At 38.3% G+C, this 129,968-nt stretch overlaps 3 protein-coding genes across 9 annotated transcripts; 1 reads left to right on the top strand and 2 right to left on the bottom strand.

The window, feature by feature from the left end:
• Nucleotides 1–9,749: 9,749 nt before the first annotated feature.
• rabl6a (RAB, member RAS oncogene family-like 6a) lies at nt 9,750–45,070 on the bottom strand. Of its 2 annotated transcripts, none has more exons than XM_079870918.1 (16): nt 44,925–45,070; nt 41,224–41,667; nt 39,517–39,651; nt 38,355–38,402; nt 34,189–34,241; nt 33,440–33,531; nt 32,037–32,177; nt 30,226–30,331; nt 27,074–27,177; nt 21,325–21,692; nt 17,805–17,967; nt 16,889–17,092; nt 15,714–15,924; nt 14,985–15,162; nt 13,872–13,930; nt 9,750–12,940 (listed from the first exon to the last, which is right to left on the bottom strand). In XM_079870918.1, the coding sequence occupies exons 2-16, from the start codon at nt 41,351–41,353 to the stop codon at nt 12,728–12,730; spliced, it is 2,205 nt and encodes a 734-aa protein (XP_079727044.1). In that variant the 5' UTR covers nt 41,354–41,667; nt 44,925–45,070; the 3' UTR covers nt 9,750–12,727. The 2 variants fall into 2 exon arrangements, with proteins under 2 accessions (XP_079727044.1, XP_079727043.1); XM_079870917.1 differs by having other exon boundaries at nt 34,189–34,245; nt 38,356–38,402.
• Nucleotides 45,071–46,234: 1,164 nt separating this feature from the next.
• LOC307158578 (TNF receptor-associated factor 2) lies at nt 46,235–56,492 on the top strand. Its single transcript, XM_079871287.1, has 11 exons — nt 46,235–46,370; nt 47,699–47,909; nt 48,688–48,766; nt 48,871–48,969; nt 49,092–49,253; nt 49,336–49,410; nt 49,551–49,625; nt 51,064–51,585; nt 52,637–52,814; nt 52,926–53,074; nt 54,248–56,492. The coding sequence occupies exons 2-11, from the start codon at nt 47,722–47,724 to the stop codon at nt 54,464–54,466; spliced, it is 1,746 nt and encodes a 581-aa protein (XP_079727413.1). The 5' UTR covers nt 46,235–46,370; nt 47,699–47,721; the 3' UTR covers nt 54,467–56,492.
• Nucleotides 56,493–58,630: 2,138 nt separating this feature from the next.
• Nucleotides 58,631–127,143, bottom strand: tnca (tenascin Ca). 6 transcript variants are annotated; one of them, XM_079870911.1, is made up of 29 exons: nt 126,850–127,143; nt 106,913–107,465; nt 104,513–106,198; nt 103,185–103,448; nt 101,950–102,065; nt 100,198–100,351; nt 97,885–98,154; nt 97,602–97,787; nt 96,573–96,662; nt 95,385–95,648; nt 92,799–93,191; nt 90,635–91,063; nt 88,979–89,257; nt 85,652–85,924; nt 82,622–82,894; nt 74,152–74,424; nt 72,731–73,009; nt 70,867–71,139; nt 69,529–69,651; nt 69,228–69,371; nt 68,302–68,421; nt 67,884–68,027; nt 66,897–67,027; nt 66,235–66,367; nt 64,578–64,729; nt 63,460–63,556; nt 63,209–63,370; nt 62,593–62,756; nt 58,631–59,391 (listed from the first exon to the last, which is right to left on the bottom strand). In XM_079870911.1, exons 2-29 carry the CDS (start codon nt 107,391–107,393, stop codon nt 59,281–59,283), a joined length of 7,464 nt encoding a protein of 2,487 aa, XP_079727037.1. In that variant the 5' UTR covers nt 107,394–107,465; nt 126,850–127,143; the 3' UTR covers nt 58,631–59,280. The 6 variants fall into 6 exon arrangements, with proteins under 6 accessions (XP_079727037.1, XP_079727038.1, XP_079727039.1 ...); XM_079870912.1 differs by having other exon boundaries at nt 126,909–127,143; XM_079870913.1 differs by lacking the exon at nt 90,635–91,063 and having other exon boundaries at nt 126,850–127,142.
• Nucleotides 127,144–129,968: the final 2,825 nt, after the last annotated feature.

Raw genomic sequence — 129,968 nt, 5'->3', positions numbered from 1 at the left:
GGGGGGGGGGGGGGGTCAGGTAGGTGTGTGTGTTACATATGGTAGCTCCGGCTTCTCCCGCCAGTCATGACAGAGCGAAGAGAAAGAAGTGACACAGCCATCTGCACACACACACACTTACACCCGAGCCCTGTCTGGAGCCTCACACACATTTACATATTTAAAGGGGCCACGTTCCACACTCTTACACCTACTTAAAGACCCTGTGTGGTGAAAATTACGTTTTTAGTGTTGGTGTTTTTAATATGCTTTGTGCACAATCACCAGTCAACACCACTGCGGAGTATCTCTCTTTAAAATTTCAGTGTACATAAGATGCGGTTTGAAACCACCTGTTTCCTACCATCACTAACGAGTAACCAATACAGTCAACGTGTGGGGCGGGGCTTTTCCTATCATTAGGAAATTAGGCATTTTAACACTGAGCACAAGAATACCTTTAAGAAGGAACAGCAAAAAAATCGGGTACATTTAAGCAATCTAGCGGGTGAATTATGTATATGATGATGTTATGATGAACTACAGGTGAAACTCAAAAAATTAGAATATCGTGCAAAAGTTATAATTTTGATGATTATGGCTTACAGCTTATGAAAACCCCAAATTCAAAATCTCAGAAAATTAGAATATTACATGAAATCAATTTAAAAAAAGATTTTAAATACAGAAATGTCGGCCCTCTGAAAAGTATAATCATGCATATGTATATAGTTATATGTATTAAATATATTAGTTTCATCTTTTAATTACTGAAATACACAAACTTTTGCACGATATTCTAATTTTTCGGGTTTCACCTGTATATGCCTTTCTCCACTGACGTTTAAAGTTGTTCAAAGCGTTTCTAAGGATGCTGGTTTTAAAGGCAGCTGTCTGACTCTGAGATGCGAACGGGAACATGGTTTGTGTAACATCAGCAACACATTATTAGCTGTTTGATAATGTAGTCAAGCAAAAGGCTAATCATATCAGTTACCGTTATGTGTAATTCACTCTTCCTCTTCTGCTTTTTAATCAGTTTCTGCTTTAAACACATATGGCTGAATTAAACCAGTATTTCAACTTGCCATTGTGTAGCGTTTACTACAGTAAAGTTGAGTGAGTGGATCAGCTGGTGTGATTGAGGGGAGGCGGAGACTAATTTGCATATTCATGGTTCCGCATACTAAATGAAGCAAGGGTGTAGAGTTATATTCATATTTTAAGGCATGAAGAAATTATTTTTACAGGGATTATCAAAGATGACTAAGGGATGCAATTAAAAGTTTTAGTTAATCAGCCATAATCTAGTTGTGCACCCTCCATCTGACTCTTAAATTAAGCTGAATAATTACAATATTGTCTTCAGCTCTAATTGGGTTTATTTCAAAATTGAAGAACTTTGCAACATTAATACTGTCATTTTCCTGTTTGTTATGGTGAAGCTGATTTGAAGCAATCTGTATTGCTATAGAAATAAATGTGACTTGACTGTACTTCTATATGTTAAAGAACTTCGTTACGTCCAGACAGACTCTGTTTTAAGCTAGTGTTGCATATAATGCAGCCTTTTTAAATTATTGGCAATAATTAACATTAGTAATTTAATGACAATTAGCGTCATAAAAATTACAGAAGAAATACACACATTTAGAATTGTAAAAAGAAGTGTTACATTTCAGATGAAAAACCTAAATTTACAAAAACTTAAAAGAAAATTAGAAATGGAAATACTTTGTAAATAAGTTCAATTTGAAATACTAAAATAAAAAAATGGAAATAGTTGTAAATAAGTTCAATTTGAGGTACTAAAATTACAAAAAAAAAAGGAAATACTTGTAAATAAGTTCAATTTGAGGTACTAAAATGACTAAAAAATGGAAATACTTGTAAATAAGTTCAATTTGAAGAACTAAAATGACTAAAAAAATGGAAATACTTGTAAATAAGTTCAATTTGAAGTACTAAAAAATGGAAAAAATTGTAAATAAGTTCAATTTGAAGTACTAAAATGACAAAAAAATGGAAATACTTGTAAATAAGTTCAATTTGAAGAACTAAAATGACTAAAAAAATGGAAATACTTGTAAATAAGTTCAATTTGAAGTACTAAAATTACCAAAAAATTGGAAATATTTGTAAATAAGTTCAATTTGAAGTACTAAAATTACTAAAAATAAAAAGGAAATAAAAAGCTAAACAGAAGAAAAAAAATTTCAATAATAACAAAATGACTAAGACTTAAAATACACTGTAAAAAAAGTTGCTGCCTTAATTTAAGTACAATGAACTTGGATGTTTAAGTCATTTCAACTTAAATTACACAAAATGACTTATTAAACATTTATTATTATTTTGATGAGTTAAGGCAATACAAAAACATGTTGGCATAACTTATTGATCATAATTTTTTTTAAAGTGTACAATTAAAATGAATATTGAAAATATCAATCCAAAATACGTCACATTCCAGAAGTAAATTCAGTTGTAAATGCCTTTTCATGTTGACTATAAAGTTTAAATACAGATGTTGTGTTCATACACACTACTGAGTTCAATATCTCCAGGCAACACACATGCACACTTCTTACAAGTGCAAGTCCTACTAGATGAAGTGAATGACTTGTTTAAGACTCGGAGCACTGCATGTGTCATCATCGTGCCCAGTGAGCTGAAGAATCGGTGCTCTACGGCTCTCTAAAAGCCTTCAATCTAAAAGTCTCCAGAGGCAGAAGCAGTCAGCCTTGAGAGCATCTCACCACGGCTTCTCAAACCGTGCAGAAACAGCTGATGTTAGACATTTTCAACATCTCATGACCACGTTTGCATGCACAAAATGCATTATTTTAAGCCTTTATTCTGGAAAAAGCCATCCAAAAACAATTCGGGATATTCCTTCATTAGCATATACTCAAGTTTAGGCAGGATAACGCATTCAAATGATGCTCGTAATCAAAATCAAAAGCGGCCGAAAATCACGTCGTCTTTCTTGAATGATTTCCCATATACTCACATGAACACCGAGAGCTGGGGAAGATCAGTGACGTCTCTGATTGGTAGCACTGGCTCGTCTCCTCAGAGTTCCTTCAGTTCACATCCTGAGGAAACAGATTTGTGGTTCAAACCATCTGCTGTTTCTCACGAACACCTGTGTCACATCCATTACACAAATCTGTGCCGACGGCTGGCACACAAAATCTAATGCCATACTTTCCAGTTACAGATTGGGTTTGTTGGACATCCTCCAACGTCAAAACACACAGTTACACTGACAACATTTGACAACTGACACCAATCAACATTTGCTTATATTATTTTTAATTGATATATTTTAGATTTTTGTAGATTTACTCATACTCACCAGCCACTTTAGTAGGTACAAGTTGCTAGTAGCAGGTTGGACTCTTTTGCCTTCAGAACTGCCTTAAATCTTCATGGCTCAGGTTCAACAAGGTTCTGGAAACATTCCTCAGAGATTTTGGTCCATATTGTCATGACAGCATCACACAGTTACTGCAGATTTGTCGGATCTGAACATCCATGATGTGAATCTCCCGTTCCTCCACATCCCAAATCTGCTCTACTGGACTGAGATCTGGAGACTGTGGAGACCGTTTGAGTTTAGTGAACTCTGTCATGATCAAGAAACCAGTTTGAGAGGATTTGATCTTTGGAAGTATCCATCAGAAGAGGAGAACACTGTGGTCATGAAGGGATGGACAGGGTCAGCAACAATACTCAGGCAGACTGTGGTGTTTAAATGATGATCAGTTAAGGGGCTCAAAGTGTGCCATGAAAACATTGTGCGTTCAGAGATTGTTGAGTGTTCAGAGATTGTTGAGCGTTCAGAGATTCTTGTGCGTTCAGAGATTGTTGAGCGTTCAGAGATTCTTGTGCGTTCAGAGATTGTTGTGCGTACAGATTGTTGTGCGTTCAGAGATTGTTGTGTGTTCAGAGATTGTTGCGAGTTCAGAGATTGTTGAGAGTTCAGAGATTGTTGTGTGCAGTGGTGTAGTCTAGTTTTTTGTAGTGAGTATACTCTAATATAACACCACTCCCCCCCCCCCCCCCCCGGCCGCCGCATACTCACCCATCCCAGAGCGTCACCCCATAAGCACCACCACACTCACTAATGCATACAGTATGCATCGACATGCAATTGAGAGCATTATGAAATACTAAGTGTTATCAACATGTCAATTTATTATAAGCAACACAAGACTTTAACAGCCAATGACATTTACAGCTGGGGAGACTGGACTGATTTTCTACTGTTTAGTGTTAATCACCATCTAACTCAGTCAGTTAAGAGCTACCTTTAGCCTTAGATGTTATATGAATATGGTCCCTGAAGCACAGGTTTTATCAGTTGACAATTTTCAACAATTTAAAAAAAAAAAAAACATTATAGGCACAAATACAAATTTACTTTTACAAATGGTGTTTTTAAAAAAAATGTTATTTTAAAATACATTTTACTGTGCAATTTCTATCTAATTAATTTGAGTTAGACCGAACTTTTATTTTGGTGGGTTGTAGTCATTTGAGTTTCTGTGTGTTTTAATAAACTATTATTATTATTATTATTATTATTATTATTATTAAGCCTGAAGTATACTCTGTGCAATAGTAATATATTTCTGTTATAATTTCTTCAAGTTATACAGAACTTTTATTTTGACAGGTTGTCGTAAAGACATAACAGTTTCTGTGTGTATATGAAACGAATAAATGACGATAGTTTTATCAAATGAAATGGTGAAATTCCGATCAAGTGACTCTCATAGCAGCTCTGCGATGAAATGCACATGTGTAGCTTACATCATGTCTCAATACAGTAAAACGCTGAAAACACCACGAGCGTGAGTCACGCGTGCTTCTGTGTGTGTGTGTGTGTGTGTGTGTGTGTAGTGGAGCACACACTGAGCGCTCATTCCCAGAGACGCGTAGAACAATTGCAGTCTCTTTTAGCTTTAATATTCATAGACACTAGTCCATATCGAGATTTGATTCATTCTACAGCAGCTACTTTTGATTTATTCATTCAAAAATAGCCAAATTCCGTGACGTTCTGCTTTATAGCAGTTCCATTTGTGACTGGATTCCTCGATTCGATCCGTCGCTTCGCAAACACAGACGGGGTGAATTTATGAATGAAAGTGTGAAAGTTCTGACACAAAACGAAGTTGATACGTATCCTCACGCTTTTTTTAAGTGGGTATACGCAAATCCTTGGCCTTTTCTAGTGGGTATACGGCGTATACCTGCGTATCACGTAGACTACACCACTGGTTGTGTGTTCAGAGATTGTTGAGCGTTCAGAGATTCTTGTGCGTTCAGAGATTGTTGCGCGTTCAGAGATTGTTGTGAGTTCAGAGATTGTTGTGTGTTCAGAGATTGTTGCGCGTTCAGAGATTGTTGTGTGTTCAGAGATTGTTGAGCGTTCAGAGATTCTTGTGCGTTCAGAGATTGTTGTGCGTACAGATTGTTGTGCGTTCAGAGATTGTTGTGTGTACAGATTGTTGTGCGTTCAGAGATTGTTGTGTGTGTTCAGAGATTGTTGCGCGTTCAGAGATTGTTGTATGTTCAGAGATTGTTGTGTGTTCAGAGATTGTTGTGTGTTCAGAGACTGTTGTGTGTTCAGAGATTGTTGTGTGTTCAGAGATTGTTGCGCGTTCAGAGATTGTTGTGTGTTCAGAGATTGTTGTGTGTTCAGAGATTGTTGTGTGTTCAGAGATTGTTGTGTGTTCAGAGATTGTTGCGTGTTCAGAGATTGTTGTGTGTTCAGAGATTGTTGTGTGTTCAGAGACTGTTGTGTGTTCAGAGATTGTTGTGTGTTCAGAGATTGTTGCGCGTTCAGAGATTGTTGCGCGTTCAGAGATTGTTGTGTGTTCAGAGATTGTTGCGCGTTCAGAGATTGTTGTGTGTTCAGAGATTGTTGTGCTTTCAGAGATTGTTGTGTGTTCAGAGACTGTTGTGTGTTCAGAGATTGTTGCGCGTTCAGAGATTGTTGATGGTTGTGTGTTCAGAGATTGTTGCGCGTTCAGAGATTGTTGTGCGTTCAGAGATTGTTGATGGTTGTGTGTTCAGAGAAGCTCTTCTAGATCTCGGTTGTATTGAGTGTTTATTTGAGTTACTGTTGTCTCTCTATCAGCTGAACCGGTCTAGTCGCTCTCTGACATCAACAAGACATTTTCTCCCACAGAACTGACGCTCACTGGATATTTCTCTTTCTCAGATCATTCTCTGTAAACTCTAGAGATGATTGTGTGTGTGAAAAAATCCCAGTAGATCAGCAGTTTCTGAAATACCCACCAACAACCATGACACATTCAAAGTCACTTAAATCACCTTTATTCCTCATTCTGATGCTCAGTTTGAATTTCAGCAGATGTCTACATGCCTAAACGCATTGAGTTGCTGTCATGTGACATATTTAATATAAAATTAAATAAAGTTCTGTCCTAAATTTTTGTGTCACTGTGAAATAAGCCACATTACAAAATGTAAAATGGTCTGAAACCGCCGTCAACATATGAACTATAATAATAAACAGAATTAATTTTGCCATTGCTATTATTGTAGCATAACAGCCTCTGTTGACTTATAGTTTTAATCTGTGGCGTTTGTGAAATGTTTCAGCCTGTGTTGCCTGCAGTCGTGATGCATCATTAACTCTGGAGTGAACACAAGGCACGCTGCTCAGCGGTTATGTGATCAGCACCACTCCAGAGACTCCTCTACGGCCTGAGATAATTAAAAAATTGTTGCACAGAAAACTCCCAGCTACAATAGAGAAACCCGAGACTGAACCATGACATTTCTGCAGTGTAAATCCTCATTAGTGGTTCTCTGGGAGAGTGTGAGACTTCTGGTGACTCACATTTTTAGACAGTCAATAAAGGCGCTCATTAAACTGGGCTCTGAGACGGTAAGGCTCTGTTCTCAAACCTAGTGAGCTGCCTTGCTGTCTGCTGCCTACTTAGGCACCCTGATGCAACCTCATACGTGAACACTCTACACGACAGCAACTCAAATACACGCTTTTAAGGTCACGCACACAAGAAAATACAATATAATTTGAAGTTAGCAACTTAGCATGTTGATAAGCAGTACTTTGAAGGGATGGTTCGGAGTAAAATCAACCTAGGGTCCTTTGCACCATGACCTCGAGCCAAACACCCCCCAGAAGCCTTTTCCCCTTGGTTGAACATTATTAAAGTTAGAGCTTATTTAGAGATATCAGGTTTAGTGCAGGCGCTAATGGATCCAAGGCTGTATCTGGTAAATTACCGCACTAATAATGCCCAGAATGGTACCAATCTTCTACAGTAGTACAAATAGGTTCTGTACTCATAAAACGAGGCATTGGAAAGTTTGCAAGTACATCAGGAGTTTATTTAAATAACACTTGCCTGATGACTAATGCTACCGCTAACCCGGACGTCGCGTAACTTCAGTGATTTGGGAAAAGCCCGTAAAAGTCCTGGCAGAAAGCAATGCATAAGGATGGAGTGTAACGACGCCCAGTTCCAGGAATGCACTAATATTTTGTTGGTAGCACCAGTTTATAACAATTATTAGTTAACATTAAGTTGTCAACACTTCGGAAAAAATAATAATTCGTTGTTACATTACATCCTTATGCATCGGGTGTGTACGGTGTATAATTATTTTCTATATATAAATACACACACATGCATGTATGTATTTAAGAAATATTTGCATGTATATACTGTGTATATATATTTATATTATATATAAATATTTTATATATAAATAACACATTTTCTTAAATATATATATGCATGTGTGTGTATTTATATATAGAAAATAATTATACTCCGTACACAGACATAAATTATGTAAACACAAACTTTTATTTTGGATGCGATTAATCGTTTGACAGCCCTAGTTTTAAAACTACAGAGCTTTGATCATAAAACTAAGCATTTAAATATCATATTATAAGATATTATGGGCATAAAGTAGTGACAACTGATATTTATATGCATTTTATGCAAGTAGTCTGCTATACAGTAATAAAGATCTCACTGATTTACATTACAATCATCAGAATTTATTTTAGGCCATATCAGCAACTGTACCAAATTGCATATTTTAGCAATCTGAATAAAATTGGTGATTTCTCTCTCTTCGAGTGGACATGATTTATTCAAGTAAACGGATATTTTATATGTGACTTGCAGAATAATACTAGATGTTAGGATGTTCATTAAAACGGCCCTTTAAAATGTTGCACATTATGAAGACGGATATAATGCAACTTTCCCTGGTTCGGTAGACAATAGCATGGCATCATTATGCTACAGGTAAAAAGGAATACAAGTTAATAACGAAAACCTGTAATCCATAGCTGTATGTTACAGTTTCTAAGTCTCTATTGATCTCAACAGAGAGCAGCATTGAAGTGTTTACAAGGTTACTCAATCACTGAGTGACAGTTATACAGTAAGCTGTGATTGGCTGTCTCTGCTGTCAATCAAAATTAAACCACAGCAACATATACAGGTCCAAGTCAAAAGAGTCTTTGTGATATTATGGTCTCTGCATGCGACATTCAGTAGTGCAAGTTTGTGAATATGTTTGGGGAGAGATTGAAAAATGTCTCAAATAATTGCTTTTGTTTTTGCAAATAAAAATATTTATATATATATATATATAAAAAAGTCTGTGAATATTGAATATGAAGAGTTTAAGTATTTGTCCTGCCGTTGATGACCACAGATAATAATATATTGACTGCAATTTAATTTTACATTTGATAAAATTGAACAGGAAACCTGTTAAAAGTAACACACTTAAAATAGAACACATTGATTCAGTCTTTCAAGGTGTGACCACTTTTCTTGGATGGACATGTCAATTAATGTGAACACATTGCCATTCACCTTGATGCTGGCAACACCAAGGTCTTGGGATCGATTGCCAGGGAATGCATGTACAGATGAAAATACATAGGTTGAATGCAATGTCAGCACTTCGGATTTGATTTTTACGGATCTGCCAAATATAAAAATGACAGTCCATGGTAATTGACAGCGCGCCACAGATGTGGTGGATATTATCAAGATAAAATAACCTAGAATATTGCATTCTCCTGGACTGGGGCCACATAGTTAATGTGATCAGTAAGACAGAAGGGGAAGAGAAGGACAAGGAAGGTAGTATAAATAAGAGCTACTACTTACGGCAATGACTGAAGTTGGCACCAACGACTGCACTTATCAGCACTGTATACTGAAACACCATGCTATGAATGTATTAACAATAGAAAACAAATTAACTGGAAATCATAATTGCTGATAAATCAAAATAAATAAATCAGTCAATCAATCCAAACACACATACTCAACTTTACATGGTGACTTGAACCTTCCAACTGTATAAATTGATCAAAAACTGCTCCCTCTAGTGGCGATAAAGTGTCACAACCAAGATGTCCATGATGTGGATTGGACTGTAAACTAATCTAGAATCACATTTCCCGAACAAAAACAACAGTTCGGGCAAAGCAACAAACGGATAGTGCGCTAAAATGATCTAGAAAAGGAGAAACAAGCTAAATGTTTGAGGGCTGTAGAAAACAACCTGGGTAGTTCTTCATGAGATTCACTCAAAGTGGCTAGAAAAAACTACAAAGTTGCATGAACGCTGCATTGAAAGCACTGAAACTAAATGTAGCTGTATGATTAACACCACAACTTTGAAGTATATCATTACGATACAAATAACTCACTCACTTGCTCTCAAATTTCGCTTGCATTTATTACACAATTGAAACACATAAATCAAAATATGAGCACTGTGGGGAGTGAAACAGGGTAACAAAAAATAAATAGGCAATCACAACCATTTATGGTCCCAAATAAAGGTTTTGGAATGCATATATGCTGGATGAATAAACAAATGAATTTAAAACTAGTGTTCCCAAACATTTCCAGTCCATAAAAGCAGTCGTAGTGAAACGCAGGTAGTGAGTTGGTAACTGCATCAGTCCAGAGCTAGTGCAGCACCAATGCATTCATTTCCCATCTCCTTTTTCCCTAACAGTGGGAAAAATATGCATGCCAAACGGAGAGATAAACAAATAAATCAAGCGCCCTTCAGAGTCAATCATACTTGAGGCAGAGTAAAGAGGAAGTTGATATGTGTTCGAGTCGCTGGTTTGGGGTGAGAGTATTAACAGTGTACTCATATATCCAGGAGTGTGTGACTATTTATCACAGTGAGCGTGTAGACAGTTTTCCCAAGCGAGCAGTTCCATGGTGACAGCGTGATGCATCACATGGTCTCAGTGGCGCATGTGGAGCCGGCAGCCGTGCTCGATTTGCAACGACCTAAGAGACACAGGCGATGGTCGCAAGAGACGCACGGGAATCTGCAGGTCTTTAAACGTACCGTTATTTAATGGCTAGTCGCCCCAATGATCTCCATTTCTCTTTGAGAATTCCTTTGGGGATTCTGGAAAAACATCTTTACGAGCAGGAATCAACATTCAGTTGTCGGCACCGCTGTGCCTGAGGGAAAGCCGTAGCGGGACAGTGTGTAGAATACAACATCTTGGGCCGAAACAACCAGGTTCAAAGGTTGATACCAAGGTGAACGTCAAGCCGAAAAAAAGTCCTTCTCTTTGGAAGGCGGAAAGTACGTTGCTATTTTGTCCCAATAATAAGAATTGAAAAATAGAAAATCCACTGAAACCATTTGAAATGATGAGGTGCACTAGAAGGGATGATGCCATTTTGCCACTGGAGCTGGAGCCAATCAGATTCCACAACAGTCTAGTTCATTAGAATAAAATTCACGCCTGAAATTATTAGGTTATCATTTATCAATACATGATGAAAACAAAAGCGAAAAGAGGGCATTGCAAGTAAACATTGGGCTTCATTCATGAATCACGAGCAGAATCAATCGTTGGTAAAACCATTCTTACATAAATGGTCATTTTACATTCGATACCATGCAAAAATAACTGAAGTAAGAACTGGTGAAATTATTTGGTTAACATTTATCAACACATGATGAAAATAAAAGGAAAAAGGGGGGCATTGCAAGTAAACACTATAAGTATTCATGAAACACGAGCAGAATGAATCGCTGATAAAACCATTCTTACAAAAGTGGCCATTTTACGTACAATCTGATGCAACAATTGAAGTAAGAACAATTCTAATCTGTTTTCATGAATGATGCCCATTATGAGTAAACAATTGTTTGTCAATACAACTCTCATAACATTATTGGATCATTTGAAGCCAAAATATTTTAGGTGATTTTACAAAGTATAAATGTGTGCATTCAAAATATGATTTTACTTTCACTATTATACGCTCAAGAAGTTTACAAATTTACATATACAGCCCGTTTTTTCTAGATCTTTTACTAAAACGTAATTTTCTCAGCTTTTAGTCACCTAGTCATGCAAAAATATGAGGGAAAAATATTTTGATAATTTTTTTTTTTTTGATCAGTTCTGTTTCGTTGCACTCGAATCATTTAAACAGGGCCGTTGCTAAAATGTACACATTTCTATGCACGGGCAGCCAAACACTAGGTCTACACACAACTTCTAACAAGTACACAAGCCATAACAAAAATAAAGATATTCAGCAAGGAAATGGATACCGGAATCAGAATACTGGAAGTTTGACTGGAATCAGAAACTATGATTATGAAACTTAAAACGCATTATTAGAATTGTAATACTGGTTTAGTAAATGCATGAATATAAAGAAAAATCAATCTGACCGACTTGATGTGATTATCAGATATCTAAATGCAAACATGATTTTGCTTGCGGAAAGAGTGTGTCTCTCCAGCTGGCAGTAATTCTGTCTATGTTAGCAGTGTGTCAGAGCCTCAGACATTAATTAACTTTATACGATTGCTCTATAAAGGCTTTCATTATATTAAGTGTAAAACAATTTAAGGCAGTAATGAAAGAAACTGATGGCAAAAGCAGCTTTTGTTATTAATTAATAGTTATTAGTTGCCAACTGATTATTTGAGGATCTGATATATGATGTGCATGAGCAGAACAAACTTCTGTGCACATTCTTTGTGAAAATGTTGGACAGAATTGACAATTTATGCAACGTTTATGAAACGCGACCAAAACGATTCAATTAAATGCAACTCGAGACTTGAGAAAATAATAATTTTTCTAATGATTTACACAGAAATTAGTGTTGCTCGTGTATTGAGGGCCAATATGTGGCCTTCTACTTCTGTGCAAATTTGAACGGCAAGTCGGATTAATCCCTCTATACGTTTGCTTAATTAAAATGCAAGCACACACAGAGTTGCAAAACGTTTTCAGGGACACATATATACACACACACATTGACAGACACACACAAAACAAAACCAATACAGCTAAAAGTGAGCGAGTTTTTGAAGAACGTCATCATTTTGCTGGAATAACGGAATAAACTCTGGATCGATTGAAGAAGCAGGTGAAATCTGCCTCTGTCCTTCCCGAAAAATGCATCTAAAGTTATAGGTCTGAAAATACTGATACACTTTGGAAAACGGCATGAGGCGAACAACGGTGCCATGTACCCATTTGAGAAAGCACAACGTAAAGCTGCACTGCTGGAAGAACAAAAACGCTGTGAACATTCAAAAGGTTAGGCACTGAAAAACAGGTGGAATGGATTGGAAAATGACCTGGCGATGTCACACGGTGTTGATGTCAAACCCTGATTGGTTAGATGGAGCTCTAGAGTTCTTCATAATCTCCACCCTCACTGTGTCCTGGTCCGTCTCCACCGGCCAGGAAGGCCTCAAGATCGTCCACAGTTCCTGCTTTCTTGGGCCTTGATGATTTCTTCTTCTTCTTTTCTTTCTCGTCTACTGTTCCTGTTCCTATTCCCGCGTCATCTTTTTCCTTTTTCTTGTGTTTGTGTCGCTTTTTGCTGCTTTTCTCATCCTCCTAGAACAACAACAAGATTTTTTCTTCAATTTCACTATTAAGGCAAACAAGCAACAAAACCTGAAACACATGAGAAAGTGTTATGCCTCGTTCAGATTACACTATTTTTTTGTCTGTTACGATAGTCACTGTGTCAGATTATGCGATTAAGACTCCTAAAATCTTGTTGTGTCATGGACAAGAAACATGTCAGACTACACGTTGCTTTCCCAACAGTCATCGCGTGCCGTCTCACACGCACACATTCACTCGCACACATACACACACTGACACACACACACGCACGCACACACACACGCACACTCACATAGACGTGACGTCGGTTGTCGCCCACTATGACACACACTATATGAGATGAAACGATCGAATCCCCGTTGTCATTTCCGAATCCCCACGACACCCTACGTCAAACGGATCGTGCCAAAATCGTGCTAAAATTGTGTAATCTGAACCAGGCATTAATAAGAGCGAGTTATCGACCAGTGGAGGCTTTTTGATTGCTGATACCGACTGATGTCCAATATAATGTTGTTCAATTATAAACTATAAACATTAAATTAATATTTACATCAAGCACAATTAAACTCCATAAATGGATTTAGCAGTATTTACAGAATGAGAACACAGAACAAATGAATTTGCTGTATCGTCTGTATAGTCACATTAATTGTTTCCTAACTGCAAAATATTGCAACCCTGATGCAGTTTTTAGGCTGTTTATTACTGTTAAAGCTGCTTTGAAACAATCTGTATTGTTTAAAGCACTATATAAATACATGTGACAATCTTTACTCATTGTCATTATCCATTGTCAAGCTGTTGGTAGATTTTGGAAGTGACGCACAACCTCAAAATAGCAAAATATTGTCAGTTTAATTGCCCTAAATGATATTTGTCTATCGCTAATATAGTCAAGTTTTTCATATCTTACCTCTTTGCTTTTCTTTTTCTTCTTTTTCTTGTCCTTTATGGAGTGTCTGCTTTCATTATCTGCAAGATAAAACAGACTTGGAAATGTGCACAAAGTCATCCATTAACCCAGTTGTTTAAGACTGCAGACATTAAAAAATAAAAAATAAATAAAACAAAAGCCCTTACGAAGCATTTGAGGGATGCGAGATCCTTTTTAAGGGTGTGGGATTATATGGGTTAGTTTGAAAAGCAAGAATACAGACAGAAATATTTACACGATTGCCCATCCGCTTCAAAATCAATGGATTTCCAGCATTCTTTGACAGCATAAACTCTTAGTTTTACCAGCATTAATATAACTTTGAAATGGGCATCAATGTTTTTAAAGATCTGTTTTTATATAACGTGTCAATTAAATCGTCACTTACAGTACATTAAAGTGCCCCATTATGATTTTTTGGATATTACCTTTGTAGTGTGTAATATAGTGGTGTGTGAATGTAAAAGGTCTGCAAAGTTTCAAAGATCAAAGTGCATGACAAATAAAGTTATTATCTCCTAAAAGCATGAACCGATTCTCAACTGCCTGAAACGAGTCGTCAGCAACTTCCTGCTCGAAGGTTTGTAACAAGTTTGCATAATGCCAGCCTGTGTTCTTCTATCTACTTTGACCTGCCCTCAAACACTCTAGCTGTAACTGAAGAGATTGGTTGAGAAGACGCTTTTTCTCTGTGCTGTGAAAGCAAATCCACTTTGCATGTGCTTCCATGAGGACTCGAGCTCAAATTGATACGGAGGGGTTTAGAGAGATTGAATCCTTTACTGAACCGTCTCTGATACAGTGAGCAAAGAGCTGACGCTGCAATGTATATGATGAGAAAATTAAAGTGTTTTTTGACCTTGGATGAATGTAAACCTATTGTAGGAGACCTCAAAACTAAATTATGGACATTTAAAATAGCATAATGGAGCACTTTAAAATAAAAAAAAATAGGATAGATTTCAATGTCTGAGTAAATAATGTTAATCCTTACTTATCTTGTATACATAAAGCCCACGTTGGCTGAAAATAATGAGCATGGTGAGGATGTGAATTCCCTTTATTTGTGATCAGTCATTTACTGATTGTTACCTTCCTGATCTTCACTGCTGTCTTTACTCTTAGGTGTCGTCTCTTCAAATCCCAGGCCGAAGAGGTCAATGTCGCTATTGAGGGTCTTCAATGAGGGGGCGACAGGTTTGGGGGGCTCCTGGAGTCCAAAACCATCATCCGACCGGTCAGATAAGTCATCTAGTGCAGAAAGTGCCCTCTAAGAAAAACAGACAAAGCATAAAATATGAGTGGCTAAGTGGGAATTATGTGGTGGCAAAATAGATCAATTAAATTAATTAGACTTTAGATGCATTAGATGATTTACATTTCTTAGAGAACAACACTTGTGATGGATTTCGGTCAAGGTTATTATAGTTAAAACTAAAACAATAAAAATAGTTTTAATTTTAAAATAGAATTTAATTAAAACAAATTAATAAATAAATAAATCATCTAGATGGCAAGACAATATTTCTCTTTTTTTAAGTTTAAATTTAAGTACTAAAATAACTAAAACTCAATAAATTAAACGTAATAAAAAATGATAAAGACATTACAACAAAATAATAAAAATAACAAAAACACACAACAGAATTACTAAAACCAAATTTAGAATGAAAACAGAAAATATAAAAATAAAATCCAATTAAAAATATTAAAAACTAATAGGATATCAATAATATTCAAATAACATTGATTTCAGTGTGGATTAACAGGCCATGGGTTGAAATTTCATTAATAATCAAGAACCTAGAAATGGTTCTCTACCGTCTTGATCTTGTGTACGCCAAGTTCTTCACTCTCAAAATCAGGGTCATCCATGGCAAACGACAGCATCTGCTGAGCGTCTGAGTCTGAGTGCACCTCAACAGCGCCCCCTGTCTTTAGACCTGCAGGTCCTGCTGTTGTTTTCAGGGTTTGGGGTCTCTCGGCTGGTTTAGACATGGTTTGCAGATGTTTGATGGAGTTCACTGAAGATCTGAGAAAATAAATGTCAGTTTCTACAGGAAATGTCAGTCCGTCCATCCAAATCCATCCATGCATTTCATCCATCCATCCATCCATGTATTTCATCCATCCATCCATGCATTTCATCCATCCATCCATCCATCCATCCATGTATTTCATCCATCCATCCATGCATTTCATCCATCCATCCATGCATTTCATCCATCCATGCATTTCATCCATCCATCCATCCATCCATCCATGTATTTCATCCATCCATCCATCCAGGCATTTCATCCATCCATCCATCCATCCATGTATTTCATCCATCCATCCATGCATGCATTTCATCCATCCATGTATTTCATCCATCCATCCATGCATTTCATCCATCCATCCATCCATCCATCCATCCAAGTATTTCATCCATCCATCCATGCATTTCATCCATCCACCCATCCATGTATTTCATCCACCCATCCATCCATCCATGCATTTCATCCATCCATCCATGTATCTCATCCATCCATCCATGTATTTCATCCATCCATCCATTTCTTCCATCCATCCATCCATCCATGCATTTCATCCATCCATCTTTTTTGTCCATCCAGCCATATTTTTCTTCCGTCCATCCATCTATTTTTTTCATCCCTCCATCCATCTATCTTTTTTATCCATCCATCCATGTCTATTTGTCAGTCTAGCAATCTATCTATAGAAATCACTGCCAAGGTAACATTAATTGAAAAATAATATTATCAAGAAATGAAAATTGGTTTTGCCTTCATTACGGGTGTTTTAATTAAAGTAAATTAGAGAAGTCTCTCTGCTAATGGAATAATTTCTATTTTGGAAGCTCATCAACAGTGAGGGAAATTAATTAAAACCGTACAACAAATCTTCTGGAAATTCTGGTCAGGTTTCAACATGTCTGTATCCCACTGATGTCTTTCTATTAAAAGTAAGATGCATTTGTGCATGCGGTTTTTTACCCCTTTGAGTTTGTTCCTGAGCTGATGCCTTTGTGCAGGGCAACAGAGGGTAGAGATGAATCTTCCTCCTCTTCATCACTCGTGAGTGTGACGCCCACGCTTGGGACCACCGCTTTAAGGGCAGGCTGGCTCAGCGCTCGGTCATCCGGATCTAAATCATCCTGGAAGCCGGAGACCAGAGGATTTCCCCGGCCCTCTCCATCACTGAGGAAAAGACAGGAAAACTCATCATGAGTTTAACATGCGACTACAATTATACCCAAATGCCTCTGCTCTTATTGCGATCAATGCCTCAGTTCTTATTTAATATAAATATGGTTATGTAACTTTACAATAATATTTCATTTTCCAACATTAAATAAATTAGTTAACATGAACAAAGAATCAACACTTCTACACCGTTTATTAATCGTTGTTAATGTTAATTTTAACATTTACTTAGTTAATGCATTGTGAACAACATTATATTTTTATTAACTAACATTAACAAAGATATATAAATAATAAATATAATATAATATACATATATACATATATATATATATATATATATAATGTTGTAAATAAAATATATTGCTCACTGTTCATGTTAGTTAATACATTGACTAATGTATTGTTAAAGTGTTACCAATGTCTCTTTGCATAAATATTTTCAATGCTTAATTTTCATTGTTTCTCAAAATTCACAAACTTTCTTAATTTCTGAAACATCACTTGTTTGTTTTTTTGCCAGCATTACCACAACCAAATTATTTTGAGATGGAACAATCATGATGATCTGAGAAAATGAAACCCTGTCCAGTATGTTAATGAGCTGCTAAAATTACAAAAGTAATATTCAAACAAGCATATGGAATTATATATATATATATATATATATTTTAGAAAGAATAAAGGACGTGTTATGACAGCTCACCTATCACTGTCCAGAATGGGAGCTGATGTTGGAGGTTTTTTCTTCGATTTAACTGCTGTTCCACCGTCTTCCAGAAAGGTCCGGTCCAATCCAACCTCCGGTACAAACTCATCCACGCTCTGCACCTTTCCAGAGGGCTTCGGGCCTTCAGAACCTGCAGTTTCTGGTGAAAATAAAAGACCATATTGGGTTAAAATGAACGTATGCAATAATTCCAACATTTGAAATGGCTTTATTTCTATAGCGCTTTATACAATACAGATTGTTTCAAAGCAGCTTTACAGTGATAACAGGAAAATAATGATTCAATTATGCAAGAAGAATTCAATTATGGAATAAAGCAGCATTGTTTAGCTGTTTCAGTGCAGTTGTTGATTCAGTTCTGTTCAATAACGGTGTAAAGGAACATGAAAAAAAAGGAGCAGCTCTGTAGAAAACAGTGATGTCATGGTCCAGCTCAGTTCAGTTCTCATCCAATAGTGTCAGTGCAGTCAGATCAATAATGTTGCCGAATATTGCGTGTCCCCAACCAAGCAAGAGGCGACAGTGGCAAAGAACCCAAACTCCATCAGGTGACAGAAATGGAGGAAGAAACCTTGGGAGAAACCAGGATCAGTCAAGGGGACGGTTCTCCTCTGGCCAAACAAACCAACATAGTGTGTTTGTGAATCCAGGCTGCATCACAAGTCAGATATTTATACCATATTTACAACTGAAACATATTTGACCATTTTAGAATTTTGGTTTGATTCCATTTTCTTTTTTATTAATATTAATCTGCTTTGAAAAAAGAAGTCTTTGTAAAGCGCTACATAAACGTGACTTGACCTTTTTTAGGGATTAAGATATTTTGCATTGATGATAATCAGACCCCTTCCCCCCATATTCTCATTAAAAAAAATCTCATTCTCATTAATAACATGCAAGAATGCATTTGCATGAATTAAAACAGAAATATATTTGACTTTTATAGAATTACAGAATTGTCTTATTAAACTTGCATTATTATTTATTATATTATAATTATTCTGAACAAATTAAATTAGGTAAATCGGTCATTACACATCAAGCACTGCATAAAGGATATTTTTAAAACTATTAACATATTTCTCTATAGTTTTCTTCTTCAACAGCCGCTTGCACCCCCTGCTGGTGAGGTCGACTAACAGGTATGGAGATTATCAATCGGCAATCTCCTGATATTCCTGCCGTTCCCGGATGTCAAATGTTGAATTTTCTGTCGAATTTGAACCACTGAATTTGAGGAAGCGAATTTGTAAAGTGAAATAAAATGGACCGAAAATTGTCTGTCGAATATTATAGGTTGTATTTTTAAGCAGAATGAACATTTTGGAAGTGAAATCTGAAAGGTGAATATGGATTATTGAATGTTTAATAAAACGTGTGTGAAATGTTTTGAATTGAATTGTTTTGATTCACAGCTTAAATAATACAACCATGTTGAATTTCAGCCCATAAAAATGCAAGCCCTAAAAATACAATGCATTAAAATGCAAGCAGGGTCAATGCAGTGCATTTTTTTTAAGCTTTTTTGTTACAAAATCATTTGTCATTATTTTAACTTCCATAAATTTCCCCCAAAAATTCTCATAAAAAATCTCATTCCCATTAGTTTATTACAGTAATGAAAATACAGACACAATGATTTAATTTAAATCAGCAATACAATAGGCAGTACAACACATTTTTTTTTAAATATAAACTTAATGAGATTTTTTGGGGGAAAATGTGCTTAGTCATGATCATTTTAATAAACAGTAGAATAAATAAATAAATAAATAAAAAAGGCTTGAGATTCACTGAAATGCATGAAACGTATAAAGGAAATGAATATATGAATATCTAGATTTCATGGGCATTCAGCACACTTTCAGACATATTTGAAGGACAGATGATGGCAGCAATGAAGACACAACAAGTATTTGTACTGTCACAGATGAAGGAACTGTGCTTTATAACAATACTCAGCACAATCCTGTGATTAGAAGTTTCTGTAAGTATGTTGTTGAATAAAGGAGCTTTTAAAGGTCCTTAAAAAAGGAAAATGTTCAGAAGAAATTACTAAAAATTGAATTCTGGACCATCTTGAATGCTGAACTAATGATAAATTATTATTTACGATATCTTGGACCTTTCATTCCAGTTTAGACATTTGTCAAATTGGATCCAGCATTCCACAGAACAAAAGGGCACCTGTGTGAAAATGAGCAAAAACACAAACTTACGAGAGCAAAATATTTGCAAATGATATTTATATGGAGCCATTTGACACACTTTCTGTGTGTATATGTGTTGATGGGCCCCATCCCCCAGGATCTGCAATGCAGCAGCAGATGCACTGGTGCAGAGCCGGCGTGTGTTTGTCAGTCCAGCGCTCTCCGTAATGACTGTGCAGCGGCGGGTCCAGCGTTGCCTGATAATGTCTCATTGGTATTCAGTATATAAGGCAATGAATGTAGTCCCTGAACGACTGCCCCTCTTTAGTACAGTTCATATATTCACATTAGCAAACCTACACACACACACGCTCTCAGATCTGAAAACACACTAGGGAAACCGTGTAAGTTAAATGTTGTGAAGGTCTTTGAAGAACATAATGAATGTTTTATACAAAGAGACTTACTGGGGATGTGCATTTTGCTCATTTTCAATAGTTGCAACTTGCATTAAATTTTATAAGTCTGTGAGGGTAAATATTCTAAACTGTAGACTAAAGATCTATTCAAAAAACTTTAAAACCGACAGCATTTTGAGGCATTACAGACACACTGCTGATGTGAAGGATGTTGCAAATGGTGGGTCGCAACGTTATTCAACATTTTATTTAGTTGTGTTGACATTTATTTAGTCAAAAATGTTGATGATTAATATACTTGCATTTTATTCATTACTGTAAATACAAAGCTAGTGTACCCAATATTGGAGTATATCATATCAAGTGTTTTTATTTGTGTGATGCACAGAGTTGCCCATGTAGAGCGTTTCAGATCAGACACAAACAAGGCTCTTTTTCAGTTTGGATGTTGCCTACACTCAAACAAATATATAGGCCTACATTTAAGATTTACGTAATTACATAAAATCTTCATTGATTTGGGCATTTAAAACACACATTAGTTTAACAAACTAATAATTGGATCTTGCTTGAACTAGCCATAATTAAATTCAATGACTTTTAAACTGATTCAATTTAATTGTTTGCACAATTAACAGACTTTTTCTGATGCAAAGCAATTTTAATAAATACATTTTGAAAATATGATTATTTGAAAGAAAAAAAAGAATGAAGCAAATAATAATAATAATAAACTATGCCATGATTAATTTGTGTGTGTGTGTGTGTGTGTTTATGTAGGAAGTAGGCGACAAGACGGCTTACAGAACAGAGCTTATCTCAGCTACAGAAAAGCCTCATTTCTTAAAAGTGAGATCTTTCAGAGCCGAGACATAACTGGCAACAGACTACTAAAAACAGACTCCTCGGACGTTTTGTACTGACCTGGTGAAGTCTCTGCAGCAGACGAGCCAAACAGGCGTGACATGAAGCCTCGTTTCTGGGCATGAGGAGGTGCGGGTTGGGTAGATGCGGGTACGGTTGCTGCGGGCGAAGGCTCCAGGGTTTGAGATGGTGTTTGGGGAGCATGGGCGGCTGTGATCTGGACAGGAGGGTGTGGTATAGATGGAGGTGGTGGAGGGGCGGATTGGGTCTGGAGAGGGACAGGGGCCTGTGGTGTACTGGGGCTGGAGTTACTGGGAGAGGCGGCACCGGGCAGCACCACAGGGGACTGGGACCCCGAGGACGGGCTCTGGCCATTAGAGGGCGCTGGAGATCCATAAGCTTTGCGTGCCTCCATCATCTCAAGAAATCTGCAAAAACAGCAGTGAAATTTGTAAAAATGTTGGTCAGGTGGCATTCTCGTCTTAGTGGGTGGCTCTTGGCCATAGTGGGACTTTTGTTTTGCTAAACTTGTGTGATATCTCATGATGCTCTACAGCAGGGGTTTCCAAACTTTTTAATCAGCTGAACCACTTACATTTAAATAATTGAATAATATAATGCAAGTTAATATTTCAATAATTTATCAACAACGTAATAATAATTTCTATTATAACTTAAAGTTGTTATATATACTATATATTATCATATACTATAATATTGATAATAACGCAACAACAATAATAATATCAATTATTATTGGTATTATTTTTGTGTCACTGTGATTAATAATATTATTTATTATCATGTTTTAATAGAATTTATAATAATAAAAATAATAATAATAATTATTATTCATTCTATTATTTTATTATTTTAAATCTGAAATATATTACTGTTGTAAATTACAATTGTAGTGTAAAATAAAAATAATAATATTTGATAATTATGACAATTTTATTTAAGAATACATGTAACAATATTTATATTTATAAGTCTTAAGTACTTTATTCTCAAAAGTTCAATCCCTCCAAATTGTAACATGCCAAAACATTTATTTTGGAGGAATACTGGTGAAATACTGCACATTTCTTTGGAATTTGGGACATGGTGTAGAAAAATAAAAAAAACAATGAGATGGGAGGATTGCATTCTCTCACCAATGTTTTGCATTCACCTGAGAAACTTTGCGTTCACTCGCAAGGAAAACAAAGTTTTGCGAGTGAACGCAAAATTTCTCGGGGGAACTCAAACCATTTGCGAGAGAGAACAAATATATTCCCTCCCATCTCATATATTTTCCCCCCACCATGTCCACTTAGGGGCCCCGTACATACAGATGGTGGTCAACCAGAATGAGACTTTTACCGCCGCCGTTCCCGCGGCGGCAAAATTGGGATGTGTATTTGCTGCCTTTTACCGCTGAGTGGCGCTGTAATCACAGACTTTGAAAAGTGTCCGTTTATTCTCTTTATGACGTAATCTGCCGCGGCAGTAATTTGAGCTGAGGTCACAGATAAATTCAAGATAAATATTGTGGTTAAACGAATTCAAATTCATTAAATTTAAACAAAGTAGACACACGTTAACATTGTGTGCCCAGTTTTTCTATAATTTAGAAAGGCTATGTCAATAGGTTACTTGTCATTTTCTTCGTGTTATTTTAATGTGTTTGTAGATTTATTAACTGAAACATAACAGTGAAATAACTTAAAATAATTTACCGTGAAATTAAAACATTTTCAGGACTTGCAGCTCCTAACCGATGTAGTCGGTTTAAGCATTCTTTGTTATATTCAGAACTAAATAGCCTTACATGTTACAAACTTTTAAAACAGAGAAAATAGTAGACGTTGGCGATTCAGACGGTAGCTCTGTGGTCAAAGCATTAACAATAGCCTCTCGGAGCTTCAAACGATCTGAGATCGAATCTCAGTGTAGCCGACAGTGTTTGTGTTTTTCCGTTCTTGATGCTTAAATATGTATCTGTTTATTAAAGTCAATCATCTTGTTTAATTATCAATTGTACATTACAACATAAATTTGCTACATTCCCGCTGCAAAGACGACACATCTGATGAAGGAAGACTGTCAGCCGATTGCACCAGAAAATGAAGATGATTCGTCTTTAATCTGCTAAATTATTTTTTTGTGTGTGTGTGAATCATTCACGAGATTGAGATGACTGACAGTGACCCGGCCATATCAACGGAAGACATTTTTCAAAACAGATCGAACAAATCAGAAAAATACTTTCAATACAGTATTGCTTTCAATTAAAAAATAAACAATGAAAATGTAAAATAAAAATAAAATTAATTAAGTTTGAAAACCCATAGCACATTTTAAGATATGAATAAAGTGTCGGGACAGTTTATTTATTTAAACAGGGTTGCATCGATAGAGTTTATTCCCTTTGTGATGCAAAATAAGAAACACAGAATCTTAGGCCTATTCTTGCAACATTTTAAATTTCTATTGTCAAAGAAATTGCAGCTAAATTAAAAAATTAAAACGGTACAAAACGGAAAAAGTTCAAAGCAACATAAATTAAGAACAGGCGTTTTCCTTTGCCTCTCTCGCGATGGATATTTTTTTAGTAAGTTTGGTCTCCCTCACTGCGCGCGGCGGGTCTTTCTCGAAATTAAGCATTTCAGCGTAAAAAAACACCATACAGCTGATAATACTGTATATGTCGCTGTGTGTCATCCACACAAATCACGAAAGAAAAAACTGTAACAAATAGCTTTTGTTCCTTCAAAGATAGCCTACAACATGCCTTGCTGAATTCACCTCACAATAAAACGAGGTGGGTCGCCAATAAAAGAGCTCTGTATCTGCTAAATTTAAATTGTTTGTGGAAAACCTATACAATCAATAAAACTACAATATATAATTTAATAAGATATAGGGCCTACTGTACATAGGCTATGGACTGGAGATTTTGAGATTAATCCTTAAAAGAATTTTGCCTTTGCCTCATCAGGCTGGCTCCGACACTCTCCATATGAAAGACGGAACATTAACACCTCTGTCCTGCACCCCCACGATAAAGCAAAGTATTGCCTTCTCCAAACCCCCCACAGGCTAGCTGAGTTTGCAAAACAAAACAAAGAGTTTGCCACTCGTCGTGCCAAACAAATTATAAACTTCAATATTTAATTCAAAACAATCTCAAAACGCTTTGTGACATTTTGAAAAGCCGTGGATGCATTACTGCCACTGGAACCATGAACGCAACAGAATACTGGTTCTGATTTTATTGTTTGTCGTTTAAACGTCATATATATGAATTATTATAGGCTACAGAAGTAAAGTCATTGTATAATATTTGTTCCTTAGTGTAAAATGGAAATGCATGGCGATTTTATTTTGTAAATAGGCAAAAAAAAAATGTTTTAGAAGACAAATCTCTCTGCATCAACAATAGACTATAAAATGCATTAATAGGCTAATATAAAAACACCAGTAGTCCAAGTTAGTTCGGGATTCGAACCCGTGTCATCTAAATGATCGTAATGTACGTTCAACCACTCGGCCACTATTCACTCGTTGCGATACGGCCTAACGTTCCAGTGTGTGTTCGCTCGCACGAGCGAGAAACGCTCTTCATTCAAATGAACGCGCCGCCGCATTTATTGAACACTAATTCAACATGCCAGAATAAAACCTGGCTTTAGAACAATGCATAGCGCCACTCGTCGTGGTGTGCCAAAAAATTACAATAATTTAGTTTAATTTATTTCAGTGTTAATGTTTGAGTTAAAAAATCCTCTACAAATTAAATTAACCCAAAGTCGGCTATAAGAGTCCTTTAGGCTACGTAAAAAAGCAAAGGGCTTACAGTCTTAACATTTAGGCTACTTTGCTTAAATTCGATACATTTATTTTCAGTAGGGCCTAATACATTTGTAGGGATGTAATTTCAGTATGCTTTACCAACGCTATGTATTCAATTAAAGTTCCAAGAGGTCTGGTCTCTATATTTCCTTCCCAGCTGACACTTATATGCAAGTGCACAGCAAAAATCACAACTTGTGCTTGCTGGAACGCAAGTTATTTAAGGTGTCTCAACTGTACACAGTCTACCATACAGTGTGAATTCGTTACAAGGTTTCATTTAATTACATTAACGTGCAGCAATTTGTACAAATAGAGTCTATAGGCCTACTGTTGTAGACATTAAATAATCTCATTTAGTATCATATTTGTTAACATATTATAATGTTGTTTTTTCAATCTATGTTGAATATGAAAAGTGAACAGCATGAGTAAGATAAGATGCATTATATCGAGAGATGGATATGGAGTGGGTCAGACATGATTTTGACCACTTCATTAAGTTTTGTTTAGTAGAAACCTTTTTTTAAAGTGAATTTCGTTTTCTATAAATTGTATCTTAATTTTAATCATTTTTTCATCACCCAATTGTCTGGATTCAATAAGTAAGAGACGCAAACAGACACTAATCATAGAGGCGCCCGTGAGGTCACTTGCATTGCACGTCAGCTGGAGCGCATCTCATCCTCCTAACTTAACGAAACTCAGCGTATGCCTCACATAGACATGATAAATACATCAAATACACAAAGCTTGAAATGTCTTCAAACGAAATAATTCAAAACGAAAAAGAAAAAGGCTACTCTCTGATTATGTCTTTGTGCATTTCTCTCTAGGTGCGTTCACTACAAATATGGCGATCGTCAACTTCATCGTTGCAGTCGACACTGTCAGAAAACACTAGTTCATTGATAAAAATCATATGAAGACAAGGCATATATTAAGTTATTTTTAGCTGTTATGAGAAAAATAAATCTAACAAAACCTAAAATCTAAATCTAATAAATAAAAATAAAAAATATTAACGCCAATTCAACATGCCAGAATAAAACCTGATTTTTGAACAATGCGTAACGCCACTCGGCCTGGTGTGCCAAAACACTACATTTTAAACTTCAATGTTTAATTCAAAACAATCTCAAAACGCGTTGTGAATTTTTTTTAAAGCCTAGCCTATATACATTAAGGGCATTGAAACCAGGATCTTAACTAAAACGTGTTCCGCGTAATCTCTCAAAAATTATGCCACACTACTCCATGTAATTTTTTTTTTTTTTAAGGACTGCTTTTGAAATCACTATAAATTGTATCGCTCACGAGAGCTCTTCGTTTATCTAATTCCTCAATAGAATAGTAAAAATATTCAGCGTCATTGCTCCTAACATCGTCTCTATTTTTAACTTTTGATTCTATTTTTTCAGCTGTAAAATTGATTCTATCTTTGGTTCTATTCTGTTGTAGCCTAATAGGCCTATTTATATATATGAAAAATATGCCTATTATTTAACCCACTTACATTTTAAAATACGGCAATTGCTGCTGTTTTGCACAATGTCCCTTTGCGCCACCTGGCGGTCATTTCGGGAACGACTTTGAAATGCGGCTGGTTTATTTTCGCCGCGGTAATTTCGCCGCGGCGGCTGGCGCGGCGGTAATAGGCATTCTGGTTGACCACCATCTGTATCTGTTCACTAAATGATGTTACAAATAATGCGAATGTGTAAAGTTAACCAAGCACGCAGTGAGTTACCAAATGCACGTGAACTACAGTAGTCGAAATTTGAAGTGGATCAAAACCTTTCATCAAAGTTATACATGAATTTTGAACAATACCTGTTCTTGTCTTAGGACAACTTTGATGCACTTTTTTGATCCACTTCAAATGTTGACTACTGTATATATATATATATATATATATATATATATATATATATATGCACAGTGTCTGTGTGTGCCTGAGGTTCACACTCACATGTCATAGTTCTGGTCCTCCGTCTCCTGCTGAACACTGAGTTCTTCTAGCATGGCATCGATGTCAAGCTGATTTGTCTCCAGTTGTCGTAACAGAGTCTCCCTCTGCAAACACAAAAACACCACATCAAACACACTGTAATCTCTCAGGACATCAACAGCGACCTCATTTTGACTCAAGTAAGCACTGTCCTGCTTTATTATTTCTAAATTAGGAGGAGGACTGGAAATGAATGGGTAGAGAGAAGCACAAAGTGAAAAACATGCACTAACCAATAACCGGTTTCTGACCGAACTGATACTTGGGGTTAGAAGTTTGTTCAAAGTCACGGAAGTTAGAAGTGGCCTTTAAACTATGACTGAAAAAAGATAGCAAGGAGAGGAAAACAGATCTAGGCACAGTACTGAAAGTTTAATGAGTTTGACACGGACTAATTCTGAGCAGCGGGATTTGCATCACCTTTAAAGCAACCAGTTGTCAGCAATATTCGCAGATAATAAAGACTTGTGTATAACAGGGGAAGGTCAACCGTGTCCAACAGACAAAAGAATTACAAACAGACTGAAGTAACCAGAGCAGGAACCAGAAGCCCATGAAACCAATCAATATACAGAATCTGATACAACGTTTATGAATTATTGTGGTTGCATCTGTAATATGATGTTGCATATCTCTTGAGTTTTATTATCAATATGCTGAGCTGGATAATTGAACAGAAGTTAATTTCTCTATCAAGATCAATAAAATACATTAAACTGAAACCAGTCCGCCAACCTACTTACTGTGGAGTAACCTTAGGAAGAGAGGCTGACACATAAGACACAGTGGCCGCCATTGATCCCCAGGCTAATTTCTACATTCCTAATTAATTAATGCCATTCAGCCAGTCTCAAGAGACATATAACAACTTTAAAGGGGATCTATAATGCCTTTTTATAAAGTCTTTCTTTTGTTTTTGGGCTGTACTAGAACAGGTTTTCATGCTTTAATGATCAAAAAACACATTATTTTCCCCATATTCTCAACTGTTGCAGCTCCTCTCTTCCCAGTCTGTCAGTAACGCTCTGTTTAGCTCCTGTCTCTATTAAGCCCCTCCTTCTGAAAAGCACAATGTGCTCTGATTGGTCGGCTGGAGCAGTGTGTTGTGATTGGCCAACTGCTCAGAGCGTGTTTGAGAAATGTGCACTAGAGAAGGTCCTACTAAAGCAGGGGTGGGCAAACTTTTTGGCTTAAGGGCCACACTGGGTTTTAAAATTTGACAGAGGGCCGGCCCAGTAGCAGATTATGAAACACGATCTCATGAAAGTGCGTATCTATACCACAAATTTTATTTCTCGTGCCATTTATACGCCAAAAATGTTTTTTTGCGTGCATATGCTACGCACTGTAAACCCCTTGGTTAGGATTAGGGGTGAGGAGTGCGTGCCTATTACACGCCATAAAGTGCGTATCATATGCACGCGAAAACTGCGTTTCATAAGCACTACAAATACAATTCGACTATACAAATTTATTTTAAATATAATAAAATAAAACATAAAAAGCAAAGGCAGATCAGAACATTTAATGAACAAAACCGGGTTCTGTACATGGCAGACAGGGGAGCGTAGTCGAAAGCCGGGCGATAAAGGTCGGTAAACGGAATCAGTCAGGATTCATCCACAAATCCAGAAGAGGAAAGAAACTAAATAGCAGACAAACCAAAGGAAAAACTAAACAGGTGTGCAAGCGGTTACCAAATATTTTTTTTCTCTGTGAGTTTCCAAAAAAGGAAAAAACATTAACGTGCAACAAGTCTATGCGCATGGTGACGCGTCATTGCTTGTTACGTGACACCGCAGCAACAACAGCGCTGAATGAACGATTATCTGCTTTTATGTAATTTTTCCTTTTTTACATTTGTTAGCTATGGCATGAAGTATCTGATATTCCGATTGTCAAATATATGCAACGCAATATATATATAATGCAAAGTATTGCAATAAAAAGGCTAAATGAATGCGATCTTAAGACAATTTTTTAAATACTTGACGGGCCAGATTAAACAGCCTAACGGGCCGTATGTGGCCCGCGGGCCGTAGTTTGCCCACCCCTGTATTAAAGGGTTCCCACAACTTTTGACCAATTCATTTCCATGATTTTTTAAATATCAGTGTTGTTACTGTTAACTAAAACTATAATTATTAAAAATATTTTTTTTTCAGTAATTGAAAGCGAGCTGACATAAAATAAAATATTAATATTATTTATTAGATGAAATCCTTAAAAGACCCTTCCTTTGAACTGAAATTAAATAAGTTGCAGTTGAAGTACTAAAATTAAAGTACTGAAGTACTTAAACTAAAATAAAAGCAAAATAGAAAAAAACCTAAAACTAACAAAAATGACATAAAATAACTAAAACTTATAATAAAATGAAAACTGAACATATAAATGTCAAAACTATTTCAAATAAATAACATATCAATAAAACGAAAGTCATTAAAATCCCTTGAATTGATTAAATCATTAAATCATTTTTTTTGACTAATTTCTAGCTACTGAAATACCCATATCTAAAAAATAAATATTTAAATGGAAAATGTAACTATAGAATTGCCTGATTTTCCCAGGTTTCCTGTGAATCATAAGTGATTTTGTCAGAAGTGACTTGGCCATGTGCATCCAAGTGATTTTGCTCAGAATCAAATTCATGAATTGAGCAATTTCATATTTCTCTCATTTTCACTTCCACAAAGACAAATTACAAAGACAGACACATTTTAGCACTACTGCAAAAAACAAAGTGAATTTTCATATTTTATGCCTGGATACTGTACATCCTTGCATGTTTACACAATAGCACCTTTAGCATACTATTTTCAATGCACTATGATTTAGCACACACTTATTTTTTGCTTGCATACTTTTTAGAATAGATGCAAATGAGGACGCAGCCCTGAAAACTACAGAAGATCTGTTAGAGCGGGAAGGCAGATCTCCAGGATCAGCATCAAGAGCCCTTGCCGTAATCCACAAACTCTTATATCACCAAAACATACGGATGAACTCAAATCCCCATGTAAGATATGTGAAGATTCCACTTGAAATGACACTAAAACCATCTAAACGTTGACCTGAGAGCAAACATGACTTTGAGAGTTTCCTCTGACCTGCAGCTGCAGGAATGGGATGTTGAAGAAGCGATGGAGGTATTTGAGACCAAAGCCGTTTTTCATGGAAGACTCGGCATAGTGGATGTAGGAGGAGCCCGGAGGTCTGAAATGAAAAAGGATTATGGGATTAGGGAAAAGTTGGCTGATAAGTGACACATACATTATTCATAAGAGCTTTGCTTTGCATTGTATAGTTGGAGACACTTTTAACTTTAAAATAATAATAAAAAAAACTGTTGTCAGTATGTAAGTTTTTATGTAGGTTAAAAGGCATAAAATACATATATTCACAGTCTTTAATGCAGCACTTAAAAATAAAAGGAATTGTTAAATTTTCATTTGAATACATTTTAAAAGATTAATTAAATTGTTCATGTTTTATGCCTTTATTTGATTACAACTGTTTTGATAAATTATTATTAAATTGTTAAAGTTTTATGAATTCGATTCATTTGACATTTGATTTAATTAAACACCAGGTCTTCAACCTTGCTCCTGGGAACCCACTGTCCAGCAAAGTTCACGACTCTAACAGTGCATTATGGGTATTCTCTAGCTGAGTGACTGAAAGATTGATAGCTAAATAAAATGTATTATATAGGGCTCTACTTTAAGCATGTTGGACTAAGAGGGTCTATAAGAGGGTATTATATAAAATTTTTCTCTAACTTAAGAAAAAATTATTTTATATTCCCAAAATTTTTTTAAGAATGTTCTTGAGACAACATTTAAGAAGTAGTAATATTCCTAGAAAGAATTTTCTTAAAAATAATTGTGAAGTATTTCTTAAAGTTAGGATAAACCCCCACCTGTCTTAAATCCCTAAAGGTGATGATTAATGAATTTCAACATAACACTAGTAAAATATAATACATATTACTAGTACCAGCCATGTGGACAAATACTATGAAGTGATACCGATCATTTGAGCATATATATGATGCACTCACACAGATACGGGATGCATTCACTCTAGAGATAGCGCAGGAAAGACAGAGCGCAAATGAATGGAAAAGAGCACTAATTCTTGGGACAGGCTATTTTAAAACGACTATTTTTACTTGACACAGCACATTAAAAAAACTGCGCTGAGTGATTAACTCCTTTCAAGCTGAAAAAAATCAAAAATAGTCTGAGCGCTTATGTCATCTACAGTAATCTATGCAGGGCAAAAAGATGGGTTATGAGGTGTTTTTCATTCAGCAATACCAGCCTTTTTAATCAAATAACACCAAAGCCTGTCATTTTCTTCTTAAGAAAAAAATAAGATTATGTTCTTAAGAAAATATTTGAGAACTTAATTTTTCAAGAATTGCACTTAGGAACATTCTTACAAATTTCTTAGCATTATATCTTAAGAATTTTCCTAACTTCTTTCTAAAGACGATTTTTGTGAATCCGGCCCCTGGTTTTGAGGGTTACAGTCACCATGAAATGAAAATTGATAATTCTTTTTTTTTAATGGAACATTGCAAGAAATTATTAGAAATTATTTATCCATGCACATCATTATTTTTTGATCAACTCAGAATTTCCCAGATGACCGATTGCACCTTTAATCAAAATAACTTCCCCTCCCACATGCAGTGACATCTCTTCTCTTTTCTAAAGACGAGGATAGGACAACCTGTCACTCACATGAGGTCCACCAATAGCAAACCATCCGATCAATCCCAATGGACAAAATGAAGTCCCGCTCTACAGTTTTTCTTGTTTGAGAATCCGTTTCACTCGGATATATGACACAATAGGAAACAAAAGACTATCACAACTTCCGTTTCACGCCGACTTTAATCTTATCTGCTCACCTGTTCAGACTGTTGATAAAATCTCTGATGTCATCGGGTAAGATGACCCTGTGCTCGCCCATGTCCCGCTGGTTACCCAGGACACACACTGGGACGTGTGTTGGCACTTTTGGTAACTCCTTAAGGATGTAGTTGAACGTCCTGCAGTAAAGACAGAGTCTGTGATTCATACGAAACATACATTGATGTGATTTTCTAGTGTATTGCACAATTCTATACATCATAATCTAAAATTGTGAGTTTTAACATTCAGCACGGTTTAAGATATTTTTGAACCGATTCATCAAATAATCTTATTTGCATTATTGGCCACCACTCCCAGACTTCATACCACCCACATATATGTTGGGGGAAAAAAGCATAGTGAAATGCAGGATCTTATTAGTAAGCAGCATGGAAAAGCAAAGCAATAAATACACCATATTGTCAGCATAAATAACAAGCTGAAAAATAATCAAGGTTATTCGACCGTTTACCTGGCAAGAGATTCGGATTAAACATGGACCAAGAAGCTTAAGAAAAATCAAGATGATCACAGCCGACATTCATTTAGTGAGCTGTATGTATGTATATTATATATATATATATATATAAAAAATATAAAATGCAGTTCACTATGCATTCATTTAGTGACCTTATATTTAAATACATTTTCAATTTATATCATATAGAATCAATTTTAACACTATTATTATTTGAAAAGGTGGAAACTAGTCACAATAAAGAAAGTGCTCTTTCCAATCAACACAAGAATGAACAATTATCTCAACAACTCAATTAGTAATTCCAATCACACATATTTGAAGACTTGTGTATGCATTGCAGGCATATTTGAAGAACTGAATCAGACAGCGAGGAATCAGGTCTTTAATATGTTAGATCTTGTTATGCAATCCACAAAGAATGGGGAACTGATTAAATGTTGGTCTAAACACCAAAGAAGCACCTGCTGGTCACAACATTCCCAATGGTTTAAGCAAAAAATTCAGCCCTATCAATAAAGCAGAGCCCAAACAACGGGCACCTGTGATGCTGTGCTTGGGTCAAAAATGTAAAGACCCATTGTCAGAATGCAAGGCAGATCCAATGAGCAGAGAGATAAACAGAGTCAGAACCTTTAAGAGACACTGAGCTGCAGGTATTGGTTTCATTGCGTTCTTTGTTCCTGACAGTGGCCTCGACTCTACTGTGAAAGAGACGCTCAATGACCCGCTGCAACCCAACGCCCAAGTTCCTCCACCTGATCCTGACCACCGATAGCTGTCAGACCAAAAAGAGGGGCGGCAGGGGCGGGAACGGAGTGGTGGAGGGACAGGAGAGGGTGATGGAGAATGAATGTGGGGTTTGGAGAGAGTGAATGTGGAATGTGGGGAAAAAAACGGAAGGAATGGCAGATTCCTTACCACTGTTTGGTGATGTCAAACATCATGATCACGCCATTACAGTTCTTATAAACATCCAGGAACTCTGCGTCGAGGGCCATCTCGGATTCAGACTGCACAGAGAACAAAACATCTCCGAGATTACCATGTTGTTTCCAGCTGACTGAACATTAAAATTTGCATCTTTGCAAATAGCTCACAGATTCAATCATGAGATATTGGAAGATGTCAAATGATTAATTAGTAAATTAAATGAATTACTCAATACATTATTAATTCAGTCAAAACAAAACATTGAAGTATTAATCACATTGTAATTGTCAAGCACACTTACAAAACAGTTTAAAAGTTTGCATATTTTTAAAAAGACATTCAGCAAGAACACACTAAATTGACAGTAAAACATTTACAATGATACAAATGATTTCTATTTCAAATAAAAGCAGTTCTTTTGAACTAAGCAGCACAACTGTTTAAACATTGATAAGAAATGTTTCTTGAGCAGCAAATCATCATATTACAATGATTTCTGAATGATCATGTGACACTGAAGACTGGAGTAATGATGCTGAAAATGCAGCTTTGATCACAGGAATAAATTCCATTTGAACATATATTCAATTGGAAAAGAGTCAATTAAAACTGTAATAATAGTTCATAATATTAGTGTTTTATTGTATTTTTGATCAAATAAATACAGCCTTGGTGAGCAGAAAAGACTATCAACCCCAAACTTTTTAACGGTTGTTTAACAAAACAGCAGTGAATACCTCCTGAGGTTCGTTTTCCAATTTCAGATTCTCCCCGCGTCTTTTCCCTTTCCCTGCAGTAGTTGGAGAAACACAGTTATTACAATTAGTGTGGCTGCACTTCAGGAACTGTGAGTCTGAGATTCGAGAGGAGAAATATTCATCAAGAACCCACCAAAGCAGACAAACTAAAATGATGGTGTCCTCAAGATACAAGACTCCGGGAACACCTGACTATCTTACCTATTCAGTCACAGCAATTCAAAAGTAAAGTATTACTCAGAAAAACAATGGGATGTTATTTTTAATTTTCATTGATGTATTTGGCAGATGCTTTTATCCAAAGCGACCTGCATTGCATTCAAAGTACACATTTTATCAGTCCATGCATTCCCTGGGAATCAAACCAATGACCAAATCATTGCTATTGTCAGGCTCTACTGTCATGACACATTCCTCAAACACACTAAGAGGAAAAAAACTATGTTTTTTCAAAGGTTCTTTAAACATAGTAACAGTTTAGAACAATTTCATGCTTAAAAAAAAATCTTTGTGTTAGTTTAGGGTTCTTTATTCTCGCCTTTTTAATTTTTTTATCTGTAACTGTCAAAGAATCCATTCAAAGCCATCTCATTATTGATTTTCTGAAGCTCAACTACCCAAGACAGTCAACACACTGTCAATGAGTACTTGATATCCTTCTTAAAATGTCTATACATTTTAACTTTCAAATTCTAACTGGTTTCCTACCAATCATGTATTTTTTTTCCTCTTTTTTTTTTAACAGAACATGTACAGTATGTGCTGTTAATATAAACTTCAATAAATACAATGCATTTTGACGCATAACTTTTGAAAACATCTAAAATACATTTTAATATTTTAGTTTTATATTAGATATTTTTTATCTGATGATTTAGTAGAAAGTCTCACCCCTCCTTCCCAGAAACCACTTTATTCACATTAACCCCAGTGACACATTATTCAATAGCTTATTTCAATATTTACACATATATAAACTGAAAAGGGCAAAAGCATATAGAAAATAATTAGAGCAGACTTGGATCAACAGCAGCAGCTCCTTGTGCAAATATTTTCATGGTAACCATAGTCTGCTCCTGTAGTTAATACAGATATTGTTACTGCTATAAACCCTCATAAACTCAGATGGGATCTCTTTCCAGCAGTGTAAATCTCTTCCCAAATTATAAGTATTTTTTTGATGACAGTTATAACTAATTTTTAACAATACTTATACGGTATTTTTATTAAACTATGGTTACCATAGTAAAAGGTTGTACTAATTCATAAAGAGCCAGATTTACTAAACAGGGCAAATTAGCATGAGAGCGCAATCCCATAAAAGCGCAGATGTGAGTGGAAAGTTCTGCTCGTGATCTACTGACGACGACACAAATTCACAGACGCAGCCGGATCATTTCCATAATGACCAACGCAATCTACCAAGAGCAGCGCAAATTAGCGTCTGGTTTAAGACATGCTTTCTTTGGCCGGTAAATCATACTAGTAAATTGTCTAGCGCAAACCTTAGTAAATCACCTTTGTGAAAAGCAAGTTTTTAATGTTGTTTATATGTTTATGTGGTGTTTTTAATATGCTTTAAGACAAACCATGTGCAAATTCATAAGTCAACACCATTGCTGAGTATTTTCTCCTTAAACCTGCAGTGATAAATAGAGTCTCAAAAACGTGGTTTGAAGTCGCCGGTGTTTCTTACATCACAAACTACCTTGTAACCAATCAGATCAACGTGTGGGCGGGCTTTAGCATATCATTAACTGCTGCGAAGCAGGGGAGTCTCAAGAGAAGCCAGGTTATCCTGGTATATTTTTCTGCTGATATGCAACACATTATTATCTGTTTGATAACGTAGTCAAGCAAAAGGCTAATCATATTAATTACCGTAATGTGTCCGACGTTGTAGAGAGCGATACATAAGTTTAAAACGCATTACTATTCTGATACATCGACTTGTAGACGAGCCTGTATGAGTGAGTGGAGGCGGGGCTAAATGAAGTAAGGGTGTAGAGTTACATTCAATCTATTTTAATGCAAAAATCATTTTTTCTCACAGGAAAAAAGTTTTAAATATGCCATTTTGATGATCAAAGATGAGTTTTAAAAGATAAAATTGTTGACTACGTGGAGACTTTACGTCTGAATTTTGCGTCTGAAAGGGAAACTCCTATAAATGCATATTCAATAAGGTCAGCCGCAAAAATAACCCTGTCCACGCCTTTTCAGCGCTCATTTTTCACTGTGTGTCTTTACTAAATCCGGACAGTAGCTTTTTAACGCCAAAAGAGGGTTTGCGCTGGTGCAAGCTGTTAGTAAATCTGACCCTACGAGGGTAAATAGAAAACTCCGGCATATCTGAAAGTAATATTGTTGTTCAATGACAATTTAAACCACAAGCTGAAACATCTATTGAATTTCCACTTCATGCAATTTTAAAAGAGGGCTGTTTGCTATAATGATACTAATTTTTACACCTAATATTCAGCAATATAATAAATTTGAATGCACTGAAACTATGGATGAGAACTGAACTGAGCTGGACGATGACTTCACTGTTTTTCTGCAGCGCTGCTTATAACTGAATAGAGCTAATTTCATAATTCATTAACTTTACAGTTATTGGACTGAAATGAATCAAGACTGAACTGACTTCAGCTAAACAATGACACTATTGTTGTTGTTTTTTAGAGCTGCTTTACAGTAAAATCAAATTCTGTTTCCATCACTGATCATTATTTTCCCGTTTATCACTGTAAAGCTGCCTTGAAACAATCTGTATTGTATAAAGCACTATCGAAAAAAAGGTTACAAGACTTGACATTGTAGAAGATCATTTTAACAATAATTTTTTAAAAAGCTGTAAACTTTTTACATATGAATACAAAATGCAATCTATTATTAAAAAAAAAAAACAAAAAAAAAAAAAACATAAAATGCCCCCTATTAAAATAAATGTAGTCTGGGAAAAAGTGGCCATCTGATTTGAATGCAAGTACATTAAAATCTAGAGTCTAAGAACAGCACAGACTACTGAAGGCAATGTCTATTCTGGGCACAGTTTTATAAAGAAGAGATGTGAAGACCACAGCACACACACACACACAAACACACACAATGTTTAATGTTTAACTACTTGACTACTAGATCTCACCTACACCTTCTGGAAGAGGAAGCTTTTGTCCTTTAAGTATTTGCGGACCACAAAAATATAAGTAAAATACAACATTACTTCCTTTTCCTTCAAAGATAGCTGAAAACACCTACTAAAATAGCAATTTCATTAGGTTTGCACTTATGAGTGCTAATATCTACTGTGTGAGAAAAATAATTCAGGTGACTTAATTTTACACACAATGGGTCTCATTCATGAAACATTCGTAAATATATGAGTAAATATGTGAGTGATTTGCGTGTAAAGAGACCTTCCCGAAAACTCTTCTCCTGATTCACAAATACTTCGTAAACGTCAGATGTGATAGTGAAATGTGTGTGTGTGTTAATGAATTCCAATCAGTCGTAAATGGGACGCGTGTGCACGCTCATTCTCAATTACCATAAATCCCGCCCATTAAATCCGACTTACAACTATATATGGGCATCATATTATGACACCAAACGAAGGATTTCAACATGTCTTCTCAAAAGCGAATGAAAAAGAGAAATTTCTCAGATGCAGAAATTGAAGTTTTATTATCAGAAGTTCATTCAAAACGCCACATTTTATTTTCAAGCGTACATAGTGCCGTATCAGGTCCTAAAAAAAAGGAAGCTTGGCAGAATATTACAGATGCAGTTAATGGAGTTTCATCTGTTAATCGAACAGTCCCAGAAGTGAAAAGAAAATGGTTCGACATGTAACCCCGTCAAATAAACCAACTAACATTTGGAAAATACAAACATTTTAATGAATCCGAAAATTTACGCCAGAACCACTTTACACACGATTTACACAAAAATTCGCTCTGCTCGTGTTTCATGAATGAGACCCATTCATTTGAATGATTTGACTGAAATCATTTTCAAAGCGTTTGCACTGGAAATTAAAATGTTGCTTCAATAGTCTCACTGCTAACTGAATAGCTGTATAACATGAATAACTTCAGTCCAGTTCTACGTCACTCGTTCCAGGGTGTTTTCTAAACACTCACCTTTGTCTACCACATCCCAGACCTCAACTTTCACCACATCATCTGTCGCTGTGAATAAAAGCAAACACAAAACACAGTCAGAAATGTAAAGTCAAGGAATATAGTAAACAGCTTCAGGGGCCGTATTCACAAAGAATTTTAAGGCTAAAAGTAGCTCCTAACTGGCGAATTTAGGAGCAACTCCTAAAAATAATGGGCGTGTCACTCGTAACTTTAGGACTTTAGAACTTTTTGACTAAGAGTAATTCACAAAGCATTTTAGCCCTAAAAGTAGCACCTAAGCCTGGGACAGCTTAAAAGAAGTCGAGAGGACTCCTAACTCACTAAGACCTTCACAAAGCACTTTTTGTGGCATTTCACGTTGCGGTGTTTTGAAATGCGTATGCGGCGGCTACAGGAGCTTCCAATCGCGAGGGAACAGTTTTGCATTGTAGGCATAACTAGGGATGCAATAACGCCACCAACAACAACCAAAACTAGGCTACTCATTGCATGTAAACTAATTGTAACGTATCATTGTGAATCAAATTAAAATGTTCTTCTCTTTGCAAACGTAGGCAGAGGCATATAGTGACAGATTAATTCAATAATGTTGCAAAGATATTGCATCAATCCATATGTTTCATTAGGCTACTAGGCTATTTGTTTTGCCTTACTCTTTATTCATTTAGGCTATTTATTCAGTTATTCATCATCTTCCGTCCTTCGCACTACTTGTGTAGCGCACGCATTCTCAGACCTGTCACCTGTCACTCATCATCGTAGGGGAGGTGTTTGGAATCATTCCCGCGTTACAATCATCAGCCAATCAAGGTGGACACTTCAGTCAAGCTCGTGCATGAGTAATGACGTCATCCATAGCAACAAAGACTCACTCTTAGTTTAGGAGTTGTCATTTTTCTTTACTAAGAGTAGGTCTGAAAGGCGTTGTGAATAACTTTTAAGAGAAAACTCCTAGCTAAAATCTTTTAGTGCGATTTAGGAGTACTCCTAGTGGTAAGATAAAATGCTTTCTGAATACGGCCCCTGATACTTAACTAAAGTTGACCTATGGCCTTTCTGATAGGGTAGTCTACTTAAATTATTTTTGGTCTTAGATAATAAACCACCTCCCTTCATAAAAGACCACATAATCAGTGTGAAAGTAGCCATTGATACTCACTTTTGTAGTTCCAGTGAATGCTGGTGACCTGGATCTCCTGCGTGGGGATGTACTCTTCCAGGAACTTTTTCCCCTGAAGTCGGTGCCAAAGTGCACTTTTACCGGTGTTCCTGTCCCCACGGATGACTATTTTCACTGAGAGAAACAAGGAGATATAAGGAAACCCAAATTAAACAGTCCAAGTTTCAGATGAACTACCACAGGGCACTGACTGTACATGGAAAGATCTGAACCAAGACAAACCTTTCACACTTACTATGTGATAGATTTGTACTGATACAGCACATATCTACCAAAATACCCTTTTCACAGCTGAAATTCTTGGTATCTTGGGATATCTGCATGTCTAAAAAAAGATACCTCTACCAAGGAGAAGCGACTGGAAAAATAGGCCAGTAGGTGGGTGATCGTGTATCATTCATGCATTTTTTATTAACACAGAGCTGCGGAAACAGCACAACGAGAATTCAAAGCGAGATCAGAGAAGAACCACCGGCTGGCTCACTGATGCAGCATCACATGTCAAAACACGTCTACACAACATCTACACAACTGCATCACACCAGTACGAGGGATTCAGTTACGTCTTTTGCATTGAAAACAGAGTGGGCTCTTGATCTTCAACATTGACAATTGTTATGATGTCTCAAATTTTCCCATGGACGGATCTTTAACTTTGTGTTTAATAATTGTGCTAATTGTGATTTAAATAACTATGACAGAAAATAAAACCTATTTAAATTTTTGCATTAACATTATTTCATGACATTGACAATTAAACTTTTTTAAATCCAAATTCACAGTATTGTAATGCAAAAAAATAAAATAAAAAAAATAATACACTGAACGACATTTTCCCTTGGATTCTCATTGGATTTCCATTACTATAAAGTTTATATTTGACTAGAATCAGCATAAATTGGAAGCAGTACAGAAAAACTAGTCTATGACTAGCATGAATACATCAATTTAAATAATATACTGCATATTTTTCACATTATGTTTTTTTTTTTCTTTGATATGGTGGTATAATGCATCAGATGTGTTTCATTGTTATGACAATGTCACAATGAAACACTTTTATGAGTCCTAAAAAGGCTTTCTGAAACTAAAATATTTTAATAAATAATCTTTTTACATTTCATATTTTTTAATTTATCAATAATTTTTTAATGATTTGGGGCTGAAATGTGACAGGCACTTTTTTTTTTTGGTCCCTAACCGTATCAAATTAAACGTAGCGTATCAAATTAAACATGTCTCACAAATTTCAATTTGTTTTTAATTTGTCAACAAACTTTAACATAGCAAGTACTGCCGTGTTCAAAGTTGATAAGTGAGTCAAATGTTTCTATCTAATAGGCTAATGTTCCCACTTTACATGATCTGTTAAGGTATTATATGCATAACTTCATGTGCTGATTAATTGATTAAAAAAAATGCAATTATAATAGTTTTAAATGATCTTAGAATAAGTGACAAGGTATTTCTCCTGTTGTAAATTATGTTTTTGTTTCTTTTTCATATAAACCTATGTGTCTCTGAAATAAAGAATTCAACAGTGTAATACTTTAGACAAACCACAAGGGAAAAACTCACTCTACTACAAGCCCAAAATAAAACAATGGATGTCTTTTTTAACACAATCGAAAACTATTTATGAAAGGCTCTACTCAACAAAAAAAAGATGAATCATGAAGCTCTTACTGTTATATTGTACACCCTTGGCGAAGCGTCTCTGTAGACTCTGGTTCATGGATTGCAGGCCTGCAGGAATATTTCTATCCCTGAGCTGCCCTGCTTCAGAGCCCACTAGCTTCTTCAGAGCGGTAAACATCTCGAGCAAAGGCTCTTCAACAGTCCAAGAATACTAAAAACGGGTCTTCAGGGAAACACTCGCTGCAGCGTCAAAGATTAAAGACTTCAAACTTTCTTAAGCAAACATACTGACTGGCAGGTATGACATGGTCTAAAGGTCAAAAGTGGAGTCCGTCTTCAATATATTGAGATCCTGAAGAAGGTTATTATGGTGCCAAATCCAGTCAGCTGATGGTGACTTTCTATTTCAACGGTTTACAATCCTAAAATGTGCCATTTTAGCTACTGTAACTGTTGTGATGACATCGGTCCATCCTGGTCTACTGGCATCACCTGTGGGAAAAACATCAATTTCGATCAAGATCATCAAAATTTGACATTTCATAACATTCATGTCAGTTACATTTTCTTTCTTTCGAAAGTAGTAGTCTAGATTCATTCGCTAAGTCTAACATAGCCATAAATTAAGTTTGTGTGAAAATTGGACCAAAATTTAAGTTTTAAAAAGTAACTTGAACGGAAAAGAGCAAAAAGTTAATTGATAACAGACTTTTGGGTAAACAAACTTGAGCCAAACTAACCTACTAAAAGAATTAGAAACTGCTTTTACCAGCAGAAACGACATTACGTAATAATATTTTGTGTTTGGGATAACTGAGAAGCATTTTTATATATATAGAAGCATATATATATACACACACACACACACATATATATATATATATATTAGGGCTGTCAAACGATTAATCGCGATTAATCGCATCCAAAATAAAAGTTTGTGTTTACATAATATACAGTGCCCTCCACAATTATTGAACCCCCTGGTAAATATGATCAAAATTGGCTGTAAAAAATAAATCTGCATCGATTATCCTTGTGATCTTTCATTCAAAAAATGTGCAAAATTCTAACCTTTCATTGAAGTAAAAGAATTGAAAGTGGGGGGAAATCACATTATGAAATAAATGTTTTTCTCCAAAACACGTTGGCCACAATTATTGAAACCCCTAGAATTTTTTACGAGTAAAATATCTCTGAAGTATATTCCCATTAATATTTACCTTTTTTAGTACACCAGGGTGACTAGGAACATGAAACTGTCCAGCTATGACTTCGTGTTTCACAGGAGTTTAAATATGAGGAAACACAAAGGCCAAATCCCCTTAATCATCCATCACAATGAGTAAAACCACAGAATACAGTTCTGATGCGTAGCAAAAGATTGTTGAGCATCACAAACTAGAAAGTGGCTGTAAGACAATAGCTAAAGAATTGAAAATCCCCATTTTGACCATCAGGGCAATAATTAAGAAGTTATAACCAACTAAAGATGTTATGAATCTGCCAGGAAAAGGACGTGTGTCTATACTGTCTTAATGCACGGCGAGTATGAAAGTTTGAGTGGCCAAAGACTCTCCAAGGATCACAGATGGAGAATTGCAGAGATTAGTTGAGTCTTAGGGTCAGAAAGCCTAAAAAAAAAATTATCAAACAACCCCTACATCCCCACATGTTGTTTGGGAGGGTTTAAAAAAAAAACCTCCTCGCTCATCCAAAAACAAATTCCAGCAAATTTAATTGTCAGACATGACTGGAACTTCAAACGGCACAGGGTTCTGTGGTCAGATGAGACTAAAAAAAGAGCTTTTTGGCAGCAAACACACTAGATGGGTTTGGTGAACACAAGGATAAAAAGTACCCCATGTGTACAATTTAATATACCATTGGATCTTTAATGTTGTGGGCATATTTTTCTGCTGGAGGTCCTGGACTTCTTGTTCAGATACATGGCATTGTGGATTCTATCAAATATCAACAGATAAAAAATCAAAACCTGACGGCCTCTGCTAGAAATCTTATAATGGGCCGTGGTTGGATCTTCCATCAGGACAACGATCCAAAACAAACATCAAAATCAAAACAAAAATTTGTTGTGGAGCACAAAATGAAGCTTCTGCCATGACCGTCTCAGTCCCCTGACCTGATGAGTGGGCTGAACTGAAGAGGAGAAGCACCAACATGGATCTGGGAATCTGAAGGATCTGGAGAGATTCTGTGTGGAGGAATGGTCTCGGATCTCTTGTCAGTTATTCTCCAAACTCATCAGGCATTATAGGAGAAGACTCAGAGCTGGTATCTTGGCAAAAGGAGATTGCAAAAAGTATTTAATGAAAGGGTTTCAATAATTGTGGCCAACGTGTTTTGGAGAAAAACATTTATTTCATAATGTGATTTTCCCCCCACTTTCAATTCTTTTACTTCAATGAAAGGTTAGAATTTTGCACATTTTTTGAATGAAAGATCACAAGGATAATCGATGCAGATTTATTTTTTACAGCCAATTTTGATCATATTTACCAGGGGGTTCAATAATTGTGGAGGGCACTGTATGTGTGTGTATGGAGTATAATTATTTTCTATATATAAATACACACACACATGCATATATATTTAAGAAAAATTTGTTATTTATATATAAAATATTTATATATCATTTAAATTATATATAATATAAATATATATACACAGTATATACATGCAAATATTTCTTAAATATATACATGCATGTGTGTGTATTTATATATATATAGAAAATAGTTATACACCGTACACACATATATATTATGTAAAAACAAACTTTTATTTTGGATGCGATTAATCACGATTAATCGTTTGACAGCCCTAATATATATATATATTACATGCATTTTAAATAAAACTGTAATTAAAAAGTATGCTTCTCAGTTATCCCAAACACAAAATATTAAAAGTATAATATTAACTAAAAGACCATATATATATATACACACACACAAGCAGAAAACAAAGTATTATGGCATCATATGATACATTTACATCATATTATAACATCAAAAGCAAGATAAACATCATCACAACTTCAGATTAAGACAGAAGCAGCAGACACATGATTTAATGTCCGACCTCAACAAAAAGTGCCCATGTAAACATTGCTATAGATTCTATTAGTTGTTTATCAGCAGCAAAAACAATATGCATTTATTAACATTCTCACAAAATACATTTCACATTATGTAACGGCGTTACGTAACGTTAATCAGGATACAAAAATCTGGTAACTAGTTACGCCAAAGTAATCAGATTATATTTACATTTTGTAAAAAAAATAATTTATACACAACATTCTGCTATAAAGTCTAAACCCAAATAAGCACCATCCAAAAGCATTCAGTCGTACTAATCTAAGCACACATAATATCTCTCTCACCTGTCAGTTGATAAAACCGCTGTAAGAAAGCTGTCAGTTTCACCACAATCTCAGAAAGGACCAGCTGTTATTAAATGTTCTTTTGCAGTCAGTCAGCAGAGGTTTACCTTCACTCTGTAAGCTGTTAAATCCCGCTGAAGCTCTGACAGGGAAGTGTGAATACTGTCCCTGTGAAAGGCTCTCATTGATACCTGTGTGTGTTTAGTGAGGTGAATTATTTGCGCTCGTCTGTTTTTAACGGCCATCAGCTTCACAGCTAAAGCGACGTGTCAATTACAACACAAACACAACGGCAACGTTTCATTGAAATTCAGAGCCGTTTTACTTTCAACACACTCATTACCTGGCTCACGGTCTTCGCCTGCGATATTTCAGTCGCATTCTGCTGTCGGCTGAAGTTCACGATAGCCCATTTTCAGTGTTGAAGGAAAACATTTCCTTAGCATCCCTCTCTCATCCCTCTATCAGCTGTGGAATGCCGTGAGGAGCGCGCGTCGGGTGCGCGCTTGTGCTGCAGCTCCTCTAGCGGTAGGATGATGAATTGCGTCACTGTTGTGCTGAACGCCTCTAGTGGTAGTGTTGTGTAACAGCAGCGCTTTAGCGCCTCTAGTGGTGGTGTTATGAAACAGCAGCGCTTTAGCGCCTCTAGCGGTAGACTGGAATCTATTATGTATGTACAGTACAGTATGTGTCCAAATCTAATCCAAACATACAACTGGCCGAGAACAGTATATTGCTATTATTAACACCTCCCAGATAAACAGCAATCTAAACAACAATAAGAGTATCTTAGAATAAATTTTAATTAAAAATGTACCCAAAATTAATTTGCAGGGGCCAAAATAAAATAAACGAAAATGAAATAAACAAAATAAAATAAACCCTAATTAATAATTGTGTGAAAGTTAGGATATGTGTGTGTGTGTGTGTATATATAATTCTTCGCTATTTTTTATTTACCTTTATTTTTTAAATATGATGCTGTTCAGAGTCTGTACAATAGTAGGCCTAATCAATATGCATATTATACATTTGTATTAATATTAGGCATATGCATTTATATTATACACCGACCAAAATGAAATAAACCCAAATAAATCCAAATTAAATAAATGAATAAGTTACTGTAAATATTATAATGAAATAGATAGATAGATAGATAGATAGATAGATAGATAGATAGATAGATAGATAGATAGATAGATAGATAGATGGATAGATGGATGGATGGATGGATGGATGGATGGATGGATGAATGGATGGTGCATAATGTAGTGTAATTGTGATGGGTTCATAGTGATTATAACTGTAGATTATTAACTGTAAAGCGTCTTTTGAGTGTCTAGAAAAGCGCTATAAAAATAAATGTATTATTTTTTATTAATATTTATATTAATAATATTGGTATGTATTATTATAATAACAATCACTATGAATACATCACAATTACACTACATTATGCACCCAACAAAAAACAATGATACAAATAAAAAAATATGAATAGTATATATCTAAATGGATATATATTTACATTACGGACCAAGTAATCCTTTTTTCTTTTTTTTTCTTTTTTTTTTTTTACCATGATAGACAGTCCTGAAAAAAAAGGAAACTGCTTTAGAAATCCAAAAGCCCAGTGCACGCTCACATTATGACGTAATCCTGTGAAAGAGCACGCGCTCTTCTCAACAATGTCGACCACCAAAACACAGCAGCCGCGCCGCGCGCCTCGATCCGTCAAAGCGCGAGCACAACCGAGCAAATGAAAGCGAAATCTCATCGCGGTGCGGTAAGTGCGTCGCTCTCATGATCAATTCTCTGATTCTTATTTTATTGCATGCATGTTTATTGTTAGTCTCAACATATCCCTACATGTAAAAGAGGCGTGGCGGTACAGAACGGACGCAACAACCATTCGAAAGATGTTGCATTTGCTTAGCAACAGAGGAAAAGATGAGATTTGCAATTGTCAGCTGACTGTATGATGTGTATATCGACGCGCTGCATGGTCGATATGTGATAAAAGTGCTTTCAGGTATGCATGAAAGGTTCTAGTGTGTGTTTTATGGGAATGTTTACACCGCTCCACACTATTATACATCATTTGTGTGGACTGGATGTCTGTAAGGAAACACGCACGTATTCAAGCAAAACTGAAACAGAAACAAAGAGATTGGGATTCACATTAAGAGACCATGCTGTGCATGCTTAGGTTTATTAATGCTTATCTAATTACTTTAGAGAGAGTCTTTCCATTTCACCCTGTAAAGCATAACAATCTTATCAAACGCATTCAATTGTCGCCCTAATGCACTCATAATCATTTATTAATTTGTACGTAATATGTTTGCAAACAGCAAGAAGGCTCTAAATATGTCACTAAAAGCATATTAGACAGCACAATATGTTATAAGTAATGCTACATTTTGCATGCCAGTGCTTATTATTCTTTAAAGTAAGATTACTTGATAAATGGCTAGGGATATGATAATGTACAACATTGCAACAGTTCATGATATTGAACTGATATTGTTATATCTCACTGATTACACAGCTACTCACCAAATAAATAAATACACGGACATAAAATATTGATTTAAAATTTTGGATTATGTTGATATGATACAAGCATTCCAGAGAGCTGTGTAATAAACGTTGGTTACTCTTAATGGGAACACTTTATTTTACAGTGTCTGTGTTACACATGTTACGTATAGTTACTGTAATAATAACTATAAATGATGCATAATTACATGCAACCAACCCCTTTTCCTAACCCTAACCCTATAGAAAGTGCATTTAGTTAATTAACATTAAATGTATAATTACACTGTAATAAGGACACCTTAAAATAAAGTGTAACCCTCTTTATTTTAATGTCTTTGTTACACTGTAATAATACATTGTGAAATTAAGTAACTGTACTTACTATAGGGTTAGGGTTTGGTTTAGGGCTAGTTGAGCATATTTATGCATAATTTATAGTTATTAGTAACTACATATGTAACCTAATCTTTTTTTGGAGACGGAATAGAAAGTCACTGTTGTCATATATATATATATATATATATATATATGAAGGTAGTTTTCAGCCCTTATGGATTCTCTCTTGTTTAGACCAGGAACGTTTAGAGCGGGATATGGCTGCTCAAGAACCCTCTCCCCCGTCCTCCATGGAGAACAACAAGCCAGGGTTCCCAAAGAAGATCCTGGCCAACAAACTTGAAGACAAACATTTATGCAACTGCTGTCAGAACATTTTGAGAAGGCCGTTCCAAGCTCAGTGCGGTCATCGCTTTTGTTCTTACTGCTTCAACCGGACTGTTGGGTAATCCAGCCTGCTGATCTAAAACAGATGCTGATCAATCCAGTTCTGACAAATAAATCTATCTAACATCATAGGGGCGATTGACATTCAATTTCATTCATCACAAGAATACTGACACTTTGTGAAAACTACAAAATACACTGCCGTTCAAAAGTTTGATAAGACTTTTTTTTTACTTATTTTGGAAATTATAGATATGCTATATTATATGCTGATTTGCTGCTCTAGAAACATTCCTGATTAACATCAATGTTGAAAACTGCAGATTAATATTTTTGCGGAAACCGTGGGACATTTTAGTTTTCTGGATTCTTAATGAATACAAAGTAAAAAACAATGTAACATTGTAACATTATAAATATGTCACTTTTGATCAATTTAACGAGTCCTCTCTGAAAAAAAAAAAAAAAATTCCTTTTACCTACCACACACTTTTGAACAATAGTGTTATTTTTGTATTTCTTGTATTATTTTGTATTTCTAAAGTTTGGTCTTTGAATTTAAATTAATATCTATTTTATCTCTAGGTTAACTGATATGCTTTTCCAATAGCAGCATCTACAGAATGTATTGTTCAATATTTATACGACATAAGCTATAGAAATTAATTGCAATAACTGAGACAAGTAATTTAGTGCACATATACATTTAATTGTATAAATACATTTGAACACAATTTTTACTCAGAATTCACAAGCAATATTTGAAAACAGAAATGATCTGATGCCAAAAATACTGATGTCAAATTAGCAAAATGTGTCTCGCTTTGCCGTTTTAGATCTGGACCACAGAAATGTAATGCCTGTATCAAGGAGGACATCTTCGAAGAGCCCACGTCAATTCTCAAACAAGGCTGCGTAAGCACAATGCTTTGCTTAATGTGAAATATCAAGAGTTATGAACATTTTTAAAATGACTTACTGCCAGACATTTATTGCACATTCCCTGTGTTTTCCTGCAGGCGTTTCCCGACAATGCTGCCAGAAGAGAAGTTGAAAATCTTCCAGCTGTGTGCATCAACGAGGGCTGCGCCTGGAAAGGCACTATTAAAGATTATGAGGTTGTGTGTTCATTAACATTAGCTTTATTTAAATAAAGTCTTTCAACACTTTACAACAAAATAATAAATGCACGCAGTTTCTCATTTGTTAACTTGTTGTCATAACTCTGTTTTTGTTGTAGTTGAGCCATGAGGGGAAGTGTGAGTTCATGATTCTGTCCTGTCCCTTGTGCAAGGAGCTCATTAGATTTAACGAACAGGAACGTCATAATGAGCGCGTGTGTCCTGAGAGAACGCTCAACTGCAAATACTGTAAAGAACCATTTCACTTCAAAAACATCAAGGTGAGTGAGTGGTCTAAGAAAAGATGTCATGTGTTTGAGAGGTGAAAAAAGATTTTAATGCTACAAAATAATGTTTTCACAGGCCCATGATGAGATCTGCCCCAAATATCCTATGATTTGTGAAGGATGTGCGAAGAAGAAAATCCCCAGGGAAAAGGTGCGGTGATCAAAAACATTGATCCAAGTCACATTGAACGTGAACATTGTTCTTCAGTAACACTCATTATTGACTTCTTGATCAAGCAGTGTGTACGGATGGTACATCATTTCTCTGCAATTCTCTTTTGGTCTTTTTAGTATGTCGACCACATCAAGTTCTGCAGCAAATTCAGGACTCCGTGCAGATATCATGTGGTTGGATGTGACATGTCAGTAAGTACAGTTTTTTATATCGTTGCATTCAAACAGACCAAGAACCGAGTTCATGAAATGGCAGTCAATGCCTTTGTTTCTGTCTGTTTTTCTTGGGAATGTTGCAAATTTGTACTGTAACTTCATTTGCTCAGCATTTGTTCAAGAGCACTTCTGAAAACAAGTTTCCAAACTAAACATCATCAATCGCAGTCAAAAAGACGGTCATGAACTGTCCTTTTCTTTTTCTCTATCCCAAAACCTCAATGTACAACATAATGTACATACAATGTACACAGAATGTAATATGTGCGTATAGAGTAGAAAGAAATCTTTATTTATCCAGTTGTGAGAAGTCATTTTGTAGCAGTAGAAATACAGAATTTATTGAAAAATAAACAGAAAATATACAAAGTTCAGAAAATAGCAATGGAATAGTAATAAATGCATCTGCTATGTGTGAGAATAGACAATTATTAATAAAAATACATTAAAAAATTGTTAATTAAAATAAAGTATTAGATGAAAAACTTAAATGAATTGGCAGCTAACTGAAATAAAATCAGTTAAAGTTGAAGTAAAAATAAATGAAAACTAAATAGAAATATAAAAAAGTAATATTAAAATGACTCAAGCACATGAAAATACCATTTTTTTTACTAAAATGAAATCTAAAAATCTAAAAATAACAAGTCATTTAAATTATTAATAAATACTAAAAATAACGCTGAAGGAGAGTTCATATCAGGGGCACTGGAAGTACGGGTCATGTTTTTACAGCTATAAACGCAACGCAAATTTTATAAAGAAATCAATACATTTTAAATCAGAAAACCTTCAGTAAGGAATTTAACTGTTTATTGAAAGTGGACTGCAAACCTTTCTCTTATTAAACTCTGTTAATCTTGCATAGTTAACGGGATTAGTCTATTATTTCATTCTTCTTGGATATTGATTGGCGCACACCAGGGACTGAAATTAACGGGGGCTTGTGCCATCAAAATTAATAAAAATGATCCCCAAAATAAAGGGTAAAAATGCCTCAATAATGAGTTCCTGATTTCTTTATTTATAGCGATATAGGTAAGCAACAAGGCACAAGCAAGAGTGCTTTTTGTCCCAGAAAACATATTTAAAATGTGATATTGATTTAAACAAGAAGTTAATATTAATATTAATTAAAATAATATTATTAAAACTATTAACAATGTTCATTAATTAAAATAAGTTCAAATAAATTAAAATATTGCATGAAAAGCTTCAACTTAAAAAATTGAAGTTGGCAACTAAAAAAATTGAAGTACTAAAATGACTAAAACCTTTTATATTTTCTAAAGAATATGTGAGCTGTGCAGAACTCTCCACACAATGCAAACACATGATTTGAGGAATAATTCATGTCTGTAGCATAAACGGGATGTTAGACGCTGAAGTTTAACCCCGTTGATTTCCCTTTGAGGTGGAGAAGGAGAAGATCCACGATCACGAGCGTGCCTGTGCTCACGAACATCTAAACCTGCTGCTGCACTACATCATGGGCATGAAGGTCAGTCTGGAGGGCCTGCAGCCACAAAGCCTGGAGCTGGCGGGTCACAAAGCTCACGAGCTTCACCAGGCGCTCCGGGACCTGGAAGCCAGAGTGAGTCAGCTGAGCGCCATCCCCGTGCAGGGGGTTCCCTCCTCTTCGTCCTCCTCCTCGTCCTCCTCTTCGTGTGCCGTCGCTCCTCCACCTCCTCTGCCCACGTCCTTCACGCCTCTGCCCAGCTCGGTCGGCGCCGCCCTGGAACTACAGCTCCACAGCGAGAAGACCAAGGTGGCAGATCTGGGCCGCCGCTGCCAGGACCTGGAGGTGAAGGCGGGGACGTTTGAAGATGTGGTGTGTGTGCTGAATAGAGAAGTAGAGCGCTTCGCAACCACCATGGAGGCCAGCAACCGACAACACAGACTCGATCAGGACAAAATCGAGGCTCTTAGCAACAAGGTGTGCAGCCTAAAAATACTTTAACCCTGTAAAGCCTGACTTATGAAATAATAATCTTTTGCTTTTGAAATGGAAAAGTTGGGTCTTAGTAGTCACTCTATATATGCCAATAATATAAGATGATATTTAAATGCTTAGTTTTATGATCAAAGCTCTCTAGTTTGAAATTGTTCGGGGGCGAAAAAATATAATGCAATACAATACAATGATGATTGAGAGATGAACAAATAAACGTTCCTCAAAAGCCTGATGGATCATGTTTATGGTATTCCAAAGCTTCCAAAATAAATAAATTCATACATATATACATTTTCGAATTTGTTTTATAAATGAGTATTTATACTTTTATTTCCTTATTTATGTATAATTGTATTTTTTATTTATTTCTACATTTATTTATCCATATGGTAATGAGGGGGGCATGTTTAACCTCAGACATTGATACTTTTGTAGACATAAATAAATATATACATTAATAAATCTGGACATAAATAAATGTATAAATAAATGTTGAAAAAATACAATTAAACATGAATAAGGAAATAAAAGTATAATATTTATTTTTGTTATTTTACATTTATTCGTATAATTATTAATATATTTATTATTTTTGGCAGCTTTGGAATTCCATACATATTTAAAAAAATATATATAATAAACGATGTATGAATAATCAAGTAAGCCAATGTTGCTTGAGTAATTGTTCATCTTGAAATATTACAAACAATATAAAAGTTATTCTTATGTTCTTACGTTTACTTGAATCCGTAAAGATTTCACAGCATGGACATTTTTACAATTATACTAAAAGGCCTTTTACTTGCTAAAAACGTATAAACTATCAATCAGACAACAGAAGGCATGATGTAGATTGTGTGCAACACAAATGTTTGATCATGTTGATAATTAATATTTCAATTATGACACATTAGGTCAGTATAAATCTTATGAAGGCCTCTTTCTTTGCCAATGTGAGAATCATTAATGATCAAAATGTTTGCTCCACATCTAACCTCTGTATTTCTCCATTCCGTCTCTGTTCATCTCATAGGTTCGTCAGCTGGAACGGCAGGTGGGTGTTAAAGACCTGACTGTTGCTGAAATGGAGGGCAGACTACGGGAGATGTCCGCAACCACGTTTGATGGCGTCTTCATCTGGCGGATATCAGATATTACTAAAAAGAGACAAGATGCCATCGCTGGACGGGCACCTGCCATGTTTTCACCTGGTAAAAAAAAAACCCATATGAATCAGAATAGATAAAGTAATTTCCTCAGAAATGAGTCAGTGTTTTTTATATATATATATTTTGACTTACATGCTCCTCTGTCCTGTTTAGCATTTTACACAAGCAAGTACGGCTATAAGATGTGCCTGCGCATTTACCTGAACGGGGACGGGACGGGTCGTGGAACTCACCTCTCGCTGTTTTTTGTGGTCATGAGAGGAATGAACGACGCGCTGCTCAAATGGCCCTTCAACCAGAAGGTACGTCACCAGTTTGTTCACTGCATGTCTTCAGACTAATGAAAGGTCATTTAAATAGTGATCATAGAAATATTTGGTAACGCTTTACAATAAGGTTTCATTAGTTAACTACTTTAGTTAAGATTAACTAATAATTAACAATACTTCTACAGCATTTATTAATCTTAGTTATTGTTAATTTCAACATTTACCAATACATTGTTAAAATCAAAAGTTGTATTTGTTAACATTAGTTAATGCACTGTGAACTAACATGAACAAACAATGAACAGCTGGATTTTTATTAACTAACATGAACAATGCTTAATAAATATTGTAACAAATGTATTGCTCATTGTTAGTTCATGTTAGTTAATGCATTACTAATGTTAACAATACCAAATATTTTTATCAAAATATATTTTTGCAAAGAAATTAGGTTTTAAATGTATGTTAATATTGCATAAAAGTTTTTGCAATTTAAATACAATACAGAAGATAATAACAATATTAACAAATATAATTAAACATAACTGAGAATACTTTTTAAAATAGAATTACATATTGCCAGCTAAACAAGGGAAATTAAGCTTGAAATATATGTTAATAGTTGTTAAATAAACAAAAATTAATACAAATAAACTGTAATATGTATATATATATATATATGTGTGTGTGTGTGTGCATGTTAATGTATGTTCATATAAGAAAAAAAAGAATACATAAAAATATGACTAAATTATTAGCCTTTTTTTACAAATTGAAGTGAATATAGAAATGTTTTTTGCGAATAAATTAGATATTATATAATATTATATATATATTATATAAATAATAAATAATATTAATAATGCACACTGTATGTGTGTATGTGTGTGTGTATATAATATATATATATAATACTGAAGACTATATATAAGATATTATATATATATATAAAATAATGGTATTAATTCTATTTGTAATATTTAAATAAATAATAAATACATATCAAATAATATATAATAAAATATAATATATAGTAATAGTATTAATATCATTATTTTCTGTGATGTAATCATGGCTGTGGAAAATAGGTGTGGAAAATAAAATGACCAAAATGAAAAATGAATGAATATTTTCTCAGCCTGAACTACAGTACCTGTAAAAGCATTGCTATGTGTTTGTGAGCTGAATCTGGCCGCACTCTTCCAGGTCACACTGATGCTGCTGGACCAGAGCAACAGAGAGCACATCATCGATGCGTTCCGTCCCGACATCACTTCCTCCTCATTCCAGAGGCCCGTAAGCGAGATGAACATCGCCAGCGGCTGCCCGCTTTTCTGTCCGCTGTCCAAGCTGGAGGGCAAGAACTCGTACATACGGGACGACACCATCTTCATCAAAGCCATCGTGGACCTCACTGGCCTTTAGGTTTTCAGGAGCTGCTTCACCACAGCAGGAGCTTTATTCCATGACGTCTGTTTGGACACGTTTCCCTGCATGTGTTAAGCCGTCACAAGCGTTGCACTGCTGCATAGTTCCAGAAAGGGTCAGTAGAGCTCTACACCAGGAAAAAGGGTTGTGAAACACTGGAATTGAACGTGAAGTCCGGTCCAGTTACATAGTGTAGATCCCAATTCAAAACTTAAGTTCTTCAGCACAGCGCAGGCTTTTTTCATCATGGTAAAATGCATTAAACTATTAATGGTAGTTGAATGCATCATCACATTAGAGGATATATTTAATAAACAAAAAGGCTGATTAGCATTTTACAAATTGCAGTTTGCATGATGAAGACTATGAAATGTGTTCAGCACTTTTTTTGTTTTTCATTGGCAAGTAGCTAAACTGTTTTTGAGGGTGAAGGGGTTTTTAATTGTCATACAATAAGTATAGTGTGAGGGTCATGATCATGGATTTCATTTAATCGGTGTTTGGCTACATCTGTGGAAGATAGTTTGAAGTTTAAAGGTTAAATCTTAGCGTAGGTGTCTGTGAAATGGTCCTGAGCAGGAGTCCTGTGCACACGAAGATTGAAGTTATTGCGTTGCATTTTGTATATTTTTAAGAAACTACGAGTCTTGTTATTACTTTTGTAAATAGGAATATTTATACAGTTTACTTGGTACATCGGAGCTTGAGTTTATAGTGTTTGCCGGCTTCATGGAGTGCAAGTTTGTATTTTATTCCTTTTAAATTGTTCTCACTGCCAAATGACGTACGAGGCAGTTTCTGTATTTTCTAGGCGAAATTGAAGCTCTTGAGATGTTTACACAGGACCAAGCTTTTGCTATACAATTGTCTTTTATATTTGGCATTTGGCACTGGGGGTATGACTACGAGTTAACCAGAATCCACTGATTTTAAACCAGTTATGACAACTATTGAAACTTCTCTGTGCATGGGAGGCCTCAATCTGCAAATGCACATGATATTTATCACAAACAGTTTTCTCATCCAGTGAGTGACGACACCACTGCAGACATACTTTAGAGATAAATGAAATAAATATTAAACGTAATGATTATTTTATACGATACACTGCTTCTATTCTTAAAAATACAAGCAGATATCTATATATTCATACTATATAAGCAATCGATATGTATCTTTATATATAACCATAAACTCTCAAAGCGAGTGATCTTTATACAGGAAATGTATATACAGTTTACATCTATTTTATTATATTTAATGCATATTATTTATATAGCTGTACATGTGCAGTCATGGTGGTTTAAAACTAATTTTAACTTCTTCTTAGTAAATTGTCAGAAATACAAATTAATTTGTACATGCGATGCCTTGTGATAACTTGAATCCGATCACTTGATACAATCTTCAAACAGAAATATCTGAAAGCTGAGGATATAAACTGCAATACTGAGAAAGCTCAATTTTAGGGCATTTATTAAAAGGGACAAAATAGATGGACATTAAAGACCAGACATTAAAAAAGATATGTTATACTGTGTTTCTGTGACATTATTTGTGCCAAATATCCATAGTGAAGTGCTGTTAGAGTTAATAGATAATGATATGTCCTTTAATGAAAACTGATTGAATGTATGTCAAACTCAAAATGTGCAATTTTATAAAAACAAAAACTTAATGTATACTGTATTATTTTCCCTTTCCCTTTTAAATTGAAATTTGTGACAAGTGAAATCTCTAGCTATTTTTTTTTTACTGTATTACAATGCTAATGATATACCCCCAAATTTGTAAAATTCTAGATTAAAGGTAAAAAGTTTAGAAAATGTTGCGCATACCAAATATTTTGCCACAATAATTAATGCCACATTTTCATTTAAAGTTGATCCTGACAGCTCACAATAAACTTGTTAGAAAGTTGAAAGACGTTTTTCCTGTACCCATTTCTTTATTAATTTTATCCTAGTATGTTTCTATGTATGATGCAAAAATTGTCATAAACATTCACATTTCACAAACCTTGATTGTGGCTGTTGTTGATATTTTAAAGTCCCGAACGTCATGGTCTGCTTAGTCGCATGGTGTTACGCTGTCACAAATGCATACATGTGGTCATTATGCATAATTAGCAGCATTGCTGGCTGTCTTAGAAATGCATTCAAAATGATTAACAATATATATGTGCCTAAACATTATGACCAGTCATAGGTGAAGTGAATATAGTTGATCATCTCCTAACAAGGCCACATATTAAGGTCTGGGTAGATTAAGCTGTGTTTCCAGCACTTTTACAGTGTTTACAGCAACTTTCCCCGGGAACTAGCGACTTTGGGGTGGTACTCGGTGTGTTTCGACCGTAGGAACCATGAAGTTTCGGGTTAAAATTTCCCCTTCAGAAAGTCCCTGTTCGAGAGGTAGTACTTTTTCAAAGTTCAAGAACTTTCGGGGGTGGGACTTGGGCGCTGAACATGCTGATTGGTTCAGTTCATGACGCATTTTGATGGTTTGACTAATTTCAACCACCATTTTAAAAAATCTGTTGTGGCGCGTGCAGTCCTACGTCACCGGACTAATTTGCCTAATCTTCACGGTACTTTAGACCGCGGTGGAAACGCAGAAAGCAACAGGAAAAAAGTTCCTGGGACAAATTGTTGCAGGTAATTACAGTGGAAATGCGGCTTTAGAAGGCAAAGGGACACTCAGTTCTCATAATCAACATGTTGGTTGCAGGAGAAATGGGCAGGAATAAAGATCTCAGTTACCCCTTTTCCACCAAAAAAGAACTGGTTCGGAACTGGTGCTGGTTCAAAGTTGGTTCAACTTGTGAACCTTCTCAGAACCTGTTTGTTTTCCCACTGACTAGAGAGCCCAGCAAACAACGTCATTACATCACTGTGTACGTTGCCATACGTCTTAGCTTTCGCCAACTTCAAGCATAACAATTACAATGGCGGACTACATTGTCTTTCTTCAAATGTTTCTCCTGGCTTTGCAATCCTATATTGGGGTCAGAAGAAGACGTTTAGAACACATTTGTGCTGCTCGTCTGGATTACTATAGACGGAGGTTACGTTCGAGAAGAAGTTCGACAATAACCCCGCCCCCAGCCCCCGACGTAAGCATGACGTGGTTAAAGAACTGTTCTAGTCCAGCAAAGAGTTGGTGCCGCTTTGGAACCAATTTTCCTGGCCGAGAACCGGTTCTTTGGCTGTCTAAACACAAAGAACTGGTTCGCGATTAGGCACCGGCTCCGAACCAGCACCAGCACTGCCTTGGTGGAAAAGGGGTAAGTGACTTTGACATGGACCAAATTATGGCACGGCGACTGGGTCAGAGAATCTCTGAAACGACAAGGCTTGTGGGTTGATCCCGGTCAGCAGTGGTGAAAATTCACCAACAGTGTCCGAGGAGGAACAAACCACAAACCGGTGATATTGATGCACGACGGCAACAAAGGCTATCCCATCTGGTCCGAACCGACTAAAGGTCTACAGTGGCACTTTGGCACCAGCCCTCTGCCCAGTAACACACTTCCACACAACACAACACATAATGCATCACACTCTGTTGCGTATGGGGCTGCATAGTGCCTATGATGACCCCTGTCCACCATTGAAAGCGCCTACAATGGACATGCGAGCGTCGGAAGTGGAACTTGGAGCAGTGGAAGAAGGTTGCCTGGTCCGATGAGTCCTGTTTTCTTTTACATCACATGGACGGCCGTGGATATGTGTGCCGTTTACCTGGGGAAGTGATGGTGCCAGGATCACTGTGGGACGATTACAAGCCGGTGGAGGGAGTGTGATGCTCTGGACAATGTTCTGCTGGGAAACCCATTCATGTGCACGTAAATTTGACACGTGCCACTGGCCTAAACATTGCAAACCAGGTACACCCCTTCATGACTTCATGTTTCCTGGTGGAAGTGGCCTCTTTTAGCAGGATATTGCATGGAATGGTTTGAGGAACATGATGAAGGGTTCAACATGGTGATGTTGCCCCGGCCTCCAAATTCCCCAGATCTCAATCTGATTGAGCATCTGTGAGATGTGCTGGACTAACAAGTTTGATCCACCTTGCAACCTACAGGACTTGTCTTGAAGGATCTACTTTTTTGGGTAATGTATCTTTGGGATAGTTATAGGAAAATTGACAACATATCAATTCCAACATTACAAATTATATTTTTATTTCCTATTTTGTTGAAGATCAATTTTAGACATTCAAGGAGAAGAGATACAGTTTAATCGACAGTTCTGCATTGAGGGATTATAGACATTTAGGACTCTATGGGGGGAAAAACATTATAAAAATAAATTTAAAACAAAACAAATCATCAATAATCAATCAAAAAGCAAACTGGCTTATACAAACTTGTCAGAAAAAAAATCACATTAACATTTGCTTACTTTTATTTGCACCATCCTGGCTATGTCAGACCTGAGTGGTAATGATTCAGTCGAGGAAATGACATCGCTGGTCTTGAAAACTGAGCTAATAAAGCTAACTCCATTAATCATTATAATAGTGGAGACTTATTCTCATAGTAGCATTCTTATAGATCTGTTTTAGATTTGTAATAGGAAGATTTTGTACAGTGAAGGTGTCACTTTCAAATATCACATGTCAAGTTCATGTAAAACTCCCCAATAATCATGCAGCCTTTTATAACATATAAAAAGGATTGACGAAACATTATTCTGTGGCATCCAATAACATTGAGGCGAAAGACAAAGTTTGTATCAGGGGTTGTATCGTGCTTTTGACTGTGTGGGTTTTTGGAGAAAAGAGAAAGAGGGACATTTGAAGTCTTATGATCTTTTCCGTCTGCCTTCCAAATTTCTGAAATTTACTGGCCGGATCTTCATCTCCGCAAATGGAATCGAATGCTCGTGGCCTTTCCAGTGGAACCAGTTGATACCCTGTGAATTAATAAATGTAATTACAAAACATTTTAAAGTTTAATATGTAGGGGTGTTAAGCACTAAGTGTGGGTGGGGTTATACTTTTAACTAATGGAATATTTAAAGTTATTCAGACCACTAGTCATTGGGATGCATATCTATCCCCCTCGAACCATAGACTCTGTAGCTAAGGGGGTTTTTGTTTGACGACTTCAGTTCGATGGGGAAGCGCAAGTTCGTCTGCAAGTAGCCTACCGCCGCATCAGAAATCTTTAACACTTTTTGTTCATTTAAATGAACTACAACACTTTCCAGCACGCAAATGTTTAAATCTTCCAGCAAGACTGACTCTTGCAACTCCTCATAAGTGGTAGTCTTACTGGCAAAAAAGCGTTTTCTTTTCTCTGGCGAACTCGACATAAGTTTGTTTGGCTTGCTTGTGAAACACGCTCAGAATTTTTGATGATACGCCTCTGGTGCCAATTCGTATGCTCTTAAACTGCTGTTCTCACAGTGTCATAGTCCAATGACTCCTCAACTGGCAAAGCCACACATAGGCCTGTCACGATAACAAATTTTGCTGGACGATAAATTGTCCAAGAAATTATCGCGATAAACGATAATATTGTCGTTCTGAGACCATTTTCATTTAATATAATTATAATGGCATAATAATGCAGGTACACCTTTTCAACGATCTATAAACTTTTATTTCTAAAGAATATTAAACATTGAAAACGGAAAACATTTTAAATATCCAAAAAAATGAACAAAACAACCAAAAACAATAAAAGCAATGGACTCTTAGTGTCTGTTAACAAAATAAATGTCTGTTAATAAATAAAATGGATGTAAACAAAATTGCACTTCAAAAAATATTAAACATTAGGCTTTAGAATTAGGCATAAATAGTGATACATTCCATAACAGGCAAAACTGCCGGTTAGGACCTTTGTAAACAAATAAAAAAAAGCCTCAACAAGCCATATCACACCATTCTGCACTGTCCTCCTGTTACTTTGTCAAGTGATTGTGTACTGTCGGGAAGACGGAGACGCACTTTATTGCGTGTATGCTACGCACTGAAAATACTTGGTTAGGATTAAGGGTGAGGAGTGCGTGCGTATTACACGCCATAAAGAGCGTATCATATGCACGCAAAAACTATTTTTGGCGTATAAATGGCACGAGAAATAACATTCGTGGTATAGATACGCATTTTCATGTGATCGGGCTCGCTGTCGCAACTCACAACTAGCGTCTTCTCTCTCTCCCGGCAGTAGCCGCAAACAGTCCCGCCAGCGCTTTCCCATACGTGACTGACGCGCCGCGCGCCGCCTCCCCACACAAAGACCATGCAACTGACAAGAGACGAAGAGAATTCACTCCTCCTATACGCTAAAGAACCGAGAGTGGTCATCCAGTCTCTTTGGTAGAGAGAGAGAGACGAGGAAAACAAACAAGCATGCAAATGGAATTATCGCGGCCGGAAAAATTATCGAGCTAATTTTTTTTTATCGTGCGATTAATTGACTTATCGACTATCGCGACAGGCCTAGCCACACACACCTCCTGTGCTTTCCCAACCATGTTACACTGAAGTCCACATGTCCTTCGGCCAATTCAATTTAAAGGCGACACGCTCTAAAGCAATAAAATAAGAGTCTCCTTCTGCTTCACAAAAAGGCGGTACCAACTTGACGTACTTGCCTATATTGAAGTCAGATTTAGACTCATCGAGATCAGTAGAGGAAGGTGGTATAGGAACTGGTCGACCACGTAAGGTTTGCGCCTCGAGTTCAAGCACCCGTACAATCCCGGACGAGCCCCCAATTAATAGGTAACACCTCACAATAAGGTTCCATTTATTACAGTTAACTACATTAGTTAACATGAAAAAACAATGAAAAATATTTCCAAAGCATTTATTATTCTTAGTTGATTTCAAAATGTACTAATAAATTATTGAAATAATGGACCTGAGCAAACATGAACTAACAATGAACAGTTGTATTTTTATTAACTAATAAAAACAAAGATAATTAAATACTGTAACAAATCTATTGCACATTGTTGTAAGTCAATCATGACAACTCTTGGAATAGTTTTAGCATTGAATATGTCAATGTTAATGTATTTGGCCTTGGCAGACTAGATCTGCTATGCTGCTTCTGCAGAGCAAGTATGGACTCGCCACTACTAATACTCCTGACAGAACTAGACTTTTAATGCATTAAAGGAGTAGTTCACTTTCAAATGAAAATTAGCCCATGATTTACTCACCCTCAAGTCATTCTAGGTGTATATGACTTTCTTCTTTCAGACAATACAATCAGAGTTATATTAAAAAATGTCCTGGCTCTTAGAAGTTTTATAATGGCAGTGGATTGCAACCAACAGATTGAAGCTCAAAAACGTGCATCCATCCATTGTAAATGAACTCCACACGGCTCCAGGGGTTTAATAAAGGCCTTCAGAAGCAAAACGATGAGTTTGTGAAAGAAAAATATTCAAATTTTAATAACTAGCTTCTGGCCAAATGAACATACGGATTCCACTTAAGTGTAAAGTGCAACTTATGCAAGTAATGAGACGTACTGCTGATATTTACGCTACGCCATGATGCACTACGCTACTTCTGACGTCATAAATTTGTAAGTTGCTCATTAGGGGCAAGTAGACTGTGTATGGCCGTTTGACCGGAAGCTAGAATTTAACCTTGTAACGTGTTAAATATGGATATTTTTCTTACACAAACTCATCGTTTTGCTTCAGAAGGCCTTTATTAACCCCCCGGAGCAGTGTGGAGTTTGTTTATGATGGATGGATGCACGTTTTTGAGCTTCAATCTGTTGGTTGCAATCCACTGCCATTATAAAACTTGGAAGAGCCAGGACATTTTTTAATACAATACTCCGATTATATTCGTCTGAAAGAAGAAAGTCATATACACCTAGGATGGCTTGAGGGTGAGTAAATCATGGGCTAATTTTCATTTGAAAGTGAACTACTCCTTTAATTAACAGGATCTTGCTATAAAGTGTTACTGATATATTTTTTGCCATTTCACTGAGATAATTCGGATTCGGATCATGTATCTGTTACTTAACTTTTATTTAAAACAGCCAGTAAAAATAATTTTGATGTAAAATGTAATTGGCCAAAACCATTCTTTACTGTTGTCTATGAGTGGAGAATATTACTCGATGTGTTCCTTACTTTGCTGTGACTGTTGTCTCCATATTTCCCCATCAGATTCACTCGATGGCAGTTTTTATACCAAAACGCTCCCTTGTAGGAGAGGGCGCAGTTGGTGACGGCAATGTCATTGTCATTGTCATACGTGGAGAAGGGTCTGTTCTGGTGATACGACAAGGAATCGCCTTAAGAGAGACACAAAGACACAACATTACAAGCTTATTATTACAAAACCTTTGCAATCATTGGGTATGAAATATTAGAAATCACCTAAGAAAGTAGTAATATTAAGTATGCATGTATTCAAGGGTGAAATGATCTTTATTATGATCTTCATATTTGCATGATAATATGTTCAAGTAATATCTTGAATACACTTAAAGGGGCCCTTCACACAAAAATTCAGGACACATTGCAGGTTTAGAGACTTTTTTTTAAAAAGCTGCACTTATTTGAACTTTAATAGTGCCATATTTTTACTGAAGAATGTCACGTCATGCAGAAGATGCGAGAAGCAAGTCAAAGATGTCCAGCAAGTTACACTGAAGATCAATGGTAAACAGCACAGTGGGATGCAAAATTGTGTTGCTTTGGATAAAATGCATAAATATAAGTGTAAATGTTCAGTCTAATTCACCTGCTGTACCACTGTATGCACCAATCTGGATCTTGTAGCGAGAACTACGGTCTGAGATGTAAAATTTATCGTAAACAGCAAACACAGTCTCTGGTCCATCACGCAGGTCCACACGCATCTCATACTGACCAGCCGTTGTGATTTTGTGAAGATTCACCAGTCCTGAAAGACAACGATGCACAATCTTTGTCAGTGAATGTAGAGTAGATTTTAATGTTATAATGACATTGGCCTGTCAAACGGAGTCCCACCGAGCCAAAACTCATCGTTCGTGTCACCGAATCCTGCAGAGTAATTCCTCCAGTTCCTGTAGAAATCGACTCTGCCGCTCTGACGCCGAAGGAACACCTGTGGATAATGGAGATATTAAAGGTTTTTTTTTACAGCCAGTGATTATAGTTTATGAAGTTATAAATGGAGCCCTTATCCTTATCATGGATAAGGTATTTGTACATGTAAATAACATTCAGAAACTGTATTTGAAGTTAATAAGAATCAATAAATAAATACTGATACAAAAAACATAAGAAATTACATTTATTTATTAATAAATGTTCAACACAGAAAAGAAGAGGCGTGTTCCAGCGCAAACGTTCCCTGATGCTATTTTGCAGTTTCAGAAAACAATTCCACCACAAACCAGGAAAAACCCAGTCTAAAGTCAGTGGCGCGTTGCGCATGTTATTCATATGCTATTTTAAGGGCGCATGCTTGGCCATAAACAATGTAGCGTGTGCACAACGCGCATGCACTTTGCTTATCTCATCTACACAGAAGCAGCAGTTTTCATTTTTGCAAATCATACATTATTACAAGGAAAAATATTAACAAGAGGGAAATCATTGTTGTGTCCATGAAGATGTGAAAAAATAGGCATACATCTAGCTTACACATTTACCCAAATTATCATACGCCTGTTCAACCGAAGCTAATTTGTGTGGGTTTCTCCATCCCCATACAATGTCACTTCTCTGTGTTTACGGCCCTGACGAGAACGTCGGTCTCCTCGGCTGTGAACCGCGCCTGGCAAATCCGCCGTTATAATAGCAATCCGCTATGAAACAAGCGCGCCTGCTCTTAAAGGGAATGTGAGATGACGCTCTGATTGGTTTATTTCACGTTACGCCCAAACCACACCTATGAATAATGAAGCTACTTCAGACCAACACATTTTAGATTTGCGTCGGGCGCAAGAGTCATTTATCCCGCCGGGAAAATAGAAACAGCACCCAAGATCCGCCAACACAGTTACTTACGTTTCGCGCTTGATACTTGCGTTTCAGATCGTTAAAATAGGGCCCATGGTTTGTAAGTTGCATACTCAAAACTAGGCTAAGTTGTACCGTGAGCACAGCTCATCTCGACTCACCATCCAGCCGCCGCCGTCGGTGGTCATGTCACAGTACACCTGGACTGGTTGTTTCTCATCTCCGGTTATGTAGATCGTGTACGGACCGGAGGACGTCTCTCCGTTCAGCAGAGCTTCTGAGCAGTCCTTGGCTTTACTGTAGAGCACACCAGCTGCACACACAAAACAAGGTTTGATTCAAGACTCAGACACTAATAATGAGCATAGATCACAAAAACTGCAGAACGCTGTGCGTCAACACCTTAAAAACAGAACCATGCAAAATCATCTTTTATAAAGGTTTGTAGATGAAGGTTTGAATTTTCCCTCAGTCAAGACTGCTTGATATAAGCCACAAGGAAAACATGGATTTATTTTTAAAGAACTTTATGCATAAAAATGACACCTGACTTCAATCATTTTTGTGTTTGCTAAGGCAAGTCTCACTAATAAAATTGCTCATATTCTTGTTTTCACAGACTGTGGTGACACGTTCCCATAGTTATTAACATCGTAAATCTATAAAGCAAAGTTTTTTATATTTTCATTAAAAAAAATGTTAAGTAGATTATAATTTGTTATATTATCTTGGCATTAAATGACAGAAAACTAGTTAACGCTGCTGTGTGAGTGTTTCTGAGGGGCTGTTTACATGACACCGTTTTCAACTAAAAACTGAAAACTTTTTATGTGTTTTGGCCATTTTTGAAGACAGTACTCTTATCGTCTCTGTACAAACTACAAAAACTTGAATTCACGAGTTCACACTTACATACAATTTGAGGGGGTAAAGTTTAATGCGTATTTGGAGTGCTGTCTGGGGGGAGGGCTCCGAGCTCGGAGTTCGGCCCGATCCCAGAGTACTCCCCCTGTATGTAAGTGTTTAGGACTAGAAGTGTGGAGAAGGGGTGGTGGAGGGATGCTGCTAAACTGTCAATGGATTGAGGTGAGACTGCTGAGTGTATATATACCTCTTACCATTGATTGCTGAGTGCTCTCCACTTGTGTTAATTATCTGAACGTGCTCCTACCGAACTTTGTTAATAAAACATAATTTTGTGAAAATGGTCATGTAAACATACCCTAAGACAACGTCAGAGGGAGTGGCACCAAATTTGACATTTTCTCTCTTCTGACACTGTAATCAATCTCTCAATATTTTTTCCTCTTCTGGAAATTCATAGAAATGCTCTTGTGGATTTTTTCTTTTGCTGTATATATATAGTATTTGTTGTATTTTCCATTCTACGTTCTAGTTTACCCAACTAAGTTTTAAGTTTGGTTTGGCTTGATTTCACACGGCAACATTTCAAAGCGTACCAAAATGTGTTTATGCAATCAAGATGGATTGGCAAGTTAGCTTTTTAAGATGAAGAGGCACTCTTTGGTTTCCAAATGCGATAAATAATGTGCTCTGCTCACCCACAGAATCAGACACCAATTTTTATGCAACACATTTCCACAATATGAATTATGAGACAGCTTGATTTGTTGCGTCCAGAGTTCGTTTTCAATTCTGATCTGGACTGTGGCCCGATGTAACTGAACTAAGTGATAAAACATGCCAGGTTCATCGAGGCAGGTGTGAAAACGCCCTATAGTTTGAGCAATAGTAATATAGCTAATATCATTTGTGCTACATAAACCCCAGCGGTGTGTGTGTGGTAAAGTGACTGACCAGTGGTGAAGACAGTGCTGATCATGTTGCTCCTCTTGTCCTCAGCGACGGCCTGCAGTCTGACGGTGTATTCTGTGCTGCTTCTCAGCTCCGACAGATCGTGTGAGGTGACAGATGGGTCTAGTCTCAATTCCTGTGTTAACATACATCAGTTATGCTCTGAATATCAGTAAAAAACCCACATATTTTTAGCAAAACCTTTTAATATTGAATAACTATTGCTATTATGTATCATATATGATGTATTACTTCGCTTGTTTTTGTAATGCGCTATAGCGCTTTGAGTATAAGAAAGGCGCGCTCTAAAATGTATTAATTATTACTGATGTCTAATCATGTCCAAAAATATAATTCTATAATCTGCACAATAAACAACATTCTCCAGATGTTTCAAATTTTGCATGGCACCAGATAAATTACTAAAGCATGCAACATATTATTTATACTGGATTGACTAATAATTTAGATAATAAATCTGCATAAATTCTATATAGTATTTTAAATACAACTTTATACAATATTATAATCATAAATCAAATAGTTTTACCGTTTACTGCATTTGTGAATAAATGAATCAGAAGTCTCACACATTCACAGAATGTAGCTTGTAAAATAAGGTGATATGGCCTTTGAAAGTTTCTAGTATGTGAGAAATGCCTGACCCTGACATCCCCGTCAGATGTTTGAAAGGTCAGTATGTAGCCGCTGATGGCTGCTCGGGGGGGCTTCCAGGAGAGCACAGCGCTTTCTGTCTGAATATTACTGGCAACCAGATCACGCGAAGCATCCATATCTACATAACACACAACCAGATCACATTCATGCTTACTCGGACAGTAAGATGACAGAGGAATAAAATGACAGAAAAATTCCAAAACTTCTATCACTGATGCATTATGGGAGACAAAGCAGTTGTTGTTTTGACAAAGCAGAATAAAAAGCGCTGAAGTGAGTTATTTTGTTGGAAGCGAGCAATTTTTCATAATATTATCCAGGTAGGTACATTAGGTACTTTTTGTATTGATTACCAAATGCTAGGCAAAACATACAATAAGTAAAAAACGAAACAACTTTTTTATTTTTTTAATTATTAGAATTATTTTATTTTGTAAAAAATCTTTGTCATACATGAAATGGTTTTAATTTTAAAAGCTATTTTATAGCTGCTTTTAATATTTATTATTATTATTTTGTAAATTATTTTTTGTGATACATTAAATGTTTTTTATTTGTCAATCAGAACACATATGAGAAATGTATAGGACATTTCTTAAAAAAAAAAAAAAAAAAAAAGTTGTGTTAAAGCTGCTTTTTAATAGTACTACTATTATTATTAAAATAATTATTATTATGTAAATAATTATTTTTGTGATACATTAAATGGTTTACTTTTTCGATCAAGACATAAAACTATGTTTATATTTTAATCTTAAATATTTAATATTAATAATGATGTGTTTTGCATATATATATATATGCAACACACTGCACATGTATAACAGAATTTCACTATGATTTTATATGTAAATCCTCGTTGTTTTATGGGAATTTCCCATTTAAACTTTTCAGTAAAGCTGTGAAGCTGTATCTCGTGTGGCCTACAGGGGGCGCTACAGCACTAGTAATGGTTGACTGTGACTGCATCTCACCTGTTGTGAAGTCTGTGGTCGCTGGAGCACTTTTCTCTTGGTTTCTTATGGCATAAACATTGACTGTGTATTCAGTTGCTGGAGCCAGTGAAGTCATCTCAAACTCCACCGTGTTGCCAGAAACCTGCTCTGATATCGGGGGAACTTCAGAGAAAAATACAAGCAGAAGTTAACCTATCACACTTAAAGCGATAGAGTCTAAAACATATTAGAAAAATTGATAATGCAGTAAACTGAATAACAGGTGTGTTTATATAGGTGTGGGTATATTTTGCGGTATCAGTGACGGCAGTTTCCTGCAGATATCTACAACTACTTTTGCTCTACTCAGGGCGAGTATCAGTAGAGACCATGCATGCAAGTCAAACATGAATAAAGAAAACTTAAAATAGAGCAAGAGAACGCAGGAGGTTCCCACCAGTGTCTGCGCTGTATGTGATGACATATCCATCCACAGTCGCAACTGCAGGCTGCCAGAGCAACAGCGCACTCGTGTCAGTCACATTGACAGCAGTCAGGCGGCGTGGCGTATCCAGGGCTGGAGGTCACAAAACAATTAATGTTTAAAAAATAAAAGTAAAGAATGAAGATAAAATCTATATTTTGCTATGATATTATTTGTTATGTATTAAATAAATATTATATATAATATTTAAATATAACCTATATAAAATCAATATATTTTATTTTGTTACTTGACTTATTTTGTTATAATATGTAAAATAAAAAAATAAATATCATATATAAAACAATTAAAATGAAAACTATTTTGTTAAGGTATAATTTGTTATATACAAAAATAAATGTAATATATATTATATAATAAAGTAATATTTATATAATTGATATTTTAATTGTATAAATTGTCATGTCTTTACATTTGAATGTACGTGAATATACATATATATATATATATATATATATATATATATATATATATATATATATATATATATATACTGTACACACATACATACACACACACACACACACACACACACACATAGATATATATATATACATGTATGCATGTATGTTTGTATGTATGTATATACATATATTTACAAACTTTTGTAAGATGTGATTACACAATCGCAACTGACATAAAAGTTTTAAAAAATCACAATCACAGCACCTATTATTATATTATATTATATTATATTACATTATATTATATTACATTATATTATTATATTATATTATATTATATTATATTATATTATATTATATTATATTATATTATATTTAGGTTTAAGGTTTTGTTCAGATCACTAACACTCTGTTTGAGCAATACGGCTGCTTATCTTAGAAAACACCACTAACCAGATAAGTGCCTTAACCGACCTGTTGTAAAAGTGTCGGACGCTGGTTCGCTCTCCTCCAGACCTTTCACTGCAATAACTGACACCTGATACATCTCTCCAGGAACCAGGTTTATTAGCGAAACCTGAGATTGTGACCCGTCCACCATCACGATCATGGGAGTCCCTGTTAATACACAGAAGAGAAGCAACAACGAATGAATTTACAGTATAGTACCTGAATATATTAAATAACGTGGTTTATAGTAGTATTCACTACATTGCATTTATCTATAGTAATGTGTTCAAGCATTCTTTCAGGTTTGAAGAGGACCAGCACTCGCCTCCTTGGACTGGGAAGTAAGTGATTCTGAAGGAGTCCGGTTGGGCACGCGGTACAGTCCAGTAAACCACAGCTGATGTGTCCGTGACGTCAGAGAAACGAAGGTCTCGTAGAACTCCAAGGCCTGCCAGACAGCAAAGCAGATTTATATTTAGCAATGTCAAGAAGAAAACGCTGAAAATTGGGAAAATGTTCCACCCAGGGTCCTTATGGCCATTTAGATATGAAGTTAATTAATACAACAGCCACTGGAAAATGGACAAAGAAAGACCAGCATCAAACACTGAACTGCAGGAGAAGCGGGCCTTTCCCTGGCGCAATGAAAAAGGCCTAAAAGAAAGATTCGTTAGTCTTAATAGTGCAAGTTTCCATTCCAAGAAACATCCACAAAAGCTCCCATTTGTGCCATGATCAATCATGCCGAAAATCATTAAACTGCATTCCACAAATTTACCTGAGACAATGACAAAAAGAAGGAATGTTATTTAGATCGGACCATTTACATAAACCAACACAGAATCATTAGTTCTCAGGGCATGCGGACAAATTAACATCGCTTTCCCAACAGCGATGTGCAGAAAAATGAAACTTGATGGTTTAGTAGTGACATGAACATCAGGAGACTTTCCTCTGGATGCATGAACACACACATGAACGTTCCTTCGTGAGAGAAACGAAAGCATGCAAGGTTAAAGCCAACATGAACTGAAGTTGAACATTTGTCAAAATGTCTTTTTTTCTAAAGCACCCACTTTTCAAGCCCCAATCAATGTATTTTTCTAGTTGAATAGTGTATTTAATTTGATGCTTTTGTGCATCTTTTGTGAGTCGCTTTGGATAAAAGCATCTGCTAAATGCATAAATGCAATGCTTGCGAACAGAATCTTTCACACTCTCAAATGTTGAATACTAACGTTAACATTAACACATTTTTGTTAGTTCATGTTAACTAACATTAATTAATGTTAACAAACGGAACCTTATTGTAAAGTGCTATCAGTCTTTCTTAATGGAAAAACGTTGATTCTTGTGAAGAAAAGACATTGATTGACAACAGCAAAATGTGTGGACAAACTAAATCTTTTTAAATGACAGAAAGAAACAAAATAGCTGTTTCAACCTCAGTATTTGCTGTTGACTTTAACCCCGGATTGAAACATATCATGATAGATGTATTTCAAATCATGGTGCACCACAGATTAACACATCAGTCAGAACCTGTTTAGGATGAAGAGTGTTATTTAGTTGTTAAAGACACTTCCACCACATTGCAGCCAAGAAAGCCCTCTCAAATCCAGAAATGATGTGAAAGGCAATCCTATGACACTGAACACAATACCTGTTCTGGCAACAGCAGTAACGGGTTGGGAGCGATGTTCCAACGTGACACCGTAAAGCTCAATTTCATACTCAGTTCCCCCCAAAAGCTGTGTTAACACTTTGGTTCTTTCATCGCCCGGCACAATCAACTCTCGAGGGTGGGAGAGCTTTCTCGAATCTCTAACTTTGAGCACAAATCGATCAAAAACGTCGTCTTCTGCCGTCCAGGCCAGCCGGAAACTCTCAGGGGTGACGTCCGACACGAAAAGGTGCTCAATCTCTGGTTCTGCCTCTGATTGACAAGAGGAAATGGGTCTTTTTCTTGTTGTAACGAGGAAAAGAGTTTGAGTTCATTTCCAACTACCTTGCCGGTCTCCAACCATTTGACATGCATCGAGTATTACGACTACTTCTCATGTTAGTTGGACACCATGGACACATAACAACAATGTATACGTGTCCCTTCATGACTTTTTACACCATATAGGCATTGCAAACCATGCACGCCACTTACACACGACATCTTTCTACTGTGCAGTGATTTCATGCAAGACTGTTTCCTTCTGAGCGGCATCATACAAGATCTCAGGCCTCATGCTGGTGAAAAACCTTGATGAAACCTGATGATATGGGACTTGAATATTGATGGATATAGTTTTTGCCAGCCATTTAAGTAGAAAAAAAAAAAAAACAGTTTAAATATGGCATCAGACATGTGGGACAAGTGAAGCATGTATTGTTCACTTGAAACAAAGAAAAAGACTTATCGATGGAGGAGACCTGGCAAATAAACAAGGGATAGTATTGAGGGAGTAGTTGAGTTTCCCAACCAAAGCTTAGATCAAACAGCATGACATCTTCTCGAATATAGACTGTGACATCAAAGAGGACGTGTAAACACAGGACATGTTCATTATTTTTAATTGTCATCTGCATAAGCATTATAAGTCTTGAACTTTTGTTTTCTTGTATTTTCTTTTGAGCCTTTCTCCATCAGTCTGTACAATAGAAGCCGCATCTGAAGCGGCACCATGGAAAAATGTATTTACACAGCAATCACAATTTGGGGAAACAATCTAAGGTTAAAAACAATTGTATTAAAGTACTTTTACAGTTAAAAGTGATATTTATCTTACTAATTGGTGGCACTGTTTACCATGTGGCTTTGCTTCATCAAAGAACTGCTTCACCCCAAAACAAAAGGTTACACCCACTTCAGCCTCTCATTTCAATGAACAGACATGTCAGGTGATATTATATATTATAATATAAAAAATAAAATATATAAAAAATTATTAAAAAAATAAAAAGGCGTGTATGGGGTCCAAAAAGGTAGTTTGTTGCCTGAGGGCCACTCCATGCCATAGAGGATTAAAATAACTAAATAATCTTGAAACCAAATACATTTACTTGAAAAGCAACAGTGCATAACATATTAAAACTGGTGTATTTTGTCTTGATATATGGGATATTTTGTTCGGGTGATGTCTGTTTATTTGTTAGTCTAGCCACGGTGTTAAATAAAAACCTTGGATTATTTTGGTTATTTTCTATTAGTTTGCGGAGGTGCTCAGCCCTGGCCGCTTTTAGGGCCTTTTTATAACGTGACATACTGTCTTTCCACGCGATTCTAAAGACCTCTAAATTAGTCTGTTTCCATTTACGCTCTAAATTACGGGTTTCTCTCTTTAGAACACGCGTAGTATTTGTAGTATTCAATCTTGAACATGTCCTGTGCATACAACCCCTGCAAAAAATGCAATAGTGGTAAAATATGATCTGCTAGATATTAAAAACAATTAAAAAGTAAAAACTACTAAGCTTGGGCAGTGAAAGCTCTGAGGTGAAGGAGTGACGTGCAGTTGAAAAGCAGAAAGCGGTACCTGTAACAGCCACTGTGGTGATTGGACGAGACTGTAACCCATTCCCTGACACCCCGGTCACACTGACCTCATAGCCAATGCCAGTAATCAGGCCCAAAACATCCAGTAAGGTCTGGTTTCCCGGCACTACGAACTCTTGTGGCTCCAGCAGCAGGCCAGAGTCCGACACCTTTACCTGAAAATGGCTGAAGCCCTCAGAAGAATCTGCTTCCCAGGACACCCGAAATCCGTATGGGGTAATATCCGAAACGGTGAGGTTTCCCACTTTAGGTAATGACGCTGGGATACGTGGTACAGGATTCATTTGGGTCCCGTAGTTGCAGTGTTATAGGAGGGGACAATACAGGGTGAGGATGTATAATTGATTCTGCAGTGATTGCAAGGTCAAAATAGCTTGTTATTTGTCAAATGTTACTCGTTAATTTGTCAATGTTAAGACATTATTGTATGAGCTTTCTTTCTCCATGTAAAATAACCGGGTATATTCAGTGGGTGCAATACAAATGCATGCATATGCAATGACAAAAACGGGAATTATATCATCTGTGTTAATAGAACTAAACAACATGTGGTCAGACAGATGCAAAAATGAGTTTCCACACTGCTAATCTACTTTTCCTAATGCGCAATCATGTAATGTTTCAAGCACAGCAGATTATGTTGCAAACAGAAACATCAGAAGGAGGATTAGTGAAGGTCTATCTTTTTTTTTTTTTTTTTTTTTTTTCAAGCACAAAAAACTGCTTCAAGTTCCAATGTTTTTTTCTTTCATTTTTGATATAGTCCAAAAATTCACACTTGGGGCCAGATTTAACAGCTTGCACCAGCGCAAACCCTTGGCTTTCAAAAGCTACTGTCAGGATTTACTAAAGACACGCAGTGAAAAATGTGCGCTGAAAAGCCGTGGACAGGGTTATTTTTGCGGCTGATCTTATTGCATATGCATTTGTAGGAGTTTCCCTTTCAGATGCAAAATTTATGGGAGGAGAGAATTTAAATTAATCATGCAAGGTGATTTACAAAGGTTTGCGCTCGTCAATTTACTGGTATTTGTATCAGCGTTAATTTGCGCTGCTCTTGGTAGATTGCGTTGATCATTATAGAAATGATCTGGCAGCGTCTGTGTTCTTTCATTCGTGTGTCACAAGCAGAACTTTCCACTCACATCTGCGCTTTTATGGGATTGCGCCCTTACGCTAATTTGCCCTGTTTAGTAAATCTGGCCCTTAGTGTAAAAAGGCCTTCGGAGTCATTCAAAAAAACATGTTAAATATTACAAGCATGCAATTGTACCAAAACAAACAAAAATGTCAGTTTCAGAAATTTGCTTGCAACCAGGTCTAACCCGGATGCAAATTTGTTAGTTCTGTCTGTTAAGTCCTGATTCGTTGTGATAGAAGCATGAAAAACTTGCACAGTACCTGTACTGGTATTGAAGGAAACTGATGGAGTTTGACGGCCACGAGACAGACCATAAAACACTATGTCATAGACCGTAGAGTCTATAAGACCCATCACGGTAACGTTCCTCTCAGATCCTGATAGCCTGAGCTCTACAACATCATACAGCTGCTCACGGTCAGTGATACGAACAGCAAAGCCATCAAAGTGGCCTGACAATGTGCTCCAGGACAGCGCCAAGCTATTCGGGAGGGTTTCAGACACCACAATGGTGCCCAATTTAGGCTTAGGCTCTGAATGAGAGAAAGTATTGGGTACTGTTACGAAACTTAACAGTAGCTGAAACAAACGAACACTGGATGTTTACAGTAGGAATATTCTGGGTTATTTGCCTTAATGTCTATAAGCATCTGTGGTCTGCAGTCAATTGCGGTCAATAATAATTATGACTTAGTCCTCAGTTTGAAACATGCCAAAGAAAATGCATAAGCATTCAGTGGGACCAACTCATTTTTCCACTTTGAGGACAAACTATTTAGGTTTGCCAGAAAAATGGCATCAAATCACTGATAGCAACTCAAGTGTTTCATTTTAAATGCTACGTAGTAAGTAAACTCTGCATTTTGGCCAGAATTAGATGCAAAATGGGCTTGTTTTTATCCCACAATTCAAAATGACAAATTGGACATAACTTGTGCATACACAAGGTTGGGAAGCAAATCTTTCCAGTCCTATTTACACAAGTCCTGCTAATCAACAACATGCTATAGACATTACCTTGCAAACAACCAGGAATACTACTTTAAGTCATGCTCATGTACTTTGTGCCATACTATGAACTATGTAATTGTGATTTTTTTTTTTTCCTGCACAATTCTGACATTATTTCTCACAATTCTGAATTTATAATTCTGAGCAATTTTGAGGATGTTTCTCAGAATTCGCAATTCTGACTATTATATAAAAAATAAGTATACTTCAAGTTAATTTTATTTTTAAATATACTTTATGTAGTAAGTATACGAATATCAATGTACTAGAATTATACTTGTAAGTATACTGTTTCAATATTACTTGGGACTAAATTGGCCCACTTTTTAGTGTATAAAAGTATACTTTTAAGTATACTTTAAGTGTAGAAGTAGTAGACTGAGTACACAACTAGTTTACAACTAAGTTTTTCATTTGTACTGCAACTATAAAGTGAACATATATTGGTATACTAATAGTTTACTTGTCAAGTACACTTACTCTCAGTAAACTACTAGTTTAGTAGTTTTATAATGCAAATTGTTTTCTTTAAGTGAACATAATACCATACTTATAGTTTACTATTTATATATTATTTTTGCACTTTAAGTATACTACTATGTTCCTATTTAGGTAAAATATATACTTGAAATATACCTTTAACTGTAGGTTACTTTAACTCTTTTTATTTTTAAAACATTTTATTCTAGCTTCATGCATCCTTTTTTACCAACACTTGAATGTGGGTAATTTTTATAAAAAAGCAACATTTTAAACAAAACAACACTTTTGTCAAAGACTATGTCCAGATCGGATTCAGAACGATGATCAAAACACAGATGGAGTTGACTGAGTCCATCAACACCCCCAAAGCTTCACAGTCGTTAACCCTTCCTGGGTCGACATGTCATTCGGTAACTAGGCAGTTTTGATTTATATGTGGTTTAATGTTTGACTGTCGCATTATTTTACATTTGCGTAAGCAATATCGCTTGTCTCTGCTCTTCAGAAGATGTGGAATAGCGCCCCCTACCGTATAACAGTGAAAACATACATGGATAGCCAGAAAATTCAGTCAACAGCGGGGAAAGAGTAAAGTAGATTTGAAGTAAATTCCTATGTACATTACTAGTGGTCTAACCTTTAAGACAGATTAATATGTGGGAATCTAAAAACGTAAAAGTCCAAATTGCGAGATATAAACTCGTAATTGCGAGAAATAGTCAGAATTGTGAGATAAAAATGTGCAATTACCTTTTTATTGTTTTATTCCACGGCAGAAAATGGGCTTCCATAGCAAACGTACTCGGTTACTAACGTAACCTCGGTTCTCTCTAGAAGAGGGAACGAGTACTGCGTTTTTATCAAAACGCTACGGGAAAAGTCTCTTTTCACGAAATACTGAAGCAAAAAATTATCCTTAATTTTCATACATGTAAAGCGCGTTGCAGCAGTAGTCAGCTGTGGCGAGACGGCTTGCTCGCTCATTGGCTGCTCTGCGGCAACTGCATAAGCCTATCGAGCGAGGCCTGAGATGACGTCAGGCCAATGAGGGCGCTTCGCGCCCTCCTTGCCATTTCCCGCCGAGACGGGTGTGGCTAACCTCTATAAAAGGAGCTCGAAAAGGCTGATTCACTTGATTTTCATAGCCGAAGCGAACCAGAGTGAACCGTACGCACGGCAGAGAACGCAGTACTCGTTCCCTCTTCTAGAGAGAACCGAGGTTACGTTAGTAACCGAGTACGTTCTCTTACGAGAGTCCTCTCGTACTGCGTTTTTATCAAAACGCTACGGGAACCCCTTGTAAAACGCCGTGCGTGCTGGGATAAAAACACCGATCACTGGAAGCTAAGCCAGATGTACAGTGCATAATCACCAGATAGACTCACAAAGAATCCGGGAATAAGGGATGGGGGACCTTAATTCCCTAAACTGTAACGTCCGCAGACGTAAACATGACCTCACAGAGAGAGTCTAGAGACAAGAGGGGGATTCCCTCCGTCCTTATATGGTCGCGCCAGCAGACGCGAATATGACATCACATAGACAGGGTGGGGAACCTGAACTGAATGTGGGAAATGTGGGTCTTACACAATTCTGCCCATAAGACAGTCGGTAGCGCGTTGCGCATGCGATTTCAGTGTTCTAGTTAGACAGCTGAATCCATTACACCGATAGTAGCTTAGCCTGCAAGGCGGGAACTTCTAGGTTGTAAAACCTGATAAATGTAGACGGCGAGGCCCAGCCTGCCGCCGTACATATATCCTGTAAGGAAATCCCGCTGGACCAAGCCCACGAGGAGGCAACGCCCCTCGTGGAGTGCGCTCTGACTCCCAACGGGCACTGAATGCCCTTGACAGTATAAGCCAGCGCTATGGCGTCAACTATCCATCTGGATAAGCTCTGTTTCGAAACAGCCATTCCCTTGGAACGTCCACTGAACGAGACAAAGAGCTGCTCAGTCTGTCTGAAGACAGCGGAGCGGGACACGTAAGCTCTTAAAGCCCTAACAGGGCAAAGAAAACTTGAGTCCCCTTCCTCACTTGACCCCGGCAGGGCAGACAGGGAGATAACCTGAGCCCGAAACGGCGTGTTGAGGGACTTTGGCACATAGCCATGCTTAGGTTTGAGTATGACTTTAGAGTCATTAGGTCCAAACTCTAAGCACGCTGGGCTCACGGAGAGCGCGTGCAAGTCGCCTATGCGCTTCACCGAAGCGAGAGCCATCAAAAACACTGTTTTGAAAGACAAATGTTTGAGGCTAATAGATTGGACAGGCTCGAAAGGGGCATCTTTCATGGCCGCCAAGACTGTAGAAAGGTCCCACATAGGAACTGAAGGAGGTCTGGGTGGATTCAGCCTCCTAGCTCCCCTGAGGAAGCGGATGACTAAATCGTTCCTTCCTAGTGACTGACCCAGCGTCGATCCGGAGAACGCTGTAATAGCCGCCACGTAAACTTTGAGCGTGGAAGGGGATCTACCCTTACCCAACAGCTCCTGTAGGAAGGAGAGAACCTCCGTCACCTCACAATCGAGAGGTGATAGGCTCCGAGCTGTACACCAGCCGGAGAAAACCGACCACTTTGAGGCATAAAGCCGCCGAGTCGACGGCGCTCTGGCCTGAGTGATGGTATTTATTACTCCCTCTGCGAGGTCAACGGATATCCGTTGAGCGCCCACACATGAAGGGACCACAGCTCCGGGTGTGGGTGCCAAATCGAGCCCCCGGCCTGCGAGAGGAGATCTCTCCTCAATGGCACTGGCCATGGAGCGAAGTCTGCTAGCTGCATCAGGACTGGAAACCATGCTTGGTTCTTCCAGAACGGTGCTACAAGCAGCACTGGGCATTCTGTTTCCCTGACCCGCTCTAACACCTGTGGCAGGAGGGAGACGGGGGGGAAAGCGTATAGCGGGCAGCGCGGCCACATCTGGGACAGCGCGCTGTCGTTCTTGGAAAAGAACACGGGGCAATGAGCGTTTTCGCGGGACGCGAATAGGTCGACCTCCGCTCTGCCGAATCTCTCCCACAGCAGCCGGACTGTTTGTGGGTGTAGAGACCATTCGCCCAGGGGAATGTTGTTCCTGGACAGTCTGTCTGGGCCCACATTCTGGAGCCCAGGCACGTGCACTGCCCTCAGCGAGCGCAAATTGTGCTGAGCCCATATTAGGAGGCGTTTCGCCAGCCTGTACAGGGATGTGGATTTCAGACCGCCCTGGCGATTTATATAGGACACCACGGCCGTGTTGTCCGAACGGACTACGACGTGTTGGTCCTTGATATGGGGACAAAAACGCGTCAGCGCGTTGTGCACTGCCAGCATTTCCAGGCAGTTGATGTGTTGGAGCTTTTCTCGTTCCGACCACAGGCCGAAGAACGGTCTGCCCTCGAGCAGCGCTCCCCATCCCGAGGTGGATGCGTCTGTCGACACCATCCTCACTCTCGAGGAAGTCCCCAGGCTTACACCTGATTGGTACCAGCCTTCCGCCAACCAAGGTATCAGTGCTGTCACACAGCTTTGATTGACCTTGAGGCGTAACCGGCCGGACACCCACGCTCCGCGCGGCACTCGCGCTTTCAACCAGAACTGCAGCGGGCGCATGCGGAGCAAGCCCAGCTGGAGAACTGATGATGCTGAGGCCATGAGACCCAGCATCCTTTGAAACTTCCTGAGCGGGGTGAAAACGCCGCGGCGGAAAAACTTCGCCGCGCGCTGAATGTGCAGCACGCGCTGTGGTGACAGCCGCGCCGTCATAGACTGCGAGTCCAGAACAATACCCAGAAACGAAATCGTTTGACTGGGGTTCAGTGAACTCTTCGCCCAATTGACCGTGATACCAAGATTCTCGAGGTGATCGAGTAAAATGGTTCTGTGCTCCACGAGCTGAGATCGTGATTGAGCTAGGATCAACCAGTCGTCCAAATAGTTCAGCACTCGCATGCCTCTGAGTCTGAGGGGAGCGAGCGCTGCGTCCATGCATTTCGTAAATGTACGAGGTGCCAGGGACAAGCCGAAGGGCAGGACTGTATACTGGTATGTCTGACCCTCGAAGGCGAATCTCAAGTATCGCCTGTGATGTGACGCTATCTGTATTTGAAAATACGCGTCCTTCAGATCTATCGACATGAACCAGTCTTCTCGGCGAACATGCGCGAGAATTTTGCTGGTCGTGAGCATTTTGAAACTGCGTTTCACTAATACTCTGTTTAGCCGTCTTAGATCCAGAATGGGTCTGATACCTCCGTCCTTTTTGGGGACTAGAAAGTATCTGCTGTATAGTCCCCCTTCGCTTTGAGCTCGGGGAACACGCTCTATCGCCCCTTTGCTTATCAGTTTTGATATTTCGGCGCGAAGTAGGTGTGCTACTTCTGAAACCACCGTAGTTTGGACGCGCGCTGTGAAGCGGGGAGGGCGTCGACAAAACTGTAGCGAGAAGCCTCTCTTTATAATGCCTAGCACCCAGTCCGAAACCCCTGGAAGCACTGCCCATGCTTCTGCATGGCTGGCTAAGGGCTGGATGCGAAGCGCGCTCTGTTCGCCGTGTGACAGAGGCGCTTCGGGGGGCACTAACGTAGGCATTATGCCTGTGGCATTCGAGGCGGGGGGCGCGCTTATTACAGCGGGCAGAGCGCTCGTCCTCGACCTTACTACAGCGCTTGACTGAGTGAGGGAGGGCTGAGCGGGTCCCGTGGGACTCATGTTTGCGAGTAAATGTGGGTGGGAAGCGGGCACATTCACTGCTTTGGGCGCGCTGTCTGACTGAGCAGAGCGAGCGCGCACAGGTCTCGTTTTTACAGAGAGCCTGTGGTGTGTGAGACATAGTGTTTGTGCGGGCACTTTCACTATGTTGGAAGCGCAATCGACCTGAGTCGATTTTATGTGCGCGAGCCCTAAGTGTAGGGCTGTGCTTGTGTGTAGAGATGGGCACTGAGGAGTGGGCATCGACACTACACTTATAGCACCATCGGCCGTGGCCGGGACACCAGAAAATACACTCTTTTCGGGATATATCTGGGTAGCCGTAAAAACGGCTTTTGTGTGCAGGCAAGCGGGCGGCTGAGCGGGCTTGCATCTTGCAGAAAACGCTGGAACAGTCGCAAGTCTTGGGACTGAAACAGCGGCGCGCTTGGGTGAGAGACCGGCCGCAGCGGGACTCACACACCTGCGCTTTCCTAGGCGTGCTAGGACTTCTTCGGGGCTTCCGGCTTCACCACAATCCTCGATCGCGGCCCGCGCGGAGCGGGGCGTTGGCTGTTAGAGCGAGAGCGGGGCCTGGAGCTGCGCTGCTGTCGCTGCTGTGAGGATGCGGCCGAAGGCGGGGGCTGAGGCTGAGAGCTCCGCTGAGTCTGTTTTCCACGACTCGCTGCAGAACCGGAGCGCTTCGGGAGGAAGTGCTTGAAGGCTTGAGACGCTTTCTGGGCTTCAGGAAATCTCTCCACGAACTCGGAGAGAGAAGAACCGAAAAGGCCAGCGGAAGACAGCGGGGCGTCGAGAAACGCGTTGCGCTCGGAATCAGCCATCTCCGTGAGCGTCAGCCATAGATGCCTCTCAGCAACAGTGGCGGAAGCCATACACTTTCCCATGGCTTGTGCAGCAGACTTGGTAGCGCGGAGTGTTAGATCTGAAGCGCTCCTCAAATCCGCGATGCAGATAGCCTCAGGTCCCATCTCGTCCAACTTACGGAGGAGATCACCCTGAAATATCTGTAGTGTAGCCATGGTGTGCAGCGCTGACGCGGCCTGCCCAGCGGCGGAGAAAATTCGCGCGAGCAGCGTGGACGTCATGCGGCAGGCTTTTGAAGGCAACACCGGTTTAGTCCGCCGTCCAGCAGAGGGCGGGCAAAGGTGGGTTGCTATCGCCTGTTCCACCGGCGGAAGTGAAAGGTAGCCTCGGTCTTTCGCATTATCCAGGGAGGAAAATGCTGGTGACACAGACGAGCGCGTTCGCGCAGAGAAGGGCGCGTTCCAGGCCTTCGCAACTTCTTCATGCAGCTCAGGAAGAAAAGGAGCGGGCTTTGAATCCGGAGAAGTGCGCTCACCAGGGAGGAAGCTACCATCCAGCCGGGTGCGAGAGGGGAGCTCCGGTGCAGACCACTCGAGGCCGAGGCTCGCCGCGGCCAGCGCGAGTACTCGCATGAGCTCTCTCTCGATGTTGGCTCTCGTAGTGGGCTTGCGGGCAGCAGGCGCGAGATCCTCAGAGCTCGCCCAGTCCTCGCTGCCTGAAGCTAGCAGAGAGCAGGAATCCTTTTCCCCCGACGCGGCCTCGGAACCGACTTCCTCTGATGAAGCGGCGGCAGACTGCGGGCGCTGAGCATCAGGAAGTGATTCAGGAGAAGCCGGTGAAGCAGGCGGGCGAACCGGCGAGCTTAGTCGGGCTGGAGCGGGTTCCGGGACCCGCTGCGAGCGGCGCTTCTTACGGCGCGGCAGCGCGGCGGGGAATGCAGGCTCTGAGAAGAATGCCAGGCGAGTCCGCAGAGTCACCATCGGCAAAAGCTCGCAGTGAGGGCAGCCGCCGTCAGCGAGCGCGAGCGCTGCATGGTCCTCACCCAGACAGGAGACGCAGACGACATGGTGGTCTCCCTCGGTGAGTGGGGCTCGGCACGAGCCGCATGAAGGCATCTTTAAAAAGACGCAGCTCTTTTAGGGGGTGAGTGTCGCAAGGCGAACACACACACACACACACACAAGAACAGTAGAAGGTAATGAAAGGATATGCGTCGGAAAGCGCAGCAGGTACGGCAGTAGAAGGCGGCGTTGGCCAGCAGCTTCAAGTGGCTCGTCCCGCTGAAGTGCTTGCCTCAGACGACGCTTGCTTCCTCGTGATCCAGCGATGCGTGCGCTTCGCTGAAGAGATGAAAATCAAGTGAATCAGCCTTTTCGAGCTCCTTTTATAGAGGTTAGCCACACCCGTCTCGGCGGGAAATGGCAAGGAGGGCGCGAAGCGCCCTCATTGGCCTGACGTCATCTCAGGCCTCGCTCGATAGGCTTATGCAGTTGCCGCAGAGCAGCCAATGAGCGAGCAAGCCGTCTCGCCACAGCTGACTACTGCTGCAACGCGCTTTACATGTATGAAAATTAAGGATAATTTTTTGCTTCAGTATTTCGTGAAAAGAGACTTTTCCCGTAGCGTTTTGATAAAAACGCAGTACGAGAGGACTCTCGTAAGAGAACCAAATCTTCAAAACCCAATATAAATGTTTAAAGCATGTATTATGAGAACTCAAAAGCATGCTCTGCTGTACCTGTGGTTACTACAGTTGTCAGGGCAGCTGTGTTGGCGCCACCAGAGGTGGCATACAGCTTGATCTGATATCGCGTGTCTCCTCTGAGCCCGGTCAGCACCGTGGAGCGGGTACCTGTGGGCAAGGTGCGCCCCGTCGCCTGCGTGGGCAAAGCAGACTCTCTCACCTCGACTATAAAATTATCAAACGCCTTCTCTCCCGTCCGCCAGGAGAGCGACACTGTGTCTGAGGTAATGTTTGAAACAACTAGCCCAGACAAGTCAGGCACGGCCGCTACAGGGGGAAAAAGCCAGCCATGGCGTTTTGTTTAGTGTCTCTTTCTCTGCTGTCAATAGTTTTAGAGATCTGTCCATGCTAACTGTCCACCTAACAGCCTTGTTTAAAGAGATAGTTCAGCCAAAAAGCATTTACTCATCCACTTCAATTTACTCATTTCACTTCAAATCTGTATGCTTGTGTAACTGGTCAAAATTCAAACCAGGGTCTCCAGCATGGGAGATGGGCGCACTAAGAAGGACGCTAAAGACCGCAGCTGCTAGCGTCAGTCACTAGCGTGCCTCTTGAAACCAGGAGAGGTTTACATGCACAGCTCTTACTGGCCTACGTCCATTGCACTTGCTTTCCCCTAAACCTCATTCCCACCCGGGTCACGGCACCAAATGTAACCAGTTCTACTCGACCAGCTTTGAGATTCGAACCAGGGTCTCTGGTGTGGGAGGCGGGCTTGCTAACAAGGACACTAAAGACCGCAGCCTCTTGAGGCCAGGGGAGTGAGGTTTACACGCGAAGCTCTTACTGGCCTTCGCCCGTTACACTTGCATTCTTCCGTGGAAGACAAAAGGAGATATTTTGAAGAAAGTCGGTCAATGTGCATAGTGCTAACTTGGCGAAAATTACAAAAAGCACTGTGAACCCAGCTAACAGGAAACAGTTGCAGGACTTTAGCTAATGTTCTGGCAATGTTCTCTCAAATTTATTAACAAACATTCTTCCAGTAACGTTAATAGAACATTCCCTCAAAGTTATCTGGTCTTTAGTAATGTTCAGAGATCATTCAAAAGTAACGTTCCCATCATGCAGAATAATAAAATGGAATGTTTCCTTAACAGTCGGGTAACCAAGAAAAAAGATTACTTTTTTTTTTTTATCTGACGTTTTGTGACCATTCAGAAATAATGTTTTCATAACTTAATGGGAACGTTAAGAAAATGTTCAAATTTCAACTTGTGCACTATATTTTATGTCTTGTGAAGTCAAACAGCAGCTTTGTGTGAGTAACAGACTAAAAAAGAGGGCATTTACACAACAATTTTTACCAAATAAAAGGAAAAAGTTTTCTGCGTTTTTGGCTGTTCATTTACATGACAACAGCGTTTTGGGGGCCTGAAAAAGCAAACTTTTGAAAACGGGTTTCAAAGTGCAATTCAATACAAAAAAAATAAATAAAAAATTGTGAAAACTGTGATGTCATGCGCATGCTTATGTGTTCAGTCTATAGGCACGGAGTCTTTACAAAGTAACATCGCCATCTACTGGCCTGGCAGCAGAATACAGCACTTTTAGTCATTTTCGAGGAACGTTGTCATTTGTACGAAAAAAAAAAGCAATGGAAAAACTTTAGTTTTTAGTACATCGTTGTCGTGTAAACCCTTAATGTAGTCACGTGTTTGCATACAGAATTTAATGCAAGGCAAACCTGATGCAAATCATCTTGTGGCAACAGATTCAGATTTCCATTGTGCACAGGCAGATGCTAAAACTTTCATTTAGTCTTCAATTGTGCATGTTCCTCACACAAAGCTATAACATGACTTCAGAAGACTTGAGTTTTATAGCCTGGGTGCCAGCCCGAACCCCGCCCACAATATTTTTTGGTCGGGAAGTTCGGTCTGGACTCGCTCCGTTGAGGAGCTATTATGCCCGAACAAAAATTGTTCGGACCAATCAAATTGTCAGGGCGGGCTTTATACGATGATGGACAGATGAGCAACGGTAACGTAATCACCTACGTCACCAAAGAGTGCTTGATTTGAATTAGTTTACAACAAAGACGAGTGCAGCTGGAGAATTGAGATTTCACGAGTTCACATTTACAAATAAGTCAGATAGAATAAATGCATATATAAGATTTCACGAGTTCACACAAATAAGTCAGATAGATTAAATGCGTATATGACGTGCTGTCCGAGGGCTGTGTGCTCGGTAGCCATACTCCCCCGTGTTCCTGGTTGTGAGAGAACAAGACAAGAGTGAGGATTCGGGGTGGTGGAGGGATACTGAAAAACTGTCAAGGAGTGTTAGGTAAGTTGACAGAGTGAATATGCTTCCTCATGCTGATATAGGGTAACGTTAGACATGGTATTGTTTGATGACAAGTTGATATTGGATTGATTATTTGTACGTGCTTCTCCCGAACTTTGTTTATGAAACATCATGTGTAGATTCCGCCATCGCGTCTGTTATAGAAGATATCCACAGCGCATTCATTTTAAAAGAGGAACAGAGAGCCGCGACATTTTGTTGGTTGAAAATATGAATGAAGAACATGCGTCATTTACTCCGTTGCTCTGGGGTGCGTTTCCCGAAAGCATCGTTAGCCAACTATGGTCGCAAGTTCCGTCGTTACCAATAGAGTTCAATGGACATTGCGATGAACTTGCGACCATAGTTGGCTAACGATGCTTTCGGGAAACGCACCCCTGATTGGTTGTAGGTCTATCCAATTGAGTGCAGAGGTTTTTTTTTTTCCTGGTTCGGTTGAGACACGCCCCATAATCAAATCTCTATGGAGCAGTCTCAGACTCACATTCTGACTAGAATATGAGTATGACGAAGTCAGGCTATGAGTTTTATGGAGCACTTTTAGAGAAATCTTCAACATATGAAGATGAAGAAAAAACATACAGGTTTGGAATGACATGAGTACATAAATGTGAACTTTTTGGTTGAACTACTCTTTTAAGGTCTGATTAATCACTTCCAATATAAACAAACGGGGGAAAACAGCAAGGAAAAGAGAATTCCAGTTACCTGTGGAGGCGAAAGCACTGACGGAGTCTGTTCTCCTTCCCTTCATAACTCCAGTGAGGTAAGCTATATAGTCAGTAGTTGGCTGTAGCCCAGTGATTTCATATGACTGTGTACCGTGTGTTAGATTATATTCAACTGGCTCCCGCTGCCAGCTAGAGTCTATAATCTCCAGGATAAACCTCTCAATATCTCCTCGCGTGTCATTCCATGAAATGGAGAAGCTCTCTGATGTAATATTAGACACATACAGACTGCCAACCATTGGAGAGCTATCTAAAGGGAGAAACGGTTATTGGAACAGAGGTAATGTATAGTTGCAAGGCCGTACAGTGTTTGGACATTGTCACCCTTAATGTCTATGGTGGTTACAGTACATCCTTGCTGTACAATATGCATAATTTGCATGTATAATTTGTTTAGCCGAGGAAATGATTTGCTATTTATTGTGAGAACTGATATGAATTGTTATAGGCTAAATGCTTGACGGATCAGGCCTGTTTTCTGTAGCATGCAGACAGCGCATATTTATTTTTGCATGCAGTTTTCATAAATTAGATTTCATGGCAAAGTTTGTAAAAATATAATTAAAATTTAAATAATAAGCCAATTATTTAATATATAAAATACTTAAATTCTTAATTTTTAATGTTTTCATGAATTGTTCGCTTGTTCGCAGATGCGTGATGTTAAACGGGCCTCACTATGAAAACAGAAAAGCTGGGCAGAAAAAAAAGAAAAGGAAAAGACTTCAAGAATGTTTGTTTAGATATGAATAAAACTGAGGCTATTTTGTTGTATTTGTTCACTGTAGTGTCAAAACAGGTTAACAAGAATATCACGTTAGTGCATATGAAGCAATCAACACAAAAGATGTATAAAGATTATTCCAAATTATTCCCCATGCCAATTTTTGATTATTCCCAATCCAAACAAAAGTTAATGATCAGATGGTGCCCAGAAAGCAGTATGTTTGAATATCACATCAGTATTTCCAGTGAAGGGGTAAAAACATATAAATAACAGTTTTTTAAAAAAAAATCATAAACGTGTTAGAAGAAACAACATGTCAGAAGATGGTAAATGATTCTGAATCTTATAATGGTGACGGCCAGTATCTATTTTGGTTTATGTAAGGCTACTGTAATTATTTCAAGAAGTATATTTTAAAAAAATATAAATTATTATAATTTATTAAATGTATAAATATATACAAATTTTACATCAAAATGGGTTCAGCTGATGAAAAAGATTGAGAACCGCGGAGCTGACATAGAAAGACCTCAAAATAAACACTACATCAAAATGGATCACTTATTCAAATGCATGTTGCTTCATTATCAAATCAATTGATGTGTGAAATGATGCAGGTAGATGATGAGATCACGCAAGGAAGTCAATGAAAAATATGTATGAGGATGAAATATGTTGCAATCACTGCAGCACATCAAAACTCACCACAATGCGGTAAATAAATGAGATGGGTGGTGCCATGCATTTGGGGTAGCTGGATGAAATGGATGATATATAATGGTTGACAATGATTACTGCTCAACACAAAGCTTTGATTTCAGTGGAAATGAATGGAAACATGACATATCCTTTGACCCAACGCAATCAACTTGGAGGCAAGACCGACACAGTGGCTGGAACAGTACAGCTGACAATCAGTTAGCTTTGTTAAATGAAGTCGTTTCACAATCAACAAATTATTGTGGACATTCGAGAGACGCCGTTATGTGTTCGGTCATCATTCTCATGGGCCACATGCAACAAAGATGCTTAGGTTTCGTGAAGAATTAAAAAGAAATGTTAAAGCACAGAAGCACCTGCTTGACACCACAGCTCCCAACTAGAATGAAAAAGGTCAGAAAGAGAGAAAAGATTAAGAAAAAAAGGTATAATAGATAATAGGTTTCCCATCCCTTGTGAAAAAGAAGTGGGCTTAATTGTATTGAATGTGCACTTGCATTGTGTTATAAAAGTATATAATAAAACATTGATATAAAATTTATGATAATTAATATAACATTAATTGAACATGAAACACACACCCATATACATACATACAGTGCTATGCATAAGTTTAGACACCCATGCTAAAGTTGACTAAAAAGAGGAATAAAAAATCATCTTTTGGAAATTGAACTTAATGCCTTAATTAAAAAAATTAGGAAAAATCCAACCTTTAAGGACACCAATTTTCTTTGTGAATGAATAATGTATCGTAAATAAATAAATGTTCTTCCTTAAAATACAGGGTGCATATGTTTGGACACCCCTATGTTAAATTCCCATAGAGGAAGGCAGATTTTTATTTTTAAAGGCCAGTTACTTCATGGATCCAGGATACTATGCATCCTGATAAAGTTCCCTTGGCCTTTGGAATTAAAATAGCCCCACATCATCACATAGCCTTCACCATACCTAGAGATTGGCATGGTTTTATTTCAGTTAGCCTAATAGCTGGTTTGATTTGCATTGAGAGATGATCTTATGGAAAGTACTCCATGCCAATCTCTAGGTATGGTGAAGGCTATGTGATGATGTGGGGCTATTTTAATTCCAAAGGCCAAGGGAACTTTATCAGGATGCAAAGTATCCTGGATCCATGAAGTAACTGGCCTTTAAAAATAAAAATCTGGCTGCCTCTATGGGAATTTAACATAGGGGTGTCCAGACTTATGCACCCTGTATTTTACGGAAGAACATTTATTTATTTACGATACATTATTCATTCACAAAGAAAATTGGTGTCCTTAAAGGTTGGATTTTTCCTCATTTTTTTAATTAAGGCATTAAGTTCAATTTCCAAAAGATGATTTTTTATTCCTCTTTTTAGTCAACTTTAGCATGGGTGTCTAAACTTATGCATAGCACTGTATATATATATATATATATATATATATATATATATATATATATATATATATATATATATATATATATATTATTATTATTATTTATTTTTTATGAATTTATTTAAATAAATACATGCTTGTCAGAAAATTCTGCATTTTTTCAAAGACAACAGAATATTTATGTAAAAATTAGATATAAATATGTACTTAAGTGAGTCATGTTCAACTAATTTGAAATGACTAAGCGCATTTGAAATGAACTGGAAACTTGAACTTAACAAAAAATTAAGAAGGGGCTGATTTATGAGTTTGTTTCTCAATTGAATGTGAAATGAATATGTGATGAGTTAGTTGAACTTAAGTTCAACTCATTGTATTTAATCTAAATTTAAACTATAATACATTTTCATGCAAATAACATGCAATTAAGTGTCTTTTTCACAAGGGATATCCAGGTCAGCATGGATACCTGTTGCTGCTTCAATGTTGATCGACCCCAGGATCGAGCCCTGATGCACTCCGTATAGTGTAATTGTATAGGACGTGTCGGGGCTGAGCCCAGACATCCATAAACTACGTGCATCACCAGATACAGAAAGGTTCTGTTTTTCTGGACCACCTGCTGAATTTGCCACTTCAATCACAAAACTGTCAAAGGCAAGGCCATCCTCAATGATCCAGGACACATTGAAACTATCCCAAGATACATCAGACACACTCAGACTGCCAAGCTGCGGCTTCTGCTCCTCTGACAGACAAAGAAATCAGAAATGAGTTATTGTCACTGAAATTAATTACATTTGCATAATGAAATGAGCTCAACTTGCCAGTGCCACTGGCATAAACACAATGACAGATACAGATAAAACAGTTTATAGATGGAATGAAATGATATGAATGAAGACATGAGGCACAAAGATGGTGTTCATTCATGTTGAGAAATAATGTTCAGTGATCCGATATAAAACGTTAAGAATTATTTCATGCCATAATCCCGAGGGGACGTTTGGAAAGAACAGGAACAATTCTGCAAGCGTTTTGTGGCACTAGAGGTATAGGATCACATCTTGGGGTATTACCTAAAATGTTTAGTTTGATTGGAGAAAGTGAACTTTAAATAATATGCAATGTTTAATAAATAATTAATACACTACCATTTAAAAGTTTGGGGTCGGTAAAATTTTGTAAAATGTTTTTGAGTCTCTTATGCTCACCAAGGCTGCATTTATTTGATCAAAAATACAGTAAAAACAGTGATAAATTGTGAAATTTTATAACAATTTTTAAATTATGTTTTGTATTTGAATATGTTTTAAAAAAGTAATTTATTCCTGTGATCAAAGCTGAATTTTCAGCATCATTACTTCAGTGTCACATGATCCTTCAGAAATCATTCTAATATGATGATTTGCTGCTCAAGAAACATATCTGATTATTATCAGTGTTGAAAACAGTTGTGCTGCTTAATATTTTTGTGGAAAGAGTGATACTAAAATTAAAATGATAAAAAAATGCATATATAAAAACAGTAACACTACAATAAGTTCTCATTTGTAAACAATGAACTAACAACGAATGAGCAATATATTTGTTACAGTATTTATTAATCTTGGTTAATGTTAGTTGACAGTGCATTAACTAATGTAAACAAATGCACCTTTTGATTTTAACATTGTATTAGTAAACATTGAAATTAACATGAACTATGATTGGTAAATGCTCACAAAATGAACTAAGTATTGTTCATTCTTAGTTCATGTTAGCTAAAGTAGTTAACTAATGAAACCTTATTGTAAAGTGTTACCAAATCAAACTATAACACTATATCAATGATACTAAAATAACACTGATACTGTATAATGCTTCCTTGCTGAATAAAAGCATACATTTCTTAAATTTATTATAATTTCATGAACATCATTTCTTTTGAACTTTTGAATGGTATTGTACAACTAAATACTTAACATGCACAGAACGTCGCTTGCAGGATTTGGGTTTGAAGTAAGCCAAATTTCTTTCACAAGCCATCTTACGCCTGCAGAAATGCTCCTAAGTAAATGACATTAGTAGTACTGTGATGGCGGATGACAGATGACTGTGGTTTCTGAAGATGATGTCCATGTACCTGTCTTGACGTGAACATTGACCGGTTGAGATTTTTCGCCCTCCTTCATCCCATATAAAGCAATGTCATAATGCATGCCAGCGGTCAGCCCATCAACATGGACCTGCCTGGCTTCTCCAGATACGTCAATAATGTGCTCTTTAGACTTATTCGACGTTGAGTTCAGCTCAACCATGAAGCTATCGAAGGCTCCTTCTGGAGCTGACCAAGATAGCCTCAAACTATTTCTGCTCACATTTGAGACTTTTAGGTCACTTGGAGGCCCTCGACTTGGGCCCTCAAGTTCAGCACCTGAGGCTTCAGCTTTAAAATCTTCTGTTAAAAAAGTGGAGGTAGAGACTGCTGGTTGAACCTCCTTATGGAGGCTTGGTAGCATTGTTGAAACACTTTTGACGGTCAAAGCAACAACATCAGGAGAGGTAGACTGTGCTAGAGGAAAGTACATTCATTGCATTTAAGGTCAGAGATTAAAGACGGGACAGAATTAGAAGTGCTTTTCCTGTGTAAAAAGTCATTGACTAGGTGCACAATTAAAGGGGTCATGACAAGAGAAATCAAATTTGCCTTGATCTTTTGACATATAAGAGGTCTTTGTACCATTAAAACATCCTGAAAGTTTCAAAGCTTAGAAAGTCCTCCTCATTCTAAACAAAGCATTCATTTAATCAATAAAACGGGTCATTTCAGACAGAGGGTCAGAATGAAGGTTGAAAATGATCGTTTTATTGCATATATATTTGTTTTGTTTTTTTATACATTATAAGTCAACCTCAAGGAACATATTAAAATAATTGTCATGACCCCTTTAAAATATGACTATATTCACTTTAAACATACCATTAATCTCCTGTTTATCCTGGGAAGTGGTTCTTTGATTTGCTCCATTAATAATTGTAAAATAATTTCTACTGAAATCTCAAAAGTACATTTTATAATTCTTTTTGAATTAACATTATGAAGGTCAATAATATTCTCACTGGAATGTATTTATAAAATAGTTGCACCACTTTAACAAGTGGTATTTCATCCACATGTGTATGTCAGGGTTATTATATTTAACTAAGACCATAAAAAGCATTTTCATTCATATATATTATATATTCAAAACATATTCCCCCCTCACTTTCTCAATGTACACTGAGATATGAAACACACCGCATGCGATAAAACTTAATTCACGTGCAAATGATGTTACCAGTTCTTGAGTCACTGAAATCTGCATGCATGTATCTGAAAACATCTGCCATTAATGGCTATGATGAGCCATTAATTGCTGAAGTTTCCAAGTAGTCCACCAGAGTGGAAGTACATGGGACACTTCAGACTGATGGTCAATCCATGCAGACCTCGAGATGTTTTGAGGAAACGGCATGCATGAACTCAATTCGTTGTTAACAAGTTAAACAATATTCTACTAATCAGTTTTCTCATGCATTCTCTTTTTTTCACCACACAGTTTAGTTTGTTATGAGCATTAACTATTTTCTCCACTGAGATTTGTGGATAATCTTGTAATTTATAAACTTGGGCTGGGTGATATACTGAATATTTGCAATATATATCTGAAAAACCAAATATAAGAGTTAGAGTCATTATTTGCTGGCAGCATGACTCATGGAGGTCATGGAATTTTTTATGCATTTATGTAATTTTTTAAGCAGCAAATGTTTGGTTCATTTTAATATTCAATAAACGATTATTACAATAATTAGAATTATTATATTATATTAAATAAATAAATAAATAAATGTGACATTTTTCCTTGTGTTAATTTAGCAAAAAAAAATTGCATTAACAACCTGAACTGGCTTCAATTCTTGTTAAAATAATGGCTCCTCTTATAAAAAAAAAATGAAATGGTCAAAATTAAATATTGAGATAAATATTGAATAGAGTAAAAAGAGTGAAAAATATAAAAAGTATATATATTTATTTTTATTTAATTTTTTTTGCTATAACATCCAGCCCAAATAAGCATCCATATCCTGATGCATTATCATCATGCATGTTTTTTGCTCTACCATTTGGTATATGGGAGCAGTTGCATATCATATCTCATGCAAAATGTGTCATTCCACTCTTAAACCTATGAAACCAAACATTTCTTAAAGTAGCAATGGCACGAAATCAAACAGATGTCTTGAAACCCAAAGGTAGTTTATACCTGTAACTGCTACTGCTTCTAGTAGTGAAGATCTTTGGTTATTGGATATTCCATAAAGCCTTACTTGGTACTCAGTGGAAGCCCTTAGACCTCGGATTTTAGTGTCATTCACCTCCGCATTGAGATGAACCTCCTTGTTCCATTTCCCTGAGAAATCTTTAAGTTCTACAGTGTAACTATCATAGCCAATGTGCAAATTTGACTCCCACGAAAGATCAAATCCATCGGATGTGACATTGGACACGGTCAAGGTGCCGGTCGGATCCTCGTATCCACTCCCAGAGAACGGGCTCTCTGAGTTGTCGAGAGGCACAAAGCTAATGACATTGTCGTCGGTGCCTTTGGCTGAACCGAGCTCAGGAAATGTGTTCGCTAGATAAAAAGTGAAAGATGCTACAAGAAAAAGACAAAAACATTTGAAACTGGGCAACAACGGATGAAACCTCATGACAAGAGCATGATCACACGTGCAAAGAACAAATTCAAGACCAAATATGATTGACTATCATCTAGACAGATGAATCAAATTAATGCCAGCAAAAAAGCCCTCACACTGTTCCCTTACCAGGTGCAACACAATACGTTTCCTGAAAGTGAAAAATGCTGCATGATGCCACAAAACCGCAAAGAATCTGATCATATTTGATGTTTAATACACAGCAGTGTGGAGAGAGATTTGTGTTCGGGCATATTCAGAAACTCAGATTTACAGATTTACTGGTGTCGCAGCTGGTTTGGACACAGTGTTAATTGGTTATGACAGGAAACATTCTTCACGCAATTGCACAAATGCAAACAATGCACTACAGCAAGTATGCAGATCTGTTGAACCTACTTAAAGGAACACGCCGACTTTTTGGGACTTTAGCTTATTCACCGTATCCCCCAGAGTTAGATAAGTCCATACATACCCTTTCTCATCTCCGTGCGTGCCGTAACTCTGTCTGACGCACCCACTGCTAGCCTAGCTTAGCACAAAGACTGGAGGTAAACGATTCCAGCTAGCACATTGCTCCCAATAAGTGACAAAATAACGCCAACATTTTCCTATTTACATGCGTGTACAAATAACAAGGTCACATGAGACACAGCCATCTTCTAACCGGATACATACTGGGAACTATATTCTCAGAAGGCGAAGCACTGTTACTTGGGCGGAGTGATTAGCGCAACACCTGAAAAGCACCGTTGTTACACTTCCATCAACAAAACCAACGTGACTCCAACTCTGAGCGAACTCTCTGCTCCTCACCACGGGGCTTCTCAGGTGCTGCGAGCAAATCACTCCGCCCAAGTAGCAGTGCTTCGCCTTCTGAGAATATAGTTCCCATTATGTATATGGTTAGAAGATGGCTGTGTCTCATGTGACCTTGTTATTTGAACACACTGTGTCTATACAAATCACAACGCGTAAATAGGAAAATGTTGGCGTTATTTTGTCACTTATTGGGAGCAGTATGCTAGCTGGAGCCGTTTACCTCCAGTCTTTGTGCTAAGCTAGGCTAGCGGTGGGTGTGTCAGACAGAGTTACGGCACGCATGGAGATGAGAAGGGTATGTATGGACTGATCTAACTCTGGGGGATACGGTGAATAAAATAAAGTCCCAAAAAGTTGGCGTGTTCCTTTAACACACGCCGTTTCTCTGCACTGGGGATGACGATAAAGTTTCCGCCATGTGTGTTATGATTCTATACACCTTATGTTTCAATGCAGAGGTAAGCTATTTTCTGTGAATGTGAACTGAATTACTAGCTCAAAGTGAATAACAACACTATTGTCTTCTGTAGAGCTGCTTATATGTGAATTGAACTAATTTCGTAATTGAATAACTTTACACAGTTATTGAACTGAACTGAATCAACACTGAACTGACGTGAGCTGAATAATGACACTATTGTCTTTACAGCAGAATTTAATTCTGTTTGCATCATTATTTTCCTGTTTATCCCTGTAAAGCTGCTTTGAAACAATCTGTATTGTATAAAGAGCTATAGAAATAACTGAAATAAAAAAAACAATAAATGACTTGAATGTGCGATTGAATGTTTTGATTCATTATCGGTTATAGTTAAATTATATTAATTGCTAGCACTCCTTATTTGTAAGTTGCTTTAGATAAAAGCATCTGCTAAATGAATCATTTAAATAATATCAGTTTGCAATATCAAGCTGACTGTTTTGCACAGCTAAAATAACTGGAAGTGCCTGGCATGGAAAGCCTTGCACACACACCCACTCTTACATTAAAAATAAGGTGGATAAACATGCCCTTAACTTTAGATAACTTGCCTACCAAGTAGAGAAAACTGACAGCAAAAGGAAAACATTAATGCATGCTAAAGCAATCCTTGCAATGTTGATAATTGCATTGCGCTATGAATTGCATTGACACATTTTGGAATGCTTCCAAAATTAAACGTAGCTGAATGTTTCATGCCTAAAACTGATGAACAAATATTTTGGGGGAAAAAAACATGCATATAAAAGTTAGTCATGATCATTTTCACAATCTCTTGTCCACACCTGCAAACAGAACAATGGCATTATCATGTTGCAAAAGCAAACAAAAGTAAGGAAGCCCTCACCTGTGGATGCGGTTACAGTGGCTGGAGCACTTCTTCTCCGTGCGCGTTCTGCCACGAGGGTGACGGTGTAGCGCATGCCAGGAGTCAGGCCGGCCAGCGTGTGTGTGGTGGCAGTAGCAGGCAGCTCCAGTTCTTCCCGTCGCCCGTCGGCAGACACAAACGTCAGCCTGTAGGTGGAGATCTTGGCCCGGGGTCTCTTCCAGACCAGCTCCAGGGTGGTTTCAGTGGAGTCTCGCACTTCCAGGTCTCGTGGTGAATCCAGATCTATGTGGGTGGAGGTTAAAAACACAGCACAGAAGATTTATCGTCATTCAGGAGAATGGAATCAAGAAGACTGATGAGATAAAGACTAGTCTGTCATCATCTATTCACTCTCATGTCATTCTCAACCTGGGAGTCTTTTTGTTTTAGGAGGTTTTTAGGAGAATCTTTGTTCATGTACCATATAATAAACATGAGCCAGGTGTTATCAAGCTCAAAAAAAACAACAAAAAAAAAACCCATAAAAGTGTTCACTATATAGTAGTGTAAAACATGATTCATTGATGAAAGTCATACTGGTTTGAAAAGAGGACATTAGAGGAGTAAATGAGGACATCATGTAAATTTCTGGGTACAATTATATTCATGATATTGTTCTTGGTATAACTCTTGGTAGGCATCTTTATAAACAGCCTGTATTTAAACAAAGTGTAATGTAGACTACTGTTTTATGAAGAAGATTCTGTTGCTCAGCAAGGCTGCATTTCTTTGATCAAAAATACTCTCAATAATTGTGAAATATTATAATATTTAAAGTAATTAGTTTCTATATGAATATATTCTAAAATGTAATTTATTCCTGTGATCAAAGCTGAATTTTCAGCATTATTACTCCAGTCTTCAGTGTCACATGATCCTTCAAAAATCATTCTAATATGATGAGTTGTGCTGCTTCATATTTTTGTGGAAACTGTGATACTGTGATTTTTTTCAGGATCCTCTGATGAATAGAAAGTTAAAAACGACAGCATTTATTTGAAATATAAATCTTTTGTAACATATACATGTTTTTCTTAACTGTCACTTTTGATCAATTTAATGCATCCTTGCAGGATAAAAGTATCAATATCTTTCAAATAAACAAAAACCAATAATATTGATCCCAAACCTTTGAACGGTCGCTCATATAAAGAGAAGAGATCTCACCGGTCAGTGCATTGGTGGTGGCCGGCTCACTCTCTCTCTCATTCTGAACGGCTGTGACTCCAATGCCGTACTCCGTTCCAGGCTTCAGGCCTACGGCACACAAAATCCATTAATCCATAAGAGGAAACTCTAAACTGATGCATTTTCAAGCAGGGAACAAGGGGGAAATTCTGAGTTATGACATCTCTATGTCAACATTTTCACTTCTGTATGCGAGTTTCTTCAAATAATCCTTTTGATTTTATACAATGCACCATGTTTAAGCACTTAGTAGTCTGCACATCAGCAAACAAAGTGCACTTTCCAGGAGTTCGAAACAAGTTGCATCTGTGACACATCAAAATCTTGTTTACAGTATGGGTTTAAAAACAGAAATGTGCAGTTTCTATTTTTGTTAGAGCACTTTTTATTTTCTTTAAATGTTTTTGGATAAAACATTTTTAATACATCCTTTTTTGGGATGATCTTTCTCTTTTATCTTTGTGCATATTGTGCAAAAATCACGGCAGAAGTTATTGAATATAACTGACATGACCTTTCTTATTTTACAAGTTTCAAGTTAAAACATAAATTGTTTGTTTCTTGTGGCAATACTTTCTTATCGTGTATTTTAATGTTTGTGTTGCCACGTTTTTTGCCTCTTTTTTTCCCCAGACTAAATTACAAAATCACAGTCAACACACCGCTAAAAAATATTTGCTTGCTTAGTATTTTTATCTTGTTTTCCATTTCAAATTTATAAAAATTAAATAAATTAAAGGGGAAAATGACTTAAGATATTAAGTCTCGTTTTCTGACAAATTAATCAAAATTAAGTGAGTTTGTGACAAAATATCTGCCAATGGAGAAAGAGACAATCTTGTTTCCCCTTTGAATTTAGAAAACAAGATTAAATATTTAAATCTTGATTTATGAATGTTTAGATATTTGCACTAGAACAAAATGACAAAAATACCGATCTAGAATAATTCTTTGCAATGCAACTAGTAAATAAAATGCAGTTCTCAGTAACAGCAGTATCAGTGTTACCTGTAATTGTGGCCCATGTCGTGTCTCCTGCTCTTCTAGGGAACATGTCTTCACCATGAGCACCTCCTGCGATCGGTCCGTACTTGATACGGTATCCGTCGACGGATGAGCGGCTGTTTTTCCATTCCACTGTGATGCTGCTGTCAGTCTGATCAACAGCTTTAAGGTCACTGGGGGAATCCAGGCCTGGGACACACAGAAATCCATCCCAGCATCAGTAAAACATTGCTTTGGCTGAGTTAAGTGAAAAACTCCTGATATTTTATTCGTAGAGTGATCATACCTGTGGTGAAGCTTTCAGAGATGGGCTCGCTGCTCAAATCTCCCCTTCTAGAACTGAGAGACACTCTGTATTCAGTGTCGGGTTTCAGGTCTTCCAGGCTGTACTGCGTGTCTTTGGCCGAGAGGTCGACATCACGATGGACTAACGGGTCTGCGCTTGGCCCGTATGAAACCCTGAAGCCGTCCACTTGCGACACAGGCCTGGACCAGGAGATCACTGCCGACCTGTCAGTCACATCGCTAACATCAATCTGTCCTGGAGAATCGATTCCTTCAGCAAAAGGAGGGATATGTGGTTATACTTACAATGATATTCAGTTAAAATAACATTGTCTCAGGTTGTGTGTTCATTCACTTGTCTTGTGTGTTTTGTGAGCGTCTGTTTTGCTCTGTGTATCATGGCTGGTTTCATCGGCCGTGTGCTTACATGTTTTGAGTTCTCATTAGCTGCATGTTCGTGTTTAGTTTGAGCACATGGCTTGAGATTGTGCTCGTTTTTTTGAGTTGTTTGGTGTGAGCACATGGCTTGAGATTGTGCTTGTGTTTTTGAGTTGTTTGGTGTGAGCACATGGCTTGTCGTGTATGTTTCTATGTGTCATGTGCTCTCCTGTCTATTGTCTTTTTATCTGATAATTGTTCATTTGCCCCACCTGTCCTCCCTCGTCACCTGCTTTGTTTGCTGCTCTATTTATTTTCGATGTCTGCATCCGAAATCGCATACTTCCCTACTAAATAGTAGGCGAAAAACCGGACGTGACAAAAGAAGTATGTCCGAATTCGTAGTACTCATAAAGAGTAGGCAAAAGTCCCCGGATGACCTACTACTTCCAGTGAGATTCTGAAGTGTGCATAAGATTGACACTTTTCAATCCCATGAGGCCACGGGAGAGGATTTGTAAATGGCAGTGAAGCGACGTAACTGACGCTGGTGGGTCACATGATAATGACAACATTGCAGATATAGTACGTCCTGGGGCCGGTTTCACAAAGATAGACTTTGACTATGGCTTAGATATAGTAGATAGTCCGACTTCAGATAGACATCTAAATCAGACCGTTGCACAAAGCACTTAAGACTCTGACTATCTTAAGTAGGACTACACTGCAATGCATTCTGGGTAAGATAAGACACTTTTCAAAACAAAAAACATGGCGGATCGAGTAAGCGCATTCAACCGCTCAGTGCAGTTTACCCCAGCGGAAAATATGTGTTTGTTGGAGGAGTATAACAGTTACAAGGACATTTTACTAGGGAAATTTAGCGGAGAATGTAGTAACAAGAAGAAATGTTTAAATTATGAGCCGTTTTCCCTTTTCTTTTGGCTGTTTGTAATGTAACTGATTGTTACTGCTGGTTGCCAAGGTAACAGAGTCTTAGACCTAAGTTAGCCTGGGGGTAAGGTGTCTAATTTTTATGGTCTAAATTAAGTCAGTCTTTATTTTTGTGAAACAGTCTAACTTTCATTAGACTAGTCTATGAGCAAATTATAGACTCGTCTAACACTATAGACCGGTCTAAAATAGCTTTGTGAAACCGACCATTACATTCATACTCATACTATATAGAACGTATTTTTTTTGCGGCCATGAAGTAATTATGTATATATGTATTTATTTATATGATTTGAATATACACATCTCCCACAGCAAGACACACGATTTGAGGAAACAAATCAAATGCACACTTACACACTGCAGTTTAATATGTTGTGTTAAGGGTTAATTCAAATGAATAAACTAGACTATAAACTTGTCAATGCCTACAAAATTCGTTCATGCAGCAAATATGCACTGAGAAGCACATTTCACCCTAAAATGGATTGACGTCATCATGACAGATATATCCAGATCTAGAAATCTGAGCACTTTACAGGCAGTAAAATGGGGAACTACACCAACTACTGTCAGAAACCAAAACACGCCTTATTGGTTGTTATCGAGGATTGCATGTGTGCAAAGGCTGTAAATGTCAAGCCAGACACATGGATCTTCCAGATTTCTCACAGTCGAGCACAGAATTGGGCTGTTAAAGCTCTGCGGGTCAGCCCACGCTGGATGTTTCATTTGGTTAAATGATGGCCTCTTTTCTTCTTGGCCTTTCCAAACAGCAGGCCTTCAAATTCTTTACTGCTGAGCTAGTTTCACCTTTGACCTCCGACACTTTAGAGCCGTTTCCCAGATGTAGATTAAGCCAAACTCTGCAGTCAATTACAGCACTGATCAAAAGCGACGCCTTCAACATTTACTTCAATATTGAAATGGGATCATGACACAGACAATAAACAAGAGCTTTGCTTTAGAGAAGGATCATTACTTGTCACTACAGTCGAGCTTATTTCGGGTCCTCTGGTGTTGTTCTTTACGACGGACAAAGTGACTTCGTATTCCTGTCCCGGCCCGAGTCCTGGTTGCTCAAAGTTGGTCTGGGAAGGTTTCAGGTTGTTCACGATCTTCCCGTTTTCTTCCTTCTGTTATGGAGAAGACAGAAGAATATGCATTTAGCTTCCTTTAGTCATGAGTGTTTTTGCAAAACCTGTAATATATTTAGTAAATGTTAAAATCTAGATCAGTGGGACCATCAGACATTTTTCCAAGGGGGCTTAAAGATAACTTAAAATTATTGAAAATAAGACAAAACAAGCATCAAAATAAGCCAAAACAACAACAACAACAACATAAATTCTTGTTTTAATTCACAAAAACCTGGATATATAAGGTGGTATAATTTTAAAGGGTGAAATAAAAATAAAAAAAAAGTAATAATGATGGAAAATCTTGTCAGGTCAAAAAAATTGGCTTTTTTTCCCACATGCAAAAATTATTTCATAATTTGTATTATTTATTTATTTTGTCTTTTTTTTAGTCTTGGCTTTGTCATGAGAGTTACCCTTAAACAAATGAAAGTATGAGATACAGTAAATGTTCTCTTAAATCTGAATTTTGTGTCATGCACATGAATTTTGTGGCCTCTCAGGTGAGTTTATCTTGTTTTAAGTATTCAGATTTTTTTGTATTGGAAAACGTACCAAAAAAAGTCATATAATTAATAAAATCTCATAACTCCATGGGCATTTTTATAATGAATATAGTATTTCTAGGTATGCCAAGATCTAAAATATTTTATCAAGAAGAAATTTGGGTTAAAAAAATAATGGGTTCTTCTAATATTGTTGTAGACAATGGGGAGCCTTGGAGTCAAAAAGGCTGAAACCCACTGAACTTGATGACCTCAAATCTAATAGACGTGTACTAAAAGTCACAAAAGTCCAACTGTGAGTCTATATTTATACCCCTGTTATTGGCAGTCATGATCTGACAGAGAAAACGTGTCATGCAAAAGTTGACAGTTTCCTAAATGCTGGTGGCATGAAACAACAGAACTGAAAGTGAGCAGTAAGTTCAAACATCTGGGATTTCTGGAGCACCATTAAAGCGAGTCTTAATGGAGACTTTATAGTTCAAGGATGGTTCTTTTTAATGGCTCCTTAAATGAGCGTATGAGCTCATGGCCGCCTGTAACTCTGACTCAAATGGAGAAAATGCCCATTCACATCACTTCTAATGAACAGTGATTAAATTGTCCATTACTCTGTTTTAAATACGAGAGAGAGAGACTCTGAAACCAGCCGCATGACCGTATAACCCTGGCACCTAGGACCGCGTTTAGAAAAAAGAAAACGCTGTGTGAACAACTTACCGCAGTAAATCTGCTGACCTAAAGGTTGACATGTTATGTTCTACCAGCTGGTACAGAAATAAATTTTTACTATTAGTTTTAAAGCAAGTTATTAAAGTGTTTCAAGATATTTCAACACTTTTCTTGCACTTTGCTTTAAAGAATGTGGCTCCAAAAATGTTCATGTCCTGAGAAGATGTTTTTACAAAGTTAGTGACACTGACCGAAATACCTTTGCCTAGTAAGGCATCAAAAATATATATTTTTGGTGTACTTTCTGAGTCAAGTTTTTCCACCTGTTTTCTTTTTTTTTTAGTCTAAACAGCCAGATAAATACAGGTAAATGCGTAGAAATAAAAGCCTTTAACATTATCTCCCATTGACACTAACCGTGTTACGAAAGTTGAGCTCCCAGCCGTCAAAAGGAATGTTCAGCTGGTCCCACACAACTTCCACAGACGTATCAGTGATGGATTTAAACTTCAGGCCCTCAGGCTGTGGTAGATCTGTAGGAAAGAGCACAGGTTTATTAGCTGAGTATCATGACATTCATTCAAGTTTATTAGCAGTGTTCAGTGCCTGGATATAAGAGGTTTACCTGTGCAAATGTATAGTGGCTCAATGGATAAGTTCCTAATGCTGTTTAGACAGTTTTGCATGTGCAATGAAAGGTTTGACCAACTTTACTGTCAGTGTTAAAGATTTCTCTAGGTTTACAAGGGCTTCTCAATGAACTACTATCATTATGCTTTGAGCAAAACACTTCACTCCAAATCGTTCCAAACTTTCCCTATAATTTGTGAACTGTAAGCTGCTTTGAATAAAAGAATCAGCTAAATGACAATAGGAAGAGGAAGTGACACGAGTGGCATGGAAAATTACAACAAATACTATCATGATGGATATATATTTTATAATCTTTTACATTAAACATTGCAGTAATGAGCATATAAAAATTAAAGTTTAATTTTGATGATATAGCTATGAGAGCTGGGGTGAGAGGAAATGCTTAACTGTCATAATCAATAAACAATAATTAATTAATTAATTATGGAATTAAATAAATTATTAATAAATTATTAACTGTATTAGTATTATTAATAAAATGTATTAAAATAAAATAAAAATATCTAAAAATTAGAAGATAATAAAAAAAATCCTAAAAAGTAATAATGACAAAAAATATTAACAGCCCCAAAAAAGACATACTTTTCTCATTTTTCATAACTTGTATTCCTAAACTAATGCAAAACATGAAAATAATATGACAAAAGACAAAATATGAGATACATTTTTCTCCTAAATCAGACTTTTGTCTCATGCAGTTTTGCCTCTCAGGTGATTCAGATTTCTTTTCTTTTCTTTGTAAAAGACAAAAAAATAGTAATTAGTATTATTGGATAGATAGTTAGTTATGAGAATACAAAACTGCAAGAGACCGCATTTGGAATTCCAGTGTTAGACAAAATTATATATATATATATATATATATATATATATATATATATATATATATATATATATATATATACATACATATATACATTTTTGTTTCACCACAAAGTGTGCAGGTGTGTATAGTGATTGCACGTGTGTGTAATGTTGACCAGAGCGTGTGGACGTACGTGTGGCCACTCTGGCACTGACGGGAACGCTCCTCTTGTTGTTGAGGACGGCATACACGTTGATCAGGTACTCGATCCCAGGCTCCAGCTCAGAGACGGTGGCAGACGTACGATCTCCAGGCACTCGGAAGTCCAACTGCAGGCCGCCTGGTGAAGTCGGGATGTACGTGACTAAATACTCCGTCACCAGCATCTCGTTCTTCCATGTGAGGTTCACCTTCTCTGTGGTTACATCTGTGACGGTCAGGTCTTCCGGTGGTGAGACTGGGAAAGATATTAAGGCTCATTTACGTCACAGATGTTGAGAGACCGAATGACCTTTAGTGCCAAGTGGTTGGAAAATTGTCCATGTTCCCATTGTGGTGACCCGAATTCATCCAATCAAACTATGGAGAGGTTTCAATAAAGCTACACAGAGTAAATAATCTTTCGTTTCTTATTAATGGTCCTCTATGTAAATCTATTTCACAGGCACACATATGGTATTAGTCAAGAAATGAGTTTATAATTAGCCAAATAAACCTACTGTTTTTTTGTCCTTAATGTTAATCTAACAACAAAAGACAAAGAGAAAATCACTCACGGCTCTTGACTAAATGACTTTTGTAACTTTAATAATGATTAATTTATATTTTATACTGTGAAGACTATACCGTGTAATTTTACATTTGATTACTTTATTCAATTTCTGTACCTGAAAATTTTGATATTTCACTGGTGTCATTGAGCCCTGCTGGAGCAATAAATATTCACTGTGCTATTAAATTAAAGATAAAATATAATGATGCAAAAATATGAACAGTGAAAGTAACAGAAGATCCTACAAAAAATTTGAATAATTAGGCATGGAAATAACTTAAGAAAATATCTATTTGCTAAGTGATAAGCTTAATTCATATTCTTTTGGTTTCTCTGCCCAATATTTTAAAATATAAAAAATGAAGGTATCGGTACTCGGTATCGGCAAGTACTAAAGTATCTGACTTGTTCTGGAAAAAGTGGTATCGGTGCATACCTAAAAAATACAGTAAAAACATTAATATTGTGAAAGACAATGTGAAAAATTAGAAACATTGCCTTAGCAACTAGTTTAAATAAAAAGTTTAAGCATTAAGCAAAAACATTTTATTTTATTCCAGTTAACATTTATTTTATTTCAACAAACGCTGTTTAATGGTTTTAGTTTTAATTTTAGTTTTAGTTCAAAACAATAGACATTCAAAAAATTTTTTTTTAATAAAATACTAAACTTTAAAACAGAAAATATAATAATAAAAATGAATGCAAATTAAAAAACAAAACAGAATATCTGCTATTATAAGATTCACCTTCTGAGCAATCCTCGCCAATGTAGCCTTCGTCACAAACGCAGAGGCCGTCCACACATTGGCCCACTCCCTTGCATTCGTTCGGACAGCTTCTTTCTCCACAGGCATCTCCAACGAATCCCTCGTCACACACACATTTCCCGTTGACGCAGCGCCCGCGGTCGTTGCAGTTTCCAGGACAGGTGGGAATGGAGCAGTCCTGACCCTCAAACCCCTCCTGGCACACACACTGGCCGTCCACGCAGCGCCCACGGCCGAGGCAGTCATTGGGACACTTCTTTTGAGCGCAGTCCTCTCCGGTGAAGCCTTCGTCGCAAACGCACTGCCCTGCGACGCAGCGTCCACGGTTCAGGCAGTTGCTCGGGCAGCTCAATTCACTGCAGTCTTCGCCTGCGAAGTTTGCAAAGCAAACGCACTTCCCGTCCACGCACTGGCCTCGACCGTAGCAGTCCGACGGGCAGCTTTTGATGCTGCAGTCCTCGCCGCCAAAACCCTCATCGCAAACACACTGCCCGTTAACGCAACGCCCACGATCATTGCAGTTATTAGGGCAGCTGAGCTCTGAGCAATCGTGGCCTTGGAAGCCAACGTTGCATTCGCACCGACCGTTTATGCAGCGACCTCGGTTGTTGCAGTTGTCCGGGCATGAGAGCTTCCCGCAGTCCTCTCCGAGGAAGCCCATGTCGCAAATACACACTCCATTAAAGCAGCGTCCTCTTTCGTTGCAGTTGTTCGGACAGGTTAAGCTGGAACAGTCCTCGCCCGAGTACCCGGCGTCACATACACAGCGGCCATCAATGCAGAAACCTCGTCCTGAGCAGTCGTTCAGACAAGAGATCGTCCCACAGTCTTCTCCGGTGAAGCCTTTATCACAGTAACAGGTCCCGTTGTCGCATCGTCCGCGGTCGTAGCAGTCATTCGGGCAGATGAGCTCGGAGCAGTCGAAGCCAGTCCAGGGTTCGTCGCAGACGCACTCACTATCAACGCATCGGCCGCGTCCCAAACAGTTGTTGAGGCAATCCGACTCTGTGCAACCTTCCCCAGAGAAGCCTTCATTGCAGACACACGCTCCATCAACGCAACGCCCGTTCTCACCGCAGTCAACGAGACAGGTTTCCAAGCTGCAGTCCTCACCTGTGAAGCCTTCGAAACACTCACACTTCCCATCAACGCAACGCCCGTTCTCACCGCAGTCGACGAGACAGGTTTCCAAGCTGCAGTCCTCACCCGTGAAGCCTTCGAAACACTCACACTTCCCATCAACGCAACGCCCGTTCTCACCGCAGTCGACGAGACAGGTTTCCAAGCTGCAGTCCTCACCCGTGAAGCCTTCGAAACACTCACACTTCCCATCAACGCAACGCCCGTTCTCACCGCAGTCGACGAGACAGGTTTCCAAGCTGCAGTCCTCACCCGTGAAGCCTTCGAAACACTCACACTTCCCATCAACGCAACGCCCGTTCTCGCCGCAGTCAACCAGACAGGTTTCCAAGCTGCAGTCCTCACCCGTGAACCCTTCGAAACACTCACACTTCCCGTCAACGCACCGGCCCTGGTCGCTGCAGTCTCCGGGACAGACGGGAACGGTACAGTTGGGGCCCTTCCATCCGGGAGCACAGACACAGCTGCAGGTTTCAGTGCTGTAGTTTCCACGACCACTGCAGTAGGGCTTCGTTCCTACAGCCCCTAAAGAATCAGGAGATACGTGTATTTACATATATGCATTTGGCAGATGCTTGTATCCATCAAGGTATACATTTGATCAGTTCACACATTCCCTGAGAATGGAACCCATGACCTTGGCGTTGCTGGCGCCATGCTGTGCTGGTTGAGCTACATACATAATACGTTTTCAATTATGGAAATATCATTGCCAAATAGCATTTGCTAAGGAAGAGGCATGTAAACATTAATGCACTTTAAAAGCGCCATGACCTCCTATTTAGAAGTTGTACAGGTTTGCCAAAGTATATTGCAAAGAGTTACATGATTACGCCACATGAAGACTTTAGCATTATGACTTTATAGATTACTGATTATTTTATTTATGATTTAAATTAATTATGTATCTGAGGATGGATAAATAAATGAATGAATAAATAAATACATATTACACAATACACAAATACACAAATTTACACCATTGGTTGAGCCAATTTTGCTATATCGGGGTCAGGATGCTCAAAAAGATCAATCTTTTAAATGTGACGCATCGTGTTCATACTTTTTGAAGGAATCAGAGTATGAATGGCATATATTTGTCACTGCATTATGATCCTATGAATAAGAGAAAGCATTTAACATTAAAAACAAAACACCTTTAAAATGTGACTGCCAGTGAGTTAACACTGTGAAACTTTCGAGCCTCAATAAAGAAGTTAATCTGAATGTGTCCCGTACCTGAGACCTCTGCGCTGCAGCAGGTCGGCTCTGTGCCGCATTGCTCTCTGAGTGTGGACACCTCACCCTCCAACATCTCCAATCGACTCAGGAGCTCCTTCAGATCCGGCAGTCCACCTGTACAGCCACAGGCCTGCTTGGGGATGTTGATGCGATGGGTGAAGACAATCTGATTACTGCCGTCCAATGTCTGGTCTGTTACCATCTGTTCTGAGCCAGATGGTGCATCCTTCTGCTCGAGATCCGAACCACCACCAGGAGAGTCTAGATCCACACACAGAGAGCTACCCGGGACTTTGATGTTGTAAACGTGGTTGAAAATGACCGGTTGGGAAGTGTTTGGAAGGGTTACGTTGTGTATGCCGGGAATCGTCAGAGCTTCCCGTCGGTGCCTGATCATCTTCTTTACAAGGCCGGCATGATTTAGAGTCATCAGGGTGGCCAAAAGCAAACAACTGAAAGTCAGGCGACCTGACCACATGTTTCTGCACTAATGAATGCTTGTCTTGGCAAGAAAGCCTGCCTGGTGAGTCTGGACAAAGTGGTGCTGTCTCTGAAAAAGACAAGACACAAAACATATTTTAAAAAATGTAAAATGACATTACAATTCCAAGAATGAATAGAAAAGGCAGAAAACCCCTTCAAAGCACCATCAAATCTGAAGTGTCAACCAGTGTCATTTTAGTATAATTGAGATACTATTATATTTTTAATTCATATTTTTAATTTTGTTTATATTAATTTTGGTTCCATGGACACATTCTATTAATTTCATTTAACTTCTAAAATAACTAAAACTAAAAGAAAAAATAATAAATAGACATATTTAAAAAAAAAAAAGAAACTTATGAATGACAACAGCAAACAACAGAATCACAAACAGTCCCCAATAAAGGATGATTAATTGTAGTCATTAAGCGTTGACAATTCTGTTATTGCAAAGATCCATGTTTTTCTATGGATTGCAAAATGGTAATTATATATATTTATATATTTATACACTAAACTTAGTTAAGGTAAGGCAAACTACAGCTTTAAGTTTTATTTTACAATGCAAAAATAAAATGCATTGAAAATGTTAAATTTCACAGGAAAAAGCATACATTGACTACAACACAACAGTCTCTAGTGGGCAAGAGAGTTACATTTTCACCACTGTGGAGTGCTGGAAATTGACCGGCTGGTTTTCGGACACTGCATCCCAGGCAAGATGCACTGTCCCGGGGATGACTTAAATAAGACGGGAGGAATGTCCTCCTCAGAAAAACAACTAAGTCCAAATTGCCATATTTGGCCAAACACCCATACTCTCTGACATCCCCCTCCAGCCCAGGGAGGCTGCCTTGATTCGAACGCCCTCTGAAGAGCAGTCGCATGTAAAAGACTGGCCGAAAATGGGCTGTCGGGTGTTGGCGAATGGGTGACAAAGTGGTTCTTGAGGCAGAGCTACATTAGACCATCATGAGGTCTGCTTTAGGCTCACTCTGGTGGGTGAGAGAGTTCAATTTCGACCACTGTGGAGCTCTGGAAGTATGAAACCTCCAGAAATTGACCGGCTGGTTTTCTGAAACTGCATCCCAGGCAAGATGCACCGTGCTGGGCATGACTTAAATAATGGCCTGCTGCCTGGAAGTCTTGACTTTTTTTTAGCGGCTTTGAGAACTAATCTCCAGGGCCATATTAGTCCATCGTAAGGCCCACAAAGGCTCACTCTGGTGGGTGAGAGAGTTCAATTTCCACCGCTGTGGAGCTCTGGAAGTATGAAACCTCCAGAAATTGACTGGCTGGTTTTCTGAAACTGCATCCCAGGCAAGATGCACAGTGCTGGGCATGACTTAAATAATGGCCCGCTGCCTGGAAGTCTTGACTTTTTTTTAGCGGCTTTGAGAACTAATCTCCAGGGCCACATTAGTCCATCTTCAGGCTGACAAAGGCTCACTCTGGTGGGTGAGAGAGTTCAATTTCCACCACTGTGGAGCTCTGGAAGTAAGAAACCTCCAACCTCCAGGAATTGACAGGCTGGTTTTCTGAAACTGCATCCCAGGCAAGATGCACCGTACCCAGGCACGAATCAAGCTTAGACGCCCTGGAGGATTGTCGAACATCCATGCTCTCTGACGTCCCCCTCCAGCCCTTGGTCCCAGTCCTCTGGTGGGCCAGAGAGTTCAATTTCCAAAAACATATTTGCATAAAAACATACATTGACTACAACATAACCAGTGTTCACACTTTCCTTAGTATGTATCTTAATTTTTGGGTGAACTATACCTTTAAATTCTTGTTTCAACAAATTGAAAATGCATTATGTGAGAGGCAGTATATTCAATGCATGTATTGAATAAAAGCCTATTTAAAGTCTACACCAGTTATTGAACAAAATTGATTGGCACTGTATCTTACAAGACTATGAGGTCCATCGCTCATCAAGATACCCTTATTGCTGAATCATACATTCGTTTTTTTCTTTTTCTAAGACACTCTGCCAGATTCCTAAAAATACAGTCTTTGAGCATATTAATAAAATCTGTGTTTCCCGTCTGCACACTTGAGCTGGGATGACTTCATATCTGGACATGGGAGCTGTGTAATTTGTGGATGGTGGATGGGGGCCAGAGTCTAACTCTCCTCCGCAGCGTGGGAACGCTCATCTGAATCTCCTTCTGGATGTCCATACAGCCTCCACATGTCTCAGATGTCTGAGCGTGTGTGAGTCGGAGAGGAAAACTTGACCGCGAGACCCCAGCGTGATTCAAAAGAGATATCAGACACCTACACAACCGCAGCGAGAGGGACTTCCTGTCTCTACTGTGTGAGCGCCACTTACAAACTGATTGCAAAAGCCATTTTTTCACTGAGCAGTTCAATGATAAGCTTTGTGCCTCAAGTTAGATGCACACAATAGATGCATTTTTTGCATGTGCATAATTTGAGAACACTTTAATGAGATCCTTTGATACCAGGCCTGTAATTATGTTAATTAAAGTTACTTGGCAAGACTTGCTCATTTCAACGATCGACACACTTTCCTGTCACTAGTAGGGCTGATATACTGAATATTCACATTAATAGGTATGACATTTCTGAAATAAAGGTGCTGTAAGTGACTTGTTTTGGAATAACACAGTGAAATATGTGTCATGGAATCTCACATCTGCACCTGCGACACAACTACAGTCTGTAAACCGAGTCAGGCTCTCTGCCTGTCAATCATTTTGGTTAGAGTTAGTAAGTTTGATTCTTTTCTATATCAAAGAATCAAATTAAAATGACTGATGTTAAAGTAAATAAATAAATATATATACAGAAACACCATTGAAAAGTAGTTTAAAAAAGTATTTTATGGTCACGAAGGCTATATCTGTTAGATATACAGAAATACTATAATTTAAAATAACTTTTCTATTGTAATATATTTTAAAATGTAATTTATTCCTGTGATCAAAGCTGAATTTTCAGCATCATTACTCCAGTCTTCAGTGTCACATGATCCTTCAGAAATCATTCTAATATGCTGAATTGCAGCTTTTCTTATAATTATGTTGAAAACATGTATATACACATACATACATAGACATGAGCAAGCTATTTACATCATATACAGTAATTTAAAAACAGAAGATTCAGTCGATAGGATGAGAAGAGTCATCCCATCCTTTTATGACTCCTTTTCATGTGATATTTTGAGCGTTTTAAGGTTTTTTATAAACGTTTTCCCAACTTCATAAAACTGCATGTAATCTAATAGTTCAGAACCACAGTCATCACATTCTCAGAGCGCTAACAGCCTTTAAAACACATTAAAAGTTTATTCATGACCAAACAGAAAGTACAGCCAGACTGATGCATTTAGAGTATGATGCAACAAACACGTGAGATTAAAAAAATTAGAAACAAAGTGTAAATAGGACTTCTTGTTGAAGTGTTCTAGTATTATTACGTGTTCTACTATTATAAATATAAATAAGTTTATAATACTGAAATTGCATGTCATATTACATAAATATGCAGGCGTTTGCATATTACATGAGACCAACCAGTGAGATTAACAGTAGGGATTCCTCTGTGAAATGTACTTATTAAAATAAAACACAAAAACACATTAGATTAATCATCAGTGAGTGAATTCAAACTGTGAGTATGTATCCTAAGTTGCTTGCTATTTAGGATGGATTTAAATAAGGTAAATTACAATCAACCAACTGCATGGTTATTCCACTGTGAGCAGCCTGCTATCTGTTAAGACATGGAAACCCTCCAGTTTATGATTCTTCCAACCTGTGACCTTTGGGTTAGGACCCTGAACCCACCATCACCTCATCCTTGCACTTTAAAGTGTCCACTCTACACTCCCAGGTTTGTACATTCCTTCAAACCCTAACAAGAGCTGACCTTGTGACCCTGTATCCCTTAAAGGTCAGATCAAAATACTTAAAACTAATGCAAAGGATATACAACACAGCATACGAGTTTATGAGATCGTATACACAGCATGCACATAATAAAGTTAAAATAAAGGCCAGCGATTGGGTCGCTATGGTAGGTTCAGGAACAAAGGTTTGAATTCAGTGTAGATCTAATACGTTTCCTCCTACGTTCTGTAAAACCCCAGGATGTGAACATATAAACCTGAGCTTGAATTTCACAGGCTTTTCTCCTACATCTGGTGAGAGTTTCTGGAAAATACCTTGTGTGGCTAATGCTAATCTGGCTACAACTCACTACTTACTTATGCTTTGTTACTTGCGACAACGTTTGGGCGGTATGATGTATGTACCACGCAAATCTGTTAAGCTCCAGAGATTCTGCAAGATCATTTATTCAGTGTATCCAAAGAGCAATTTAAAAAAAACTTGACACCAAGCGGAAAACTACAGCCTATTATGTAATCCGTTGTAGTGGGTCTTTCCAAATAGTTCAAAAGATTTATTTTCCATTTAAAAAGCATTTCATTTACTGGCTCATACAAAATAGGCATAAATGAGTCAAGTAAAATGCATATTTGCATTTCAAGCTAAACCTAATGTATTTTGTGATATACTGGATATATGATGATATACAGAAGTCAACATTTGAAGTGGATTAAAACCTTTCATCAAAGTTATACTTTGATTAACTTTTTTGATCCACTTCAAATGTTGACTACTATATATTATTAGTTAGTATCTCATAATTTCAATTTACAGGTGTGTAATAATTCTGACATTTTATCTAATAATTTTGATAATCAATTTCAATTCAATTGATGTCAAATTCAATGTCAATTTCAACTTTTTATTTCATAATTATGACTGTCAATTTACATCTGTCATAATTATGAATTTTTATCTCAAACTTTTTATGGCTTTTTTATTTTTCATCTCATAATTATGACTTAGAATCTTGTGACTTCTCTCAAAATTATGATTTACAAAAGCATGATTTTCTTTGCTTATGTGGCAGAAATGTGTGTGTATATATAGCTTGTTAAATGTATTATACAATAATATGAGCAATTTTATATCAAGGTATGGTATATATATATACTATATATATATAGTCAGGCTTCTTGGGTGGATGAAGTAGGAGACGAACACGAAGATTATGAATTCCAAGGTTTTAATTCTAAATATAAACAAATACAAACAAAAAGGGAGCGTGCGCTCAGAACAAAGATAAACCTAACATTAAACATTGACCGACAAGTGATGAGTGAACAGAAGGAACTTAAATACACAGACAGATGAACACAAGACAGGTGATGCAGATGATGATGATGACGAACAGGCGGGTAATGAAGGGAGTGAGTTCAGGTGTGGAAACAAGGAGGATTCTGGGAACTGTAGTGCAGACAGGACGATGACAGACGGTGAATGTGACATTACTCCCCCCTCCCGGTAGGCGCGTCCTCGCGCCGTAGAAAGACCGAAGGGGTGGGAGGGTGGGCGCCCTGGAGGCTGACGGGGAAGACAAGGCAAGGGAGACAAGGCAGGAAGCCTCCAGGGCGGAGCAGACTGTGGGTGTGGTCACGGTGGAGCAGGCTGTGGGCGTGGCCAGGACGGAGACGACCCCTCGGGCGGCCACGGCGGTGAGGACCCCTCGGGCGGCCACGGCGGTGAGGACCCTTCGGGCGGCCACGGCGGTGAGGACCCTTCGGGCGGCCACGGCGGTGAGGACCCTTCGGGCGGCCACGGCGGTGAGGACCCTTCGGGTGGCCACGGCGGTGAGGACCCTTCGGGTGGCCAAGGCGGTGCGGACCCTTCGGGTGGCCATGGCGGAGAAGACCCTTCAGGTGGCCATGGTGGTGAGGACCCCTCAGGTGGCCATGGCCCCTCGAGTGGCCAGGACGGAGCCCTATGGCCCCCCCCAAAAAAATACTTGGGAAAAGTCCCGGGTACCAGAGAGGGCAGATCCAGCGAAGAGGGCTCGGTGCTGGGCAGCGATGAGGGCTCGGTGCTGGGCAGATCCAGCGAAGAGGGCTCGGTGCTGGGCAGATCCAGCGAAGAGGGCTCGGTTCTGGGCAGATCCAGCGACGAGGGCTTTGTGCTGGGCAGATCCAGCGATGAGGGCTTTGTGCTGGGCAGATCCAGCGATGAGGGCTTTGTGCTGGGCAGATCCAGCGATGAGGGCTTTGTGCTGGGCAGATCCAGCGATGAGGGCTCTGTGCTGGGCAGATCCAGTGACGAGGGCTTTGTGCTGGGCAGATCCAGTGACGAGGGCTTTGTGCTGGGCAGATCCAACGATGAGGGCTTTGTGCTGGGCAGATCCAGCGATGAGGGCTTTGTGCTGGGCAGATCCAGCGATGAGGGCTTTGTGCTGGGCAGATCCAGCGATGAGGGCTTTGTGCTGGGCAGATCCAGCGATGAAGAGGGCTCTGAGCTGGGCAGGACCAGCGGCGAAGAGGGCTCTGAGCTGGGCAGGACCAGCGGCGAAGAGGGCTCTGAGCTGGGCAGGACCAGCGGCGAAGAGGGCTCTGAGCTGGGCGAAACCAGTGGCGAAGAGGGCTCTGAGCTGGGCGAAACCAGTGGCGAAGAGGGCTCTGAGCTGGGCGGAACCAGCGGCGAAGAGGGCTCTGAGCTGGGCAGGACCAGCGGCGAAGAGGGCTCTGAGCTGGGCGGAACCAGCGGCGAAGAGGGCTCTGAGCTGGGCGGAACCAGCGGCGAAGAGGGCTCTGAGCTGGGCGGAACCAGAGGCGAAGAGGGCTCTGAGCTGGGCGGAACCAGCGGCGAAGAGGGCTCTGAGCTGGGCGGAACCAGCGGCGAAGAGGGCTCTGAGCTGGGCGGAACCAGCGGCGAAGAGGGCTCTGAGCTGGGCGGAACCAGAGGCGAAGAGGGCTCTGAGCTGGGCGGGACCAGCGGCGAAGAGGGCTCTGAGCTGGGCGGAACCAGCGGCGAAGAGGGCTCTGAGCTGGGCGGGACCAGCGGCGAAGAGGGCTCTGAGCTGGGCGGAACCAGCGGCGAAGAGGGCTCTGAGCTGGGCGGAACCAGAGGCGAAGAGGGCTCTGAGCTGGGCGGAACCAGCGGCGAAGAGGGCTCTGAGCTGGGCGGGACCAGCGGCGAAGAGGGCTCTGAGCTGGGCGAAACCAGTGGCGAAGAGGGCTCTGAGCTGGGCGAAACCAGTGGCGAAGAGGGCTCTGAGCTGGGCGGAACCAGCGGCGAAGAGGGCTCTGAGCTGGGCAGGACCAGCGGCGAAGAGGGCTCTGAGCTGGGCGGAACCAGCGGCGAAGAGGGCTCTGAGCTGGGCGGAACCAGAGGCGAAGAGGGCTCTGAGCTGGGCGGAACCAGCGGCGAAGAGGGCTCTGAGCTGGGCGGGACCAGCGGCGAAGAGGGCTCTGAGCTGGGCGGGACCAGCGGCGAAGAAGGCTCTGAGCTGGGCAGGACCAGCGGCGAAGAAGGCTCTGAGCTGGGCAGGACCAGCGGCGAAGAAGGCTCTGAGCTGGGCGGAACCAGCGGCGAAGAGGGCTCTGAGCTGGGCAGGACCAGCGGCGAAGAGTGCTTTGAGCTGGACGGAACCAGCGGCGAAGAGGGCTCTGAGCTGGGCGAAACCAGTGGCGAAGAGGGCTCTGAGCTGGGCGGAACCAGCGGCGAAGAGGGCTCTGAGCTGGGCGAAACCAGTGGCGAAGAGTGCTTTGAGCTGGACGGAACCAGCGGCGAAGGGAGCTTCAAGCTCGGCGGAATAAAAGAAAACAAAATCTCTGCGCGCATGACGCTGTCAGTCTTTAGCTCGGCGGGCATGAAGCTCACTGTCTCAGGCGCAGCGGGCATGACGCTCACTGTCTCAGGCGCGGCGGGCATGACGCATACTGCCTTGGCTTCGGCAGATCTGGCGTGAAGTGCAGGCTCGGCTGGACTGGCGTGAAGTGCAGGCTCGGCTGGACTGATGAGAGGAGGGAGATCAGAGAAGTCATCATCTCTGGAGATGTGTTTGATTCTGCAGACGACTGGCTCAGGTTCTGGTTGGACGTGGGGATGTTGGTGCTGAAAAAAGTGTCTGGCCCCATATCGCCCATATCCTCCCCTGTGACCTCCACGGATCCCCCTAAACACAGCTTGGCGGGTTCCCACAAAGGCCTGCTTCCAGATCTCCATCTTCTTTTCTTTTTATTTAAGGTCGGTCAATCTGTCAGGCTTCTTGGGTGGATGAAGTAGGAGACGAACACGAAGATTATGAATTCCAAGGTTTTAATTCTAAATATAAACAAATACAAACAAAAAGGGAGCGTGCGCTCAGAACAAAGATAAACCTAACATTAAACATTGACCGACAAGTGATGAGTGAACAGAAGGAACTTAAATACACAGACAGATGAACACAAGACAGGTGATGCAGATGATGATGATGACGAACAGGCGGGTAATGAAGGGAGTGAGTTCAGGTGTGGAAACAAGGAGGATTCTGGGAACTGTAGTGCAGACAGGACGATGACGGACGGTGAATGTGACATATATATATATATATATATATATATATATATATATATATATAATATATATATATATATATATATATATATATATATATATATAAATATAATGTACACTGAACAAAATTATAAATGCAACACTTTTGTTTTTGCCCCCATTTTTCATGAGCTGAACTCAAAGATCTAAGACTTTTTCTATGTACACAAAAGGCCTATTTCTCTCAAATATTGTTCACAAATCTGTCTAAATCTGTGTTAGTGAGCACTTCTCCTTTGCCGAGATAATCCATCCACCTCACAGGTGTGGCATATCAAGATACTGATTAGACAGCATGATTATTGCACAGGTGTGCCTTAGGCTGGCCACAATAAAAGGCCACTCTAAAATGTGCAGTTTTACTGTATTGGGGGGGGTCTGAAAACCAGTCAGTATCTGGTGTGACCACCATTTGCCTCACGCAGTGCAACACATCTCCTTCGCATAGAGTTGATCAGGTTGTTGATTGTGGCCTGTGAAATGTTGGTCCACTCCTCTTCAATGGCTGTGCGAAGTTGCTAGATATTGGCAGGACCTGGAACACGCTGTCGTATACGCCAATCCAGAGCATCCCAAACATGCTCAATGGGTGACATGTCCGGTAAATATGCTGGCCATGCAAGAAATGAAAGTGTTCTCCAAGGTGCCAAATGCCATCGAATGTGAGCATTTGCCCACTCAAGTCGGTTACGATGACGAACTGTAGTCAGGTCGAGACCCTGATGAGGATGACGAGCATGCAGATGAGCTTCCCTGAGACGGTTTCTAACAGTTTGTGCAGAAATTCTTTGGTTATGCAAACTGATTGTTGCAGCAGCTGTCCGGGTGGCTGGTCTCAGACGATCATGTAAGTGAAGATGCTGGATGTGGAGGTCCTGGGCTGGTGTGGTTACACGTGGTCTGAGGTTGTGAGGCCGGTTGGATATACTGCCAAATTCTCTGAAACGCCTTTGGAGACGGCTTATGGTAGAGAAATGAACATTCAGTTCACGGGCAATGGCTCTGGTGGACATTCCTGCAGTCAGCATGCCAATTGCACGCTCCCTCAAAACTTGCGACATCTGTGGCATTGTGCTGTGTGATAAAACTGCACATTTTAGAGTGGCCTTTTATTGTGGCCATCCTAAGGCACACCTGTGCAATAATCATGCTGTCTAAACAGCATCTTGATATGCCACACCTGTGAGGTGGATGGATTATCTCGGCAAAGGAGAAGTGCTCACTAACACAGATTTAGACAGATTTGTGAAAAATATTTGAGAAAAATAGGCCTTTTGTGTACATAGAAAAAGTACACAAATCTAGTCTTAGATTTTTGAGTTCAGCTCATGAAAAAATGGGGGCAAAAACAAGTGTTGCGTTTATAATTTTGTTCAGTATATATATACAGTATATATATATACACAGGCACATATATACAAATATATATCTTGCTACCGTTATACTACCATTAGCTTGATATATTAGCTTGAAAATTGCTCATATTATTGTATAATGCTTATTAAAAAAAACTGCCCCACTGCTACTTTTCACTTAAAAAAGAAAAGAAAAAAAAAAAAAAAACCTAAGAAAACTCCAGACGCTTAGAAACAAATAGGCTATGTATTTAAGAATATTATAAAGGGAAATCCTCCTTCTGGAACACAAATCAGCGCTTTAAGTTATAATCCAGAATTACTGTATCTTTATTAGTTTTCCCTGTACTGGCAAAAGAAAGGGAACTTTCCCACCTGGAAAACAGGGACTAGGAATGTTGGCCTGTGTATTCAGCCATCTGTTTTGCCTGGTCCACAGCGAAGACTCTGTGCATGTGTGTGTCATACGAGTTTAGACTAGAAGAGCTCCGGCCGTCAAACGTTTTCAGCATTCAGTAGATTCCATATACAAATATACAATTATGGTGGAAGTCTAGAGCTTAAAGATAAACTATCCACTGTAACCCTATAGCAGGATGTATCAATCTACACTCCAGGAGAAGTGTAGCGCAGACTCATGCTGTATATGTGAACACTCTAACATGTTTAGTCCACTGCCAGTGGGCGATTACAAGACTTTGATTGATGTCTACACCCAGCACAATGCCACATGCTGGTTTGATTGCTGAAGGAAACAGATTTAGAATTTTTCTGTGTACTAATTACTTTCTAGAAAGTAAAGCATCAGTGCATTGTTGTGATTAATGTCATTCTTTTATTATATCTAAAATAAAAACATCTTATAATCCAGAAGTTGTTCCTCTGGATTTTACGTTTTGTTTTTTAGAATTATTCACTTCATTGGAATGGTACAACTGGAACTCACACACACACACACACACACACACACACACACACACACACATGTCTGGTGCACTATCTTTGTGAGGACTCTCCATAGACGTAATGGTTTTTATACTGTACAAACTGTATATTCTATCCCCTTACACTGCCCCTATCCCTAAACCTACCCATCACAGGAGACATTCTGCATTTTTACATTTTCAAAAAAACTAATTCTGTATGATTTATAAGCTTTTGCACCCATGGGGACCTCAATTTAGGTCCCCACGGTGACACGAGTCCCCATGAGTCTGTGTGCATTCAGGTTTAAGTCCCCACCGGTGTAGAAAAACATGTCCACACACACACACGCACACACACACACACACACACACACACACACACACACACACACACACACACGAACACACAAAAAAATTGTTACACTTGTATTGTTCGTGCACAAAAATGAGCGCATTGGAAATGAATGGGAGACGAATTTCATCTAGTGGAAGCATTTGGTACTGCGGCCAAACTAATTCTTACTGAAAGCAAATTTTTTTGAGATATCAACCTCAAATTTGTATCACAGCTTGTTTAGATTTATGGCTTTGATTTTCTCACAGTTTTAGAGTAAAAGGTATTTTGGAAAAAATTAATTTCGTATAAAAATTGAAAATGGTATTTTTGTGCATTTTTCATACAACACACGAACAGTACCACAGGGTTAAATCATTAGGGTAGGGGATTGTGCAACCAAATATTCATGAGATAATCATCAGCTTCTAAATAGAACGCAAGAATGACTGCCAATTTATTTACTTTTTTATTAACCTTAGTTCCAGAAGTAGTTCTCAATTATTATTTTTCACAAAACAAAATAGTTTTAAGCCATGAACCACACCAAAATGAATGACTAGGACTAAAGTTAATTTGAAGCCAAAAAAAAAAAAAAAAAAATGAAAAATTGAAAAAAAAAAAAAGACAAAAGTAGGTGTTCTTAAATTCTTTTAAATGTGAATAAACTACAATAAATAAATAAAATGCACAAACCAAATGCACAGGAAGGGCAACCTAAACTCAAAATGTCATACTTTAAGAGTGAATGAACAACTCATCTCACAAAGCATTATAGATTATGTTATCAAATAAATTTAAAATGTACAATATAAAACTACTGACTTATAGTGCCTGATTAAGAGTATAAAACAATATATTTTAAGTTTAGACATGTAAAGTTAGAGAGTAAATGGAGACTCATCTCATTTGCAGTGCTTCATGGGAGTGAGAGGTTGCTGCTGAGCTCTTTTGTATGGGTCGCCAAGCGTAACAAATTGTGTGGACTGAATGAATTATGCGACACCAAATGCATGACAAAATACAGTTACACTTTAATGCATTTTGTACTCAGAAAAGCTGTCCAAAGCCATAATGCATTTCATACTCTGAAAGGCAAAACTAAGAAAACATATATATATATAACATATATATAATATAACTATATAACAACTAACATATATATAATCATATAAGATATTGCTTGATACGTAACTGATAACTGTGATAGTGTAGCATGTGACAAGCTCTGTTATATCTGAATAATTTTGGATGGAAAGATACTTTATTGTCCTGCGAATCAATGCTTTCCTCATTAAGGCGACCTCCAGAAATCTCCAGTTTCACTGAACTGCTGAACACCTCCAGAGGATACCATCAGAGAACTGCCCCTACGTGACACTTTCCTTTAAGTAAGTGAGAAGTTTCATGGTGGAACGGATACACCAGACATGAATTCCCTCGTCTTCAGTGGCGGCTCACCAAATCAAATGAGTGATTCTCATAAAAAACAAAAGAACCTGGAAGTGATCCATCAGCACCAGGCCATCTGCACTACAGGTCCACATGCAACCCAGACCTGTCTGTCTAGACTCACAGAGATTTATGGGAAGTAGGCGCTTATATCAAAGATTACTCATGGGAACACAGGCCCTAGAACACACCGTATAACTGGTTTGCAGTGCAGCTGTCCAGTCCAGATCACCATTGACGCTCATTTTATTCAACAACACCTGGATGTACTTGACTAAAATGAAAAATTTCACTTGGACAAGGATTAGATTTCTTCAGTTTGCATGCTAACATCAAAAAGAAAGACTTGTTGACATCTTCAATGTTCAGAACAACACACTAACTTACACTGAATGCAGCATAAATCCGGTGGAAAGTATGTAATGTTTCAGCATGTATGGAATAACCACATGACCTACTGCTTTTGCGAAATGTGCATTATACAACCAGAGCACACTGCACAGAACACTGTATTACACAACGCAACGTATAACAAATGAACCAGATTAACACTTCTGTCTTGACTTGTTTGATCGAACTGCAAAAAGTTAAAACATCTTCGCTTTGGCAATATGCTGTGCTGCTATAGTATTCATTTTGAACATATCATACAGATCCTTAAATACTGATCTTTAGGAATCATTCATAGGATTAATTCATTTATGTATGTACATGTTCTGTCATGAACATGACACCAGTTTTGTTATTGTTTAGCAAAACAAAATTGTTGAAAAAAGTTAAAATAGAATCAAATATAAATACAAATTACAAACATAAACTTACCTTAAAAATAATTAGGAATTAAAGGGATAGTTCACTCAAAAATGAAAATTAGCCCATGATTTACTCACCCTGAAGTCCTCCTAGGTGTATATGACATTCTTTTTTCAGACAGATACAATCCGACTAAAAAATGTCCTGGCTCTTCCAAGCTTTATGATGGGAGTCAATGGGTATATATTTTTATAGTCCATCAAAGTGCATCCATCCATGATAAAAGTTCTCCACACGACACTGGGGGGTTAATAAAGGCCTTCTGAAGCGATGCGTTCATGTAAGTAAAATATCCATATTTAAAACTTTATCGACTAAAATAACTAGCTTCCGGCAGACGGCCGTACGCAAATCGACTAACACCAAGCGAGTAACACTTGATAACGATGTATGACGTGATGTAGGAGTAGCGTGGATATTGGATATTTTTCTTACACGAATGCATCGCTTTACTTTAGAAGGCCTTAATTAATTCCTCAGAGCTGTGCCGAGCACTTTTATCATAGATGGATGCGCTTTGATGGACTTATAAAAATATACCCATTGACTGCCATTATAAAGCTTGGAAGAGCCAGGACATTTTTTTGTATGCCTCCGATTGTATTCGTCTGAAAAAAGAATGTCATTATACACCTAGGATATATATATATATATATATATATATATATATATATGAAATGAAAACTGAAAATATATATTAAAAAAGCTAATGCAAAATATTAATACACTAATTTATTAGTACAGGAATAATACTCATATAACACTGCATGACACATTCATTCTCATTTCTCTATATTCTTCACACTCTGACAACCTATTCATAAGCAATCTGGACTAAGTGAATTGGCTAGATGGCTACTATCAAATAAATGGCAGATTGGCCCACCAAAATAAAACCTCAAATTTCACACTCAAACAATACTTACTTAAGTGAAGCCCTGAGGCCGTGGGTCGATCTCACTCCAGCTGTCCTGACAGACCCCTTCCACTCTCACTTTCTCTCTGTTCCCATCATTCCTTCCACAACATCAAAGGAGGAAGAGCGCATAGCGGAGGCGTCATAAACGCCGTCAGCCGCTGACCTCTGACAATTTCATTTCAGGGGCTTGACTCTTTCCTCAGGTCTTAAACCTCAAATGCTCACCTCAAACGTCCCACTGTGCTCACCTGATGCACTTCCATAAACCTGCAGATAAAACTGCTAGGGTGAAAATAAACACCATCTGGTTTTTAGCATGAGCTTCAGAACATCCAAATGAACTGCAACAATTCACTCTGCATAATCAGGCTGAGTGATAATTTCTATACCACAAAAAAGCCATTTTTGATGACACTGAGTGACATTCCGCTTTCCAAAAATGGTGCATTTTCCTCATATAAAAGCTTGTGCTGTGTCATACAAATGATAAAGGCTCTGTTCCAAAACCTAGCGAGCTGCCTTGCTGTCCCTTGTGAAAAAGTACACTTCTGCATACTTTTAAGAGTACTTATTATGGAAATAATGAATACTTAAGTGTGAAATGAATGTAATGCCTTTGGACACATGCATGTCATTTGCAATTAAATAAAAATGTATTATAGTTTAAATTTAAATGCAATTAGCTTTTGAGTGCCTACAGAGACAAATACTTTCTAAAAGCCTAAAAGTAACACTCTACATGCTGTTGGCAGTCTGTGTGTCATTCATGTAGAGTTTGGCATGAGACACTTGACTCGCAATTTGTTTTAATAGAGTTTGACAGTAGTGTGTTGCTACAATGCAGAACTCGAATACGCATAAAACTTGACTATTTGTTGATACTTTTCAGTGATGAAAAAGGTTTATTTATTACAGAGCAATCTGGGATTTTCTTCTCTGTAAAGGAGAATGCAATGATACATTATAAATTGCATAAAAGGAAGTAAACTACAGGGTAGCGTAATGTTGCTGCCTAACTTTTGAAATGGTCTTCAGGATGGTAGTGCACATGCACACTTCTTTAAAATGCTCTCTATGTAGACAGCTCACTAGGTTTTGGAACAGTATACTCATTTTATACTCTTGATTGTCGCTCACAAATGGTGCTGGATGAGTTACACACTAGTTTTGCAAAATCTTTAAGCATGAGCTATTATAATGATGATTTGTTAAAGCAAGAGCTACACATTAAATAGTAATTGTCCATTTCTGAACCTCAAAAACCACAATGTCTGGAGTCTTTCCCTTAAACACACACACACACACACACACACACACACACACACACACACACACACACACACACACACACACACACACACACACACACACACACACAGCAACAGCTTCTTCCCAACTGCACTACAGATCATTCTCCTGTTTCCATGGGAGGATGTCATTTTCATGAGCACTCAAGTCATACAGAAATGCACTGACAGATGAATATAGTATGTGCCTTTTGCCAGGTGATATCAAAGTGAGACAAGAGCTGTCAGGGTTCTGTCACTTCTGTCTAGTTTATTTCTTGGTTCTGTGACAGAGTTTTGACACTCCTGTTTTGTCATGTGTTTGTGTGGGCGCGTGGCTTCACTCTAAAAAATGCTGGGTTGTGTTAACCCAATGTTGGGTCAAATATGGACTAACCCAACGTTGGGTTAAAAATTCAATTTAAAAATGGACAAACCCAGCCGTTGGTTTACATTTTTAATGTAACCAATGCAATTTGTCCATTTTTAAATGGTATTTTTGTCCATTTTTGATTTTGTCCAAAATGCAATTTGTCCATTTTTAAATTGCATTTTTGATTTTGTCCAAAATGCAATTTGACCATTTTTAAATTGCATTTTTTAACCCAACGTTGGGTTAGTCCATATTTGACCCAAAATTGGGTTAACACAACCCAGCAGTTTTTAGAGTGTTCGAGCGTCCTCGAGCCGTGCGCTCTCTTGTCTGTATGTCTTGTTATATGTGCGGGGTGTTTAGATCCCGGCACATCTGTCTAGTTTGGTTTCGTTTCGGTTCTGTGTTGGGATTTGGACATTCATGCTCCGCGTGTTTGTCCTCTTTCGCTTTCGCTCGTTCTCGTGCGCTCTGTCTTGTCGTGTGAGTGTGCTGTTTCGAGTTCTCGGACCGTACGCTCTCCTGTCTGCATCTGTTGTTGTGTTCTGTGTAGCACGCCGCTCATGTTTTCATCGGCCGCGTGCTTACATGTCATGTTTTGTCTTGTACTGTGTAGCACGCAGCTTGTGTTTTACACTAGCTGTGTGCTTTCATGTTGTCATGTTTAATGTGAAAACGTGGCTTATGAGTGTTCTCATTGGCTGCGTGTTCATGTCTCGTTGTGTGTGAGCACATGGGTTGTGATTTGTTTTACTGGCCATGTGCTTGTGTTTTTTGTCATGTTTGGTGTGAGCACATGGCTTGTCATGTGTTTCCTTGTGCCATGTGCTCTCCTGTCATTGCCTAACCCCGCCCACCTTATTACCTGATTATTGATTAATTTGCCACACCTGCTCCCTGTTCACTTGTCACCTGTCAATGACGTAATATCCGCGTTATCCCTGGTTTCCGCTCGTACTGCCATAGTAACCAAGGCGACAGACGTGGACAACTGCGTTACGTCTAGCGGCACGCTCACGCTGTTGTTGTTTCGTTCAAACATTATGGACCATGGCAAGCAGACTTTGGGACAAAACGAGAACTAAAACGAGGATCAATATCAGCGTGGAGTTTTCGAGATGCCGAGAGCTCCATGTCCGCGACTAACTTGGACTTGACAGAGACGCCGCTCTTGCATGTACTTTATTAGACAGATGAGCAAATGTACATAAAACTAATCAATGTTATATAGCTCAACATGATGAAATGTTAGAATATGATCAGTATGTTATTCTAATGTTGATCTAGCTTACTGCTAGTCTCATACAGACAAACTAACACATAGATAATATAACTTTCAACACACTCAAATACAGTTTAGTATGATAGTGTAACGTTCTAATGTTGATCTAGCTTACTGCTAGTCTGATTTAGCAAACAAACACATAGAATAGCATTATAACTTTCAACACACTCAAATGCTGTATGATAGTGTAATGTTAGACCAAGTGAAACAGCGCTGCGTTACCTCACAAGTTTAATTCGTCAAATAAACTGACCTGTGTGAGTAGTAATTCAGCACTTGTGGGTAAGTTAGTTCAATAGAAAAAAACATGAATGTTTTCAATTGTCCATAAACATTATTAGATCCATCAGCATGACAGCAAGTCCCATCATTCCACTTATCACTGCGTCATCAACCTACGCCTTTGTTATTGTAAGAGGTTAGCAACCCCTAGCGGCGAAAAAAAAAAGCTTTAAAGTCTCTATGAAATTAAAATATACAATTATAAATGATTTATCCATGCACATAATTTTTGTTAAATTCAAATGCTCTCATAATCAAAATATCTTCCCCTCCCTCTTGCAGCAACATCTCTTCTATGATGACGTGTTTACTGGCATGAGGGCGGAGCAACCTGCCACTCACATGAGATCCACCAATAGCAAACCACAACCTTCCAATCAATTCCTAATAGACAAAAACAAGTCCCGCCCTAAATTTTTTCTCGTTCGAGAAGCTGCTTCACTCGGATATGTCACAATAAGAAAAAAATACTACTGCAACTTCAGTTTCATGCCAACAGGTGCAGTGCACATTATTAAAAAAATACATACAAAAATAAATAAAAAAATAAAATAAATTCATACCTTATATAAAGACATACATGCATACATATATACTTTTTTTTTTTAAATAATGTGCACTAATGAGACATTCTCAATAGGACCAGGAAAGTATATTCAGATTTGCCTAAATAAAATGTTATAAATCTCAATATGAACTCCATAATTAGCATATGATGTATGCTATCCACATTCATTTTAAAGCACCGCTCTTCTACTGTCTATAAAATTTGTCTCATTTGGGTCTCATTTTAATTTTTCAAAAAGAATTTGAGGAGAAACATCTGAGACAATCTTGATACTTCAAATAACCAGAACACAACTGAATCTCCACAGCTGTGAAAAAACAACCTCTAAAAAAGAATCTTTAATGTCTCAATTGTTTCTCCTATACAGCAATGAGATTAAATAGAGAGCAAAAGGAGACTCCTGAGAAAAAGAACTCAATCTCATGTGTTTCCTAGCTTTAGAAGATATCTTAACGTCTCATACTGCGCTCAGTCTTGTCAAGAAATTAACATCTGCAACCAAAAGTCAGTATATTTCTCAATATGAACTCTGCATGATAACAGCTGACTCATTTTGAAATACTTCACTGGGATTTTTAGGAGAAACATCTAAGACAAAGTTGATACTTCAAAATAATCGAGAACTCAACTGAATCTCTTTTGAGAAACCTTTAGGTTCCAACATGAAAGAAAATATAAATTAGATCAATTTAATGTCTCAATTGTTTCTCCAAGACAGTAATGGGATTAGATGGAGAGCAAAAGAAGTCTCCTGCTTTTCCCATAGTTTTAAAAAAATCTTATGTCTCATACTATGCTCAATCCTGTCAAGAAATCAATTTCTGCGACCAAAAGTCAGTATGTTTCTCAATATGAACCCTGCATGATAACAGCTGACTCATTTCTATCTATTTTCACTTGGATTTTTAGAAGAAACATCTGAGACAGAGCAACTGAATCTCCTCTGAGAAATAAAATTTAGCTTTAGATATATATATACACAACACATATAAAAATAAAATAAAAATGAGATTGCTTTAATATCTCAATTGTTTCTCCAAGACAGTAATGAGATAATAAGAGAAGCAGGAGACTCCGTTTGCTCAACCACTTAGTTTCGGAGATCTTAATGTCTCTTGACATGTCAAGAAATCAATGTCTACAATCAAAAGTCAGTATGTTTATTGCAATATGAATGGAAATCTAACAGCTGACTCATTTGAATCTATTTGACAAGAATATTCAAGAGAAACATCTGAGACAAAGTTGACAAAAAGAGGCTTAATTAAGAACTGCTGAGCAAGGAAAGAGAAATTCTCCTCTTGGTCAGTAGCAGAGTGAATGGAAAGTAAAAAAAAAAGCTCAAGATCCAAAAAAAGACTAAAGCACTGCATCCATAAGCTAAGTCAGATGAAGAGGATAAAGATACCTGTGGTGATGTATCAAGCGTCCACTGAGTAAATGAGGTGCAGAAGACGTGAGTCAAACCTGGCGACGAGATGCGAGACCTCCAGCTTCCGTCTGTCTCCGTGTCTCCACGTGCTGGAAGATCTGAGAGCGTCTGTGATGTATTCCACACACCCCTCTGCCCACCGAGCCTCTGGGCTGAAGTGTGTGAGAAGGAGAGAGAGAGAGAGGATGAAAGCACTACACCTCTTTAATATGAGAGACTTCAGTCAGAGCGCTGTGAATTGCAAGGACTGCCCTTAAATAGCCTTTTCACGAACTCATACACATTCTCTCTCTCTCTCTCTTTCCCCTCCTGTTCTTCCCTCCTACTGCTTTGAGGTGTTGAGATGCCTACACACTCAGCATATATTACCCATACTCTCTTCTCCCTGGAGCGAGAACATACGCCTATACGTACAAGTTCAAGTGTGGTGTAAGATTCTACAGAGACATAAAAGCAAAGAGAATATTTAATAATTCTACAATTTTAATCCAAGTGCGCTACGGAGATGCTGTACGCACAGAAACATAAAGAGGATGGAGTAAAAAACAGTAACTATGTGAGTCACTCTTAAAAACATCTAAAAGACATTGCATTAGATAACAAAACATCAACTCAAGTATGCATACTACCCTTTAAAAGTTTTTGGAAAGAAATTCATATTCCGTATGGATGCATTAAATTGATCAAAAGTGACGGTAAATCATCAAGGCCTTTCGCAGCGCAAGCGCCGATCTAAACGATGTCTAACATGCCGTCTTTCTGACCGCCAAGCTGCCCTGTCTTCCGCAATATGATGCCATCGGTCAGGGTTGATGTTAAAGACATTCATGTCCCGCTTGACGACATCCTTGAAGCGGAGCTTACATTAGCTTTTGCACAGAAAGACGGCATGTTAGACATCGTTTAGATCGGCGCTTGCGCTGCGAAAGGCCTGCGCTGCGTACAGACATTTATATATAACAAATTATTTATATTTTCAATAAATGCTGCTCTTTTGAACTTTCTATTCATCAAGAGTCCTGAATAAAATGCATCACATTTTAAGTGGTACAACTGTTTTCATCATTGATGATGATAATAATAATAGTTTCTCGAGCAGCAAATCATCATATTAGAATGATTTCTGAAGGATCATGTGACACTGAAGACTGGAGTAATGAAGCTGAAAATTCAGCTTTGATCACAGGAATAAATTACATATTAAAATAAATTACAGTATAAAACTATAATATTTCACAATATTACTGTTTTTACTTTATTTTTAGCACATGAATGAATGAATGAATGAATGAATATTGTCCTAATTTGTTTCTAATGAACATTCCGTTTTACTCAAAAACACAGATTACAGAAGTAAAAATGTTTGCAAATAACATGCAAACTTTAACATTTCTACACAAAAGGTCAAATTACAGATTTTATTTTAATTTTTTATTGTTAAATCTTTAAAGTCGGCATGAAATCAAAATTGACCCTATTTACTTTGTTAGCACATATTACAAGTCTTGTGGTGAAAAAATAATCTGTGCAAGTTAATACACAGAAAAAAATGGTTTGTCGTGGTAATCTTTAATCAAAATCTGAAAAGTTACTTCCGGTCTGGAATGGCGTTCCTTCCCCGATGACGTCAGTTTGACGGCTTGGGTTGAAAACGCTAAGCATGCACTCCCCTCAAACCGTTAGTCTGCTATGAGCGAGAGCTGGAGAGGAAAAGCGCTGAAGTAAAACCCTGCCCTCTGTTCAATATTCCGTTTCACTTGGAAATACGTCACAAGACTGGAGAAAAGTCGTTTGCAACTTCCAGTTCACGGGGACTTTAAAATCCAACTACCCAAACATGTTTCAGTTGATACCCATGCATGATAAACAAACTGGTCTGGCTGGTCTTAGCTGGTTTAGGGTGAATGTAGCTGGTTTAAGCTTGTCAAGTTGGTCTCTCAGCCTGGCAAAGCTGGTGATCAGCTGGATTTAGCTGGTTGGTCAGAATCCTGACCATCTAAAGAAGTGGCCAAAACCCCTCTAAAACCAGCCTACTAAACCTAAACCAGCTATGGCCAGGCTGGAAGACCATCTAAGATCAGCCAAACAGCTTAGTCTAGTTTTTTTCCAGCAAGGATAGAAGATACTAAGACAGGCAAGAGGCATGAAGATGCAAACCAGATCTTGGGACCAGAAGCCATGCATGGACAACTCAGTTACGACTACTGTATAGGCCTATAACAGATGAGTAAACACAAAAAGCATGTTTCACCTCAGGTGAAAATGTCAGAAAGCCGGATTTATTGACTGATAGTTACTTAGTTAATTACTTAGCACTAATTATCAACTGCAGGCTTGAAACACTTTCACTTCCAGTTCTAGCAGAAAGAAAGGTTGAAAATTATGTTTAACAGATTAAATCTGCAGATGTGTCCTTTTGCATATTTGTCTGAACAGCAGCCTGAAGATGCCACTAAAAATGACATTATAACTGACATACAACATCAACAACCACTACTTTCTGGTCAATCAGCCACCTGTTTGCAATTATCACATCAACCTCTCTCCATTTCACCATTACAGAGTATTTCCATGTCGCTTAAATGACAATCTGGGTGGAATCCCTGCCAAGAGGTTATAAACTACTGTGCAATTTCTACAGAAAGTGTGCCTAACTCACAAATGTAGCTTTAACGGAAATCTTTTCTCATTCGGAGATACCCAGTGTGTGTGTGTGCCAGATATTTTCTTATCTATATGGGTATTTTGCTAGTGTTAACTGCATTCAAGACTCAATCTAAATGCAAGCTGATATTTTGATGTGCTGATCCCAGTCAAAACCAGTGTTTTGCTAAAAAATCTTTAATGTTACAGTCTAAATGACACTTTACTTTCCACAAATAGGACTGGAAGCTCAACTTTAAAGTTAAGAAAAAAATCTCTTCTACGCATTTCTCCGCTTTTCAACCCCTTTGGTACAATAAACAGATGAATGTCAAATTATCTAAATAATCTCAGTTTTGAAGTGACAAGAGAAATGTGTTAAAATTAGCTATACATTTCATGCAACATTTTCATAAGTTTAACTAGCATATTTAATAGTTCTCTCCCTCATA

Source organism: Squalius cephalus (assembly GCF_949319135.1).
Source record: "Squalius cephalus genome assembly, chromosome: 5".
NCBI classification, from domain to species: domain Eukaryota; kingdom Metazoa; phylum Chordata; class Actinopteri; order Cypriniformes; family Leuciscidae; genus Squalius; species Squalius cephalus.
This window is presented reverse-complemented; position numbering and strand designations above follow the sequence as displayed.

Excerpts from the sequence above, each read along its gene's own strand:
- LOC307158578 (XM_079871287.1), top strand. The coding sequence starts at position 47,722 with ATGGCTGCTCAAGAACCCTCTCCCCCGTCCTCCATGGAGAACAACAAG. Across the intron at positions 48,767-48,870 it reads CAATTCTCAAACAAGGCTGC|GCGTTTCCCGACAATGCTGC; the intron begins GTAAGCACAATG and ends GTTTTCCTGCAG. Across the intron at positions 49,626-51,063 it reads TGGTTGGATGTGACATGTCA|GTGGAGAAGGAGAAGATCCA; the intron begins GTAAGTACAGTT and ends TTTCCCTTTGAG.
- rabl6a (XM_079870917.1), bottom strand. The coding sequence starts at position 41,353 with ATGTTTACCGCTCTGAAGAAGCTAGTGGGCTCTGAAGCAGGGCAGCTC. Across the intron at positions 21,693-27,073 it reads GAGGACCAGAACTATGACAT|ATTTCTTGAGATGATGGAGG; the intron begins GTGAGTGTGAAC and ends CTGTTTTTGCAG. Across the intron at positions 17,968-21,324 it reads TGCTGCAGAGACTTCACCAG|AAACTGCAGGTTCTGAAGGC; the intron begins GTCAGTACAAAA and ends TATTTTCACCAG.
- tnca (XM_079870911.1), bottom strand. The coding sequence starts at position 107,393 with ATGTGGTCAGGTCGCCTGACTTTCAGTTGTTTGCTTTTGGCCACCCTG. Across the intron at positions 89,258-90,634 it reads CAATGTTCACGTCAAGACAG|AGGAGCAGAAGCCGCAGCTT; the intron begins GTACATGGACAT and ends TTTGTCTGTCAG. Across the intron at positions 64,730-66,234 it reads CAGCACTGTCTTCACCACTG|CTGGTGTGCTCTACAGTAAA; the intron begins GTCAGTCACTTT and ends TTGTGTGTGCAG.